The sequence below is a fragment of the Colossoma macropomum genome, unplaced genomic scaffold (genome assembly GCF_904425465.1).
Source record: "Colossoma macropomum unplaced genomic scaffold, Colossoma_macropomum, whole genome shotgun sequence".
In the NCBI taxonomy this organism is placed as follows: Eukaryota; Metazoa; Chordata; class Actinopteri; order Characiformes; family Serrasalmidae; genus Colossoma; species Colossoma macropomum.
Genome location: NW_023495063.1, coordinates 1 through 144,179, shown reverse-complemented (window position 1 = coordinate 144,179; position 144,179 = coordinate 1). Strand labels below are relative to the sequence as shown.

The 144,179-nt window shown below is 39.6% G+C and overlaps 2 protein-coding genes across 2 annotated transcripts; both read left to right on the top strand.

Moving 5' to 3' along the window:
- Positions 1-55,516: 55,516 nt before the first annotated feature.
- On the top strand, positions 55,517-95,184 carry serpine2 (serpin peptidase inhibitor, clade E (nexin, plasminogen activator inhibitor type 1), member 2). The gene is made up of 9 exons (XM_036561155.1): positions 55,517-55,667; positions 57,746-58,044; positions 67,692-67,919; positions 69,232-69,429; positions 69,713-69,911; positions 70,178-70,275; positions 77,585-77,671; positions 94,205-94,288; positions 94,697-95,184. The coding sequence occupies exons 2-9, from the start codon at positions 57,777-57,779 to the stop codon at positions 94,732-94,734; spliced, it is 1,200 nt and encodes a 399-aa protein (XP_036417048.1). The 5' UTR covers positions 55,517-55,667; positions 57,746-57,776; the 3' UTR covers positions 94,735-95,184.
- A 1,090-nt stretch (positions 95,185-96,274) lies between these two features.
- On the top strand, positions 96,275-132,445 carry wdfy1 (WD repeat and FYVE domain containing 1). Its single transcript, XM_036561156.1, has 10 exons — positions 96,275-96,485; positions 103,217-103,284; positions 103,996-104,069; positions 119,620-119,674; positions 125,083-125,233; positions 127,038-127,150; positions 127,508-127,634; positions 130,514-130,619; positions 131,093-131,194; positions 131,725-132,445. Exons 1-10 carry the CDS (start codon positions 96,349-96,351, stop codon positions 131,857-131,859), a joined length of 1,068 nt encoding a protein of 355 aa, XP_036417049.1. The 5' UTR covers positions 96,275-96,348; the 3' UTR covers positions 131,860-132,445.
- The last annotated feature ends 11,734 nt before the right edge of the window (positions 132,446-144,179 follow it).

Sequence of the window (144,179 nt, the reverse complement as noted above, 5' to 3'; positions counted from 1 at the left end):
GAGGACTTGGTTTTAGGCGTTTGTTTTCCATGAAATGGCGTTCACAGCACTCCAGAAGCGCTCGAACGCTTTAGAAAGGCTAGAAACGCCAAGAAGTGTTCTGTGAACGTGAAATTCAGTACCATGTTGAAAAACATACATTTCTGCCTTAAATATAGTTTATAGGTATTGGAATAGACAATAAATCATGTTTTCTTCAGTAAAAATATGACTAACTTAGTTGACTTCAACTGAACAATTATGAGAACGTGCTTTTAGGCCTTTGTTCTCCATGAAAAGGCGTTTATAGCACTCCAGAAGCGCTCAAACGCTTTAGAAATGCTAGAAATGCTATGCATTGTTCTCTCAACGTGAACTCAGTGTGATGGTGACACTCATACTTTCCTGGCACAAAATATGGTTTACAGGTATTGGAACAGACAATTAATCACATTTTCTTCAGTAAAAATATGACTGCTTTTACTTGGCTCACTCCAACTAAACAACTGTGGACTCGTGGTTTTAGGCGTTTCTTCTCCCTGTAAAACCGTTTCCAGCACTCCACAAACGCTCAAACGCTTTAGAAAGCCTAGAAACGCTACGCGGTTCACTCAACCTGAACTCAGTGTAATGATGACAAACATACAATCCTGCCACAAAATATAGTTTATAGGTATTGCAGCAGACAATAAATAATGTTTTCTTCAGTAAAAATTTTACTAATTTAACTAGGTTGACTTCAATTGAACAATTATGAGGACGTGCTTTTAGGCCTTTGTTGTCCATGACAAAGCGTTTGCAGCACTCCACAAGCGCTCAAAAGCTTTAGAAAGGCTTGAAACGGTATGAGATATACTCGAATGATGCTGACAAACATACATTTCTGCCACAAAATATAGTGCATGTATAGTGGAAGAGACATTAAATCACATTATCTTAAGTAAAAATATAACTACTTTAACTTGGCTGTCAAGAACTGCATGTAGTGGTCTCTGAACGTGAAATTCAGTATTATGGTGAAACACATACAATCCTGCCACAAAATATAGTTTATAGGTATTGCAGCAGACAATAAATAATGTTTTCTTCAGTAAAAATTTGACTAATTTAACTTGGTTGACTTCAATTGAACAATTATGAGGACGTGCTTTTAGGCCTTTGTTCTCCATGAAAAAGCTTTTGCAGCACTCCACAAGCGCTCAAAAGCTTTAGAAAGGCTTGAAACGGTATGAGATATACTTGTATGATGGTGACAAACATACATTTCTGCCACAAAATATAGTTTAAATTTGATTGAACAGACAATCAATCATACATTCTTCGTTACAAAAGGCTTTCTAAAGCGTTTGAGCGCTTCTGGAGTGCTGGAAACGCCTTTTCAGTGTGACGAAAGGCCTAAATCTACGACGCAATAATTGTACAGGTGTAGACACCCAAGTCAAAATAATCATGTTTTTCTTACGAAAATGTGACTTATTGTCTGTTCCATTACATATAAAGGATATTTTGTGGTAGAAATGTCTGTTTACAAATGTTTCTTCACTTTAACAGAACCACTGAATAACGCTCCTGGCTTTTCAAAGGCGTTTGAGCGCTTGTGGAGTGAGCAAATGCCTTTTCAGTTCATGTTTGCGCACATGATGACGATTTCAATATTGTACAGGTTTGGTCACCTTAGTTAAATGCTGTATTGATCATTCTAATGAAAATTTGATTATAGCTCAGTTGCTTTGGAGAGAAAGGGTTTGTTATAGCAGAAATGTCTGTTTCTTATCTCTATGATGAGTTCACGTTAAGAGAATACAGCACAGCTTTTGTAGACTTTCTAAAGCGTTTGAGCACTTGTGGAGTATGGTAAACGCCTTTTAAGTATGAAGAACTGCCTAAAACCATGACTTCTTCATGTTACTAGTGTAGTCAACCACTTTAGTCACATTTTTAATGAAGAAAATGTGATTTACGGTCATAAATGGTGTTTTATGGCAGACATATATGATTATGATCATTATATAGTGTCTTCACTTTAGGAGAAAACTGAATTGCACTCTTGGCTTTTCCAAAAGGTTCGAAAACTTGAGAAGTGCAATAGATGCCTTTTTAATGTATCTTAGCGTACATAAGGAAGATTTCAGTCTTGTACAGATACATTAAGAGAATACTGTGTAGCATTTCCCGCCTTTGTAAAGCGTTTGAGCGCTTGTGGAATGTAGTAAACGCCTTTTCAGTGTAAAGAAACGCCTAACACCATAGACATAATGATTGTACAGGTGTAGTCAGCCAAGTTCAGTAGTCGTATTTTTTATTCAAAACAATGGGATTTATGGTCTGTTCCGTTACATATAAAGGGTCTTTTATTGCGGAAATGTCTCTTTCTGATCATTATAATGAGTTCACGTTAAGAGACTAGTACCTAACGTTTCTAGTCTTTCTAAAGCGTTTGAGTGCTTTTGGAGTGCTGTAATCGACTTTTCAGGGCAACGTAACGTCTATAACAAAGATTTCAGTATTGCACACGATTATTAACTAAATTAGTAGTGTTCATAGTCATTAAAATGTCATTAGTGCTCAGTTCTATTGAATCCTACGGAGTTCTCGAGAGGACAGTGGGACTATGCCTCAGAGCTTCCATTCCACATTTTATTCGGTGCAGCCTTAATGGCTTGTTAGCAAATCTTGGCTTGGGTTTCAGAGCTGCATGAACAATTAGTTTTCATGCATCTGAAAAGGTTGGGATTATGGTTCAAAGACCGGAACAGGCCAAGCTACCTTTCGAATATTATAGACAATATTGTAAAGGGTTGGTTATTAATTAATGGACCAATTACTTTGGATCAAAGCTCAAATAGAATATTGTTTAAAAGCTAAATGTCTGGGTCTTGTTCAATACATCTTGTCTTCACAATATTAATTTGTTATTCTCTTCTAATAGGATAGAGGCCTCTAGTCCTGTGGCCTCCAAATTACCATTCATATATTATAGTTCCTGTGCTAAGAGGTTGGGTCTTGGCCTTATTCTAAGGGATTTTGTGTTGATGATATCATGATGGGAAGTGGCCTCAGAGTCCGTATTTCAAATTTTATTCTTGAGAGTCCAAATGGCTTACCCATACTTCTGGAACTTTGCCTGGGTGTTAGGTCTTTCATGTGAACATTATTGTACCTGTCTTAAGGTATGGTTCATTGCTATTGGGCTACAGAAAAGAGCATTAAAAACCGACAAATCCTAGAATTTGATCTGTCTTTGCTAAATGAAAGAAGCTTGAGAACAAGACCTGGTTCCTATTCAAAGTCTTATGTCAGGGGAGTTGATGTTAGGTGTTGGCTCTTGTTCAAACTTTTAATTTTTTGACACTAAATGTCTGTGCCATGCGTGCTTGTTCTGTTCTTGGGCTTTAATAATTTCATTGCAATTTCTTATCAACGGTAGAGAACCTTCAGGGATTTTCTATATTCTCTAAGTGTAAATGTTGATTTTATTTCCTGTGCTCTTGGCCTTTGCCTCACAATCATACCCTAGATTTTGTTATTTCGAGGCAATTTGCCAGGGTACCCTTGGCCTGGGCCTGGGCCTTAGCTCCCCAAAAAAAAACGTGAAATTGTTGTATTCTAAAGTGTTTTATGTTTGCGAGAGGACACTGGGCCAGGGCCTCAGAGCTTCCATTCCACTTTTTTTTCCTTACAGTTTCAATAGCTTGGTCATTGGTAGCAGATCCTTGTGTGGGTTCCAGAGCTGCATGCACAGTTTCTTTTCAAGCATCTGAACGGGCTGGGATTTTGGTTCAACCTGACAAATCCAAGCTCCCATTCCAGTATTATAGAAATTATTGTTAAGTGTTGGTTATTATTTAGTGGGCCTATGACCTTTGGCTCAAAGTTCAGATTGAATATTTTTAAAGCCTAAATGTCTGGGTCTTGTCTTCACATTATTCATTCAGTATTCATCAGTATTCTTCTAAGCGGATAGAGGTGTCTGTACCTTTGTTTTAGAGCTCATAACCCAACTTACTCTTTCAAAAAGAAACGGCTCATATTGAGGTTTGTCTCAGAGATTTCATTGCAATTTCTTTTCATCCTTGCCTCAGTTCAGAATTGTAGTGATAAGACCCGGGGCGTTGGCCTCCAAATTACCATTCACATATTATAGTTCCTATTCTAATAGGTCAGGTCTTGGCCTTATTCTAAGAGATTTTGTGTTGATGATATCATGATGGGAAGTGGCCTCAGAGTGCCTATTTCAAATTTTATTCTTTAGAGTCCAAATGGCTTACCTATACTTCTGGAATTTTGCCTGGGTGTTAGGTCTTTCATGTCAACATTATTGTACATGTTTTAAGCTTTTGTTTATTGTTTTTGCGCTACGGACCAGAGCCTTAAAACACATGTCCTAGAGTTTAATCTGTTTTAGAACAAGGAAAGAAGCTTGAGAACAAGACCTTTGTCCTTGACTTCAGAGAACCAAACAAAATCCCTTAGTCCTATTCTAAATGTTTTATGTCAGGGGAAATGGTGATAGGCCTTGGATCCTGTTCAAAATTTTAATCTTTTGACACTAAATGTCTGTGTCATGCGTACTTGTTCTTTTCTCGTGTCTTAGTCATTTAATCGCAATTTCTTATCAACTGTGGAGACCAATCAGGGATTTACTATATTCTCTATGTGGAAATGTTGATTTCAGTTCCCGTGCTCTTGGCCTTTGTCTCAGAATCATACCCCATTTTTGTTATTTCAAGGCAATTTGCCAGGGTACCGTTGGGGCCTGGGCCGTAGCTCCCAAGAAAAACATGATTTGCTGTATTCTAAAGTGTTTAATGTTCGCGAGTGGACACCGGGCCTTGGCCTCAGAGCTTCCATTCCACGTTTGTTTCTTTACAGTTTCAATAGCTTGGTCATTAGTAGCAGATCCTTGCGTGGGTTCCAGAGCTGCAGGATTGTATGTTTGTCATTATTACACTGAGTTCACGTTGAGTTAACTGCGTAGCGTTTCTAGCCTTTCTAAGGCGTCTGAGCGTTTGTGGAGTGCTGCAAACGCATTTTGAGGGAGAACAAACGCCTAAAACCAAGTCCTCATAATATTGCAGTAATAGTCAGCCAAGTTAAAGTATTTATATTTTTACTGAAGACAATGTGATTGAATTTCTCTTCCACTACATATACACTATATTTTGTGGCAGGATTCTATGTTTGTCATCATTACACTGAGTTCAGTTTGAGTGAACCGCGTAGCGTTTCTAGCCTTTCTAAAGCGTTTGAGCGCTTGTGGAGTGCTGCAAACGCTTTTTCAGAGAGAACAAACGCCTAAAACCAAGTCCTCGTAATATTGCAGATTGAGGCAGCCAAGTTAAAGTAGTTATGTTTTTACTGAAGATAATGTGATTAATCTCTTTCCACTACATAAACACTATATTTTGTGACAGAATTGTATGTTTTTGTCCATATTACACTGAGTTCACATTGAGTGAACTGCATAGCGTTTCTAGGCTTTCTAAAGCGTTTGAGCGCTTGTGGAGTGCTGCAAACGCTTTTTCAGGGAGACGAAACGCCTAAAACCACGAGTCCACAATTGTGAAGTTGGAGTGAGCCAAGTAAAAGGAGCCATATTTAAACTGAAGAAAATGTGATCAATTGTCTGTTCCAATACCTATAAACTACATTTTGTGCCAGAAAAGTATGAGTGTCACCATCAAACTGAGTTCACGTCGAGAGAACAATGCATAGCATTTCTAGCCTTTCTAAAGCGTTTGAGCGCTTGTGGAGTGCTGCAAACGCTTTTTCAGGGAGAACAAACGCCTAAAACCAAGTCCTCATAATATTGCAGATTGAGTCAGCCAAGTTAAAGTAGTTATATTTTCACTGAAGAAAATGTGATTTAATATCTCTTCCACTACATATACACTATATTTTGTGACAGGATTGTATGTTTTTGTCCATATTACACTGAGTTCACATTGAGTGAACTGCATAGCGTTTCTAGGCTTTCTAAAGCGTTTGAGCGCTTGTGGAGTGCTGCAAACGCTTTTTCAGGGAGACGAAACGCCTAAAACCACGAGTCCACAATTGTGAAGTTGGAGTGAGCCAAGTAAAAGTAGCCATATTTAAACTGAAGAAAATGTGATTAATTGTCTATTCCAATACCTATAAACTACATTTTGTGCCAGAAAAGTATGAGTGTCACCATCATACTGAGTTCACTGTGAGAGAACAATGCATAGCATTTCTAGGCTTTCTAAAGCGTTTGAGCGCTTGTGGAGTGCTGCAAACGCTTTTTCATGGAGAACAAACGCCTAAAACCAAGTCCTCATAATAGTGCAGATATAGTCAGCCAAGTTAAAGTAGTTATAGTTTTACTGAAGACAATGTGATTTAATGTCTCTTCCACTACATATACACTATATTTTGTGACAGGATTGTATGTTTTTGTCCATATTACACTGAGTTCACGTTGAGTGAACTGCATAGCGTTTCTAGCCTTTCTAAAGCGTTTGAGCGCTTGTGGAGTGCTGCAAACGCTTTTTCATGGAGCCGAAACGCCTAAAACCACGAGTCCACAATTGTGAAGTTGGAGTGAGCCAAGTAAAAGTAGTCATATTTATAATGAAGAAAATGTGATTAATTGTCTATTCCAATACCTATAAACTACATTTTGTGCCAGAAAAGTATGAGTGTCACCATCATACTGAGTTCACGTTGAGAGAACAATGCATAGCATTTCTAGCCTTTCTAAAGCGTTTGAGCGCTTGTGGAGTGCTGCAAACGCTTTTTCAGGGAGCCGAAACGCCTAAAACCAAGTGCTCATAATATTGCAATTCTTGACAGCCAAGATAAAGCAGTTACATTTTTACTGAAGATAATGTGATTAATTGTCTCTTCCATTACATATGCACTATATTGTGTGGCAGGATTGTATGTTTGTCATCAGTACACTGAGTTCACGTTGAGTGAACTGCATAGCGTTTCTAGGCTTTCTAAAGCGTTTGAGCGCTTGTGGAGTGCTGCAAACGCTTTTCATGGAGCCGAAACGCCTAAAACCACGAGTCCACAATTGTGAAGTTGGAGTGAGCCAAGTAAAAGTAGTCATATTTTATTGAAGAAAATGTGATTAATTGTCTGTTCCAATACCTATAAAGTATATTTTGTGCCAGAAAAGTATGAGTGTCACAATCAAACTGAGTTCACGTTGAGAGAAAAATGCATGGCGTTTCTAGCCTTTCTAAAGCGTTTGAGCGCTTGTGGAGTGCTGCAAACGCTTTTTCATGGAGCCGAAACGCCTAAAACCACGAGTCCACAATTAGGAAGTTGGAGTGAGCCAAGTCAAAGTAGTCATATTTATAATGAAGAAAATGTGATTAATTCTCTATTCCAATACGTATAAACTACAATTTGTGTTAGAAAAGTATGAGTGTCACCATCATACTGAGTTCACTTTGAGAGACCAATGCATAGCATTTCTAGCCTTTCTAAAGCGTTTGAGCGCTTGTGGAGTGCTGCAAACGCTTTTTCACGGAGAACTAACGCCTAAAACCAAATCCTCTCAATTGTTCAGATGTAGTCAGCCAATTTAAAGTAGATATATTTTTACTGAAGAAAATGTGATTTAATATCTCTTCCATTTCATATACACTATATTTTGTGGCAGGATTGTATGTTTGTCATCATTACACTGAGCACATGTTTAGTGAACTACATAGCGTTTCTAGCCTTTCCAAAGGGTTTGCGCGCTTGTGGAGTGCTGGAAACGCCGTTTCAGCGAGAGCAATGCCTTAAACCAAGGCTTCAAAATTGTTCAGTTGTTGTCAGCCAGGTTAAAGTAGTCGCATTTTACTGAAGAAAAGATGATTTGTTATCGTTTAAATTACACGTGAAAGATTTATCATGGCAGAAATTTATGTTTGTCATTATCATACTGAGTTGACGTTGAGAGAAAAATGCAAAGCGTTTCTAGCCTTTCTAAAGCGTTTGAGCCCTTCTGGAGTGCTGGAAACGGCTTTTCATGGAGAACAAACACCTGAAACTACGACTTCATTATTGTTCAGGGGTTGTCACTCAAGTTAAACTAGTCATATTTTTACTAATGAAAATGGGATTTATTGTCTCGTCCATGACATATAATCTATATTGTGTGGCAAAAATGTTTGTTTGTCATCATCCTACTGAGTTCACACTGAGAGATAACGACATATCGTTTCTAGCCTTTCTAAAGCGTTTGAGCGCTTGTGGGGTGCTGGATACGCCTTTTCAGTGCGAACAAAATAAAAAAAAACATTACTAAAGCCATAGAAAAGAACAAGTGCGCATGACCCAGATATTTATGGTCAAAAGATTAAAAATTTGAACAGGATCCAAGGCCTATTATCATTTCCCCTGACATAAAACATTTAGAATAGGACCAAGAACTTTTGATTGGATCTTTGAAGCCCAGGACCAAGATCTTGTTCTCAAGCTTCTTTGGTTTTTCTAAAACAGATTAAACTCTAGGACTTGTGTTTTGAGGCTCTGGTCTGTAGCCCAAAAACAATAAACAAAACCTTAAAACGGGTACAATAATGTTGACATGAAAGACCTAAGACCCAGGCAAAATTCCAGAAGTATGGGTAAGCCGTTTGGACTCTAAAGAATAAAATTTGAAATAGGCACTCTGAAGCCACTTCCCATCATGATATCTTCAACACAAAATCCCTTAGGATAAGGCCAAGACCCAACCTCTTAGAATAGGAACTTTAATATGTGAATGGTAATTTGGAGGCCAAAGCCCAGGGTCTTATAACTACACTTCTGAACTGAGGCCAAGGATGAAAAGAAATTGCAATGAAATCTCTGAGCCAATACTCAATATGAGCCATTTCTTTTTGAAAGAGTAAGATGGGTCATGAGCTCTAAAACACAGGTCCAGAGACCTCTGTCCTCTTAGAAGAGAATACTGAATGAATAATGTGAAGACAAGACCCAGACATTTAGCTTTAATAAAATATTCAATCTGAGCTTTGAGCCAAAGGTCACAGGCCCACTAAATAATAACCAAACCTTAACAATAGTGCCTATAATATTGGAATGAGAGCTTGGATTTGTCAGGTCTTTGAACCAAAATCCCAACCCGTTCAGATGCTTGAAAAGAAATTGTGCATGCAGCTCTGGAACCCACGCAAGGATCTGCTACTAATGACCAAGCTACTGAAACTGTAAGGAAAAAAAGTGGAATGGAAGCTCTGAGGCCAAGGCCCAGCATTCTCTCGCAAACATAAAACACTTTAGAATACAACATGTCATGTTTTTCTGTGGCGTTAACGCCAAGGCCCAGTGTCCTCTCGCAAAAAGAAAACACTTTAGAATACAACAAATCATTTTTTTCTGGGGAGCTAAGGCCCAGGCCCAGGCCCCAACGGTACCCTGGCAAATTGCCTTGAAATAACAAAATCTAGGGTATGATTGTGAGGCAAAGGCCAAGAGCACAGGAAATAAAATCAACATTTACACATAGAGAATCTCACAAATCCCTGAAGGGTCTCTACCGCTGAAAAAATTGCTATAAAATTATTAAAGCCATAGAAAAGAACAAGCACGCATGACACAGACATTTAGTGTCACACGATTAAAAATTTGAACAAGAGCCAACACCTAACATCATCTCCTCTGTCTTAAAACCCTTAGAATCGGACCAAGGAATTTTCCTTTCATTTAGCTAAGACAGATAAAACTCTAGGATTTGTCGGTTTTTAATGCTCTTGTTCATAGCCCAGTAGCAATGAACCATACCTTAAGACGAGTATAATGATGTTCACATGAAAGACCTAACACCCAGGCAAAATTCCAGAAGTATGAGTCAGCCATTTGGACTCTAAAGAATAAAATTTGAAATAGGAGCTCTGAGGCCACTTCCCATCATGATATCATCAACACAAAATCCCTTAGAATAAGGCCAAGACCCAACGACTTAGAAAATGAACTATAATATGCGAATGGTAATTTGGAGGCCAAAGCCCTGGGTCTTATAACTACACTTCTGAACTGAGGCCAAGGATGAAAAGAAATTGCAATGAAATCTCTGAGCCAATACTCAATATGAACCGTTTCTTTTTGAAAGAGTAAGATGGGTCATGAGCTCTAAAAGACAGGTCCAGAGGCCTCTATCCTCTTAGAAGAGAATACTGAATGAATAATGTGAAGACAAGACCCAGACATTTAGGTTTAATAAAATATTCAATCTGAGCTTTGAGCCAAAGGTCATAGGCCCACTAAATAATAACCAAACCTTAACAATAGTGTCTATCATATTGGAATAAGAGCTTGGATTTGTCAGGTCTTTGAACCAAAATCCCAACCCGTTTAGATACTTGAAAAGAAATTGTGCATGCAGCTCTGGAACCCACGCAAGGATCTGCTACTAATGACCAAGCTACTGAAACTGTAAGGAAAAAAAGTGGAATGGAAGCTCTGAGGCCAAGGCCCAGTGTCCTCTCGCAACCATAAAACACTTTAGAATACAACAAATCATGTTTTTCTGGGGAGCTAGGGGAGCCAGGCCCCAACGGTACCCTGGCAAATTGCCTTGAAATAACGACAATGGGGCCATGATTCTGAGGCAAAGGCCAAGAGCACAGGAACTGAAATCAACATTTACACATAGAGAATATAGTACATCCCTGATTGGTCTCCACGGTTGATAAGAAATTGCGATTAAATCACTAAGGCATGAGAAAAGAACAAGTACGCATGACCCAGACATTTAGTGTCAAAAGATTGAAAATTTGAACCATATCCAAGGCCTATCACCATTTCCCCTGACACAAAACACTTAGAATAGGACCAAGGAATTTTGTTTGGTTCTCTGAAGCCCAGGACAAAGGTCTTGTTCTCAAGCTTCTTTCGTTTTTCTAAAACAGATTAAACTCTAGGACTTGTGTTTTAAGGCTCTGGTCCGTAGCCCAAAAACAATTAACAAAACCTTAAAACGGGTACAATAATGTTGACATGAAAGACCTAACACCCAGGCAAAATTCCAGAAGTATGGGTAAGCCGTTTGGACTCTAAAGAATAAAATTTGAAATAGGCACTCTGAGGCCACTTCCCATCATGATATCATCAACACAAAATCCCTTAGGATAAGATCAAGACACAACCTCTTAGAATAGGAGATAACGGCTGAAGATAATGTGATTTAATCACTCTTCCATTACATATACACTATCTTTTGTGGCAGGATTGTATGTGTTGGCTGACTATATCTGCACTATTATGAGGACTTGGTTTTAGGCGTTTGTTCTCCATGAAAAAGCGATTGCAGCACTCCACAAGCGCTCAAACGCTACGCGGTTCACTCAACCTGAACTCAGTGTAATGATGACAAACATACAATCTTGCCACAAAATATAGTGTATATGTAGTGGAAGAGACAATTAATCATGTTTTCTTCAGTAAAAATATAACTACTTTAACTTGGTTGACTATATCTGCAATATTATGAGGACTTGGTTTTAGGCGTGTGTTCTCTCTGAAAAAGCATTTGCAGCACTCCACAAGCGCTCAAACGCTTTAGGAAGGCTAGAAATGCTATGCATTGTTCTCTCAACGTGAACTCAGTATTATGGTGACTCTCATACTTTTCTGGCACAAAATATGGTTTATAGGTATTGGAACAGACAATTAATCAGATTTTCTTCAGTAACAATATGACTACTTTAACTTGGCTCACTCCAACTTCACAATTGTGGACTCGTGGTTTTAGGCGTTTCGGCTCCCTGAAAAAGCGTTTGCAGCACTCCACAAGCGCTCAAACGCTTTAGAAAGGCTAGAAACGCTACGCGGTTCACTCAACGTGAACTCAGTGTAATATAGAAAAGCATACAATCCTGCCACAAAATATAGTATATGTGTAGTGGACAAGACATTAAATCACATTATCTTCAGTAAAAATATAACTACATTAACTTGGCTGACTATATCTACAATATTATGAGGACTTGGTTTTAGGAGTTTGTTCTCTATGAAAATGCATTTCCAGAACTCCAGATGCGCTCAAACGCTTTAGAAAGGCTAGAAACGCTATGCAGTTCACTGAACGTGAACTCATTCTTATGATGACAAACATACAATCCTGCCAAAAAATATTGTTTATATGTAGTAGAAGAGACAATAAATTATATTATCTTCACTAAAAATATAACTACTTTAACTTGGCTGACTACAACTGAACAATTATGAGGACTTGGTTTTAAGCGTTTTTTGTCCATGAAATGGCGTTTACAGCACTCCAGAAGCGCTCAAACACTTTAGAAAGGCTAGAAACGCCATGTAGTGTTCTGTGAACCTTAAATTCAGTACTATGGTGAAAAACATACATTTCTGCCTTAAATATAGTGTATAGGTATTGGAACAGACAATAAATCATGTTTTCTTCAGAAAAAATATAACTACTTTAACTTGGATGACTTCAACTGAACAATTATGACAACGTGCTTTAAGGCCTTTGTTCTCCATGAAAAGGCGTTTACAGCACTCCACAAGCGCTCAAACGCTTTAGAAATGCTAGAAATGCTATGCATTGTTCTCTCAACGTGAACTCAGTGTGATGGTGACACTCATAATTTTCTGGCACAAAATATGGTTTACAGGTATTGGAACGGACAATTAATCACATTTTCTTCAGTAAAAATATGACTACTTTTACTTGGCTCACTCCAACTTCACAATTGTGGACGTGTGGTTTTAGGCGTTTGTTCTCCCTGTAAAACCGTTTCCAGCACTCAACAAACGCTAAAACGCTTTAGAAAGCCTAGAAACGGTACGCGGTTAACTCAACCTGATGTCAGTGTAATGATGACAAACATACAATCTTGCCACAAAATATAGTGTATATATAGTGGAAGAGACATTAAATCACATTATCTTAAGTAAAAATATAACTACTTTAACTTGGCTGACTATAACTGCATGTAGTGGTCTCTGAACGTGATATTCAGTATTATGGTGAAAAACATACATTTCTGCCACAAAATATAGTTTATAGGTATTGCAACAGACAATAAATCATGTTTTCTTCAGTAAAAATATAACTACTTTAACTTGGTTGACTTCAACTGAACAATTATGAGGACGTGCTTTTAGGCCTTTGTTCTCCACGAAAAAGCGTTTGCAGCACTCCACAAGCGCTCAAAAGCTTTAGAAAGGCTGGAAATGCTATGCATTGTTCTCTCAACGTGAACTCAGTATGATGGTGACACTCATACTTTTCTGGCACAAAATATGGTTAACAGGTATTGTAACAGAGAATTAATCACATTTTCTTCAGTATAAATATGACTACTTCAACTTGGCTCACTCCAACTTCACAGTTGTGGACCTAAGCGCTCAAACGCTTTAGAACGGCTAGAAACGCTATGTATTTCACTCAACGTGAACTCAGTGTAATGATGACAACCATTCAATCCTGCCACAAAATATAGTATATATGTAATGGAACAGACAATACATCATATTTTCTCCAGCAGAAAATGATTACTTTAACCTGGCTGACTCCAAATGAACTATTACGACCTGGTTGTCTTAGGCCTATCGTATCACTGACAATGCGTTTACAGGTCCCCCTCAAGCGCTCAAACGCTTTAGAAAGGCTTGAAACGGTATGAGATATTCTCACAACGTGAACTTCGAATGATGGTGACAAACATACATTTCTGCCACAAAATATAGTTTAAATTTGATGGAACAGACAATCAATCACACATTCTTCATTACAACAGGCTTTCTAAAGCGTTTGAGCGCTTCTGGAGTGCTGGAAACGCCTTTACAGTGTGACGAAAGGCCTAAATCTACGACTTCATAATTGTACAGGTGTAGTCACCCAAGTCAAAATAATCATTTTTTGCTCAAGAAAATGTGACTTATTGTCTGTTCCATTACATATAAAGGATATTTTGTGGTAGAAATGTCTGTTTACAATCAGAATGTTTCTTCACGTTAAGAGAACCACTGAATAACGCTCCTGGCTTTTCAAAGGCGTTTGAGCGCTTGTGGAGTGAGTAAATGCCTTTTCAGTGCATGTTTGCGTAGATGATGACGATTTCAATATTATACAGGTTTGGTTACCTTAGTTAAATGCTGTATTGATCATTCTAATGAAAATTTGATTATAGCTCAGTTGCTTTGGAGAGAAAGGGTTTGTTATAGCAGAAATGTCTGTTCCTGATCTCTATGATGAGTTCACGTTAAGAGAATACAGCACAGCTTTTGAAGACTTTCTAACGCGTTTGAGCACTTGTGGAGTGTGCTCAACGCCTTTTAAGTATGAAGAACTGCCTGAAACCACGACGTCATAATTGTACTAGTGTAGTCAACCACTTTAGTCATATTTTTAATGAAGAAAATGTGATTTACGGTCATAAATGGTATTTTATGGCAGACATATATGATTATGTTCATTATATAGTGTCTTCACTTTAAGAGAAAACTGAATTGCACTCTTGGCTTTTCCAAAAAGTTCGAACACTTGAGAAGTGCAATAGATGCCTTTTAAAATGTATCTTAGCGTACATAAGGAAGATTTCAGTCTTGTACAGATACATTAAGAGAATACTGTGCAGCATTTCCCGCCCTAGTAAAGCGTTTGAGCGCTTGTGGAATGCAGTAAACGCCTTTTCACTGTAAAGAAACGCCTAACACCATAGACATCATGATTGTACAGGTGTAGTCAGCCAAGTTCAGTAGTCGTATTCAAAACAATGGGATTTATGGTCTGTTCCGTCACATATAAAGGGTTGTTTATTGCGGAAATGTCTCTTTCTGATCATTATAATGAGTTCACGTTAAGAGACTAGTACATAACGTTTCTAGTCTTTTGAGTTTTTTTGAAGTGCTGTAATCGATCATACTCATTAAAATGTCATTAGTGCTTAGTTCTATTGAATTCTATAGAGTTCTCGAGAGGACAGTGGGACTATGCCTCATGGCTTGTTAGCAAATCCTGGCTTGGGTTTCAGAGCTGCATGAACAATTAGTTTTCATGCATCTGAAAAAGTTGGGATTATGGTTCAAAGACCGGAACATGCCAAGCTACCATTCCAATATTATAGACAATACTGTTAAGGGTTGGTTATTAATTAATGGGCCAATTACAATGGATCAAAGCTCAAATAGAATATTGTTTAAAAGCTAAATATCTGGGTCTTGTTTAATACATATTGTCTTCACAATATTAATTCCTTATTCTCTTCTAATAGGATAGAGGCTTCTAGTCCTGTGGCCTCCAAATTACCATTCACATATTATAGTTCCTATTATAAGAGGTTGGGTCTTGGCCTTATTCTAAGGGATTTTGTGTCGATGATATCATGATGGGAAGTGGCCTCAGAGCTCCTATTTCAAATTTTATTCTTGAGAGTCCAATTGGCTTACCCATACTTCTGGAACTTTGCCTGGGTGTTAGGTCTTTCATGACAACATTATTGTACCTCTCTTAAGGTATGGTTCATTGCTATTGGGCTACAGAGAAGAGTATTAAAAACCGACAAATCCTAGAGTTTTATCTGTCTTTGCTAAATGAAAGAAGCTTGAGAACAAGACTCTGGTCCTGGGCTTCAGAAAACCAAACAAAATTCCTTGGTCCTATTCTAAGTCTTATGTCAGGGGAAATGATGTTAGGTGTTGGCTGTTGTTCAAATTTTTAATCTTTTGACACTAAATGTCTGTGTCATGCGTGCTTGTTCTGTTCTTGGGCTTTAATAATTTGATTGCAATTTCTTATCAACGGTAGAGACCATTCAGGGATTTGTGAGATTCTCTATATGTAAATGTTGATTTTATTTCCTGTGCTTTTGGCCGTTGCCTCACAATCATACCGCAGATTTTGTTATTTTGAGGCAATTTTCCAGGGTACCCTTGGCCTGGGCCTGGGCCTTAGCTCCCCAAAAAAACATGAATTGTTGTATTCTAAAGTGTTTTATGTTTGCGAGAGGACACTGGGCCTTGGCCTCAGAGCTTCCATTCCACTTTTTTTTCCTTAGAGTTTCAATAGCTTGGTCATTGGTAGCAGATCTTTGCGTGGGTTCCAGAGTTGCATGCACAGTTTCTTGTCAAGCATCTGAACGGGCTGGGATTTTGGTTCAAAGACCTGACAAATCCAAGCTCCCATTCCAATATTATAGAAACTATTGTTAAGTGTTGGTTGTTATTTAGTGGGCCTATGACCTTTGGCTCAAAGTTCAGACTGAATATGTTTAAAGCCTAAATGTCTGGGTCTTGTCTTCACATTATTCATTCAGTATTCTTCACTATTCTTCTAAGAGGATAGAGGTCTCTGGACCTGTGTTTTAGAGCTCATGACCCATCTTGCTCTTTCAAAAAGAAATGGCTCATATTGAGTATTGGCTCAGAGATTTCATTGCAATTTCTTTTCATCCTTGGCCTCAGTTCAGAAGTGTAGTTATAAGACCCAGGGCTTTGGCCTCCAAATTACCATTCGCATATTATAGTTCCTATTCCAAGTGGTTGGGTCTTGGCCTTATTCTAAGGGATTTTGTGTTGATGATATCATGATGGGAAGTGGCCTCAGAGCTCCTATTTCAAATTTTATTCTTTAGAGTCCAAATGGCTGACTCATACTTCTGGAATTTTGCCTGGGTGTTAGGTCTTTCATGTGAACATCATTATACTCGTCTTAAGGTATGGTTCATTGCTATTGAGCTATGGACAAGAGCATTAAAAACCGACAAATCCTAGAGTTTAATCTGTTTTAGCTAAATGAAAGGAGCTTGAGAACAACACCCTGGTCCTTGGCTTGAGAAAACCAAACAAAATTCCTTGGTCCTTTTCTAAGTGTTTTAAGTCAGGGGAGATGATGTTACGTGTTGGCTCTTGTTCAAATTTTTAATCTTTTGACATTAAATGTCTGTGTTATGCGTGCTTGTTCTTTTCTATGGCTTTAATAATTTTATTGCAATTTTTTCAGCGGTAGAGACCCTTCAGGGATTTGTGAGATTCTCTAAGTGTAAATGTTGATTTTATTTCTTGTGCTCTTGGCCTTTGCCTCAGAATCATGCCCCATTTTCATTATTTCAAGGCAATTTGCCAGGGTACCGTTGGGGCCTGGGCCGTAGCTCCCAAGAAAAACATGATTTGCTGTATTCTAAAGTGTTTAATGTTTGCCAGTGGACACCGGGCCAGCGCTTCAGAGCTTCCATTCCACGTTTGTTTCCTTACAGTTTCAATAGCTTGGTCATTGGTAGAAGATCCTTGTGTGGGTTCCAGAGCTGCATGCACAATTTCTTTTCAAGCATCTGAGCGGGTTGGGATTTTGGTTCAAAGAGCTGACAAATCCAAGCTCTCATTCCAATATTATAGACACTATTGTTAACGTTTGGCTATTATTTAGTGGGCCTATGACTTTTGGCCCAAAGCTCAGATTGAATATTTTATTAAAGCTAAATGTCTGGGTCTTGTCTTCACATTATTCATTCAGTATTCTCTTCTAAGAGGATAGAGGCCTCTGTACCTTTGTTTTAGAGCTCATGACCCATCTTACTCTTTCAAAAAGAAACAGCTCATATTGAGTATTGGCTCAGAGATTTCATTGCAATTTCTTTTCATCCTTGGCCTCAGTTCAGAATTGTAGTTATAAGACCCTGGGCGTTGGCCTCCAAATTACCATTCACATATTAATGTGCCTATTCTAAGAGGTCGGGTCTTAGCCTTATTCTAAGGGATTTTGTGTTGATGATATCGTGATGGGAAGTGGCCTCAGAGCTCCTATTTCAAATTTTATTCTTTAGAGTCCAAATGGCTGACTCATACTTCTGGAATTTTGCCTGGGTGTTAGGTCTTTCATGTGAACATCATTATACTCGTCTTAAGGTATGGTTCATTGCTATTGGGCTATGGACACGAGCATTATAAACCGACAAATCCTAGAGTTTTATCTGTCTTAGCTAAATGAAAGGAGCTTGAGAACAACACCCTGGTCCTTGGCTTCAGAAAACCAAACAAAATTCTTTGGTCCTATTCTAAGTGTTTTAAGTCAGGGGAGATGATGTTAGGTGTTGGCTGTTGTTCAAATTTTTAATCTTATGACACTAAATGTCTGTGTCATGCGTGCTTGTTCTTTTCTATGGCTTTAATAATTTTATTGCAATTTTTTCAGCGGTACAGACCCTTCAGGGATTTATGAGATTCTCTAAGTGTAAATGTTGATTTTATTTCCTGTGCTCTTGGCCTTTGCCTCAGTATCATGCACCATTGTCGTTATTTCAAGGCATTATTTGTCATCATTACACTGAGTTCACGTTGAGTGAACCGCGTAGCGTTTCTAGCCTTTCTAAAGCATTTGAGCGCGTGTGGAGTGCTGCAAACGCTTTTTCAGGGAGAACAAACGCCTAAAACCAAGTCCTCATAATATTGCAGATATAGTCAGCCAAGTTAAAGCAGTTATGTTTTTACTGAAGATAATGTGATTTAATGTCTTGTCCACTACATATACACTATATGTTGTGGCAGGACTGTATGTTTGTCATCATTAAACTGAGTTCACGGTGAGTGAACCGTGTAGCGTTTCGAGGTTTTCTAAAGCGTTTGAGCGCTTGTGGAATGTTGGAAACGGTTTTTCAGGGAGCCGAAACGCCTAAAACCACGAGTCCACAACTGTTTAGTTGGAGTGAGCCAAGTCAAAGTAGTCATATTTTCTAATGAAGAAAATGTGATTAATTTTCTGTTCCAATACCTATAAACTACATTTTGTGGCATAAAAGTATGAGTGTTACCATAATACTAAGTTCACTTTGAGAGAACAATGACAAGCATTTCTTGCATTTCTAAAGCGTTTGATCGCTTGTGCAGTGCTGCAAACGCTTTTTAAGGGAGAACAAACGCATAAAACCAAGGCCTCATAATATTGCAGTTCTTGACAGCCAAGTTAAAGTAGTTATATTTTTAGTGAAGACAATGTGATTTAATGCTTCTTCCACTACATATACATTATATTTTGAGGCAGGATTTCATGTTTGTCATCATTACATTGAGTTCACGTCGAGAGAACAATGCATAGTATTTCTAGCATTTCTAAAGCGTTTGAGCGCTTGTGGAGTGCTGGAAACGCCTTTTCATGGAGAACAACTGCCTAAAACCACGTCCTCATAATTGTTCAGTTGAAGTCAACCAAGGTAAAGTAGTAATATTTTTTTACTGAAGAAAACATGATGTATTGTCTGTTCCAATACCTATAAACTATATTTAAGGCAGAAATGTATATTTTTCACCATAACACTCGTTATTTCACGTTTCACGTTCACAGAACACTACATGGCGTTTCTAGCCTTTCTAAAGCGTTTGAGCGCTTCTGGAGTGCTGTAAACGGCTTTTCATGGAGAACAAACGCCTAAAACCACTTCCTCATAATTGTTCAGTTGTAGTCAGCTAAGTTAAAGTAGTTATATTTTCACTGAAGATAATGTAATTTATTGTCTCTTATATTACATATAAACTATATTTTTTGGCAGGACTGTATGTTTGTCATCATTACAATGAGTTCACGTTCAGTGAACTGCATAGCGTTTATAGCCTTTCTAAAGCTTTTGAACGCTTCTGGAGTGCTGGAAACGCCTTTTTATGGAGAACAAACGGCTAAAACCACGAGTCCACAGTTGTCAAGTTGGAGTGAGCCAAGATGAAGTAGTCATATTCATACTGAGGAAAATGTGATTAATTCTCTGTTCCAATACCTGTAAATCATATTTTGTGCCAGAAAAGTATGAGTGTCACCATCATACTGAGTTCACGTTGAGAGAACAATGCATAGCATTTCTAGCCTTTCTAAAGCGTTTGAGCGCTTGTGGAGTGCTGGAAACGCCTTTTCATGGAGACCAAAGGCCTAAAACCATATCGTCATAATTGTTCAGTTGAAGTCAACCAAGGGAAAGTAGTAATATTTTTTTCTGGAGAAAAAATGATTGATTGTCTGTTCCAATACCTATAAACTATATTTAAGGCAGAAATGTATGTTTTTCACCATAATACTGAATTTCACATTCAGAGAACACTGAATGCCGTTTCTAGCCTTTCTAAAACGTTTGAGCGCTTGTGGAGTGCTGGAAACGCCTTTTCATGGAGAGCAAACGCCTTAAACCACGTCGTCATAATTGTTCAGTTGTAGTCAGCTAAGTTAAAGTAGTTATATTTTTATTGAAGATAATTTACTTTATTGTCTCTGCTATTACATATAAACAATATTTTTTGGCAGGATTGTATGTTTGTCATCATTACAATGAGTTCACGTTCAGTGAACTGGCTAGCGTTTCTAGCCTTTCTAAAGCGTTTGAGCGCTTGTGGAGTGCTGCAAACGCTTTTTCAGGGAGATCAGACGCCGAAAACCACGAGTCCACAATTGTTCATTAGGAATGAGCCAAGTTGAAGTAGTCATATTTATACTGAAGAAAATGTGATTAATTCTCTATTCCAATACCTGTAAATCATATTTTGTGCCAGAACAGTATGAGTGTCACCATCATACTGAGATCACGTTGCGAGAACAATGCATAGCATTTCTACCCTTTCCAAAGCGTTTGAACGCTTCTGGAGTGCTGGAAACGCATTTTCATAGAGAACAAACGCCTAAAACCAAGTCCTCATAATATTGCAGATATAGTCAGCCAAGTTAAAGCAGTTATATTTTTACTGAAGATAATGTGAATTAATGTCTCTTCCTCTACATATAGACTATATTTTGTGGCAGGATTGTATGTTTGTCATCATTACACTGAGTTCACGTTGAGTGAACTGCATAGCGTTTCTAGCCTTTCTAAAGCGTTTTAGGGCTTGTGGAGTGCTGCAAACGCTTTTTCAGGGAGAACAAACGCCTAAAACCACGAGTCCACAATTATTCAGTTCTTGTCAGCTAACTTAACGTAGTTATATTGTTAATGAAAATAATGTGATTTAATGTCTCTTCCACTACATATAAACTATATTTTGTGGCAGGATTTCATGTTTGTCATAATTACACTGAATCCACGTTGAGTGAACCGCGTAGCGTTTCTAGCCTTTCTGAATCGTTTGATCGTTTGTGGAGTGCTGGAAACGCTTTTTCAGGGAGACGAAACACAATAAACCATGAGTCCACAATTGTGAAGTTGGAGTAAGCCAAGTTAAAGTAGTTATATTTTTATTGAAGAAAATGTGACTAATTGTCTGGTCCAATACCTATATACCTATATTTTGTGCCAGAAAAGTATGAGTGTCACCATCATACTGAGTTCACGTTGAGAGAACAACGCATGGCGTTTCTAGCCTTTCTAAAGCGTTTGATCGCTTGTGGAGTGCTGGAAACGCCTTTTCATGGAGACCAAAGGCCTAAAACCACGTCCTTATAATTGTTCAGTTGAAGTCAACCAAGTTAAAGTAGTTATATTTTTACTGAAAAAAAACATGATTTATTGTCTGTTCCAATATCTATAAAATATATTTAAGGCAGAAATGTATGTTTTTCACCATAATACTGAATTCACGTTTAGAGAACATTACATGGCGTTTCTAGCCTTTCTAAAGCGCTTGAGCGCTCGTGGAGTGCTGTAAACGCCTTTTCACGGAGAACAAACGCCTAAAACCACGTCCTCTCAGTTGTTCAGATGTAGTCAGCCAGGTTAAAGTAGATATATTTTTACTGAAGATAATGTGATTTAATGTCTCTTCCATTACATATACACTATATTTTGTGGCAGGATTTCATGTTTGTCATAATTAAACTGAATCCACGTTGAGTGAACCGCATAGCGTTTCTAGCCTTTCTGAATCGTTTGAGCGTTTGTGGAGTGCTGGAAACGCTTTTTCAGGGACCCGAAACACATAAAGCCATGAGTCCACAATTGTGAAGTTGGAGTAAGCCAAGTTAAAGTAGTCATATTTTTATTGAAGAAAATGTGACTAATGGTCTGGTCCAATACCTATAAACCATATTTTGTGCCAGAAAAGTACGAGTGTCACCATCATACTGAGTTCACGTTGAGAGAACACTGCATGGCGTTTCTAGCCTTTCTCAAGCGTTTGAGCGCTTCTGGAGTGCTGGGCACGGCTTTTCATGGAGAGCAAAGGCGTAAAACTACGACTTCATTATTGTTCAGGGGTTGTCACCCAAGTTAAAGTAGTCATTTTTTTACTGATGAAAATGGGATTTATTGTCTCATCCATTAAATATAATCTATAATGTGTGGCAAAAATGTTTGTTTGTCATCATCCTACTGAGTTCACATTGAGAGAAATCTGTGCATCGTTCGCAGCCAATCTAAAGCGTTTGAGCGCTTGTCGAGTGCTGGAAACGCCTTTTCAGTGTGAACAAACTAAAAAAAATTTCTAAAGCCATAGAAAAGAACAAGTGCGCATGACCCAGACATGTCGTGTCAAAAGATTAAAAATTTGAACAGGATCTAAGGCCTTTTATCATCTCCCCTGACTTAAAACACAATAGGACGAAGAACTTTTCATCGGTTCTCTGAAGCCAAGAACAAAGGTCTTGTTCTCAAGCTTCTTTTGTTTTTCTAAAACAGATTAAACTCTAGGACTTGTGTTTTCAGGCTCTGGTCTGTAGCCCAAAAACAATGAACAAAACCTTAAAACAGGTACAATAATGTTGACATGAAAGATCTAACACCCAGGCAAAATTCCAGAAGTATGGGTAAGCTGTTTGGACTCTAAAGAATGAAATTTGAAATAGGAGCTCTGAGGCCACTTCCCATCATGATATCATCAACACAAAATCCCTTAGAATAAGGCCAAGACCCAACCTCTTAGGATAGGAACTGTAATATGTGAATGGTAATTTGGAGGCCAAAGCCCAGGGTCTTATAACTACACTTCTGAACTGAGGCCAAGGATGAAAAGAAATTGCAATGAAATCTCTGAGCCAATACTCAATATGAGCCGTGTCTTTTCGAAAGAGTAAGATGGGTCATGAGCACAGGTCCAGAGGCCTCTATCCTCCTAGAAGAGAATAGGGAATGAATAATGTGAAGACAAGACCCAGACATTTAGCTTTAAAAAATATTCAATCTGAGCATGGAGCCAAAGGTCATAGGCCTACGAAATAACAGCCAATCCTTAACAACAGTGTCTATAACATTGGAATGGGAGCTTGGAGTTGTTTGGCCTTTGAACCAAAATCCCAACCCGTTCAGATGTTTGAAAAAAAGCTGTGCATGCAGCTCTGGAACCCACGCAAAGATTTGCTACCTGTGACCAAGCCATTGAAACTGTAAAGAAACAAAAGTGGAATGAGGCTAAGGCCCGGTGTCCACTCGCAACATAAAAAACTTTAGAATACAACAAATCATGTTTTTCTTGGGAGCCAAGGCCCAGGCCCAGGCCCCAACGGTACCCTGGCAAATTGTCTTGAAATAATAAAATCTGCGTTATGATTCTGAGGCATAGGCTGAAATCACAGGAACTAAAATCAACAATTACATATAGAGAATATAGTAAATCCCTGAATGGTCTCTACCATTCATAAGTAACTGCAATGAAATTATTAAAGCCCAAAAAAAGATAAAATATGCATGACACAGACATTTAGTGTCAAAAGATCAAAAATTTGAACAAGAGCCAACACCTAACATCATCTCCCCTGACATAAATCCCTTAGACTAGGACCAAGGAATTTTGTCTGGTTCTCTGAAGCCCAGGATCAGAGTCTTGTTCTCAAGCTTCTTTCTTTTAGGAAAGATAGATTAAACTCTAGGATTTTTCAGATTTTCATGCTCTTGTCCGTAGCCCAATAGGAATGAACCATACCTTAAGACAAGTACAATAATGTTGACACGAAAGACCTAACACCCAGACAAAGTTCCAGAAGCATGAGTCAGCCATTTGGACTCTAAAGAATAAAATTTGAAATAGGAGCTCTGAGGCCATTTCCCATCATCGTATCATCAACAGACAATCCCTTAGAATAAGGCCAAGACCCAACCACTTAGACACAGGCCTAGAGATATCCTATCTGAGCTTTGAGCCAATGTAATGTGCCCACTAAATAATAACTACCCCTTAACATTATTGTCTATAATATTGGAATAGGATCTTGGCGTGTTCAGATCTTTGAACCATAATCCCAACTTTTTCAGATGCTTGGAAAGAAATGCAGCTCTGAAACCCAGGCAAGGATATGCTACCAAGCCATTAAGGCTGCAAAGAATAAAATGTGGAATGGAAGCTCTGAGGCATAGTCCCACCGTCCTCTCGAGAATTCCCCTGGATGAAACAGAACTGACCACAAATGACATTTTAATGAGTATGAACACTGAAGCTACTAATTTAATGAGTAATCATGTACAATACTGAAATATTTGTTATAGACACTACGTTGCCCTGAAAAGTTAATTACAGCACTCCAAAAGCACTCAAACGCTTTAGGAAGCCTACAAACATTATGTAGTATTCTCTTAACCTGAACTCATTATAATGATCAGAAAGAGACATTTCTGCAATAAAATACCCTTTATATGTAATGGAACAGACCATAAATCCCATTGTTTTGAATAAAAAATACGACTACTTAACTTGGCGGACTACACCTGTACAATCATGATGTCTATGGTGTTATGCGTTTCTTTACAGTGAAAAGGCGTTTACTGCACTCCACAAGTGCTCAAACGCTTTACAAAGGTGAGAAATGCTACACAGTATTCTCTTAATGTGAACACATTATAATGATTATGAACAGATTTCTGTCCAACGACCCTGACCAACTGTCAAATTTTCATGAGCAAGAACACTAAAGCATTAACCAGGGTGACCAACCCTGTACAAGACTGAAATCTTCCTCATATACCCTAGGATACATTCAAAAGGCCTTTACTGCACCTCTCAAGTGCTCAAACATTTTGGAAAAGCCAAGAGTGCAATTTAGTTTTCTCTTAACATGAAGACACTATCATGACTATAATCATACATTTCTGCCATAAAATACTATTTATGTGTGGTACAGACCGTAAATTACATTTTCTTCATTAAAAATATGACTAAAGTGGGTGACTGCACCAGTACAATAATGAAGTCGTGGTTTTAACAGTTCTTCACACTTAAAAGGCGTTGACCATACTCCACAAGCGCTCAAACGCGTTAGAAAGGCAAGAAAAGCTGTGCCGTATTCTCTTAACGTGAACTCATCATAGAGATCAGAAACAGACATTTCTGCCATAACAAACCTTTTCTCTCCAAAGCAACTGAGCTATAATCAAATTTTCATTAGAATGATCAATAAAGCATTTAACTAAGGTGACCAAACCTGTACAATATTGAAATCGTCATCATGTGCGCAAACATGCGCTGAAAAGGCATTTAATACACTCCACAAGCGCTCAAACGCCTTTGAAAAGCCAGGAGCGTTATTCAGTGGTTCTCTTAACGTGAAGAAACATAATGATTGTAAACAGACATTTCTGCCACAAAATATCCTTTATATGTAACGGAACAGACAATAAGTCACATTTTCTTCAGTAAAAATATGATTATTTTCACTTGGGTGACTACACCTGTACAATTATTAAGTCGTAGATTTAGGCCTCTCGTCACACTGAAAAGTCGTTTCCAGCACTCCACAAGCGCTCGTGAACTCAATATGATGATGTCAAGCATACATTTCTGCCACAAAATATCCTGTATATGTAACGTTAAGGATAATAAATCATGTTTTCTTCGGTAAAAATATGACTACTTTAACTTGGGTGACTACACCAGTACTATCTTGAAGTTGTTCACACTGAAAAGGCGTTTCCAGCACTCCAGAAGCGCTCAAACGCTTTAGAAAGGAATGCTGGAAACGCCGTTTCAGTGAGATCAAACGCCGAAGTTCAGCTTGGGAGAATTTCGCATACCGTTTCTAGCCTTTTGAGCACTCCACAAGCGTTTGAGCGCTTGTGGAGTGCTGGAAACGCCTTTTCAGTGAGAACAAACCGCCGAAAACCACGACTTCATGATTGTACAGGTGTAGTCACCAAACTTAAAGTAATCATATTTTAACTCAAGAAAATGTGATTTATTGTCTCTTCTATTACGTATAAACTATATTTTGTGGCAGAAATGTATGTTTGTCACCATCACACTGAGTTCACGTTGAGAGAACACTGCATGGAAAAGCTGCACCATTTACATGGAACGTGAAAATTGGAACAAGAACGGCTTCCTAAAGATGAATTCCAGAACATGGAGGCATTTATTTTCAATTGTCCATTTACTCAAGCTAAAGTACACGTAAAGTAACTATAAGGCGATGAGCCACGTGGGTAACAGAAAAAAAAAAACTAACGGGCAGATCTCTCTCTCTCTCTCTGTATCGCTCTCTTTCTCCCACACACACAGAAAAAATGACAACTGGGGCGCGCGCCCGCCCACATGAACGTGAACCCCTAAACCCCTATTTCCCAACTTCTTTACAAGCTGTTTACCTGTAAATTAGTCCTCTCTAATTCTCTTTCGGTTCTTTTTACAAAACAGCGATTATAGCCTTTTTTCTGCTATCATCTAACCTTACTGAAACAGAAAACGGCGTGAATCAGCGTGTACTTGGACAATATTAACCAAATCACAGCCATGATGTTATTTCGCGATAACACACTCCACACTCCTCTATTGCTTAAATAAAGCTTAGTTAAATTTGTATCAGTGATGCTTGACAAGAGTAAACCTCACTTTATCTTGCTTGTTGAGAATGTATAAATGTTAATTTGTTTATTATATGTTCAAGATAAACACCTGTGTCTGCAAGATTTACATTGGTTTATTTAGCTACAAGGCTGAAATTGGCTTGCTTTTCACTAGCTTCTTCTTCGAATTGTCCAGTTCCACCATTAATGGTGCAAGTTATTATAACGCCTCAGGCGCAAAGAACTGCTGCACCATTTAAGGCGGAACGGGAAAATTAGATGCTAGCATATCTTAACATTAATGCATACATTTATTTTATACTCATTTATAGACATTTATTTCTGCAATGAATGTATCTTGGCGATTTTATCATTTTTTTAGCTACATTACGAGTTATTTTTGTATTACTAAACATATTAAGCCCATCACTAATGTAACGTTAGCAAGATAACTAACTTAATGTTGGCTAATATTAGCTAAGTAAAGATAGCTACATTAGCTAAATGGCTAGCTGTTGTTAAATCAATTATAACGTAGCTAACGTTGGCAAACATACTAAATCCGTGGGATACCTTTATAGAATGCATTACAAGCCTTTATATAAACCTTAACATAAGCAACATTGCCAAAAAAAAGTATTTTACTCTTAATTTCTTACTTTGCAAGTAGACTGGCAGGCGCCCCTCTGGAATAAAGAGGAGAAGACTGGCTGCAACTGTTTTAAACCAATTCAGTATGCTTATTTAACCGCCGAATCTCCGTCACCATGGCAACAGTACTCAAAAGAGGCTGTGGAAAACTTGTTGTGTAATAACGTTCTATTGACGTTATTGTGAGAACGTTTGCTCCTAACATTAGGAGAACCTTTACATAACGTTAGTCAAAGTTGTGGGAACATTCCCTGTTAGCTGGGATAATACTGATTTCAGGTTGAGAGAACTCTGCATGGCGTTTCTAGCCTTTCTAAAGCGCTTGAGCGCTTCTGGAGTGCTGGAAACGCCGTTTCAGGAAGAACAACGCCAAAAACCACGACGTCAGAATTGTTCAGTTGTGGTCAGCCAAGTTAAAGTAATCATATTTTTACTGACGAAAATATGATTTATTATCCTTAACATTACTTATGAAGGTTATTTTGTGGCAGAGATGTATGTTTGTCACCATCACACTGAGTTCACGTTCAGAGAACATCGCTTACCGTTTCTAGCCTTTCTAAAGCGTTTGAGCGCTTCTGGAGTGCTGGAAACCGCTTTCCAGTTAGAACAAACGCCAAAAACCACGACTTCATGATTGTTCAGGTGTTGTGACCGAAGTTAAACTAGTCATATTTTTACTGAAGACAATGTTATTTATTGTCTGTTCCATTACATATAAACTATATTGTGTGGCAAAAATGTATGTTTGTCATCATCATACTGAGTTCACATTGACAGAAAACTGCATAGCGTTTCCAGCCTTTCTAAAGCGTTTGAGCGCTTGTGGAGTGCTGGACACGCCTTTTCAGTGTGAACAAACGCCAAGAACCACGACTTCATGATCGTACAGGTGTAGTCACCCAAGTTAAAATAGTCATATTTTTGCTGAGAAAAATGTGATTTGTCATCCTTTACATTACATATAAAGGATCTTTTGTAGGCAGTAATGCATGTTTGCTATCATCATATTGAGTTTACGTTGAGAGAACCCTGCATAGCATTTGTAGCCTTTCTAAAACGTTTGAGCGCTTGTGGAGTGCTGGAAACGCCTTTTCAGTGAGACCAAACGCCTAAAATCACGACTTCATAATTGTTCAGGTGTAGTCACCCAAGTTAAAATCGTCATATTTTTACTGAAGAAAATGTGATTTATTGTCTGTTCCATTACATGTAAAGGATATGTTGTGGCAGAAATGTATGTTTATGATCATTATAAACAGTTTACGTTAAGAAAATACTGCGTAGCGATTCTAGCCTTACTACAGTGTTTGCGCGCTTTCGGCATGCTGTAAAAGACTTTTCAGTGCAACTTAGCGTCTATAACTAAGATTTCAGTATTGTACATGTTTAGGCACCAAAATACAAACTTCATTGTTCATTTTCATGAAAATGTTATTCATGGTCGGTTCCATTGCATATAAAGGAGTTCGAGATAGGACATTGGGCCTAGGCCTCAGAGCTTCCATTCCACATTTCCCTATTTACAGCCTTAATGGCTTAGCAGCAGATCCATCCCTGGGCATCAGGGCTGCTTTCACAGTTCAACGGACCAAGATTTTGCTTCAAAGAACCAATGACACCAAGCTCCAATTCCAATATTATAGTCACTATTCTTAAGAGTTCGGTATTTTATAGTTGGCCCATGACATTTGGCTCAATGCTCAGATTTAATTTTTTTTTAATCCTAAAAGAGTGGGTCATGATTACTAGGTCTTGTCTTTACAATATTAAATCCCTATTCTAGTGTTGCAGGAGTTCAGCACGGTGGCGCAGCCGGTGGCGCTGTCGCCTTGCAGCAAGAACGGCCTGGGTTCTATTCCCCGGCCGGGTGACCAGGGTGCTTTCTGTGTGGAATTGGCATGTCTGCGCGGGTTTCCTCCCACAGTCCAAAGACATGCAGTCAGGCCAGTTGGACACGCTAAAATCCACCCTGAGTGTGAGTGTATTTGTCTGTCTACCCTGTGATGGACTGGTGACCTGTCCAGGGTGTATTGGACCTTCCACCCAATGACTGCTGGAACAGGCTCCAGCTCCCCCGTGACCCGGAAGGATAAGTGGGTAAGAGTGTGTGTGTGTATGTATATATATATTCTTTTGTAATAGTACAGAGGCCTTTGGGCCTGTGTGTAAGAACTCAAGCCCCACCTTACTCTTTCAATATGAAAGAGTATTATTCTAAGGAGATCTATCCTTAGCTCCTGTTCACATTTTTAATCTTTGACACAAAATGTCTGGGTCGTGGGTACTTGTTCTTTTGTTGGGCTTCAGTATTTTCATCATAATTTCTTATCAACCGTGGAGGCTAATCAGGGATTTAATACATTCTCTATTTGTGAGTGATAGTTTTAGGTCCTGGGCTTTTGGCTTTTGCCACAGAATCATGCCCCAGATTTCATTATTTTGAGGCAATTTGGCAGGGTACCCTTGGCCTGGGCCTCAGCCCTACCAAAAAAAGATTTGCTATATTTTAAGGTGTTTTATGTTATTATATGTTATAATATTATATTATTTTAAGGTGTATTATGTTATTATATGTTATAATATTATAGTCACTATTGTTAAGGGTTGGTTATTACTAAGTGGGCCCATGACCTTTATCGCAAACAAAAAATTAAAATTTTTTAATACTGTGAAGACAGGACCTAGAAATTTAGGCTAAAAAAATATGCAATCTGAGCTTTGAACCGAAGGTCATATGTCCACTAAATAATAACCAAACTTTAACAATAGTGTCATTAATATTGGAATGGGAGATTGGAATTGTTGGGTCTTTGAACCAAAATCCCAACCCGTTCACATGCTTGAAAAAAAATTGTGCAGGCAGCTCTGGATCCAAGAAGAAAGAAGAATCTGCTACAAGCTATTGAACCTGTCAAGAAAAAAAAGTGGAAAGGAAGCTCTGAGGCCCAGACCCAGTGTCCTCTCGCAAACATTAAACACTTTAGAATACAGCAAATCATGTTTTTCTTGGGAGCTACGGCCCAGGCCCAGGCCAAGGGTACCCTGGCAAATTGCCTTGAATTTATGAAATCTGGGGGCATGATTCTGAGGCAAAGGCCAAAAGCACAGGAACTAAAATCATCATTTAAAAATAGAATTTCTCAGTTTCAACATTTGATATGTTGTCTTTGCAGCATTTTGAAAGCAATGAAATATAGGCTTTAAATGATTTGCACATCATTGCATTTTGTTTTTATTTAGATTTTTCACAACACCCCAACTTTTTTGGAAATGGGGTTGTAAATTACACTGAAATGCCCAAAAGGTTCTAGATGTTAACAAGGTATGAGGCACTCACCAAAGTACCGTGCAGTTATTTGGGGTGAAGTGGTAAAATGATAAGTAATGAGTATGAACAAAACAGTCTAACCAAATGTCACTGTAATGCTGCATGTTAATGCAGGAAATTTACAAGTAAAACACAATACAAAGGCATCTGAATACATAATAGTCTTATATAGTATGTTTTATAGCATGTATTTGTCTAATACTCTACCATGGGATAATACTCTACCAGTCACTTTGCCATTGCTTGGACATAATTTCTGGATGGATACATAAATTCAGTAGTTGTTGCTCTGATGATAGACACCATGTTGGTGTTATTCGCTAATTGGCAGCGAGGTTCTCTTGAAAGCATGCATTCACCTTTTTGGCCAACATGCTGCATTTCAAAATATTGCTTTCTAATGTGTTCTAGCTCACTAAAGGTGTATAAAAAACATTAAGGATTGGGTAGCTGTAGGGTTCTTGAAGGGTTCAATGTTTCTTGCACATTAGGTCTAGGAGTTTCAGGAACACTGGGCCTAGGAGTTTCTGAAACACTGGGATTCACTTGTACAGCAGCCAGTCCTCTGTCACCCGAACCATTCTCTTGATTGAGACTTTCTGCTTGCTGCCCCCCTGAAGAGCATAAAGCTAAATTTACTATTCATGAAAGGAACATTTGCAACATTATTTAGTTGGTAATCACAAGCAATTTCAATTCCATTATAAAAGTTTTGTAATCAGCGTGTGGATCAACCTGACCACAAATGAAAAGATGCATAATAAATACATTTATTTAAATAAATAAATTTATTTAAATAAATTTAAATAAATACTTTATATTTCCTGTGCTTTTACTTTAAAAATATTATTTGTCCTTTACTTTAGTTTACTTTTTAATTTATTTATATTTCATAAAATATACATCTGTGACACTTCAACAGAATCCAGACGCTCGCGGTGTAAAAAAGGCGAAAGGAGATTTAATGGAATCAGGCAAAAACGAAGTCAAAAAACAAGCAGGGGTCAAATCCAAACAGCCAATACAAAACACAATGATGATAAAATCACCGTGTGAACAAAACCAGGGGGCAAGAAGATGGGGCCAAGACAAAAGGGCAAGTCGAAAAACAGTCCAGTAGTTCAAAAAACACGGAACACAAATCACAGGCAACAGTATCCAAGAGGGTAAAGGCAAAAAAAGCAGAGTCGAGTAAACAAAGCAAAGGGTCAAATACACAGCAGAGTAATGATCAGAAATAACGCTCAGTAAGGTTCGGAAAGAAACAATACCTCGCACTGATCTTCCCTAAAGCCTGGGCTTAAAAACTATCCTGTCCTGATCATATGATCTAAAGCACAGGTGCCAATAATCAGTACTCAGGAGAATGAGAGCGCTGATAGGAGCGTGAGATATTGTCCGAAGTCATGTGGTCCCCTTGAGGATCGTGGGTATCGGAGTCCGTATTATCCCTTGATACTGGCAAATGCGTGACAGTACCCCCCCCCCAAAAGAGTCCGGGCAGGTCTCGGAACGAGGACGACCCGGACGACCACCACCGGATCCCGGAACAGAGGCAGACCCAGAAATGCCTAGGCACTGAACTCGGGGTTCCTCCTCCTGAGAGTTCCGTAGACGAGGCGGCAACGAGCTGGCGAGCCTCTTGCGCGGTCGACCCCTGGGACGGGGAGCAGGTTTCTCCGGATGCTGACTGGAAATCAGCAATGAGGGCTGGGTCCAGCACATCCTTAGCAGCAACCCAACATTGCTCCTCCGGGCCATACCCCTCCCAATCCACCAGGTACTGCAGGATCCCGCCTCGTCTCCGCGAGTCCAGCAACCCACGGACAGCGTACACCGGTGCCCCATCTATCAGTTCCGGTGGTGGGGGTGTGTCCTCCGGGGTCGCCTCATCCAAGGGCCCTGCAACAACAGGTTTCAATAGAGAAACATGAAAAGAACGTGAAACCCTGAATCTCGGGGGTAAGTTCAATCTATATGTGACTTCATTGACCCGTTTCTCTACTTTAAAGGGTCCAATGTATTTGGGCTGGAGTTTTTTGCTACTTCCCTCTGCTCTGCGGAAGTCCCGGGTGGCCAGCCATACTCGATCTCCCGGCTGAAACGTCGGTGTTGGACCCCTATGACGATCCGCTTTCTCCTTGTGCCTTTGAATCACATGCTCGATGCGTCGGTGCGTCTCCTCCCACACCTGTTCACTCCAATTCATCCATTGGTCCACTGCAGGCACATCAGTTTGTGCACCCGTCCAAGGTGCTAAGGGGGGTTGATAGCCTAAAATGCGCTGGAAAGGGGTCATATCCGTAGTAGAGCTGGTTAAAGAATTTTGTGCGATCTCTGCCCAAATTAAGTATTCAGCCCAGTTCGAGGGGTTCTCATAACAGAAAATTCTCAGTTCTTGATTTACTCGCTCACATTGTCCATTTGTTTGTGGGTGATACCCTGAGGAAAGGCTAATGGAAACCCCAATATGTTCAAAAAAGGCAGCCCATACTTGGGAGGTGAATTGAAGGCCCCGATCTGAGACTATGTCCTCCGGGATACCGAAAAAACGAAACACATGATGAAACAAAGTCTGAGCAGTTTGAAACGCACTGGGAAGTGCCGCAAAAGGGACAAACCTCACTCCCCGGGAAAACCGGTCTACTACTGTTAAGATGGTGGTATATCCCTGTGAAACGGGTAAATCAGTAACAAAATCTATCGCTATGTGGGACCAGGGTCTATTAGGCACGGGTAAGGGCACCAATTTCCCAGCAGGTAGCGTCTTTGGGGTCTTGCACTGTGAGCAGACTGAACAGGAGGAAACAAAAGTGTGAATGTCTTTAATCATTGACTCCCACCAGTAGCGATGTGATAAAAGTTTAAGTGTACGGGTCTCGCCTGGATGTCCGGAGGTGAGGGAAGAATGAGCCCATGTTATGAGCTGGGTACGGAAGGCCTCCGGTACATACAGTTTATCTGGAGGACACTGAGTGGGTATTTCTCGGTTAACGAGTGCCTTTTCGATGTCTTCATCGATCTGCCAGCGAATGGAAGAGATGTTGACTTCTGGAGGGAGTATGTGTTTGGACGATTCAGTTGCTGAGGGGGTCTTATCTCCTTCGTGGATTCGGGATAGCGCATCAGCTTTGGTATTGCGAGAACCGGGCCTAAAAGTTACGTTAAAGCGGAATCTGGCGAAGAAAAGTGACCACCGGGCTTGTCTGGCGTTAATTCTCTTGGCTGTGCGGAGATATTCAAGGTTCTTGTGGTCTGTCAGAACAGTAAACGGAAAATTGGCTCCCTCTAGCCAGTGACGCCACTCTTCCAGGGCGAGCTTAACTGCTAACAGTTCACGGTCCCCGATACCAGTTCCTCTCGGTGGTTGACAACTTATGGGAAAAGAAACCTATGGGGTGTAGTTTTTGTGGGGATCCTGACCTTTGTGATAGTACAGCCCCAACTCCTGTTTCTGAGGCATCGACTTCTACTATAAACGGCTGTGTGGGATCTGGGTGTTTCAAAACGGGGGCTGTGGTGAACGCTTCTTTAAGTTTCTGAAACGCACGTTCTGCAGAGTCATTCCAGATGATCTTTTTTGGACTGCCCTTTAATAGGGAGGTCAATGGGGAGGCTTTGGTGCTGAAGTTTCTAATAAATTGGCGATAAAAATTAGCAAACCCCAAAAATCTTTGAAGGTCCTTTACTGAGGTGGGTGTGGGCCAGTGAGCTACCGCTTCTACCTTGTTATCATCCATAGTGACTCCTTGAGGGCTAATGATATATCCTAGAAAGGATACTGACTGCAAATGAAACTCACATTTTTCCGCTTTTAAGAACAAATTGTTTTCGAGGAGTCTTTGGAGAACTAAACGAACATGTTTCACATGTGTATCTAAATCAGGCGAGTAAACGAGGATGTCATCTAAGTAGGCAATAACAAACTGGCCTAACATGTCTCTGAGTGTGTCGTTGATGAATGCCTGGAACACAGAGGGGGCGATAGAGAGCCCAAAAGGCATCACCTGATACACGTAGTGCCCCCTAGTAGTCAAAAATGCGGTCTTCCATTCGTCTCCCTTCCTTACTCGGATCAAGTTATAAGCACTACGTAAGTCTAGCTTAGTGAAGAATTTAGCTCCTTTGAGTTGTTCTAGTGCTACTGGAACTAAGGGAAGTGGATAGGGGTAGGCTTTTGAGATCTGATTAAGGGCTCTATGATCAATACATGGACGAAGTCCTCCATGTTTCTTTTTAATGAAAAAGAAACCAGAAGCAATGGGAGACGTAGAGGGCTGGATAAAGCCTTGTTCTAGGGCCTCCTGAATGTAAATATCAAGGGCTTTTTGTTCTTCCTGTGTCAGCGGGTAGACTCGTGCTTTGGGGAAAATAGGATTTTCAACCAGATCGATAGCACAGTCGTAGGATCTATGCGGGGGTAATTTGGTGGCATTTTTCTTGTTGAAAACTTCCTTTAGATCTGCATACTCGGGGGGAATCTCAACTACCGTGTCAGCGTTGGGGCTTTCAATAGATGTGGACAAAAGGGCTATGGATGGAGTGATTAAACAAGAGTGGGCACAATAGTCCGACCATTTAGTAATGGTATGTTCGGGCCAAGAAATTACAGGATTGTGTCTTTCTAACCACGGAAGTCCTAAAATGAGTTCGAATTCTGAGTGGTCTAGAACTAAAAAGGACAGAGTTTCATTGTGACATGCACTGATCTGTAGCTCCACTGGGTGCGTGACTCGGGAGATGGTGCCTAAACCCACTGGTCCTCCATCCAACGCTGCCACTCTTAATTGATTCTCTAGTGACTTGACTGGTATCTGCAACTGCTCCACAAGCTTGGCGTGAATGAAGTTTCCCTCTGCTCCCGAATCGATCAGAGCTGAAACGATATGAGACTGGAGATGACAGTATATAATTGCATTCAACATTACAGATTTAGAAACCAACCCCTTTGTGGGAACACTCACCACATTAGCACGTGGAGTGAACTCCACGTGCTGTCCAGGGGTCGGCGCCTTAGTTTTTTGTGGGCGGGTTCGGCACTCACGAACTTGGTGTCCCGCCTTGCCACAATACAAACAAAGATGGTTTTGCAAACGATGCTGCCTTTCTTCTGGAGATAGCCGCGAGGAATCACATTGCATGGGTTCTGTGGTTTCTGAGTGCTCTGGCAGAACCCTTCCCCGAGGCAATCCCCTCCTCTGATCCCGTGTAGCCTTCGGCCGTGAGCGAGAGTGCAACAAGTGATCCAACTTAATAGCTAACGTAATAAGTTGGTCGAGAGTTAGATCATTGTCTTTACTGGCAAGTTCATTTAAAATCTCTGTATTCAATCCTTGGCAAAACATCACTAGTAACGCCGCCTCATTCCACCCGCTGCTAGCAGCGAGAGTTCGAAACTCCAGCGAGTAATCAACTACAGAGCGCGTTCCCTGACGTAGCTTACATAATAACTCTCCGCTTACTTTCCCTTCGTAAGGATGATCGAACACTCTACTGAATTGAGTGAGGAATTGGGCGTATGTCATGTGGTGAATCGCAGTCCAACTAGCTGTAGCCCATTCTAAGGCTTTTCCAGTTAAACGGGAAATAACAAAAGATATCTTAGCTTGATCTGAGCTAGGAGGGGAATTTTCAAAAAACACTGAGCATTGTAGTAAAAAACCCCTACATTTATCCGGATCCCCCTCGAACTTATCCGGTTTACTCACTGGGAAAACTGCCCCTGCGTGATCCGCTGCCGTGGTAGAAGGCGTTGGATTAACTGCGGAATCTACGAGGCTCATATTTTGTAGTTGTCCCATCAAATGTTTAACACTCGTGACCAATTGGGCCAGCTGGGCTTGTTGTTCCGCCTGTTGTTGAGCTAGGGATTCTAGTGAATGGGTAACTCCTGACAGAACCTGTTGGTGATGACCCAAAAATTGCCCTTGTTCAGCAAGAGCCTTATGAAAGGCTTCCTGTTCCGCCGTCTGCATCGTAGGCGAGGTATTCTGTGACACTTCAACAGAATCCAGACGCTCGCGGTGTAAAAAAGGCGAAAGGAGATTTAATGGAATCAGGCAAAAACGAAGTCAAAAAACAAGCAGGGGTCAAATCCAAACAGCCAATACAAAACACAACGATGATAAAATCACCGTGTGAACAAAACCAGGGGGCAAGATAAAAGGGCAAGTCGAAAAACAGTCCAGTAGTTCAAAAAACACGGAACACAAATCACAGGCAACAGTATCCAAGAGGGTAAAGGCAAAAAAGCAGAGTCGAGTAAACAAAGCAAAGGGTCAAATACACAGCAGAGTAATGATCAGAAATAACGCTCAGTAAGGTTCGGAAAGAAACAATACCTCGCACTGATCTTCCCTAAAGCCCGGGCTTAAAAACTATCCTGTCCTGATCATATGATCTAAAGCACAGGTGCCAATAATCAGTACTCAGGAGAATGAGAGCGCTGATAGGAGCGCGAGATATTGTCCGAAGTCATGTGGTCCCCTTGAGGATCGTGGGTATTGGAGTCCGTATCATATCTTGATACTGGCAAATGCGTGACAACATGTTTACAGGTATGGTAAATAGGTATAGTAAAACAACAAATTTGCAGTAAATTACTGGCTAGTGATATTGCTAGTATATCTGGAAAGTAAAAACACAGGAGATTACATTAAGAACCCTGCTACATAACACTGATAAGCTATGTTATGAGTATGTCATGGTAGATGTCATATCACGAGCAGTCATGGTAGATTATGTCAATTAATATGACACTATAACAGGGGTTCCCAAACTAGAGGTCAGGACCCCATTTCATTCACAAATGGGGTTTATGCTCTACATAAAGTACAAAACCAAGCAAGTTTAAAAGATATTGAAAGACTACTCATTAACAATGTGCCAACAAACCAATTTAATTGTTTTAAAGAACACTTGAATAAGACAGTACGGTCAGTTAAACGGGCTGAGACTATGACAAGAATAGTGCTGAAAGCATATTTTGAGAAGCTCCACTTTAAATATGGAATTTAAAAATGTAGGGTGGTCAACAGGCTTGGGTTGAAGAAAATTCATCATGTCCATTTGGGGCTGTTTGCCAAAAAAGTTTCAAAATCCTTCACTATGATGTAATGTCATGACTGAATTAGCATGTGATATATCAAAACTAGCATCTATTCTCGTGTTTCACGTGACGTCACACTGGACTGAATCGGGGAGTGACTCTTTCACTCTGCACATTTTGTATGTACAGAGCATCTGAGGCTGAGACAATTACTGCTATAATACTATATTGTATTTTTTCAAATTCCAGTACTTAAAAATAAAATACTGCAAATCTCATCCAATAAACACACTTCTCTTCTGTCTGAAACTAGTTTTATTAACAAGTCACTAGTTTAAAAAGTTTGTTTTTAGCAGCTTATCAATTATTAAAATTAATCAATCATTTTTCTGCAATAAACCAATTAGTGGGTTTATTTGGAATACAGGAGGTACAAGGGGCTCATTTAAGCCCACTGCAGACTTTTCATCTTTTCTTTATTTCATTTTTTCATAAAGGTCATATAAAGTTGGCTTGATTATGTTAAAAGACCTATTTGTACTTCGTTTTATTATTTTTATATCACCAAAAATTTAAAAATCTTTACGAAAAATGTTTACTTAGGTTGCCTCCAAACCGCATACTACACTACACATACTACACTGATGAATGGTGATGTACTATTTTTGACATATTATCTTGTGTGGTAGCATGTTTTGGAAGGAGAATTAGATTTAAGTGGGCTTATCATAGCTTTTCCGCATGCAAACAGTCATTCTAAGTAGCTAATGTGTTTTAATTTAAAAACATGATACACATACAAACCTGCACATTTTCAAATACGAAGAAATCAACAACCATAGCTGTCACTTACTCAGAAGAATAAATATTAAAGAGTAACTACACCCCACTACGTGCACTCACTGCACAGAAATCAACACCAAGCAACACTGAAACTACAAAAAGCGGGAAAAAAGTCTGAGAAAGGCTGTACGGACGAAAGGTTGACACAGTCGGAAGCAATGGCCATTTAACTATCACCTGTCCTGAACCTGTCTTTTCGCTTTCCATAGTTCCAGTGTTGCTTGCTGTTGATTTCTGTTCAGTGACTGCGCGTGCCCCAGGGCTTGAGTTGTGAAGGGAAACGTGAATTGGATGCAACACTGGCAGCTTGATGGAGACTTTCAAGAATCCTCACTTAATCCGTCCGACATCTTTATTACAAACTAAGCTTAGATTAATTAGAGTTATTTACAGTTGGTACAGACAGCTGGCATATCACAGCCTTGTAAAGTGGTGCTGGGGGTATTTAGCTCAGCGTGTGAGTGTGATTATCTCCTCGATCTAGGCTCCTATGCTTTCATATTTATGAGTGCCGCATGAGTAGGGCGTCATCAGGGGGCAGTAACGTTGTTTGACTGATTTGCATAATGTCACGTGTCTTCGTACTTTGGTATACGCCTATAGCAGAGTTGAACCAGAGGAAAGCTGCAGAGGTGCAACTGACCACAATAAAAATTATATCCTTACAGTTTGGAAAAATGTGTTCTCGCTTTCAGCAAGGCTGGTATATTTTATTATTACAGAGCAGTGGATTTCAGCTGCTAATGAAAAAAGGTCTTAGGGTGTAGTTACTCTGTAATTAGGGGTTGAAGCATTGTAGGTGCATGGAACCCAACTGCTTTCACTAGGACTCCTCTTCTTCTTCTTTTTCTTCTTCTTATTCCCTAAAACTGATTGGAGAGAACACACCGTAAGTCATCCAAACACCGAACTTGGAGGATAAATGTAGCACCCCCCACCACGCAGGCAAGTGAAATGACTCCATTTGGCCCGATGGTGGCGCTAGTGCCAGCTTCAGGAACAGGCTGAGGCCTCGATCATACTAAGCACCACTGCCTAACATACTGCTAGCCAATGTTCAGTCTATGGAGAACAAGTTTGATGACCTCCAGGCCAGGATCAAGTTCCAGAGGGACATTCGGGACTGCAACCTCCTTTGCTTCTCTGAATCATGGCTGAGCCCAGCAGTGCCGAACCATGCCATCCAGCCAGCCGAGTTCTTCTCAGGACAGGACAGAGGAGTCGAGGAAGTCAAGGGGAGGCGGAGTGTGTAATGTAAACAACAAATGGTGTGACAATGCTAGCGTTGTTACTCTTGCACACTCCTGCACACCCAACCTGGAGCTGCTCACCCTCAAGTTGTGCCCTTTCTACCTTCCTCAGGAGTTTACATCGATTATTATCTGCACTGTCTATATCCCACCTCAGGCGAGCACGGACATTGCACTGTGTGAACATCATGAAGCACTCTCACAGTTTCAGGCACAGCACCAAGAAGCTGCGCTCATTGTGGTTGGGGACTTTAACAGCGTTGGACGGACCAATCAGTGGGTGACCTGCAGTACACTCTTGATGACTCAGACTGGGACATGTTCCGATGCAGCTCTGAGGACTTTACAGAAGTGGTTGTGAGTTTCGTTGGGAAACTGGTAGATGATACAATCCCAAAAATCAGTTTAAGGACGTTTCCCAACCAGAAGCCGTGGGTGGATAAAACCATTCGTGACCCTCTGAATTCTCACACTGCTGCCTACAATGTGGGGCTCAGCAGCGGCAGCATGGAGGAATACAAGGCTGCATGCTACAGAGTACGGCGGGCAGTGAAGGAAGCAAAGCAGCGCTATGGGAGGAAACTAGAGACAGAGTTCCAACAAAGTGGCTCTAGAGCACTGTGGCAGGGGCTGTGGAAGATAACAAACTTCAAACGCCCACCCTCTGGGATAGTGAGTGTGGATGTGTCTCTAGTGAACAAACTGAGCACCTTCTAGGCTCACTTCAAGGCTGCAACCGGCAGCGCTAGCAGAGTAATCAGCACTAGTGCTAGTAGTGCTAACAGGAGCGGCCAGCAGAGCATGCACAGATCCCGGTAGAGAACAGAGCCCGATCATCATCATGGCAGGAGACGTGACAAAAGCTTTCAGGAGAGTGAATCATCTCCCTGATGCTTGGAGTTGTTCCAACATGCTTTAAACAGTCAGTCATCAAAGAAACCCCAACCAGCCTGCCTTAATGACTATCACCCAGTTGCCCTCACATCAGTCATGATAAAGTGCTTTGAAAAGCTGATCAGAGACTTCATCACCTCTTCACTGTACAATTTGCATACCGCCCCAACTGCTGTACAGATGATGTCATCACACATCTGCTCCACACAACACTGTCCCACCTGGACACTAGGAGGGATAATAATGTTAAAATGCTGTTTGTTGACTACAGCTCAGCATTTAACACTCCCCTAATCCCCTCCAAACTCCATACCAAGTTCATACCAAGATCTGGGACTTCATCCATCCCTGTGTCACTGGACCTCCAACTTCCTGACAGACAGACCACAAGCTGTGCGGGTAAGAAAACACATCTCACCAACCCTCACCCTCAGCACTGGAGACCTTCAGGACTATGCCCTGAGCCCCCTGCTGTATTTACTGTACACATATGACTGTGTGGTCATTTTCAGCTCTACCACCATTGTCAAGTTCGCTGATGACATTGTTGTAGTAGGTCTGATCTCTAACAATGATGAGAGGGCCTACCTGGAAGAGATTATGCACCTGGAGAACTGGCGTCAGGATAATAATCTCCTCCTTAATGTCAGCAAGACTAAGGAACTGATAGTGAACCACAACAAGAAGCAGGAGAGGAGCTACCATCCTGTATGCGTAAATGCAGTGGAAAGAGTAGACAGTTTCAAATACCTTGGAGTTTGTTGTGTTTGTGGACCAAAATGCAATAGAGATGGACTTAATAGATGGCACTTTCAGACATTACTCCACCTCCCCTCTAGAGGGCCCTGTAGGACTGTGCGAGAGAGAGAATTGGATAAGAAGAGAAAAGAAAAGAAAGAGCTAGAATGTAGTGTGCATATGTGAGAATGTAAGCAGCTGCAGAGTGTTCAGTAAAAGCCACTAAATAGTGTCTAAAAATTGTGTCTTGTCATTTTATTCACCAACACAACAATTTAGCAATGAGATGAGCGTTTCAGTACCAAGCCCACTGCCTTTCTTCCCTCATGTTGGTGAGCCGTCGATACCATTTGTTACGTGGCGAGAACTTCGACAACTACATGCTAGTTATACATGCTACTGGAGACGCATGGCTCGACGCAAGGAAGTATACAGTTTTACTACATTGTCTGGGTACGGAAGGACAATGTTTGTTCTACACATATGCAGAGGCTATGACCACCCTCGAGAAGCACTTTATAACAAAGTGTGTCTGCATGTGGTGGCATGCAGACACATTTTTAGACAGCGTGTTCAATGAGCTGACGAAACTACATCTCAGTACGTGGCTACCCTGAGAGCTTTAGCTGCACCATGTGCTTTTGGACAAATGAGAGTGAGATGATAAGGGATCATGTAATTTCTAACTCTTACCTCAGTGCAGTAAATAAAAGACAAGTTACTGCTAGAAGACAATCTCAATCATCTGGACAAAGCCAAGACGATTGCATGCCAGATGGAGGCAGCATCTAAAAATGCTATGCTGCTTTCTATTAAACCAGTTCAGACTGCATCAGTACAGGCTGTTGCTGTGGCAAATGTACATTTTCACACACCCTCCTCCAGATTACATCCTTCTGGGTGATGGTGGATATCCCTGTTTGGACACACCAATCTGCCTAATCACACCTTACAAGGAGCCAGTTAATAGACCAATACAAAGGCGCTTCAATTATTACCATTCTAGGGGATGCAGTAAAATTGAAAGGGCTTTTGGAATGATGAAGACTAGATGGAGGTCTACCCTTTTCAGAGCCTTGGAGGTTAAAACTTTGCACTGGTTATTGCGTCGTGTACGTTTCTACACAATGTGCGTGTGGATAAAGGGGACATTCTGGAGCCAGATGATGATGCTGCACAGGACAAACCTGAGCCCCAACCTCCCAGTAAGCCCCTAGCAGATAATGAGAGCTCTGGGAATGCTACAAGGGACAGACTGGCTGCCCTGGTCTCAGGCCATGTGCAAGCCCCATTAGGATGCTGTCTGCGATTCAGAAATGGAAGTGGATGATTACATGGAATGGTTATGTAGCCCCTCAAGTTAGAACCACATTGCTCTCTGCTTACCTTATATTTTTTCTGAAGATTCTCCCACTTTTTGGAGACCTGCTGGGGAGTGATTTGGCCCTCAAGGCCATGGTCATTGATCAATGTCCTGTATCATAAAAATATGAAGAGTAATATTAACAAAATGAAAAACAAGAAACAAAACAGACATTTGTATGCAGTGAAACAGCTTTAAAACAAATGACTCATTCCCAAAGTGGTTTTGCAGCACTTCTTGATTTAAGAAAACGCTGCTCATTCTCTGCTCGGAACCGGATGAGCCATCTGGTTTCCTGTGGAGTCCCTGGACAGACAGAACATAGGTATATCATTGTAACATTGTTAAGAACTCAAATAAACCAATATTTCTTGCAGTCACTAGGATGAAAGAACCAGAATGTCCAAATAATAGGCATGCTAATTTTGTTGGGCATGACAGGACAGGTGAATCATATTTAAAATAGCCTGGAAAAAATATTCAGGATGTGTTTTCCTGCTTTGTCTCCATACTGTGGCAATAATGGTATATCACAGTGACATTTGCCATTTATCCGATGGAGACTGAAAAGCATGGACACTCACAAATCATTCACAACTTCAGTTTTACGCATGAATCAATCTAACGAGTCACAAATAAAAAAGATCACAAACAAAAAACTGCATTACTTCTGCTCTGTAGGCGACCCTGCCAGTCTGCAGTGATAACAGAGAAGGGTAAAGTTCAGCAACCTCACAGCTTAGTTACATTTAGGGCATGATATGCTTTCAAAGAGGGGGGATGACATTTGTTTATTATCTCCACCAAGAATTCTTCGGTGATAGAAGCTGAACTTAGCTTTTTAATCGCCAGCTTCATGATCGAATTTTCCCATTCCACCTTAAATAGTGCTCAGGTACCAGAATGTAACTGCTGCACCATTTAAGGTGGGGCAGGAAATTTAGCTAGCTAGCTACCAAGACATCAGCATATTACTAGCGATTTTTATGCTTGTCCTCTGAAAAATCTTTGTTTGGAGGGCCATGTAGCCTAACACTTCGCCCTACCCCCTATCTCAGCAAGAATCAGGAGAACCTGGACTGTTCTGATTCATGTTTTTGACCCTTTTTGCTTGTTCCACCGACTGCGTCTTTTGCCTACCCCTTGTGTTTGTTAGCATCGTGTTATGCTTACTGTTATCATATCATGCTGTGCTTTTTGAATCTGACCCACGCCTGTTTTTTGACTGCGATTCTGGGTTTTGTTAGTAAAAACTCTGTGATGATTTCAAACCGCGAGTGTCTGACTTTTGTTGGCACGTTACAAAAGGCCCCTACAATACTTAATCTAGTGCATATTAATTAAAATGTCATTATATTCTTTCTGTTGTTGAAATAAAGAAAAGATAATGGTTTCAAACTATACATCTCACTAACATCTTTGGGTTTTAATTAAACCCATCTTGGCCACAGAATCAGGACTGGCAATATATTCTGCAGCCACAAGAGGGAGCTTTAAACATAGTTTACCATATTTCACCAAGCCTGACAATTTTGCAAATACAAGTAAAAATACTTTTATAAAATTAAATCAACAGAGTTTGAGAAGTCATTTTTCAATATTCCTTTCTGGATTTTTACTGCATCGTCTCAAACAACTATCGAAGTCTCAAAACAACCTTCGAAGTCTCAAAGTCAATAATTACTAAAAAAGTCTTTTAAGCACGGTATTATTATGAATGTTATGAATCAATCAGTTCAGTCAGGCATATTCTGACACAATGGACTATAAACCAAATTTGATATGTGCATTTAAAATAATCAGCTAAGGAAACATTTGACATTTCACTTGAATAGGCTTAAGTTGGCTGAATGTACTGGCAACAATCTAAAATGTAATTATTCCTGTTCAAGATTATAATAAAGACATGACAGTTGTTTCAAATTATACATCTTAATCCGCTTTAACACTTTGCAAACATAGTTATGTTGCTTAACTTTGCAGAAAATCCTGTAATTTGATTTGAGCAAATCTGGATCACAATAATAATAAATTAATAAAATACACATTCCGTTTGAAACCTTTACTTAATTATCTTAGCCACAGAGCATTTCTGAATGTTATGCTTTGTACCAAGCCTGACAGTTTTGCTGATTCGAGTCTTTTAAAAACTCTATTATTTTCCTGTAAATCATCAGTGTTTTAAAACAGATTTTTTTCATAGTCTTCCTTGAATTTGTATTGCATCATCTCAAGCTTGGTCTCAAAACAACCATTGAAGTCTCAAGTTCAAAAATTATTTTAAAAATCGTTCTTTTTAAGCACAGTATTATTGCAAGTTATAAATCAATCAGTTCAGCCTGGCCTATTCTGACACAAGGGACCATAATCTGTCAGTGATGACCTGATCTTAAAAATGTCTTAAAAACCCAACCATCTGCTGCCTTCTATGTCCAGAGGCCAACACATAAGCCCTTGTTGTCCTCATGGTGCTTGGACCCCTATGATTGCAGCTTGTGGTTACCTTTAACTCTTACTTTTCTAATTTATAAATTAATTATATATATATATATATATATATATATATATATATATATATATATATATATATATATATATAAAACAAACTTGGATAATTTACAGACACCAGCATTTTTGCCCCAGGTTTTTTTTAAGGTGTTTTGTCAGAGTTTTTCCTTTGCTTGATGAAAGAATTAGTTCATTGAGGTGGTTGTGATTGGCTGAGAGGTGTGCAAATCATTATTTTACAGATCAATTATTCTCATGTGCATATGAATTTTAGCAAATGTTCTCTTACAATTCTCTCTCTATGTCTCTTTCTTACCCCTTGCTCCAAGTTGGAGATTTGGTCAGATATGGACTCTGCTTATTTGTTGGAGACTTTGGCTGGAAACTTCATAGATGTTATGCACTATAATGAGACAAATAGGGCTTTTGAGGTGTGTGTCTTCATTTGTTGTGATTTAATGTATTTTAAGTAGATTGCTAGCTGGATGAGTTGCCAAGTTAATTATTGTTCTCATCAAAGTCATTTCTACTCTGGTGAAAGGAAGCAATGAAAATGAAATTTTGCATCACAGTGGGGTAAATCACCTATATTTAACTAGATGCCCAAGTGTTGGTATTAATAAGAATGTGCTAGTGCCTGACTGATATGAACATTTTGTGACCAATACCATTTTAAGGGGTTAGAAATTCAACTAATATAAGTTGTGGAGTGTGAATTATCAGATGATTGTCAGTTATTGATTATGTGTGGAATGTCAGTTTTTTTAATAATGGGCAGAGCTTCCCAAAATTCTTAGTAGTTTTGTTGATTTCTGTTAAATAACTCTAACATTGTTTTTCTTAAATCATTATTTAATCAGTTCTTTTCGTAGAAGGTTTTGTATTATGTTATCCTCATGTTAATGGTTAGATGTGGATTTGGGACATGATGATAACAAGTAGTACTAATGTTAATTATCTAGTTCTTAATAAATAATAAGTTAGTAATCGTTGCAGTAACAGGTCAGTAATAAAATGGTAAAATAATAATAAGTTGTACTATGTAGCAGTAGTTAGTAACAAAATGGTAAAACAATGGTAACAAGTAGTACTTACCTAAAAGTATGCTAAATGTGTAGGTCTTAATAAATAATAACCTAGTAGTTGTATTGGTACAAGTTGGTAATAAATTGGAAAAATTATGGCAACAAACACATAAATAAAAAACATATTTTCCATTTGATACAAAATAATTATTTAGTATCTGTTACAGAAAAAAGTGAGTAATACTAAACATTTAGTCAGTCATTGTAGCCTTTTTGTTTTACATTTAAAGGAATGTGGTATCCAGCTCTTACAGCATTATATCTGTTAACATTACACTTACATTCACATTAATTCCTTAATTACCTGTAGGAGTTTATAATATTAGGCTTAATACCCAAAAAACAATGATGAATTGCTGCTAAAATTGTTTGGTATTAGTGCTGTGAAATAAAAAATCATTCTTTTCTACTTAGTATCTTACCTGACGTGTCTTTGAATGTTCAGGCAAAATTACAAATTTAACATAATTACAGGCGGTAATTCCAGTGAAACTAAATGGTATAGGAGCTGTAAAATGCTTCATTCCCTGTTGTTTCTCAATTACTGTATCTCACATCAGGTGATAATCAAATGTGTCTCAGACCACCTCCTGAAGTGGATTTTTGCCTGTTTTCAGTGCATCTTGGGTGCGTTTACACTGGCATTTTTCTGTGGCTTGGCCTTTTCCATATATAATCCTGATACTCAAGATGGAAGTGACCAGGTGTAAACGTTCAGAGGGGCTTGAATGTGAGGCCAGAGAAAGGGTCTAATGTAGTTATGGGGTTTGGGAACCTATGAATTAGATTACCAGTAAGCTGACTTCTGGACCTGCCTGATTCAGCCACTGCTCACAGAACAGCTACCACTACAAACAGAATGTTAGTCATGTGCACTTGTAGCAGTACAATGGTCAGAAATGTTTGTAATATATACATACTCTCTGTATATGTGTGACAGGGCTCATCACTACAAAGGTGCTGTGTGATATGATATGGGAGTCTTTGCTGGGTGAACCATGCAGCCGAGGCACAGCTGCTTAAGGACACCTTTTCACAGCCCTGCACTGATGTCCAGTATTCACCTTACTACAATATATGTGCAACACTAACTGAAGTGAAACAGGGGCCAGCAGAGGTTTGTGTTTGTGTAACATACATGTAACATACATGTGTCATGTAAAATTTCTGAAGCTTATTTTCTTTGTTTACAGCCAAATTCCTTTTTTGGGGCAATTTTTATTAGCTAGTTTATTTATTTATTCATTTATTTATTTATTTATTTTGAAGCAACCAATAACAAAGACATCATTATTTAAAGCTCATGTTTTACAGCAACTGATTTGAAACAGGCCATCTTGAAATAATCTTTGTTGTAGTACTTCAGCAACATCAGCCACTGTGTCAAAGGCAGCTGCGAACACTAAAGCTATTACTCTTACCTAGTCCATCCCCTTATAATTTATTACAGCTAATACAGGTAGTTAACCTACTACAAATACTCATTACTATTCTAATGGTTACATGGCTGTAGATGTTTTTTATTTTTTCTAAATTTTGGTTTAGGTTTATGCCAGGCACATGCAGCACACCTGCATCAGTCCTGCAAACATAATCAGAAATGTCAGTGTTCAGCTGTGGATGCCTTTATGGCTGTACTATCGGATGTTGCATATGCCCTGGTTCATCATGACCTATAGAATGATAAAGATAAATCCAAGTCCTCATAAATGAACTTTGCAGAAATGACTGTTTCCCCTGGGCATTTCCAAATATTGTCTCCCCTGTTTACCTGCAGGTCTCTATCCACAGTTCTTTTTCCGCTCTGGTTGCTGCATGTTAGAATTTACTTTCAGTTCATATATTTCCTTGGAGTTGCTTTCAGCAATCGTTACTAACTGCTAGCAGTAAGACCATAGTCTTACCTTCTGTGGCTGCTTTATATTGCTACCACCATGTGTGGATGTACCTTACGTGTATGTTTTGTTTCAGTCACTGCTCTGTAGAATTTTGCCCTGTTCCCACATTTTGTTCCGGGGGTCCTAAACTATAAAAGATGGCCCTGCTTTATATTGCTTTACCTTGAAGTGTTTGCTTAAATTAAAATTAATTTGTAATCTTGTAAGTTTGTTAATTTACTTAGAGGGGCACAAACTTTTAAAAAGTAAAAAAAAAACAATGTCATACAATTTACAGTAATGGTTGGTCATATACTTTCTGTAAAAGTCTTATGATCTTGTGAGATTACAGACCCCAAATCTTCATAAAAATGCTCCATTCTGTGCTAGCCTTTTTAGTATTTTTCCCAGATTCTGTAAGATTATCTTTTTTTATTATCTTCAAGGGAATGAGTAAAGCATCTACCTATTCCAGTACTGCAGGAATAGAGCAGAAACGGTTGCTTACTCATCTCATGTAGCCAATACGAAATGTTATTTAGAGATACATGTACTATAAATTGCAGCTAGAGAAAAACTGTGTCAAAAAATTGTGGAACAATTTCAGAAAAATGTTCCTTAATGTAAAATTGTGAAGACTTTGAATATCCCACCAATCTACAGTACATAATATCATCAAAAGATTCAGAGAATTTGGAGAAATCCCTGTAACGCAATGAATAAGGCCAACGATCAATATTGTATATAGGAAATCACTGCATAGGCTCAGGAACACTTCCAGAAATCACTGTCTGTGAACACAGTTTGCTGTGCAACCCACAAATGCTAATTAAAGCTGTATCATGCAAAGAAGAAGTCATATGTCAACACGATCCAGAATGCTGCTGTCCTCTCTGGGCCAAAGCTTATTTAAGATGGACTGAGGCAAAATGGAAAACTGTTCTGTGGTCAGATGAATCAAAATTTGAAATTCTTTTTGGAAATCACAGACGCTGTGTCCTGCAGACTCAAGAGGAGAGGGACCATCCAGCTTGATATCAGCACACAGTTCAAAAGCCTGCATCTCTGATGGTAAGGGGTTGCATTAGTGCCTATGGTGTGGGCAGCTTGCACATCTGAAAAGGCACTATCAATGTTGAACAGTATATAAAGGTTATAGAACAACATGTGCTCCCATCCAGACAATGTGTCTTTCAGGGAAGGCCTTGCATATTTCAGCAAGACAATGTTAAACCACATACTGCATCCATCACAACAGCATTGCTTAGCAGAAGAGTCCGGGTGCTGAACTGGCCTGCCTGAAATCCAGACCTTTCACCAATAGAAAACATTTGGTGCATCATGAAATGAAAAATCTGGCAAAGAAGACCCAGGACTGTTGAGCAGCCAGAGTCCTACCTCAGATAAGAATGGAACAACATTCCTCTCCCAAAACTCCAGCAACTGGTCTCTTTACTTCCCAGATGGTTACAGACTGTTGTTAAAAGAAGAGGGAATGGTACACAATGGTAGACATGACCCGTCCCAACTTTTTTGAGATGCATTGCTGCCATCAAGTTCTAAACGAGTTCATTTTTTCATGAAATGTTAAAATGTTTCACATTCAACATCTGATATTTGTTCTCATGTACAGTATCAGCAGTAAACTGTAAATTTTAGTTATGAACTTTTGTGATACTTGCTTGCTACACAACATCTTGTTTTCAACAGACATCATGACCAGTATTTCCCTGGCTGGGATTAAAAGAGAATGCAAACCAAAATGCCAGCAATTAGGAACGCAATAGATCCTTACTTATGGAAATAATGCAGACAAAATATTTAGATACCAGCAGAAAAGCATATTGCAGAATGCAATGGGTACCTACTTAATTTGCACAAATGTTATAGCAGTTTCAGAAAAAGCTTATTGCTGAGTGCAGTAGGTACTCACTTAAGGAATATATGAAGATGTTACACATACAATAGTTATAGGTTTTAAAGCCTTACAGGAGGAGAAATGGTTTATGATGCATTATTTGAACATTAACATTATCTGATGCAGTCCCTCAAAACCCACAGCCCTCACCTCCCTGAAAATAGCCTTAGCCGCAGCCTATGAGCTGAGACATAAATAAATGGCCTTATTGTTCTATATGTTACCAACTAAGCATTCTCTACAGCCTTAATTATTTCGCTTAATCTTCTATAACATATGCCACCAAGCTTCACTTTATACCAAAAGTGAAACATCACATTCTTCCACTGTTCATTCTTTCTCCGTTTCATGCTGTTAGTCTATATTTATTCTTAACAACCAAACAGTCTCGATTGGACACAAGCTGTGTCACAACAAACAAAAACATTTCCTACCGTGCTGGGATCTAACTCTCACAACCTTTTTCATTTGCTTTTCCACAACACTGACCCTGTCAAAGCATAATCTTATCTATGACCAAACCACAGTACACTTAACCTATAGCACAGCCCCCTTCCCAATTTCTTCTATTTGTGCATATGTCACACTTAAATGTTTCAGATCATCAAAGTACTTAATATTAGACAAAAATAATCCAAGTAAACAGAAAAAGCTGTTTTTAAATTATGACTTCATTTGTTGAAAGAAGAATGCCATTAAGCTCTAACTGGCCCTATGTGAAGAAGTAATTGCCCCCCTTAGCTACTAAATCAACCAGTTAACCAAATTCAGTTGACCTCTGGGTTCAATTTCACTACCACACCCAGTCATGATTACTGTCAGACCTGTTAAATCAAAAATCATTTAAATGGAACCTGTCTGGCAATGTGAAGAAGGCCAGAAACTTGGAACAGTAATGACCCAAGAGCGCATTAATGATTCATCCAAAAGGTCACGAAAGAACCCACACAAACATCTAAAGAACTGCAGGCCTCACTTGCCTCAGATAAGGTCAATGTACATGATTCCACAATAAGAAAAAACTGGGCAAAAATGGCATCCATGGGAGAGTTGCAAGGAGCAAACCACTGCTGACCATAAAGAACACAAAGACTCATCTCGCATTTGCCAAAAAACATCTAGATGACCCCCAAAATGTTTGAGAAAATATTCTGTGGACGGATGAGTCAAAGGTGGAAAATTTTGGTAGACATAGGTCCTGTTATATCTGGTGTAAAGCTAAAACCACATTCCACCATAACCACATCATACCAACAGTCAAACATGACAGTAGTAGTGTGATGGTCTGGGTCCGCTTTGCTTCTGAGGGACCTGGATGAATTGTCATAAATGATGGAACCATGATTTCTGCTCTCTATCAGAAAATTCTCAAAGTGAATGTCTGCCCATCAGTTTGTGGCCTAAAGCTCAGGCGCCATTGGATTATGCAGTAGCACAATGATTTGAAGCACACAAGCAAGTCCACATCTGAATGGCTCAAAAGAATCAAATTAAGGCTTGTAGCAAGACCTTAAATCGACAGTTCGCACTCCAAATTGCTATTGTTATTATTATTGTTAACATATTTTTATTTTTAAAGGCCATGAACATAGTGTTATAAGACAAAACAGTACCAAAGAAAGTACCAAAAGTACCAATAGTATCAAAGTAGTGTCATTCATACTGAGGGAAAATGACTTTATAAAACATGCTGACATAACCTTGCTTGCTTTTCTTTGCTCACTCAGACACTGACATACTTGCTCCTCTTCTTTAGTTATGCTCCTGATACATCCTTCTTAGACTTCACGTTTTTGAGGAGCAATATATATGTGTGTGAGAAAAAAAAGCTACAGAATACTAACATTTGTTTTTGTCTAGCAGGCAGAAAGTTCAGCTACATAAAGTCATAATCTGTTATTTACTCTGAAAAATAGCCTGGTTCCTCATATGAATCATGCCTCCAGTCCAGAGACTTCTTAGCACTTTACAAGTAAACAAAACACAAACGCTGAATGCATGTTTTATCAGCATTTAAGACTGGTGCTTACATCTACAATTTAATATAGAAAAGGGCTGTATTACCCTCAGCTAATGGAGTGGCGAGGTAACTACTTCCTTGATCTAAAATTACAGATGGTAATATGCACTACTCTCCGTCTACAGCTGCACCCAGACAACCACCACTGTTGAGTTCTAGTACAGGGTGGTTCCAGTCTATTTTGGTGTGTCTAAAATACTATGTTCAGGGCATGAGTCTGTGAACAATTAGAATTTCGTCATTCAGGCTGGGTGTAATTTCCTGTTTACAGAACATCAATTTTTCCTACAGATTCATACCACCCTGTGAACTGTACCATGTCTTGACCACAGCAGGTTAAGCCAGCCACAACCTACAAGTTGTTAAACTACAACTTAAGAGTGTGGCTATTACGCACATAGCGGTAAGAGTATAGACATTCAAACCTAAGAAAAAGTTCAACACCCCTATCAAAATAACATGTTCAAGACACTACTAATGGTTATTTAACTTAAAGGGGAAGTCCGCAGATTTTTCAAAATACAGGTTGATTCAAAAAGATTCGTCCGATTTCAAAATGATTTATTTCACTTGTAAATCATTACAGAACAATGCAGTAACTTGTAAATGGTTTAAGTGAGCATAAAGTTTATTATGTAATTTTACAAGTGCTCAATATGACCTCCTCCAGCTGTACGGACAACATCAACGCCATAGTCAAATGCATCTCATACTCGATTGAGCATGTTGGGTGTCACTGTACTCACGGCTCTTTCAATGCGATTTTGGAGATCATCCAGTGTTGTAGAACCAACAATGAATGCTCTGAGCTGTTGGAGTTTCACTGCCGATGAAATGCTGCACACATGCTGGAGAATGCAAAACACTTTCTGCTCAGGGATAACCATCTCCTCGCAGACTGAAGGAAGCCATCTTCAAGTGACAGTCAGAAATTCTATGACCTCCTCTTACAATTGCCATGTGATTGGTTCCTAGGCGCCTCACGGTTGTACAAATATAGTGCTTTGAAATCAGATAAATCTTTTTAAATCACCACGTATTTGCAGAATTAAATGTTTAACGTAAACAAAATAATTCAGAGTGGTTTGGTGTGAAATGCTTTGCTCTAGAGAAACTTACAGAGTTAGAATTGTTCACACAGTGGTGATGATAGGAACCAGGCATCTGAGGAACTTAATGCTCCCTCCCAGAAAGTTATTACATGAAATTATTATGGATACATTGCATGATATCAGAGACATTGTATAACAATACTTTTGTGATAAAATGTTGGTCTAAAACAAATTTTAATCAGTTTATGTTGATCCATTCATGGTGGAGGGATATATGAAGATATATGTTCTTAGGCAAAAATAGTCCTAAAAGAAAACGCAACTTTACAGATTGGCCATTATTAAGTCTTTTAGTCTTTAAGTTAGCTTTATTGTCAATACTACAATATGTACAGGACATACAGAGAATTGAAATTGTGTTACTCTCAGACCCCATGGTGTAACAATAACATTAAATACGTAAATGGTAAATGGTAAATGGTAAACAGGAAATGTGTTTAAATAGACACTAAATAAACAGTAAACACTAATCGTGAAAATGAACACTAATTGTAGAAAAATAAAATAATTTAAAAAAACAATAAATAAATAAATAAAAGAAGTCAAATGATTATTTTATTATCATCAGCAGTACATAAAAACTCATTTAGGTTTACTGGAGGTTTTGGATAGTAAACAAAATGGCTATATTTGCAGTGTAGGCATCCTGTTAGGGTTAGGGTGAGGGTTAATGTGAGTAAATCTGTGTCTGTAAGTTTCTCGGCAAATGTACTATTTCAGATCAAACCAACCTGAATGACTTTGTTTTTCTCAACCACTGCATTATACAGAATTTTTTAAAAACTAGTAGAATTCCCCTTTAAGTAGTTTAAAAAAGAAGAAGAAGAAAGAATAAACTGTTCACAGCTTACCACATAAATTAAGTGATTTTACTGTAGCATTTTGAAGTACACAGCCAAAGTCCTCACATGCGTCAACATAACTGAATTGTAAGTTAACACATTGTGATACTGTGCTTTCCAATAAGTAGTACAGGAAGCCAAAAGATTTTGCTCCTTTCTATTCACCTACCACAACTGTAATTATTCTAGTGTTTCAAAGTAATAGACCACCATAGAGCATCCTGGTGTCACATGTTGTGCAAAAAAAGCCTCACCTCAAAAAGCCTGCATGCCACTTACTCTCCTGGTGATACTGGTGCCTGCATAGACTCAAACTATTTAATCATAGACAGTCTTCTCATATTCATCTCATATTCGTGTTAACACATCATCATTATAGGTTTCTAACAGTGGTCATTGATGTTCATAGATTTAACTCCCATTTTCACCGTGATAACAGAAGTCACTGGTTTTCGCTGGTAACTGTGACAGATTTTTTATAGATCTGTTTCTCAGTGTTACTTTGATAGGCCTCTAACAGCAGTCATTGGTGATCATATGATTGAGTTTTGCACATTAATTGTAAAATCCTATTCTCTATTCATATTGCTCTTGTTGTGTTTTTCTTTTACTGTACAGGTACTTTGTACACAGTACAGTAAAAGAAACCCATCTCAAGATACTTCACAAAATATACCTATGCATATCTTCAGAAATTTCATTTTTACATAACACCACAATGCACTTTCTGTACCTCTGAACTGGAAACAATGGACTTTTTAAAAATTTTGTTTATTCAGCAGACTTTTGGAATGAGGTGTCATTGTTGATTTTTAACATTTTTAACAAGTTAATCTGTATTAATGAAACAATGGTGTGTTAATACAGAGAGGTCTTTTCTGATCATGCCATAAGGCTTATAACCCTACAGGGAAAATTCTATTTGCATAAAGCCAGAATTACCTCCAGTACACCAAACTTTAGACTGTTCCTCATCGATTTAAAATTGCTATGTGATTCCCTGCCTTCTATGTGCCTTCTATTTTTTCAGTTTGAAAACTGAAAAAAAGAAAAAAATCCTTGCCTCTGTCGCCATTAGCTTGCTCGTTGGGTACTGGATTTGGATTTTTAGTAAATTTGCTTTGTGACAACGCCTCTCGTAAAAAGCGCTAAATAATAAACTTGACGTAACTTGTGACATGACATATCAGGTTACTCAGTAATAATGGGATCAACCGTAAACTCAGTTGTTTAAAGTAACTAACAAGCAAAATCCTTCTAATTAAATTATATACAAGTTTAAGATACTTTTAAAAGAACGTTTTATGAACTTCGTATCTATTTTAAGGTTGCTGTAATAGGAGCGTGGGTCTGCTTTGTTTAGGTTTTGAACACCCTGTTACTCATACCGTTAACTGTGTAATAGCCGCGCAGACAAAATGCACATGCGGCTAGTTGAACTGTGTATCAAAGAAGACTGGCTAGCTTTCAGTTGGAAGGAGGAGTCCGATGCCTTAGATCCCGAAAATATAAACTAGGGAGGAGTAGCGGCTCGAAACTAACGCGGTGGAAAAGGACTCTTTGGGAAGAAACAAGTTTTACTATCTATCTAGGTTTTTTCAGAAGCAGGTGAGAAAACTTTGGGTTTTCGAAATGTCTCTTTTTATGTCTGTGATATAGCTCTGTGAGTTTTACTGGCTGGTTTCAGCAAACTGTAAAAATTTGTAAACTGTAAGTGTAGCTATTTTAAACAGTACGTTATTGAATCGAAATGGCTGCTCTGTTATTTTACCTTAAGTGGATGAAAAGACTGTCGTAGGCCACTTTTGTTAAGGTTCTTTGGCAGACATTGACACGCGATCGGTGGTTTGTGTTTTGGAAATCCTGACGCTTACTTGTTTGATACAGCTGTAGTAATAAAACAGTGGAAAGAAGAACCGAGTTTCAGTAGCTACATGTAGCCTGCGCAGTCTTCTGCTGAACCCTGCGTCTCATTTTCTCGTTTGAGCTCCTTCACACATTACAATATATATATATATATATATATATATATATATATATATATATATATATATATATATATTGTAATGTGTGAATATACGATATATACGATGTCGGTTATCAATATATGACCTGGCTGTCTGTGCAGAGATAAGAAGTGTTCACAGACATACGTGTGCGCGCAAGTGCTTGTTCAGCTTAATAAATTCCAGGGCTGCAAGGCAGTGTGACAGGAAATTCAATAGCCAAAGACTGTGTGGGATAGGGTAATATCCAAGGAACAACAGAAGTTGTTTGTACTCTCACTGGCCATTTTACCAGCTCCACTTACCATATAGGTGCACTTTGTAGTTCCACAATTACAGACTGTAGTGCATTGACTGTAGGTATTACTTGGGTGGTGGATCATTCTCAGCACTGCAGTGACATTGACGTGATTGTGGTGTGTTAGTATGTTACACTGGTATGACTGGATCAGACACAGCAATAGTGCACCAACCAAAAATGAGTGGAGGACTAGAGGATGACTAACACAAACTGCACTGCAACAGATGAGCTACTGATCTGACTTTACATCTACAAGGTGTCTAATAGAGTGGACAGTGAGTGGACACAGTGTTTAAAAACCCCATCAGCACTGCTGTGTCTGCTTCACTCTTACCACAGCAACACATACTTACACACCACCACCACATCAGTGTCACTGCAGTGCTGAGAATGATCCACCACCCAAATAGTAACTGCTCTCTGGTGGTCCTGTGGGGGTCCTGACCATTGAAGAACAGGGTGATAGGGGGCTTACAAAGTATGCAGAGAAACAGATAGGCTGTAATTGTAGAACTACAAAGTGCACCTATATGGTAAATGGAGCTGATAAAATTACAATGTGTGTAGAAACAAGAAGGTGGTTTTAATGTGAAGGCTAACTGATGTATTTATGTGTATACATATATTTTGCGTTACATTTTAGGTCACATGTATGTGCAAAATTCACAAAATCACAAAGGGTTCACAAACTTTGAAGTAGCACTATAAACATATAAATTGCCTTGGGGTGGTTGCATGGTTGTAAACCAAAGTCTGAAAAGATGTTAGTGGGGAAAGATGCTTCCTAGAATAATAATGAAGAGAGAGAGAGTAAACATGGAAGAGAGAGAAAACAAGTAGATACACATCCTGAATGACAGCTGAAGTGTACTAGCTGAGAGAGAGCAAGAGACCTAGAGAGTTTGTCAGAGCTTTTTATTAGTTTTAGTTGAAATATTATGCTTTGACCTCAGAAAGTGTATTTGTCTACATGAGAAAGAACAGACAAAAAAATGTCTTTGAGAAAGGCAGAAGGGTGCTGCAGTTTCTGCGAGGGCTTTGACTTTGTGTCATGTGCTATGGTTAAAGTTCATCCGAACAGAAAAAAAATTGCTAACAACGTCTTGTCAAATAGCTGTCCCATTAAGTTGTCATATGAGTCACTTTGAGTCATGCGGTTTTAATTGTGAAAGGGAATATTTTGGTTTGGGAACTGAACTACTATTTAGAAAATGGTAAACATAACAGTCTTTTCATTTATTTCACCACCTACTGGCACTTGATTTATTTACTTTCAGTTCAGTTCAATTTAAGAGTTTTAATTAAAATAAACTAACAATAGTGCACATGATCGACCTATTTATAAAGAAAAATAATCTTTCTCTATTTCCTTTCCCCAGGTCAGGATTCCTGAGAGACCATTCCCTCACCATGTCTTGCATGTGTGGGTTTTGCGTGTCTGTGTTGCTTGCAGTGTGTATGTTGTGTGGAGCTATGTCAGAGTCTGTACCGTTGACATATGGTGAGAGAGGCTCTAATTTGGGTTTGCAAGTGTTCCTGCAAGTAGTACAGGAAAAGCCACAGGAAAATGTGGTTCTCTCCCCCCATGGTGTGGCCACCATCCTAGGCATGCTTCTGCTGGGAGCCGATGGCAACACCAAGCGCCAGCTCCTCTCAGGACTCAAATATAAAAAGAAAGGTGAGATGAGAACTTTTTTTTTACTTTAAGGAAGGGTATCCCAAGTTATTTAGACATTATTGTGGTGTTGCCATACAACAGGAAAACATGGGAAATATAGTACTTTGAACAAGTATTTATTTATTTACATGCAGTAGGGTGAAACCTGCTGGCAGCACTACTGAACAGCCAGGATAACTGGCAGGTCATCAGTAACCTCACACTCCAAAGGGATGGTAATCACTAACACTGCACAATCTACCCCATAATCCAATACAGAATAGTCCGACAAGCATATATATACAGTGTTGAAGCCACAACAACAACAACTTACATGTTTTAGGTCTCTCTCACTGTTGCACGGCAGTACCAGTGGTCCTCTCCACTTGCTGCTCAGCATGGCCATGCTTCCTATGCGTCCACAGCTGACCACGCCAGTAGTGGGAGGCTACATTGGAGCAGTTGTCCCAGCGACTCCACAAAGCTTGAGCAGAAAGTCTGTAGGTGCATGTAGGTGCTGCCCCACCCGTCACAGTCACCATGAAGTCCACTGTCCCAGTGAACACATGTAGCACAGGTAATGTGCTCAAGGATGCACCAGTCCTCCTCGGGGGCACATTCTGAGTGCTAAGCCCTGCATCCTCCACCCCTCAATCTCCTCACAGCTCACAGCATCACTCATCAGTGGCAACACCAGCGGTGCTCTCTCGACTGCTCTTTGCTTTCTCTGCCGCCCACACTCTGTAGATGCCAGCGAGGCTGCTGATTATGTACACTGGAGCTTTGACTCTTGGCCATGACTCACCACGCCGCCGTTATGCCACGACACCTCTGGTCTCCCGTTGGACCACATCAGCCTCGCCACCGTGTGCTGGCCTCACTGTCGGGCCTTTCCGCGCTAGCTTCGGTCCCAAACCTCGCTGCGCTGACCCCAACAGACACATGTCCTCACTGGTGGGCTCTCGCATTCGGCTCTTTGCTTCAGTAACAGTTTCTCCTCTTCTGAGAAGGCTTTACATTACATTGGTGTGAGGATTTGATTGCATTTATCCACAAGAGGGTCAGATCCTAAAGTTGGATAAATAGTTCTGGATTACAAACATCACTCCAGCTCATCGAAAGGTTCAATCTTTACCCCTCTTGCCATTGCTTGACACTGGGCATGGTGACCCTAGGCTCTTGTGCAGCTGCTTTAGAGCATCCCATTCTATTGGCAAAGAGTTTCCATGGAGATTGTACAACCCTATTTCCAAAAAGGTTGGGACACTGTGCAAAATGTAAATAAAAACAGAATGCAATGATGTGCAAATAATTTAAATTATAACACTATATTTATTTGAAAATAGTACAAAGACAACATATCAAATGTTCAAACAGATAAATTGTATTTTTTTTTTTAAGAAATACATGCCCATTTTGAATTTGATGCCAGCAGCATGTTTCAAGTTGAGACAGGGGCATGTTTACCGCTATGTTGCATTACCTCTTCTTTTAACAACACTCTATAAGCTTTTGGGAACTGAAGAAACCAATTGCTGTAGTTTTCTTTTACTATGGAGCCATGCTGTTGTGATTACATTCAGGTTGTGGTTTGGCATTGTCTAGCTGTGATTATGTTCAGGTTGTGGCATTGTCTAGCTGAAATAAGCATGGCCTTCCCTGAAAAAGACAAGTCTGGATGGCAGCAAATGGTGCTCCAAAACATGTATATATCATTCAGCATTAATAGTGTCTTTACAGATGTTCAACTCATCCATGCCATGTGCACCAGTTCACATGACAGATGCACCATCACAGATGCTCGCTTTTGAACTGTGTGCTTAGAACAAGCCGGATGGTCTCTCACCTCTTTAGCCCAGAGGTTGCAGCGTCCATGACTGGGGTGTCACTAGACCCATGCTTCAGTAAAAAGAATTTCATATTTGATTTGTCGGACCACAGGACAATTTTCCGCAATTTTGCCAGCTGTGAGTAAGTGAGTTTATAAAGCTTGATAGTGCAGTATTTCTCTTTTATCAGATGACATAAAAGAAGAAGATCAGTTGAATTGGTATAAACCCAAAAATGAATGATTGGAGCAGATCACACTGAAGACTGGAAAGTGGATCTCAAGGGTGCATAAAGACTGTAACAAAGACCATGATGATGATGGCGATGACTAGATCAGGTCATTTAAAGCATTTCAGAAGCTATGGCATTTACTGGAAGTTGAAATAAGGGAACTGGCTCTGTAACTCAATCCATAACTAGGTCAGTGCTTGTGATAGAAGAGGCAGAGTATGCAGCGTTGTTAGCCTGTGCAGCTGCCTTAAAGAAAAAGCAGGAAATAGAAGCTGAAGAATTCAGATTAAAAGACAAAAAAGAACAGTTGGAGCTGGGAGCAGCAATTACAGCTTCACTTGCCAGGCTGAAGGTATTAGATGAGCATATAGTTGCTCAAGATGTCATAAATGACTTCTCAAATAGGTGAATAAATTCATCCATCTCCCACAAAGTCTTTACATGTGGCAAAGTTCCTTTAGGATGTTCAGCTGGACGAACTCCCGACTCAGGTGACCCTCAATAGATGATGTTGGAAGAAATCTATACAGGATAATGCAACATCAGAACGAGATTCACCAAAGCTTGTTCTAACTACCTCAAAGAAATATACAAGTGGTTTCTGAAATCCTCTCACCTACAGATCTTTGGGTGATCTTTACAAGTAGACAACCTAACAAATATGGGAATGATCATTTCAAAAATCCCATTTAAACTGAAACTGAGAGTGATGGAGAAACAGAGTATTTGATATTCAAAGACATGAAGGAAGAGGAATCAGGTTTGAAGATCTAGTTAACTTAAAAGACTAGTATTCCCAAGTTGTTAAGTGATCTTCTGTTTGGTGTTATTCGTGATGTGAGCTATGAGGAAAGTCTCTTAACGAGGTTTATAAAAAAGGAAGCCTCAAGGGAATCTCAAACATCTCTCTGGCTGGAGATGTCAAAATAAAGGAAGTCTTAAAAGAGGAGTAAAGGGCTTTGCCTTGGATTTTAAATACAGGGCCATCTGTATAAAGACTACAAGAAAAGAATGACATGCCCTGACTGCTCCTTTAAACATCTGGCTATTCTTCATATTGTCAAAGCAGGTAGTACTGTTGGGAAGAAGAATAATGAAGACAATGCTTCAGCCTCCAGTGCTCTTCTCTCACTTGGGTAAAAAACTGACAGCAAGTGCATAATTGCAATGATATCTGTGAAGTCACAGTGAAGAGGAAAAAAAAACACAAAATGTGGAAATGTGTGCCTTCATGGATACAGGCAGCACAAGTAGCTGTTGCACAAAATACGTCATGCATGAACTGAACATCCATGGGTCAGACAAGAATAGATATAAGAGATATAAGGCTATGTTTTTGTCTGATCTTCAGGTATGTCACATCGAGAAGACAATATACATTGATTTTCCCAATGTGTTGACTTGCAAAACCCACCAGTGAACAAAAGCAACACACCCAAACAGGAGGATATCTGCAAATGGTCTGAAGCGAATGCCTACAAAGTCATTAAGCCTTGAAAAATGATTAATGAAAGAAATAACAGATCCTATGCATTGTGCTGTTTTGGGTGATGAATGGACCAAAAGATGAAGGGGCCAGAATAAATAGCTGACCTAGAATACCAATACACTTATTGGAGGTCTGATCTAGAGAGAAGAGCCAATTGCGCTGATGGCCAAGGTGATATGTTTTGTCAAGTCAGAGTCCAGAGGAAGGATAGAGACTTCCTACATTTCCTTTGTTGGGCTGAAGGCAGACTTAATCGAGATGCTGAGGAGTACACAATGAGTGTACCCTTGTTTGATGCAATGTCCTCTCCGAGCTGTGCATGTTTCGCCCTTAGAAGAACAGCTGGAGATTGACTGACTAAGACCACTGAGGAGGCAGCTCGGACACTTTACAAATTTCTTTGTGGACAACTGTCTAACATCAGTGGCTAGGGATGTTAGAGCTCTCTTATGAAAGCGATGTGTTCCATTTAACAAAGTGGATGAGTAGCAGTAGAATATTGCTCTCTTCCATCCCTGAAGCATAATAAGCCACCGAGGTTAAAGACTTGGATTTTGACTGTGATTTTATCCCCTGTGGAATGAGCTTCAGAAAATGAATGGTGTGTAGGGACGGACATATTCAACTTCAAGATTAAATCACAGGAAAAATATCCATATTCTCCATTTTGGTTGCCAGTAAAGCTCATTCCAAGGGGCATTTGTAGAGAAAAAGTAGGATGGGATGAAGAAATTGTAGCCAAAGAGCTGAGATGGTTGAAGTGATTGGCTGACTTGCAGAAACTCTTAGTGTGAACTTGTTCACAAGCCTGCAGGATTCAGACACATCAAGTCTGCTATGCCATATTTCAGATGTTCCCAAGGATATACAGAGTGGCGCTGCTCAAGCAAGTTAACATCCCAGTAATGGAACTGACAGCAGCAACTGTTGCAGTCAAGGTTGACTGGATGATTAAACAAGAATGATGAATTCATCTCGAAAAGTTTATCATTTGGACAGACAGTGTGACTGTTGGAATAGAGAATGACACCACATTATTCAAAATGTTTGTAACCAGCATAATCTCTCTCATTAGAGGAGCCTCTAAACTTTCACAATGGAAGTATGTGAGCTCTGCAGAATATCCAGCAGACCTGGCATGAGATTTGATGAAGGAGCACTGAGAGTATGAGAATGACAGAGCAGATCAATGCCTGAAGAATTCCGCAATCTAAGCTCTTCAAATCGCCATTATTATTCTTCAACATATACACCAAGAAATCACCTCAGAACAAACTCTGTGGTAAGGAGAGATTTCCCTGATGTGTCATTTGTAGGCTGCACACTGAAGCTGGTGAACAAAAGGTGGCAGACCTGCATATGGATCAGGTACTGCCAGACTGGGGTGTCACTAGACCCATGCTTCAGTAAAATGTTGCTGTGCCCCACTAAAATTACAATGGTAAAAATAATGCCCCAGCATCTTTCCAAAAGCTTGAGCATCTAACTCTTTCAGTCAGAGCCAGTTTCTTTCGTTTTTGCATGGGGTAGACATAAGTAAAAAAAAGAAAATCAGGCATGCAGCAGACAAGGTGATAGCTCAAAGCTGTATGTTTTGGATAGCCACTTATAACTGTATAACCTACCAAAAATACATATCAGGCCACTAAAGAAAAGGCATTAATTAAATCAGGAAAGGCATGAGTTATTTTATCAAAGGCTTTATTTAAGTAAAAGGAGCAGTAGCCTCTGAAGCTCCTTGGAACCACCAGTGGTTCCAAAACGCACTTCGTCATATTCTTCACAACTTTCATATTTCATAAGCTACATTCAAAAGGTAGGTGTCATATGAGAGCTGTAACTGTCTTCTTTCCAGTCAAATACATGGGTAATGTAATTTTAAACCCTTATAATAGAAGAAGCTGAACTCTACTGAAAATCAACCCATTTTTCCACAAATCTGGGCTATTAACTATGAACAGATGGTGTCAGATGGTTGTATTATTTATAAAATTATACAAAAAGCGTCTAAGATTTTTGGCTTTCAGCAGTAAATTGTAAGCGTACAGCAATATGTGTATGATCATAAAACACATGTTAATTTGAGGGGAGCTTTTACCAAAAAAAAAATGAATAAAATAAAAATGTGCCTTTATTTCAGGCAGTTAGTGAATAATTTGCCTTAAGATTTGGTCATGTAAATTCAGACGGACAAACCAAAATATACCCTGGAGCATAAGAGGTTAATAACACAAGCTTGCAAAATGGCACATCATGAAATAACCAGTATAACAGCAAACTACTCATTTTGCAAGACTGTATTATCTAGCTAGCATGAACTGATAATACAAAGACACAATTACAATTTCACATGTAGTTTTATGCCACAAAGGATTTATTTCACATCCATGTGCGTGACAATAATACTAAAATGAAATGTAATCAATTAAGACAATAAATGGACCTTTTCTCATGTAGTTGAGAGAGAAGGCAGAGCATGAAGGAGGGAGAAGAGTAACAAAATAGGGAGGAGCAAGAGAGAATACAACAGGGAGGAAAGGAGCATCAGTATAGAAAAAGAGAGAATACTACATGAAAAAGAAGGGTAAGGAATATCAGAAAAATGAATGTAATAAACAAAAATGTCTTTAGTGTTAATTTGTTGTTCATTTCTCATTCATGGCAGAGTAATACCCACTTTAGTGTTAAATCACTTAGTCTAGTGTTTAACAGGCTTTTTACCAGAAGCACAGTTGGTCCCCAACTACTGATTGGCATGCTCTTAATTCTGTGGGTGCCCCAGTACAAGTAGTCTAGAAATGCCCCTGCTGCCAGACAAACCACCATTCATCAAAACAGGAGTAGATTACTTCAAACCTATAAAGATCATAAGAAGACATGCTTGGCTGATTCACATAGAGGTTGCACATTCCTCAACACAAATGCATGCATCAATGCTCTGCACTGTTTCATGGGTAAAAGAAGGCAGTTGTCAATTATATGCTCTGATAATAAGAAGCCAAATGGTACCTGCATGAAAAGCAGTACAGGGATTGAATCGGACTGAGTTAAAAGAAGATATGCTAAAAAAGGGAACTTAGTGTATTTTTAATGCCACCATGGAAGTGTTTGGGTCTGCCAAATTTGTGCAATGAGGAAAGTTCTTAGTTCTGTACTAAAACAGCAAGTACTGTATGGTGACCCATAGATATTACTGTGAAAAGTACAGCAACATCAGATGACCCCAGGGTTCTTGAAGTGCTGATCACAAACCATCTGCTGCTGTTAAAGACCTAACCAGTTATGCCACAATTTTTTAAAGAAAGAGCATATCTATGCATGGAGATATTGAAGAATAATTCAGTACTTGGCAGTCTTCTGTTATGGGACATTACAATACTTGCCACTCATGCAGGAATGTTAGCAGAGGTCCAAACTGAAAAGCAACACTCATATTTAAGGCAGACACTGGAGATTTGTCTTCTATGACAAAATTGTGGCAAAATCAGGCTGATTTTGTGTAGTCTGGTCCTGGCATAAAGCACTTTTTCTGCTTTTAAAGAGACTGCTTTATGCCAGGACCAGACTACACGAAATCAGCCTGATTTTGCCACAGTTTTGTCATAGAAGACAAATCTCCAGCGTCTGCCTTAAATATGAGTGTTGTGAACAAGGAACAGGCCTTGTACAGTGATGTGGTGTTTGTGGTGCCGCACAACACTCAGAAGAAAAGTCTAGTCATAATTTTTGTTTTTTTCCTGCCTAGTTTGATAACTCTTATGACATGTTCCTTGATGTGTGTTCTCTGTATGTAAACATGATGAGGAGAAAGAGGGATGCTGCTGTTGCAGTTGTCAGATGGAACAACAAAACAGAGGGAAGGTTTGTTGAGAAACCACCTGATATTAAAACACATCTTTGTGTCTTTACTTTTCAGAGTTTACAATTCCCAAAACCCAAATATTTTTTTCCTCAACCTGACCTTCTGTTTACATATAGTGACCTGGGTAGCTAGGTACATTTTATGTAATGTTCTTGACATGTTAACACATTTGTTACCTCAAGTTCTAGAATTTATGGCAATATGATTGCCTTGTCTGACATAGTGACCATCATCAAAGACTGTGTAGTCTGATCATGGCATTATGCACAAATGACAGGACTGGTGGCTATTGGGGGTGACTAACAATATTGAAAGTTTAAAGTTTTAAAACAGCAAACTTTGTCCAGGAGAGCCCAGCACGAGTAGGAGTGAGTGCATTGATGTACTTATGAGTACATTCATGAGAGTGGGCAAATAAGTGAAAATGCACATCCATTTAAGTAAACACACTAGTCTAGGCTCACTGGGAGGCATGAGCTGGTGAAAAGATAAAATTGTCCCTTTCCACATTGCCCTCCCAACCTGAATGCTCTCCACCAGATTGGTAAGATAAGTCTTAAATCTGCTGCAGTGCTCTGCTTCCCCACTCAATACCGTACCTTGAGTCGGTAGGACTACAAAGCTATTTTCATATGTTAATCCCTTATGCCAATGCATGTGACATAAGCCATTGTATTGCCCAGTGATCAGATTACAGAACAAGATCACAGATAATATCTGAGGGCATCCAAAGCCCATTTGATAATCAGGCACTTGTAGCATCCCTGGTTTCTGTGGGGAAAAGTTTGCAGTGTAAGTAAGCCATGGGTCTCTAATCATTTCCTTCACCTTGAAGTATAACTGCCCCAGGGCCAACACCAGAGGCATTTGTTTTGACAGTTTGAACCACAAATTCAAAAGCATCCTGGCACAGCACCTCTTTTAAATAATTGAAAGCCTTTTCTTGTTCTTTACCCCACATTACCCTGGTTCTTTACCCTGGTTTGTCCCTGACTTCTGGGTCAGGTCAATCAGTGGAGCCTACTTAGAAAGAGGAATCTGCCCTTACATAAATCAAGGGTGCTGATGTAATTGGCTTTCCTCAAATGTTCAGTGAGGTTCATCCATCTGGGCATGGCATATGCATCAAGTGCGATGGGGCATTTACCTGCTGAAAGTCGATACAAATTGAATGTTACCATTTGTTTTAGGGACCAGCACAGCAGGATACTTTAGCCTCTCCTAAGTCTTAAACAGTATGTATCAAGAGATCCTTTCACCTACTGGTACATGAAGAGCAAGTATGACAACAAGCGATCCCAGTCTTTTCCGTTGGCTACTACTAACACAAAAATATCGCTCAATCAGATCATTGGGACCATACGCTTGCTTAGTTTGACAGGAATGCTGTACTCTGTTCAGTGATAATCCTCTAAGGGATTCCTACTCTAAAGAAAAACTGATATGATATATTTTTGACTTCATTGTGTCCTCTCCAAAGGTCCAATAATATTCAAGCCTAGCCAAGTGAAGGAAACATCTACATGATCTGCAATATTCCTGCATATCACTGGAGAACTTAGCCCTAAGAACTTAAATAAGTTCTTCAAAAACTCAGGCCAATTAAACGTGCTGACAGTTGTCTCTAAAGTGTTGATACGTCACAGATGACCTGGCTAGGAAATGCTGTGACCCATGGACAAAACTTGCTCTCTCTGTGCTTTAGGTATCAGAGGCACAGCTACCTTCTGGTTGACGATACAACAGACCCTCCCATATGATATAGCTCTCCCTAGATAAAGAGGCTGGAACCCAGGTCTGCATTCAATCTATCTAGGTGACTTTGCTATAAGCAGTCTGCAAAGTAAAATCCCATCTTTGTAACTGTTTCATGCTGTCTTGTACCACCTCCCCTGAAGTGAATTTAGGTTCTTCCACCAGACACTGCAGGCAGGTGGTTTATAATGTAAATTTTCCACCCAGTACATTAATTTTTTATCTTGTCTCATACACACTTGCATGATAAATTACAAATGGTGATGACTGTCCAGCAAAATCAAGCTTGCCTAGTCTTGTTTGAAAATTTGGGCAATTAAAAGTTTATAGCTAAACTCTAATTCCCTATGGTGAATAATGAATGTTGTTTTTACTTCCTGAATTAAACTGTTCAACTCTGTTCTGGGTGAACACATACTTGAATGTTCCCATAATCATGTGGAAGTAATGTGGCCAAAATTGGTGACAATAAGCTGGACTAAATGCTATGTTGTCTCTCAGGTCCCTATAAGATGCTGCAAAAGCTACATAAGACCCTGACATCCAAGTCCAATGCTGACCTTGTAACCATCGCCAATGCACTCTTCACCCGGGAGGGTTTTAACATGCATGATGATTTCCTGGCTACCAACAGGGACAATTTTCTGGCTCATAACTACACCCTTGACTACAGTAACCCTCAGCAGGCTGCAGATGTTATCAATGATTGGATCAGGAACAGAACAAAGGGTATGGATCACTATGGCACTGCATATAACCTTATTATTAATGGGCTGGTCTCACTTTAACAAGAATATCTTGGCTCTTTATACATCACGCCTCCAGTCTCTGAATTTTTCCTATATGTGATCGGGAAACTGGCTTGATTATTTTCTAAATAAGCTAAACATTTCCAGCAGTTTTAGTGTCATATCTAGAAAAAAACACATAAAGTGAGTTTTTACATGTTTCTAGAAAATACTGTTGAAGCGTGAAATGCATGCTATAGTGAAAGTGGCTATTTGTGATGTAGATCCCTGGTTTCATGCCACTATGACCGCTCCATGGCTCCAAGAGTCGCTTTCCATTGTTTGGGGTTTAGGAGAAGGCTGATTTTTGGACTTAACAACTTCATGGGGAGAGTGGAATCCTGTTTTTGTCTTGATTAGATACTAGAGCCTAGAGCAGGGGCATTCAGCAAAAATTTGGGAAGGTCTATATCAAATTTCTTGCTTACAGTGATCTGGTTAAACAAACCTAACACAAGTAAACACAACGATCATCATTAAGTGCTAACTATTAATGATTAATCCTGGAAACTGTTAAAATAAGATAAGACATCAAAATATATTTTTAATAAATTGTTTTCTTATATTTTACATATTTTTATAATGTAATGAACATTTTAAAATTGTATGGCTATTGTAAAATAAATAAATAAAAATGAAAAAAAAATTTGGGAGCAAGAAGTCTTAAAAAAACTTAAAAATATATCTTAAAACTTTTGTCCACAGAAGATCAAATTCCAGGATTTTCATGAAGTCAATGAAATAGAATAAAAATACATTTAAAAACAATAACAAAGGCTACTCTTATTGAGCTGTTTTTATTTGTCATATTATATATATTATGTATTATATTTTATTTGTCATCAGAACTGGATTTTGTGGGTAGGCTAATTTGAATTGATTGTTTTGTTTAACAGTTGTGCTCAGTCACATTTTGATATAATGGGAGGAATTGGAAGTGTGCAGGTTAGCCTGTGCTGTGGATTAAAAAAAAAGAATCAGTGTAAACTTCAGGCACCTTAGGGCGTGACTTTTACTGCCCAAGGTTTTGTTAGCTGCTCAGGGAAATGCTCAGTGAGTGAAATGGAAACCCCATGTACATGAACAGCTTGGTCTACAAGCTGCATAAGCATTACAAATGGGCATGGAGAACTGAAAACTGGATAACTATTAACATACAGAGTGATTTTATAAATGTAAAAATATAGAGTTTTTTCAAACATTGTGAGCTCCTTTGTTGTGATCAGTTTTCTCTATACACATATCCCCACCAGGTCACATCCAGAGTCTTGTGCAGGCAGACATGTTGGATCCGGCTCTGACGCGACTGGTGGTGGTAAACTCCATCTACTTTAAAGGGCTATGGAAGTCACGTTTCCAAGTCCAGAGCACCAAGATGAGGAGCTTCACTGGTGGAGATGGAAAAACCTACAAAGTGCACATGATGTCCCAACTTTCTGTCTTTAACATTGGTGAGACTGTTTAAATTTACAGGGAGTTTTTTATGAACTGTTTGTAGTTTACTAAGACAAATTTAAAACATTCTGCATATGCATAAACACTTTGCTTAACAGCGCAAAAAACATAGTCATAACCATACCTAATAGGCAGGATGTGCACAAATCATCAGTCACATCTTCATTAATCCTAGTATGTTGGACACTCACTGTATGAAGTATATTTGAGTGTACATATCTCACACACTGTTGCACATTTTTAACCATAGGGTTCTTTTCTTTCCTCTCTTTTATTCAGGTGTGGCAAATACTACTGATGGTGTGAAATATAAGGTCATAGAGTTACCTTATCACGGCAACAGCATGAGCATGTTTATTGCATTGCCTTCAGAGGAGGCCACACCACTGACAGCCATTCTGTCTCACCTCTCCACGGCAACAGTGCAGGGTTGGACCAAGCTGATGCATCAGGGAAAGATCCGCCTGCTGCTTCCAAAGTAAGCACGTCCTTAAATATAGCTCCACCTACAGACTTTCAACCATATGGATATGTATTGGTGAAGTTTTCAGCAAGGTGATGAGATCTTACTGCTATTGGGAGTGCTAGGAAAGGTAAAATACTAAAAGGTTGTAACAAGCTCATTTAAAAACCAAAACATATTTTCCAATTGTTGATTCTCTCTTTTCTTTTTCTCTGCTTCTTTCTCAATTTTTATTCATCCCTCACTCTGTCTGTGTCATCTCGCTCTCTGACTATGAGTAGATTCACAGCAGAGGCAGAGGTGGATCTGGAAGGCCCCCTTGCTGCTCTTGGTATAATGGACATTTTTGTTGAGGGAAAAGCTGATTTCAGGCACCTCAGTGAGTGATAATTTTTTTTGGCCCAACATTGTAGAAATATTTATGTTTGATAAGCAGTGTTTTGTCACCGATATGACAAACATAACACCTGACAGCATGTAACTGGTCTAAAACAGTGCTTTAGTAACTACATAACTTCATGATCAGATTTTACAACGGTAAATGCTCCCTTCATGATGTGCCTCAGTTTATCCATGCATTTACAACATTTCTCAGCATTTACAAACATTGGTGTTCCTTTTTTCCCCATCCATTTAAATTTCTTATTTTGTCTATTTTTGACAAAATGTGTAACATAAGGGATGTCTCTTCCTCCTCTTCAGCCTCACGACTCGGAAAGACTCGAGACCCATAGTGGAAGAAATGTGGAGAGAGTCAACTGCAGTCGGGACTCTCCATTATTTTCCATGTGAATTAATTTGTTTCCAGTCGTAAGCTAAATAAACAGCAACGTCGTCAGATGTCTGGTAATGTGCTTATTTTATGTCTGAAGACAAGAGAAACGTTAGAGCTCAAGTTTGTCTCCATAAGTTGGAAACAAGCGAAGCGTCAACAGCATCAATGTGCCCTCGCTCAGCTCTTAAACTTCCAGTCTTACTGCAGACATTTACTATGCGAACTGACCATTTTCCTCATGGCAGCAAAACAAAAGAAACACAGCTCTCTGTATTTGACCAATTTTAACAGCTTCTGCACATAAAACAAGCGTAACATTCACTACGAGGCTTAAGTTGACTTTTCTTCGCCGGCTTCATGCTGGAATTTGCTGTTCCACCTTAAATGGTGCAGCAGTTAGGCGCCGGAATGCAACTGCTGCACCATTTAAGGTAGAACAGAAAATTCAAATAAGAAGCTGGTGAAGAAAAGTCAACTTCAGCCTTGTAAATTCACCATCATTTTGCTGTGTTTTCTGTAAACTTTGTTCAGTTCGGTTGGTTCTGTTGTATAAATTCAATTCAAAACAGCAGTTGTTTTTGGTTGGCTAAACTAGTTTTAGTGCTAAGCTAGTTTTTATTTTAATCCTGTGTGCCCAATGTTTCCAAAAATTTGAATATAATCTTTGAATATAATATTTTTATAATTACAATTTAAGTTCAGTAGTACTTTTAAAGTTCCTTTCATATGTAGTGCACTACTCTTTGTGTATACAGTATGCCTGTCATGGTTATCTGTGTACCATGGATTTTGTATTTTAGTTGGAAGGGTAAAAAAAAGTTATATACAGCCATACACTACTGATGTGCTGTCATTAAAAGGCTGTATTACTTTTATCTTTATTCAGTGTTATGGCCTCAAATTAGCTAAAGAATGCATACTGACTTGTATAGGACTCGAAGATTAGGACTATTGACTCGGGACTTGACTTGAGACTCTCGTTTACTGACTCGGGCCTTGAATTGAGACTTGACTGTCTTGACTTGGGATTTGACTCGGGATTTGAGTGTGAAGACTTGAGGCTTACTTGTTACTTGCAACTTAGTGACTTGTTCCCATCTCTAATAATCCCAGAAAGCTTTGCTTCCCATCTGTGGAATTACATATAACTAACAGTCCATTGCAATTCACTTTTGTAGTGTGTAAAATGTAGTGTGTAAAACATAACTTACCGCAGTCCTCGTTTGTGTGTGCCCTTGAGGCTGTAGGCTGTAGGGTGTCCCATTTCCCATTTCTGTTGTTCAGAGGGGGGCTCACGAGCACCCTTTTCCTGCTCGTCCTGTGTTATTTAAAATTTCAAAGTTTTGTTTTGCGTACATGGTCACCAAATCAGTGAATACAGTGCACAATTTTCAAGCCATCGTTTAATAAGTATTAAGCCATCTAACTAAAATTGCTAAATGTTAAACAGTGCTGCTAACTATGAGAGAGGAGCTGCTCGGCACAGTTCTGCTCACCACAGAACATGTTTGATTCTGGCTAACTAAAGCACTGAAATGAGTTTAGATGATGATTCAGATCTGATGGAGTGAACTCAAGCAACAGGCATTGAAGGGACAGAAAGGCAAAATAATACTTGTTACATGGTGTTCAAATCTAATTTAATGTTTGCCTAGCGAGCAGGTTACAGATCCAAACAGTGTCACACACCACAGCACAGGTTTGATTCTGACTAACTGGTGCTCTGTTGAAACAAATTTAGTTGATAAAAACTAATATCTGAAAGTGCAGAAGTTGAGCGATTTATGTTGGAGTGACACAAAACTGAAATCGAAGCTGTCCTGTGGTTTTTGGGGCATTCTGGCTTAGCTAAGAATAGATTATTTAGCAGGCCAGACATGCCACACACCACAGCACAGGTTTAGTTCCTGCTAACTGATGCTTAAATTACATCCATTTGGAGGATATCTGTGAGAGCGAGTGACAGTGAGCACGTCCGAGAGCAGGAGTTTTGTTTTTCGTCTAGCCGACCTGTTTTTAATCCTTGCTTTTAAACACCTGGAACCTTTTACTACTACGCCTCCGTTAATCTCCTTACCTAGTTGTGCCGGCTGTGCTCGTCTGACCCAAAGGATTACTGAACTGGAACGCAGGATCTCAGTGCTTTATCAAATTAAAGATGAAGAGGAACTGCTGGACTCCATGTTGGCGTCAGCCCAGGCTAACACTACTCCCTCGGTTATTGACGCCAGCGTCTTGGGTGCTCCAGCCCAGGTTGAAGATCCTTGGCCTTGGCTGAAGAATGAGCAGCTCCACCCCATGTCAGAACCGTGGTCTGTGGTCTGTGGTGGTCTGCGCGGTGGTAGGTGTTCACGATTCTGGAAGAGCTGGAAGATGATTCTCCTTCTTCTCCTCTCCACACAGATACATCAGGCTTCCTCGCCGGATTTCAGCGAGCACTGTGCGGCCTCGTCACCTCCGCAGGCTACTGCCGGATCAAGGGAGCGCTGCCCCCTCCACCCTGCTGGAAGGAACGCAGCCTCCTTTTACTGAACAGTGAGACACAGCTCCCTCGCTGTGTCTCCTCACTGGATATTGTGGATCAGCAGCCTCGCCTTTCACCCTCTCTGGAGGCCCCCACACAGCCACCCCACCGCTCACATGCGCTGGAATTCACTACACTCGCCCTTCCACTCCACACGACCACTCTAACAGAGCAACTCGCCCTCCATCCACCTTGGTTGTAGGTGACTCCATCATGAGAAATATCAAACACCATTCAGCAGTCACCCACTCCCTCTCAGGTGCCAAGGTCTCTGACATCACACAGCAGCTCCCTAGACTCCTTAATAAGTATCATTTTATTCAGACAGTAGTTATTCATGTTGGCTGTAATGACATAAGAGATCAGGGCACAGAGCTGCTAAAATATGACTTTACACGTTTGTTTGCTTTTTTAAAAAACTGTGGCAAAACTGTTTTTATCTCTGGCCCAATCCCACCTGCATTTTAAACCTCCACAGCTGGTTGCAAAAGACTTGTCTCTCCACCAGCGTTACTTTTATAGACAATTTTAACCTCTTCTGGATGCATCCATCCTTTTACTGGAAAGATGGAATCCATCCAAGCAGCTTGGGTTCAAAAGTTTTAGGGGACAGTATTTTTTACTCTGTTTTTAATACGAACTGACTACTGGACTGTCTTAGCATTCCTGTGATTAGCACCCAAAGGAAGAATAGTGGTAGATGTTTCAGAAATGCTCCTACAGTTAACGTAGATAATCTAATCTATATAAAGCCTTCACCACCACCTCTCAGATCACATTCAGCTCCACAGGTCTCAGAATCTCAACCAGGACCCTGACATGTTTAAAAACAGAAGTGGTCTAGGCTTAATTCGTTTAAAGAAGCCTCCTGCAGCAAAAACGACTAGACCAACATAAGATTCTGATTTTACAGACTGACCCAGATATCGTGGTGCTTACAGAATCTTGGCTATGAAAGCATACAAGTGAGTCTGAAGTGGCCTTAAATAACTATAGTTTGTATAGATGTGACAGAGATTCAAGAGGTGGTGGTGTAGCAGTGTATGTCAAGTCATGTTTTACTACTACAGTTCTTAATGTCATCACTGTAAAAAACTGCTTTGAACTTTTAGTTCTGAAAATAACTGAAAAAACACTGAGAAAACACCTCAATGTAGTAGGGGTATATAGACCTCCTTCTTCTCCTTCATATGCCATTGATAGTATTGCAGCGCTGTTATCTAAATACTGTAACTCAGAAGCTATCATCATGGGTGATTTAACTTAAACTGGCAAAGCAGTGCATCTGTCCACCTGAAAGAATTGTGTGATGATCTTAATCTCTCACAACTGATCACTGATCCAACCAGGCCAAACTTAAAGGATTACTCCAAGTCAACTTTGATTGATCTAATTTTAACTAATAGGAGTGATAGAATTACAGCATCAGGAGTCTTTGATCTAGGTTAGTGATCATTGCCCCATCATGTGCATCAGGAGCACTTGAATTAAAAAGTCTGGTTCTGGAATAGTGATCAAGAGACATTTTAGATATTTTAATGAGCAGGCCTTTTTACATGATCTTGCATCAAGCCCCTGGTCCTCTAATGAAATATCGTCGCTCTTTAAGGCAAGAAATAAAGCCTGGAAACTTGCTAGACAGACAAGGGAGAAATCTCACTGGCTTATCTTTAGAATAATTAGAAACAAATGCACATCTCTGATTAGGAAAGCTAAATCAGACTACTATTTGAATCTGATTTCTAGCTCTCATTCAAACCCAGACAAATTTTGGAAGGCTCTTAACTCTGTAAAAAATAAGCCCTTATTTTCTGTCCCACCTCCGAGTATGCTGGATGATTGTCTGATAACTGACCAAGAAGAGATGTGTGCAACTTTTAACAAACACTTTGCTGCTGGTGGTCATTTATTTGTGCAAAGATGCTGTAAGCCATCATACCTGTTCTACCCTGCACCCCTTTTCCTTCAGTGTGGTCACAAAAGCACTTTTAACCATCAATCCTAGAAGATCAACGGACGAGAATAAACTAGATCCCTTAAAACTTGCTACCCCAATCATTTCAGAGCATATTTTTAATCTCTCGATTTTATCAGGCATAGTCCCCAGTATCAGGAAAATAGCCAATGTAACCCCATTGCATAAAGGTAGAGATGTATCTAATCTAAACAGTTATAGGCCAATCTCAAAGCTGTCATGCATTTCAAAAATATTAGAACTACTAATTAATGATCAACTACAGTCATTTCTCCAGGTAACCTCTATTTTGAGCATACAGCAGTCTGGTTTCAGGAAAAAACATAACACCATTACAGCTGGTACACTGGTTTTAGATGATCTTATTACTGCTTGTGCCAGAAAGATGCAATGTGCTGCTCTCTTTGTTGACTTATCCAAAGCTTTTGATACTGTTGATCATCCACTGCTGCTAGAAAGATTACACAGCATCGGCTTTGACCAAATGCTATTAAATGGTTTCAGAACTACCTTTCTGGTAGACGACAGCGTGATGCCCTGGGAAGTTGTGATTCTGGTCTTCTTCCAGTCAGTAAAGGGGTTCCTCAGGGTTCAGTTTTAGGCCCAGTGTTATTTTCAACTTATATCAATGATATTGTTTCCACAGTGAAAGAATGTAAAGTACATCTGTATGCTGATGACACAATTTTATACTGTACTGAAAATTTAGCAAGGGTAGCCATTGAAAAGCTGCAGTGCTCCTTTGACTCCCTACAAGTCGCACTCCAAAGCCACAAATTAGCGATGAATGCAAACAAAACTAAGTTTATGCTGTTTTCCAGACCTGCTCATATTGAAAATAACATTTGAAATGTTTTAACTTTACATGGATCCATTACTGAAAGAGTAAATGAGTATAAGTACTTTGGCATCTGGCTTGATGAGAAAATTGATTTTAAAACTCACATCAGTAATCTTACAAAACTCAGATTCTTTTACAGACATAAATCTTGTTTCCCTATGCACAGCAGGAAAACCATTGTGGAGGCTGCCACTTTCCTGTCTGTTCTTGATAACGGTGATGTGCTGTACAGAAATGCCTCAGCGAGCACTCTGAAAGCTCTGGACCCTCTTTATCACTCTGCTCTGAGATTCATTACTGGAGATCCATACAGGACTGCATGTTATATGAGAGAGTGGGATGGTCCTCTCTATATGTAAGAAGGGAAACACACTGGACACAGGTGCCATAGTATATTACCTCCATGCTCACTGTAAAGGAAACATGTTACAAAACCCGCTCAGATGATTTTATTTTACTTGAGGTTCCCCGAGTTTTTACTGAGCTGGGGCTATGGTGCACCAGTGAGCTGGAACAAGGTACAAAGTACTCTAACGCTTGACTTGCTCGTTTCTCCTAGTGTTTTTAAAATTTTACTTTCTAGTTTTAGTTCTGTTTGTAACTGTTTTAGTTGAATATTTTATTTATTTATTTATTTTCTTTTTTTTCTATTTTACACACTATTATTATTTTTATATATTTTTTACTCAAAATTTATTGTTTCCTATAATTGTTTTATTGATTCCTATTAATATAATATAAAATATTTTTACTGTTGTGTATTTCTTTAATATTTTTAAACATTTTTGTTTATTATTTTACCTTTACTTTGGAATCTTTATTTTAACAATCTTAATTTATGTGTTTTTTTTTTTTATTCTTCCTGTGGCTCTTGGCTACACTGTAAAAGAGCCCCAATGTAAACCCAAGCTTAAATAAAGAATGATGATGAGTGCAAAGTTGAGTGACTGGTGTTAAATTGAAAGCCGGAATCAACAGTTTTCTGTGGTGTGTGCAGCTCTTAACCATTGCTGAACCACTATCATTCTTTGTTTTTCTGAAATTTTTCCTGGCCCTTATTTCGATTATACTATACTCTCTCCTCTGCAGCTGCCTCTTCCCAAAATTCTTTGAGATACAGGTGACTTCCAATCATGGTGGATGGTTTTGTTTATAACTGTCTGTCAAACGTGGCGGAGAAGATATTAAGATGGGTGCATTTATTTATTAATTTAACTTGTCCTTAGCTCCATTATTCATCCTTTTAAACCTAGAGCCCTCAAAGCCTTTATGTCTTTACACTGATAATGTCAGAGGAGGACTGCAGAGTATAGGGCACCAATTAGGTGTCATTTGAGAAAAAGGCATCCTCAGGTAGAAACATGTGCAAGTGTAATAGCTAAAACAACTTGGAAAAAATACATTTTTGTGTGCTATTTGAGCACACAAACACCACAAACTATTTATTGTTCTGTTTCACCTCTGTAGAACTGAGTACTGTGGATGAATGTAAAGTTAATTTGTTTCTGTTTTTATTTCTTACTTTATGTTACAATGCATAGTATTGATTATATTCTCACACTGTGTTTCACAGGTTCAGAACCTGTTTATGTATCCAAGGCTCTGCAGAAGGCCAAGATAGAAGTAAATGAGGATGGAACTAAAGCAGCTGCTGCAACAAGTAAGTGTGTGTGTCTGTATCTGGTGTGTAAAAAAAAATAATAAATCCAAAAATGGTATATACACATAATACAGGGTGATTCAAAAAGATTCAGCCGACTTCAAAGCGCCATATTTTTACAACCATGAGATCACACACCAATTGAAAGAGGGGGTCACAGAGTTTCAGACTGTCACCAGAAGATGGCTCCCTTTAGTCTGCAAGGTGATGGGGACCCCTGAGTAGAAAGCATTTCATGTTCTCCCCTTCAATAAGAGTGAATCCGTCATAACTGTGCAACATCAAGTCAACTCAAAGTTTATTTATATAGCGCTTTTTTACAACAGGTGTTGTCACAAAGTAGCTTTACAGAAAAATCTGGGTCCAAGCTCCCATGAGCAAACCAGAGGCAACATTGGCAAGGAAAAACTCCCTAAGAGCAAGAGGAAGAAACCTTGAGAGGAACCAAAATTCAAAAGGGGAACCCTCCTCTGGTCGACACCGGATAGCAAACAGCATTAGTCTAAAATATTAGAATACAAAACGGTGAAAAACAGGCGGAGCAATGGTTAATTAGATAGTTTGAGTTTATGCAGCAGCAGCAGCAGCAGCAGGAGGGTCAGTTCATGAAGGTGAGGTTTGCACAGTGTTGTACAGCGTGAAGCTCAATGGTGGTCAGAACAGTCCAGAAGGCTGAAACGGTCCAGAAGTCTGGCAAGCAGTGGGCACCCGATCAAGGCAGAAGAAGCAACAGCATCAGACATCAAAGGATGGGGAGTTGTTTAGCTCGGCAAAGAAAGGGAAAACGAACAGAGAGTTAGCTCTGTAAAGAGTGACTGATCGCAGATTACAGTATTAACAGAGTGCAGCACAGACTCTGGCAGGTCTAGATATTATATATGAGGGCTCCCTGAGATGTCAGCGCCCCTCCGCTCCACTGTCAGCAAACTTGAGTGAACACGTGAGAACAGAGGTACGACAGCACCAACACTCCCAGTTTAACATAATACTCCATGTCCATGAACCCCCAGATCTGCACCTTTTATCTAACAGGGAAAACTAATTACCAAAGGCTTGACTAAACAAGTAAGTTTTTAGCCTAGACTTAAAGACTGAGGCTGTGTCAGAGTCCCGAACATTGACTGGAAGATTATTCCAAAGCTGGGGGGAATTGTATGAGAAGGCTCTCCCCCCTGATCTAACTTTATTAATTCTAGGTACAAATAGTAAGCCAGCACCTTGCGATCTAAGTAGGCGTGATCGTTCATAGTATGAGAGAAGTTCACTCAGGTATTGAGGGGTGAGTCTGTTTAGAGCTTAATATGTCAGTAAAATTTAACTGGCAACCAGTGTAGGTTTGATAAAACTGGGCTGATATGGCCAAACTTTCTGGTTCTTGTGAGGACTCTAGCTGCAGCGTTCTGGACTAACTGAAGCTTGTTAAGGCTTTTGCTGGAACAACCAGACAGCAGTGCATTACATTAATCTAGCCTTGAGGTAATAAATGCATGAACTAGCTTTTCTGCATCCTGTAGAGACAATGTATTTCTTAATTAAGCAATATTGCAGAGATGCAGGAAGGCTATTCTAGTAATATTCATTATATGTGCATCGAAGGAAAGATCGAGATCTATAGTAACACCAAGATTTTTTACAGATGAACCTGACATAACTGTGAAACAATTAAGTTTTGTGTTAATTTAAAGTGTTAAATTAGATGGTTATTTCTGGCAAAATTTCTTTGAGTAAACCTGTGGGAATCGGATCTAACATACAAGTAGAAGATTTTGCAGAGGAGAATCTTCTACTTCTATCTTATTTTCATCGGACATGATTTTCGTCGGCAGTGCAACAGCTCAGAGCATTCGTCGTTGGTTCCACAACACTGGATGATCTACAAAATCGCATTGAAAGAGCCGTGAGTACAGAGACACCCGACATGCTCAATCGAGTATGGGATGAATTGGACTATCGTGTTGATGTTGTCTGTACAGCTGGAGGAGGTCATATTGAGCACTTGTAAAATTACATAATAAACTTCATGCTCACTTAAACCATTTACTGCATTATTCTGTAATGATTTACAAGTAAAATAAATAGTTTTGAAACTAACGATGAATCTTTTTGAATCACCCTGTATATAAATGTGCACTGTACTGTACAAATGTCTTATAAGAAAATACTATATAAAGCCATTTATATGGGCACTAAGCATTTATTCATTAAAAAACTAAAACATTAGAATTAATACAAACAAACAATACATTGTGATGTTATGTCTGTGAGGGTGTAAGCATAACCATTGCAGTTACCTTCCGACTCCTAGTTTAATTAAACCAGGTTTGCTGGTATTTGGAGTTCAAAAAAATACATGCAATGGCTAGAGTGCACCAAGCACTTGTACCAAACTTGTATTCTTCTAAATCTATTCTTTTGACAAAAATATACAGTCCTGTGAAGAAATAAGTACACCCCATGAAAAGTTTGCACTTCAGCATATTTGGAGATATTAAGTATTCGTTGTGACGGAATTGGTTGCTGTGCAATGTGTTTAGTGTTGTGTTATATGTCATTGTATTCCGTTTTTTGTGTGTCTGTACTACTTATTTCTGTTTATCCATACATGGCCATGTCTGTCACACCTGTCACTTGTCATCAGGGTTGGGATAGCTACTGAAAAATTAGTAGTTAGCTACTTTGTAGCTACTTTCCCAAAATTTGTAGCTAGCTACAATTTAGCTACTTTTCCAGAAAAAGTAGTGCGCTACTTTTTAGCTACTGTCAAAGCGCGATTGTCAGAATGTTTGTGAATCTCCACCTGACACACTAAACAAGCCCAACTGATAGTGTGAACAAGACACTGCATTTAATCATGTACCAGAAGGAAACATACAATCGAAAAGCTGTAAATATACAAAAAAACAACCAAAAAGTAAGTTTAAGTGTAACCAACAATCAAACTTGCACAACCAAACGCACTATATCCAACAAAACTTTAGACTAAAGGCAAGGTCAATCATTCCAGGTTTTTCCCAAAAAATCAACAAAAATAACCATGTACAAACCAGAGAATTTTGTGCAAAGCATTGTCAACTGTTGTAATAAAACTGCTCCAATGTAAACATTTCAGCAAGATACACTGATCAGGCATAGCATTATGAGAACCTCCTTGTTTCTATGCTCATTGTCCATTTTATCAGCTCCACTTACTGTATAGGTGCACTTTGTAGTTCTACAGTTACAGACTGTAGTCCATCTGTTTCTCTGCATACTTTGTTAGACCCCTTTCACCCTGTTCTTCAGCGGTCAGTACCCCCATGGGCCCTCACAGAGCAGGTACTATTTTGGGTGGTGGATCATTCTCAGCACTGCACTAACACTGACGTGGTGGTGGTGTGTTAGTGTGTGTTGTGCTGGTACGAGTGGATCAGACACAGCAGTGCTGCTGGAGTTTTTAAACACTTCAATGTCACAGCTGGATTGAGAATATCCAACAACCAAAAATATCCAGCCAACAGCGTCCTGTGGACAGTGTCCTGTGACCACTGATGAAGGACTAGAGGATGATTAGCTCATACTGTACAGCAGCAGATGAGCTATCGTCTCTGGCTTTACATCTACAAGGTGGACTGACAAGGTAGGAGTCTCTGATAGAGTGTACGGTGAGTGGACACAGTGTTTAAAACTTCAGCAGCACTGCTGTGTCTGATTCACTCAGACCAACGCAACACACACTAACACACACAACCACCTCAGTGTTACTGCAGTGCTAAGAATGATACACCACCCAAATAGTACCTGCTCTGTGAGGGTCAATGGGGGTCCTGACCACTGAAGAACAGGGTAAAAGGGGGCTAACAAAGTATGCAGAGAAACAGATGGACTACAGTCTGTAATTGTAGAAGTGCACCTATACAGTAAGTGGAGCTGATAAAATGGACAATGAGCATAGAAACACATCATAATGTGATGCCTGATTGGTGTATGTACAGACATGAAATTCAGAGTCTCTATTAAACTTCAGCAACACTTTAGCCTCAAAATTCTCATCAGAGACCCTGTTTCTGTTTGAATCAGGCCTGAATAATCTCTCCACTGCTGCAGAGCTGTTGTGGCTCCACAGCAGAACTATATTTTTAGGTAAAATAACATAATCCTCCTTTTCTGTAAAATTGTTCTAACACACAGTTCTAACAGTTTTCACAATAAATGGTACGCTGGAGGTTGTCACCAATCTTTAACGCTGAAGACTGACGCGCAGACTGCTGGACACACAGCAATGCAGAGAGATTTAAGACAAACATTGATAATTTGGAGATTAATGGATTTATTTGCAGTTATAAGCACTCAGCTGGTTTCCTGATACGTTTAATCTGCAACAACACACGAAGCTGCAGTCGCTTCTCATTCACCAGCTGAAAAGTCGAACATTGAGAGACATTTTACAAGAAACTCGCAGAGAAGTTTCCTGAGATGTGAGAAAAGTGGCTACAGCTGAGCTAAACGTTAAAGCAGAGCAAAGCAAGTCTGCGTTTTCTTGTATATTTTTTAGCCTGTACTAGTACATCAGCACACACTGAGATATACTTACAGCCAATATGGTAAAACGGACATAAAATGTTGTGGCTCCCAAGGTGGTTTCATTTTTGTTGCAAGGACAAAATGGCTCTTCTTAACATTTCGGTTGCCGTCCCCTGAGCTAAGATTACTATAGTAAGAAAATTTTCGCTATAGCTACAGAAAAATTTGTAAGTGCTACAGCTATTAGCTACATTTCATAAAACTGTAGCGGCTACAGCTATTAACTACAAAAATTTGTAGCTAACCACAAAAAGTAGCACGCTACTTAGCTACTCCCCCATCCCTGCTTGTTATGTATAGGCTGGGCCTAATCTTGGCATCAGTCCAGCTACAAAACTGCATCAGCCCATTGTCTTACGGGCTGCCTAGGTGTCTGGTACCTGCACGCAAAGTATAAACAGAATTCTCCCGACATACGGCTGGTTACGTGGGTAAGTTGGGATTTGGATTCTTCATGTGGTGCCATTATCCAGATTGGACATCTCATCTCTATGCTGTAGGTGGTGGCCATTTCCAAGCAAACCCTAAAACCAGTAGTTTATCCTCTTACGTTGACAGAACGGAGGGAAAGACTGCGGTAGTGTTGCCGTAAGCCCATGGCAGGAGGAAAGTCTACCACACAGAGGGGTGGTAGGGAGGCACCTGATTGGTCTGATGATTTTTTCATTGTCAGAGTGGATGAACAGTTATGTAAACATATAGACTCATCTAATTTGGACAAAGGCTATCAAAACCCTGACCCTCACCAGGAGACCAGCCATATGTCTGGAGAAGTGATGTTTATTCGTTTGTGCACAGGTACCAGACACCTAGCCAGCCCATAAGACGCAGAAACTGCTGATGCAGTTTTCTACCTGGACTGATGCCAAGATTAGGTCCAGCCTATATATGACAAGTGACAGGTGTGACAGACATGGCCATGTAGGGATAAACAGAAATAGGCAGAACAGAATGTTCTTATACAGTCACAGTACAGGCACACACAAAGTGAAATACAATGACATAACACAACACTAAACACATTACACAGCAATAAATTTCTTCAGTTTAAACAGTGCTGATAGGAACAAGTGGCACTTAGTATTTTTTCATTTTTGTCATCATTTATATAATTGAAATAAAAAGAGATGCAATTTTCTTACAGAAAAAATGTGTACATACCTATGGATGTCACTACTTCAAAAGTGTCAGATTGATATCAGGTGCTAATGATTAGAAATCCATTAGAAAATATCTTTGAAGAACCTCAAATATCTGGTCTGATTTGCTCTTTGTTATTGGAGTGTGTGCTATCATTATGCCTAGAAAAAAGATCTGAGAGAAAATAAGTTGTAGATGCCTGTGAGTCTGTGAAGGGGTGTACCTCCCTCTGTTTTAATGACAACAGCACAACTGTTCTTAAATGCACTGATTAGGGTTTTATTCCTAAACGTGAGAACTGTAAAATAAAATAACAAACACATGTACAATTGAGCATAAATGTCTAATTTACTCCAATATTAAACCCTTTAATCTTAGTGTCAATGTTGTCTTTGTTTACTTTAACTTCGTTTTAAACACCTTCATTTAACCGTTAGCTTTACACGAACATATAACTACATGTATATTAGCACTAGCAGCAGCAATGCAATATAAACTTCACGTAAAATAAATAACAAACAGAACACAAACCTCATTGGCTGCATTAAATTCACAGGGAGGGTATGGTTTCCCTTGTAGCGCTCCTTGACAAACGTGAAACACCTTTAAAACACTTAATTTTAACCCTTTTAATGACGTGCAATACGAGCTCTCCGCTATCCGCACCGTCCGTGCATATAACGGGTCCCCCCCGGAAACACTTGCGGACATATAGTTCCGCCTCAGTCCTTAAAGTCCTTTGGGGGTAGGAACCAAAACAAAACGCTCTACTGCACTGCCCAGGTAGGCAGTTACACTCCCACCAAAATCTATGATTTTAAATTACATACTAAAACAGAAAACTAAACAACATTAGCTTCAGGTCTTGGGCTCCCCAGGGATAGTCACCACAGACTGCACCTAGAGGGAGATAGAGATAGAAGAAAGAAACAGATAGAAAGATAGAAAGAGAGGATGAGACTGGAGTCTTCAGTCAGCTTCCAGCAGCGTCACCGTCTTATGGATGGGCCTCTCAAGATGGACAGGTTTGGAGACGCGCTTTCCCTTCTCATCAAGGCTGGAGTCACTGATGAGCAACTTCAGTCTTCTTACTCTTCCATCCTTTCCTGGATATACTTCGATGACCTTTGCCAACTTCCACTGGTTACGTGGTGTGGTATCGTCCTGCAGAAGAACAACGTCATTGACCCTTGCCTCTCTGCGGTCTTTTATCCACTTCTGTCTGTGTTGGAGATTCAGGAGGTACTCCTTCTTCCACCGCCTCCAGAAGAGGTTGGCCAAGAGTTGGACACGACACCATCTCTTGCAGAGGTAGAGATCTTCCTTGACAAACCTTCCAGGAGGTGGAGCGAGAATCGTCAACTTCATTGTCAAGATGTGGTTTGGGGTAAGGGGCTCTGGGCTGGATGAGTCATTAAGACAATCAGTGGTCAGAGGTCTGCTGTTGACAACTGCCATGACTTCATATAAGAATGTACGTAGGGAGGAGCAGTCAAGTTGTCTGGCTGACTGTTCCATGATGGATGTCAAGACACTTCTAATGGTGCGAATTTGTCTTTCCCAGACTCCACCCATATGACTTGAGGCTGGGGTGTTCATGATGAACTCACATCCAAGTTCCCTGAGATCTTCCTGATTCATCTCTTTCAGTGCTTCAGCAAACTCGCGTCTTGCTCCGACAAAGTTTGTCCCTTAATCACATCTTATGTGGCGTACTGTTCCACGAATGGCGATGAACGAACGCAGAGCATTGATGAAGGCATCCGAGGTCAGGTCGTTGAGCATCTCAATGTGCACTGCTCTGGAACACATACAAGTAAGTAACAACCCATAACGCTTTAGCTCCTTTCTTCCCTCTTTGATGTAAAATGGTCCAAAACAATCCATCCCACAGTAGGTGAATGGAGGTGTGGTTTCCATCCTGTCTTCTGGGAGGTCTGCCATCCTTTGCTGTTCTGGGCTTCTTCTGAACTTCCTGCACATTGTGCACTTGTAGACATGGGACGATACGGCTTTGCTGCAACCTAGTATCCATATGCCATTGGATCGGAGTGCATTCATGGTCATTCCTCGTCCCTGATGGAGCACTCTCTCGTGATAGTGCTTGATGAGTAACGCTGACACATGACTGTCCTTTGGAAGGACCGCTGGATGTTTAACATGTGGATGTAGAGCAGCATGGGTTAAGCGGCCTCCTACTCTAAGGATACCTTGGTCATCAAGAAATGGACTTAATCTATATAGTTTGTTGACCTTATCCTTGACTTGTGGTTCCTTGTGTCTCAGGAGGCACTGTATCTCCTTTGAGAAGGTTGCTTCTTGAACCATCTTGATAATGTTCATCTCTGCTTCTCTCCTTTCCTCTAGACTGGTGACTTCACAGGACCTTGGCTGGGAACCCTTGATTTTTTTCACATGGCGCTTGAGTCTGGCGATAGCTTTTACCATTCTGGACCAGTCGGAGAACTTGTGCAGGCGATCTAACAGCAACTTTGTCTCTTTCACCTGAACGTCATGGACCTGGACTTTCTTGAGTTCAGGATCATTACTTGAGATTTCTCCCATTTTGACTTCACCGCTTGGTAGCTCCCTTTGCCACAGAAACCTTGAGCCAGTGAACCAGTCAGAGGATACAAGCTGCTCTACTGTGAGACCTCTTGAGGCTTGGTCTGCTGGATTTTCTTCAGAAGCCACATACTTCCTTTGTGTGGATTCTGTACTTTGCTTGATGCGTTCCACACGGTTTGCGACAAACACGTGAAATCTTCTGGCTTCATTATTGATATACCCAAGGACAACCATGGAATCAGTCCAGAAAAATATTTGTAGACACTCTACTTCCAGTTCTTTCTTGAGCATATCACTGATGCGGACGGCTACAACTGCTGCTGACAGTTCAAGCCTTGGTATGGTTGTGACCTTGGTAGGGGCAACTCTTGCCTTCCCCATAACTAAGGAGCAGTGAACTTCACCTGATTCACTGACTGTTCGGAGATACGAGCAAGCACCATAGCCTGACACACTGGCATCAGAGAAATGGTGAAGCTCATAGTGCTGTGCCTTGAAGCTTGATGGAACGTAGCATCTTGGAATCTTAACATCAGCCAAGCTTTGCAGATCTTGGAGCCAACGTTCCCACAGAGGTCGCAGGTCATCAGGTAAAGTATCATCCCAACTGAGCTTGTCCCAACACATCTGCTGTAGGATCTGCTTTCCAACTAGAACGAAGGGTGCCACAAATCCAAGAGGATCATAGACAGAAGCAACTGTAGCCAACACTCCTCTTCGGGTAAGTGGTTTCTCTTTGATGACCACTCTGAACTGGAACTCATCAGAAGCCACGCACCACTGCACACCGAGGGCTCTTTCCATCTGCAGTTCACCCAGTGCCATGTCTTTGTCTGTAGCAGCTTCAGCACATTCTTCTTTGGGAATGGTGGCGAGGACTTCCTTGCTGTTAGAGACGAACTTGTGCAGTCGGAGTTTGCCTGTGCTGCAAAGCTCTCTTGCTTCTTTCACCAGCTGGATTGCTTGACTTGTGGATGCTACACTTGACAGGCCATCGTCAACATAGAAGTTCCGCTGTATGAACTTGATGGTGTTGGCACTGAAGCGTCCCTGTCCTTCAGCTGCAATGTGCTTAGGTCCATAGTTGGCACAGCCAGGTGATGAAGCTGCACCGAACAGATGGACCTTCATTCGATAGGTGGAAGGTTGAGCTTCAAGATTTCCGTTCTCCCACCAAAGGAATCAAAGGTAATCTTGGTCTTCTGTCTTCACATGGAACTGGTGAAACATGCGCTCTATGTCACACATGATCGCAACCTGGCCTCTTCGGAAGCGAAACAGAACTCCCACAGTGTTTGTCAGCTCTGGACCGGTCAGGAGATGGTCGTTCAAGGATGGTCCTTGGAACTTGGCAGAACAATCAAAGACAACGCGTATTTTCCCCGGCTTTCGTGGATGATACACCCCATGATGCGGGATGTACCATGCTGGAGTTTTGTGGATGTCTTCTTCTGGGACCCTTTCTGCATCTCCACGGGTTATGATCTCATCCATGAAGGTCTTGTAGTCTTTATTATACTGCTCATCTCTTCTCAGCTTTCTTTCCAGACACTTGAGACGGTGGATGGCGCACACCTTGTTATCAGGTAAGTCAGGTCTGTCCTTCTTGAATGGCAGTGGCATTTCATAATGACCATCACTCTTATGTATGATGCCCTTTTTCAATTTTGATAAGAACCTGAGATCTTCTTGAGAGACATGGTTAGCTTCAGAAGCTCTTTCAGCAAAGTCAGATTCCAGCACCTTGATGATGTTTGCAGGTAAGATGACTTCCTTGATCTGTGTTCTACAAACGTAATGCACTTCATTTGTGAGGCCTGAAGAGGACTGAAGACCTGGAATCACTTGCTTCACTATGACTTGGTGGCTTACTCCAATTGCATCTCCATAGTTGAGGCATAGATTACCATGGCCGACCACACTCCACCCCAAGTCTGTTCTCTGAGCAAAGGGTTGATTTTCTTCACCAGGCACCACTTGTCTTGGCACGAGGGCTTGAGGACAATTGTAGGCGATTAGCAGGCCGACATCACAGCCTTGCTGAGGAGCGATCTCATCTGCAATGTGTTCAAGATGAGACCATGCCTTCGCCGTCTCTGGTGTGGGAATATGGTTTCTGTTTGCAGGTATAAACTCTCTGGAGTAGGTCACTGGAAGTGGGATTATCTTATCTGAGTAGAACCCTCTTACTTGTAAACCAGTCAATTTCCGGCAGGACACGACTGTGTTTTTTGAAGCCAGCGTGGAGAGCCTTCGCTGCACTGGTTCACTCCTTGTATTGAGCGCTCTTGCAGTCTCTTCAAGGATAAAAGTTGTGTCACTCTGAGTATCAAGGAGTGCATACACAAGAACTTCACGATTTGGCTCAGTCATGGCAGAGACCCACACAGGAATTATTGTGGATGTATGAGTGCCTCTGCTATTCTGGGTAACTCTATGAGATGTTGCTTCACGTGATGTGCTTGGTGCTTGATCTTGTGGCTGATCTGACTTCCCATCCTTTGACTTATGGTATCTACCTCCATCAGTCCTTGCCTGCATCCTTTCTTCCTTAGTGCGATTATCATGGAGGCAAGTTGGATGTCCTTTTTCACATGTCTTGCAGATGTTCCTGTCTCCACAATCCTTGGAGCGATGGCCCCACTTCAAACAGCCGAAACACAACCTTTTCTCTTGGACAAACTTGACTCGTTCTGTGATTGTCTTCCTTATGAACTTACGACACACTGGGAGACTGTGCCCTACCTTCTCACAGAAGATACAGCTTGTGGCGTTGCCGTTCTCGTCTGAGCTCGTTGTTAAGGCCTTTGCTCCAGGACTTCTGTTCTTTACAACCTTGCTCTTCTCTTCTTCATTTAGTTTCAGTGCATGGAGAGATGTTATTGGATTGCAAGCGATTTTGACTTCACGTGTGAGGAACTTGACAAACTGGCTGAAGCTTGGGAATGTTTGACTTTCTTCCTCCACTTCTATGACTTTCCGGTTCCATCTTGAAGTCAACCAGTCTGGAAGCTTAGCAAGTATTTTTCGGTTCTCGTTGCAGTCATTAAGAACCTCAAGACCCTTGATTTGAGACATTGCGGACTCACAGCTGCAAAGGAAGTCGACGAGTTCTTGAAGTTCCAGACTGCCCTTGGCACTTATCTTGGGCCATGCGTCAATCTTATCTCTGAAGGCTTTGGCGATGAGGAATGGACTGCCATATCGCTCCTCTAGGATGCACCATGCTGCAAGGTAAGCTGACTCAGTGCCTAGTAGGAAGTAGCTCTCTATGGCCTTCTTTGCAGATCCACCCACATACTTGCATAGATAATATATCTTTTCTTCGGCTGGTATGTTCTTCCTGTCAATGAGGGTCTGAAAGGAAACCTTCCAGTCATTGTATCTGAGTGGGTCACCATTGAACATTGTTGGTTCAGGTACAGGAATACGGCTGGCACTAATGGATTCTGTGAGTGCTCTGACAAGAGCTCCTGTGTAGTCTTCAGCTGGATGTGTTACAGCTTGTGGTGGAGAATGATACTGCGGTGGGCTTACTTCCTGCTTGAATTCCCTTCTACCCTTCACAGGAACAGGTTGATGGAGCAGCTCATTTATTTCCTCATCTGAGCATTGACATTGACTCTGTTTAGATGTTCGATGTGAGCATTCACTCTGTTCATATACTTGCTGTCGTGCTTTAGCAGCCTTCAGTTTCTTAATCGTCTCCAGATGTTCTAATTCTCTGCGCTTGGCTTTTAGCACTCTTTGTCTCTCTGCATTTTCAGCCTCCTGTTTAGCTTTTAGCTGAGCAGCTTCAGCTTCCAGCCTCTGCAGTTCTTTAATATGATGTTCTTGCTCTAGCAGTACTTGCAGGGTGGCTTCATTGGCAGCAACTTCAGCAGCTGCACTCTTTCTGCTAGCAGAAGTTAGACGGGAATGAGTGGAGGCCTTAGTGCTGTGAGAGCGGACACTCATCTTGGCTGACCTTGTCTCTTCGTCAGCCTCGTTCTTCATCCCCTTGACCTTGAGCATTTATTATGTCTAGAATGTCCATTACTTGCTGAACGATTCTCTGTGTCACTGTTTCACAGGTGCCAACTCTACGACGTATGTCATGGTCAGGAATACTGATGCGTCTCAACTCTTCATAAACAGCATTCAAGCTCCTTAAAGCACTGTTCACTTTGGTAACATGTTCATTCAGCAAGCTGGCTGAGCATTGACCACTTAGAGTTCGGTTGGCTATCTTTGTGACCTCCTTCCACTTCTTATAGCACACACTGAAACGACGTTCAAGTCTTCTTACTTGCTCATCGTGCAATTCTTGACCTTTCTCCGACATCTTGCGGACTCTTTGGTCTTTTTGTGGCTCTTGTTGAGGAACGAAGTCATAACCTTTTGTGCCGTTACTCACTAGTGAATGCATGTTTGTGTAAGGCTGCAGCTCATCCCTGTCGCTTGGTTGTGGCTTCATGTCCATGCAGCTCTGCGGCATATGCACACCTGCACACTCTCTTTCACTCTCAGACATCTTTTCTGATTACTGTAAAACACTGCTCTCTGGTGCTGTTTTCTGGAGCATTGAGTTCTCACTGTACCTCCCTCTGATTTAATGACAACAGCACAACTGTTCTTAAATGCACTGATTAGGGTTTTATTCCTAAACGTGAGAACTGTAAAATAAAATAACAAACACATGTACAATTGAGCATAAATGTCTAATTTACTCCAATATTAAACCCTTTAATCTTAGTGTCAATGTTGTCTTTGTTTACTTTAACTTCGTTTTAAAACACCTTCATTTAACCGTTAGCTTTACACGAACATATAACTACATGTATATTAGCACTAGCAGCAGCAATGCAATATAAACTTCACGTAAAATAAATAACAAACAGAACACAAACCTCATTGGCTGCATTAAATTCACAGGGAGGGTATGGTTTCCCTTGTAGCGCTCCTTGACAAACGTGAAACACCTTTAAAACACTTAATTTTAACCCTTTTAACGACGTGCAATACGAGCTCTCCGCTATCCGCACCGTCCGTGCATATAACGGGTCCCCCCCGGAAACACTTGCGGACATATAGTTCCGCGTCAGTCCTTAAAGTCCTTTGGGGGTAGGAACCAAAACAAAACGCTCTACTGCACTGCCCAGGTAGGCAGTTACAAGGGGTTTAAGAAGATGTCTGAAATTTTTAAAATGAATTATTCCCTTGTCTGGAAGATTATCTACAAGTGGAGAAGATATAAAACCAATTCTCTTTTATACCAGAGAATGCTTACTTGAGACCATCTGTAAAAAGTTGAAGCTGAAGAAATTGACCTTCCAACAGGATGATGATCCCAAACATATAAGTAAAATCAAAAATAAGAAATGGAGGGTTATGAGGTGGCCCACAATGTATAAGCCAGTGGCAAAACATGACTTTAAGACTTTCAGCTCAGGCCATAAATGTCAAAACTAATGTCAAAATGTCAAAACATAAATGAACAAAACACACCTCTACAATAATGCTAATTTCCAAGTTCAATTTTGATATGCCAGCTGTACTGGGTAAACCTGTGATCAATCTGGATAATCCCAGGCCTATCCTACCCATGGCTATGCCCCTGTGGATTGATTGGTTGGTCATCATTCCTAATTATGTTGGTAGACATTTTGACATGAGCTTCGATCCAGCTCCTAAAGACATGTACAGAGACATGTATTTTAGCTCCAAGAATTATTTAGACCATCTCTGAGGTGGGCCCCTCCGACATACTCCTCAAGTGCCAGCACCCAGGTCGAAATCTGACACAGATTGACAACTTGCTGCCATTCTTAGTTTGGTAAAAAAAAAAAAAAAAATTAAGACCAAGCCTCCTGAACTAATAATCTTAAGTTGTATTATAGCTTGTATTACATGTGCAGTTTGTAAGACTTAGTGTCATCTAGTGGTGAGGTTGCAGACTGAAACCAACTGAATATCCCTTCCTCACCCCTCCCTTTCCAAGAATATACAGTGGCCGTCAGGTTTCCTGCCATCGCATGTCCCGATCTTTCTTCAGGTGTTCACTTCTTTGACAATGAGGATTGAATCTCTCTTGCTTTTTCTTGTGCTACATAATAGGTATGATCCTCCATTTGTTAAAATGTGGGTTCTCAAACTTCTCACAACACAAAATGGTTAGCCAGCATCGACAGCAACTGCTGATTGTTCTTTTTTCTATGTCTTCCAACTGGTGCTATAGCGCCACTACATTCAAGCTGCCGCTTCAACATAAAAACAAGAACCAGTGTTCGGTTTGGGCTACTGTAGAAACATGGCAGCTCAACATGGCGGCCTCTGCTGGACGCACTTCCTAGATATATCTCCCTAGATTAATATGAAAGGCTCATTCTAAGCTAACAAAAACACAGTGATGACTAATACATCCCCCTAAATCTTACACACTACACCTTTAAATATATCTTAAAAGTCTTAAATTTAAATTGCCTGCTTTGAAACATTTAAGTCAATTTTTTCAATTGTGATTCATTTCCAAGTGAAACGTAGTATAACAGCGGGTCTCTGTGAGCATTTTTGCTTCGGTGGTGGTAGTGGGAGGTGATATTATTGGATGATATTATTGGATTTCTCCCTGCCCACTGGTACATGGTGGCATAATCAAATGACATTTTGTAAGCAATTACATTATGAAGGGGGATTACAGGAAACAACAATGATTTTTATATGATGATGAATTGTGCTAAATATGATCAAGGACATGAGCCAAAATGTAAAGAAAAAAAGTTTGTGGCCAGTGCACCTGCAGTTCATCACCCATCTGTCTGGCTGACTGATCATAGTCTATAATCATAAAAGTCTGCACACATGTACAGGCCCACACAAAAACTGACTGGAAACCTAAACAATTCTGTTGGCTTGGCCCTCCACCTCTACCTAAAGACAAGAGGTTGAGGTCTAGGCACCCCTGGATCACCCCTGTGCAACACTCATGCTCAATGCCATGTAATCATTTGGAAATCTGTTTTTTAAACTACTGAAAATTCAAGCTTTCTAGTACACAAAGTTAGGTCTATAAAGACATAGTTTGATGGGGTGACCAGAGGTGGTCAGTGCCACCCTTCTGGCCATCCCATTTAGGCAAAATGGGACGCTTAGCCATTAACACTGAAGCAGTCACCAGAGAAATGTTTTCTTACCTATTCTGTGTGAAAGTGTATACCTTTTGTGAAAATGTGCCATTGTGGAAGTTACTGATAAGTTTATTTTGTGCAGTAAACTCAGTTGACACTGCAGTAAGTAATCAGCTGATCATTGCTCTGATGGGCTACTTTGCTGAAAAAACTGACGAGTGCCGATCATACCCTTGCTGTTAGCTTTATTCATTTTGTGTTAAGAAGAAGCTGACATTGGACTGTAGGGAAACACTGTTAAAGGCACCTAAATAAAGTTCTATGTCAATGTAGTACACTCTCAGAAAAAAGAGTACTAAACTGTCACTGGGGTGGTACCCCTCTTGTCACTGGGGTGGTACCCTCAAAGGTACCCTCTTCCATATCTTTAGTAGGGAACATAAATGTACCAGATTCCATTGCAGTTATATGATTTAAGTTGTATTGATTCCACACACCCTGTCTTGTCTCGAGCTTTTTATTTTTTTTGTTCTAGTTTTAAACTTTAGGTTATGAAAAAAGTACGAATACATAACTTTCTCCTGAGAAGAACTTTTGTACATTTGAGGGTACATCTACATTGTTTCTACCTTGATGAATGAAAAATGTTGTTTTGTTATACATCATGCTGTGGATCATATGATTTTAACCTATGACACAGTATTCAGCGGTAGAAATTTTGAAGGAGCAAAACTAACTGATTTTCTCCAAAATCAGTTTTAGCTGTTTTAAAAAATGTTATTAGCCAGATAATACAAAAGTAATTTTATTAACGTAAGCCTAACAGAAGAATGCTATTAACTGCTGTTTCACTTTGTTTTTCCTAAATAATTTTGCAAACCCACTAAAAATACTAGGTCTGTCCTGGCCACCCCATTGTAAACACTCTGGCTACACCTCTGCTGACCTCCACCCTACTAAACACTTTGGGACAATTGCTTTCTCATCCAACATGAGTGCCTGATCTTACAAATGCTTTTTTGGTTGAACAGGCAAAAATTTGTGTATTATAGCTGGCTGTATGTGGTTAGGTGACATATTAAGTATTTGAACATAATCTTAATGCTTTGCATAGCTAGGTTATGTTCCTACATTTTTTTTTCTCTATCTTTCTCTCTAGCTGCGATTTTGCTTGCCCGGTCCTCGCCTCCATGGGTGACTGTTGATAGACCATTCCTGTTCCTTATCAGACACAACCCTACAGGTATACTATGTACCCTAGCACAGTGGTTCTCAACCATTTTGAGCCATGACACAACAGAAAATGTATGTTGGCCCTATCAACTTAGTCGTAAAAAATGTTTTGTAGGGTAGTTAGCTAAAAATCACATATTGTTGAAACACATGAAGGATAGCAAAACTAGCTAGTAGTTTAGCTGCTTGGCTAAGTGCTTCTAAGTGCTCCAAGAGAGAATGGCTGTCCTTCTTCCCCTATCACTCAGCGTAATCAATAGTCAATGCAGGCATCTGTTAATGATCAAGCCCCAGGTTAAAAAAACACAGACTGATTACTCATCTAGACAGGTTTTATACTTATAAAGACAACAATCTCATTCATAAATTAGAAAAGTGATGTTGGCATTGCATGTGAAATCTATGTTCTTTTCTGCAGGAACCATTCTCTTTGCTGGTCAAATAAATAAACCTTGAACAAGCCAACAAGGAAGAGGCACATTTCCCTAGTACATTTCACTTTTAACTCTGTTTTGCTTTGATTGCTTTGTGGAAAACTATTTCATTTTTACTTTGTTTCTTTTCCTTCATGGCACAGTTACACAATATTGTATTGCCTTGAGCACCTAAACTTTTCACTTTTGATGAGTTTGTAATTGGAGCGAAAAATCAGTTAAACTTCATTTTCTTACCCTATTGGTGTATAGTGTCCTCATAGTACCACCTCAAAATGCTTTGTAACCGTTTCTTTTTAGCTTTATTTTAATATACATTTACCAATGTTGATTTTTGTTTTGTGGTTCAGTTACATGCATTAATATTAGTTCAGTTCACTTTTTCTTTTTTTTAGATTAAAGTCTATGTTGTTACAATATAACTTCAGTTGATCATTTATTTAATAAAGTACGCAAAGATGCTTTAACACTCTTTACTGTCTCATCTGTACTGACTGATGGAAAGCTGTTTTAAATCCAGAGTTTGATTAATATCAGAAATTCAGTTTGGACAAATACGTATGTTAGTAATACTAGTATCATCATGGTTTTTCCAAATTCATTTTAATAGGAGTATAAAATTATTTTACTAATACTACTAATAACTAATAATAAAAAATACATTTGGCATGTTTAAAATCTACATTTGGACAGATTTTTTTCAGTGAAAACTAATCTCAGTTCTTACATATAAAAAATTAGATACTCCTTACATGTCCAATTTTCCAGGTTTTACTAGTAGTCATAACATTAACTTGTTCAAGTAAAAGGTTCACTTTGTTACATATGACATCGCCCATATGGAAATCTGATAAATGTCAAAATATGGATTTCAAATATGTGACATATATTAGCATATTGGGATATTCCCTTATATCCAACCCATATTTGTCACATACAGACATACATGTGACACATAGGCTAACTTTCAAATATGGGAAATATATTTTAGCTATATGTGTAACATTTTTTAACAATATATGATAGAAAACGTTCATATATGGATGCCTTCCGTTACTCATATATGTGGGCTTCATGTTACAGAATATTTTTTCATATAAAAAATATTCTTTATTATAATTCTGTAACAATACAGTTTTTATGCATCTTCTTATTGTCTTCAGCTTTATGCATCATCTTTGTGTCTTCCTAATGAAGTGAAAATTTGTATAATATCTAAATAATTACACTCAAACATGCACAGTGTAAATGCAATTAAATAATTAAGTAATTAAATAATGAATATTAAAAACTAAAAAGATGACAAAGTAACAATTATAACTGTACAGTTAAAGTATGTATCAGATTTGTCCATCATCTATAATCCATATATGATGCATATGTATTGATATGTGCACGACATATATGTACATAAACTTTAAGATGTACGACTGACCTGCGTTGATATATGTGCATTTATGGCCATATATCAGATTTCCGTAAGGGTGGGACAAAATACTAGATGAAAGCAGTGTAAGATTTATGTGTTTGTTTCCTCATGGTTTTACGGTAGTGTTATGACCTTTCCCTCAGCGATCAGCTGACACGTCTTGGCTACTCTGGAAGAGAGGGAAAGGTCGGAAAAAAGAAAACAGCGATGGCGGCGGAGATTCATTCGAGGCCCCATTCCTCCAGACCCATCCTCTTGAACAAAATCGAAGGCCACCAGGACGCAGTGAACGCTGCAGTATTGATCCCGAAAGAGGATGGAGTTATCACGGTCAGCGAAGACCGGTAATGGTTCTTAGATTCTATGCCGTCTCACTATGGATTAGCAGAGTTATCCGGGCTACAAACTGCTAGCTTCATTTTGCTAAGATAACTAGACGTTTATCACCGTTTCAGCGGGCTGATTACCGAATCACAGTCAGATTTTCTTCAATCTATTAACGTTTATCTACCTCTTCTTAGCTGTAAATCTTGAGTTGAAGTGATCAAATTCGTTTGACCCGAGCCCACCTGAAACGTGTCGACGTATCAGTGGTTAACTTTTTGTACGGCATCGAATCTGAAGGTTCTAGGTAGCTTAGCTGACAAAACGGTCAGTCTTCCAGCAAACTGCGTTTAGTTTATTTTGGTTTACTTCTTGTAATAAACGATGAGCATGATTGTGTTACCTTCATGGTCTCGATGATGAAGTGCTTCTACATTTTAAGTTGCCTGAAAAAGGGCAGGTGTGATTGTACGAGCTGGTTTCCGGACAATTTAAAAGTCATACAGTGCGGAAAATGCTGTTTAGGGTTATCTTTAGTTTTTTCTATCGGTGCGAGAAGCTTCTGCTCCTTAAGACCAAAAACACATTACCACTTTACATTTTATGAGACATTTCTTTTCTGTAAATTATAAGTGGCTATAATAGTTTTCATTAGACCCAGTATACTCATAACTTTCTATTTTGTGAAAGCGATATGACCTGTTTAATTTGGGTCATGGTGTCTCAATTAAACCAGCATTGTAAAAAGTCACAACAGTTCTCCCTATGTAGCTTGATTGACACAGTTTATCACAAAATTAAAATATAACTGACTGACTTGCACTTTGGTTTTCGTTTGTGGTTGTAGCTATGGGTTTGGAAACACTTTTCTGCTACTGGGCAAAATAGATATAGCCTTTTAGTAAGTCATAATAGTGAGAAAATTGTCCATAATTAAAAGAAAGAAAGACAAGTCCTTCAGCGATTTAATGAGTGTTGCTGTTATGTCGTGAGTCCATCAGAGGGTGTTTTGCACGTTCTCTGTTCGCAACACACACATGTTTGGAACACAACAAATCACAAACAGAGTCAAGTACCCTTTAGCAGAGATAGTCTGCGATGACGGTAAGCTGATAAGTGTAAAATATTACTTAAATAAAAAAACAAATCTCCATTATCTCTGCTCTTAGCCCAAAATAATCTGTCAACATTCATGCCAGCCATGCCTGCTTTTGCTGCAGTAACGTGAAAGCTAGTACTGTTAGGCAGACATTACTATTAGCCTGCATTTAATTTTACAGTAGTTGAGTGGTGTAGACTAAGCTGTAGATTAACTTGATTGTAGATTTATTTATGAAACAATGTGGCAGTTCCAGTGAGTGAATAAACAACGGTTCTGTCTCTTCTCCCTAGCTCGTCACTTCTAAAAATTCTCTGATACCATTTGCAGCAGCATACAATGCGGTTCTTTGCTAAAGTAGGTTACCCACAAAGCTAACTAATGCTGTGTTTAACAGTGGGAAACAACTAAACCACCGCTATAGTTTAACCAGTAAGTGGTTAAACTATAGCGTTTAACTTATTCTGCCTAATGATGCTTCAGCTTTTGTGGAGCTGCATCTCCAAAATCAGTGCAGACTGAGTTGTGAGGGAAAGTTTTCGCTTCTTAAATTAGGTGTAGAAACTCTCTGTTCACCTTTTGTTTTTCCAACGGGGAAAGCATCCTGCACACTGTCACTGTCTGCTCATTTTATGAGGAGCAAATGAGGTCTTCTTTGCACTTGAAGAATGAGTTATGGAGATCAGAGCTGTGCGCTGTGTGTGTATTGTTTTGGTGTGAAAAGTTGCATCAAAATATTTAGCTTTTTTGTGTCAATTTTGGAGTCTAACACCCTTAACACTCCATGTTTAGATGATTAATCCGGTTAATCATTAAATCCTTTAAACAATAATTAGACAGATGTTTGTGTTCATAACTACAGTGTTAAATCCCAAAGTTGCAAGTTTATTTTAGTTAGAAGAATAATAAGAACTAGATATACATTTCCTAAAGAAAATATTAGTGTTTGCAAAGCAAAAAAAAGTGAAATAAAAATAGAAAGTATTAGAAAGATGTTTAATATAGATAGAGTCGTAGAGTAATAGATGGACAGACAGACAGACACAGACGGATGAATGGATGGACATCGATCGGATAAAGACAGATGCAGGGAGATAGTTATAGATAGACACAGTTGTAAAGGGATGGATAGATGGACAGATAAATAGTTGTAGAGGGATAGATAGGTAGAGAGCTGTGGAGAGATAGAGGGATAGATAGACACAGAGTTAGAGATAGCCCTTGTTAGGGTATTCAGAACATCTCAGGTACAGAGGGGTCAAAATCGACCCATGAGAACTGAGTTTTCTGTGAGGGAATGAAGGTGTGCTTTGCTTTGTATTCGTGATTCGTCGAATTTTCCTGTGCGCCTGTTGTATAGGGATAGATGGGTAATTGTGAAGGGATAGACAAACAGACATAGTTGTAGATGGACGGATATATAGATGAATAGATAGATGGATGGAGAGTTATAGATAGATAGATAGGTGGATAGATGGACAGAGAGTTGTAGAGGGATAAACAGAGTTGTAGAGGGATAGATGGATGGAGAGTTGTAAACAGATGGACAGATGGATGGACAGTAGTAGAGGGATAGATGATGGTTGTAGAGGAAGGGATAGACAGATAGAGGGTTAGAGTTGTAGAGGGATAGACAGGTAGAGAGTTGTAGAGGGATATGCAGATATTGTTGTAGAGGGATAGATGGATGGTGAGTTGTAAACAGATAGAGTAGTAGAGGGATAGATGATGGTTGTAGAGGAAGGGATAGACAGATAGAGGGTTAGACAGAGAGTTGTAGAGGGATAGACAGATAGAGTTGTAGAGGGATAGATGGATGGTGAGTAGGGTTGCAACAAACGCCTAATTTGATAGTCGAATAATCTATCAATTACTGAAACAAATAATCGATTATTCAGATAATGAATCACTACATTACCAAATAACTTTTATGTCATTTTTGGCTTTTAAATTTAGTTTGAGGTTGTTTTATACATTTGCTAACTAACAGTGAAGACAATAAAGATGAATAACATTTCAAGAATTCACTGTTTTAATGAACTTTCCTGCTAATACAGAAGATAAAAAAAAAACTCCAATGTATTTTTCCTGTCAAAATGTATAACGAAAGATGTGCAAAGTAGCAACAAGAAAATATAACAAAACTAAATCAGTTTTTCTTTAATCAAATAAATAAAAAAAAAAAATCTAAATTTAAATCTTAAATATGAACAGTGCAGTCTGTGATCTGTGCATTTGCTGCAACTATATTCTACAACCACAGGTCTTTTTTGAAACGGAGGAAAACTCTCCGTGCTCCTGTGAGAGGCTCGCTCTCCTCTGAGAGCAGATATTCCCCGCTGCAGAGACGATGCGCTCTGATGGAGCGGATGGGAAAGTGGCAAACGTTTGTGGAAAACTTGTTCTCCACGAACAGTTAAATACGAACGATTTTAATCTGAACGCTTCATTTCAACGGTAACCCTTTGTCCAGCTACCCTGTGTGTTCACGGAGAACTACCTCCTTAAACTGTTAGTGAGTTGAGCCAAACTTTCGCGGAGAACAGAAACCTGTTTGAAAACGCTCTCCTGTGTTCACCGAAACTGAACGCACCGGTAGCCTCGACATTAAGACAACAATGCAGTGTTTAGAACTGTAAACATTATCTGGAAAGTGACCAGGGTCGCTGTCAATAATAGTTACTTGCTCCTCTGTTCCAACTCCATTAACAATTCCAGAGAAAATGCATTTCGAAATAGAAAATGTTACAGCTCGGTTCACAGCATGAAGTAGGACGGCTTTTAGCAATAACATCAGTTAACTGGCTCGCTAGCACAACTATCGACGCGTCCCAAACCACATATTTCACACACTACACTAATAAGTGCACTTCTAATGGTATATGCGCTATTTTTACACATTATTTAGTGTGGTAGTATGCGGTTTGGGATTTGGCATATCTTACCAAGATATTTTCTTGATCCTCTGAGCCGACGAGTTTTCTCTTCAGATGCTACAGTACGGAGGATGTACTCCCGTGCCAGCTAACAAAACGCACAACTGATAACCTTTTTTTTTTAAGTTTAGCTCCACACTTTTGAGGATTTTGTTCTTGAGGCTACCATCGTGCTGTTGTTAACTCCCCAGTGAGTGGCAATCTCAAAACTCTCCTAGTGAGCGTGAGAAAGACACGTAATGATGTCACCAACTAATCGACTACTAAATTAGTTGCCAACTAATTTGGTTGTTGACTAAGTCGAATAATCGTTGCACCCCTAATGGTGAGTTGTAAATAGATGGACAGATAGAGTAGTAGAGGGATAGATGATGGTTGTAGAGGGATAGATGGATGGTGAGTTGTAAATAGATGCACAGATAGAGTAGTAGAGGGATAGACAGAGAGGGTTAGATAGAGAGTTGTAGAGGGATAGACAGATAGAGTTGTGGACATATACATGGACAGCTAAAGAGTTGTAGATAGGTATATAGATGGACAGTTGTAGATGGTTAGATAGTTATAGATAGTTGTAGAGGGAGGGATAGATGGATGGACAGTTAGTTGTAGAGTGATAGTGATAGATAAATAGATGGGTGGAGTTATAGGTGGACAGATGCAAAGGGAGAGTTGTAGAGGGATAGACAAATAGAGAGTTGTAGATAGACGAATGTAGTTGTAGAGGGATAGATGGATGGAGAGTTTTTGGACACTGCTGAACAGCCATGCAGCACCTTAGCAACAACAGCTGAGCAACACCTGGAATACCATAGCAGCCTCTTAGCAAAATCTTAGTAACCACCCTTTCTGTCTGTTTTTCTGTCTTAAATATATTACTGATCTTTAACTTTTTCTTTTTTTCACTCTTGTTCACACTAGTTTATGTTTCTTTGCAAGCACTGCAAGCACAAGAGCAAACGTTGTTGCATAGGTCTTGTAAATGGCACGATGGCTGACTCTTCTCTTCTCTACACTTTATACTTTTTAAGGTATTGGAGAAAAGCTAGTAAAATTTTCCCTTAGACTTGTAATGAGCCATTGTGACATCAGGTTTAAACTGGCTTGAACTGGTTCTTCTCTGTTTCTTTGCCAATTTTAAGTCTCCCTTTCTTTCTGTCCCTCACAGTATAACCGAATTGCTATCGGTCTTCAGAACCTCTTTCACTCTATTTATCTATGAATATAACTAGAGATTAAAAGTTTAAAATGTTCTTGTGGCATCAGCAAGCAAAGCTTTAAAGTTTCCTCTAATAAATTCTAGCTCACTGGTGTACTGTAGCTAAAAGCAGATTTTCCCTGTTCAGTAAAAGCTCTTGCCACCTGAAGGGTAATCCAGTCACTGGAACAAGTATAATAAAATGCATTATTTACACTGTGCGTTTTTCTAATGCATGATGACATGACCGGTAAGCACTTTATAGATATAAAGAAGCCAGTGTATTTGTATTTCTTGACTCAGAGCCAGAGATGACCAGTTAAAATTTTTATATTATACACAGTGATGGATATTGTATGGGGCACCAGTAATGAATCTTAAAGCAGAGTATACAGAGTCTGGAGATTTTAGAGTAGTTGTAGATGCATAATCTGTTTGTCACATCACCCTAATCCAGAGTAGACAATAGCGTTGCTTCAGCAGTACTTTGTTTCAGTTTGCATGTAAGCTTGTTAACATGGTATTTAAAAGTGCATTTGTCGTCTAGCCATATGGCAAGGTATTTGTACTCACTAACTCTTTCAATATCAGATCCTTTTGAGATTAAAATCAATATTAGATGCTCTGGAAAACAGCATAAATTTAGTTTTCCAAACATTTAAGACTAGTTTATGAATGTAAAAAGCCGATTGTAGGGCCTTAAACGAATGCAGTACTTTTTCCCAATGCAGTACCAATATAGTCAGCTGAGCAGTAGAGTATGGCATACAAATGGACTTTGCAATTGATAACAGAGGTGGAAGTGTCATTAATATAAATATTAAATAATACTGATCTGAGGATCCAACTTTGAGGGGTCCTCTTAGTTACTGATAGTAATAATTGTTGTTAGGTGTTATAATTGTTAGGTGTTAAGTCATAATTATGAGATGCTAAATCATTATTATGAAATATTAAGTCATCATTATAAAATGCTGTCAATTATGAGATATTAAAGCATAATTATGAGATTAAATGCTGCAGAGTTGTCTCTTGCAGTATTGTGAGAGATGGTACTGTACCACCTTTTTTCAGGTTTTTTTTTCTGCCAATATAGAATTTGTTTAAATAAACACTTCACTTTAAAGATAGCTATTTTTTTTAATTGAATCAGTTCACTGAGGCTGAACGTCAAAAGTAGTCAATCATGCTCACACTTCTCAAACACTCTACTGCTCCCCTGGACGAAATGCATAGCTAACAACTTGACATGCCACAACACGAGTGTGCACATTTCAGATTAGATTTGTTACAGCATTGCATCAGATTCATTCTTTTTTTCCTCTAGTATCCACTCCAGCATTTTCTGCTGAAATTAGCCTGATATCAGCCTGATACCAATACCTGGTATCAGATCTCTGTCTTAAGTCATTTTATGGCTTGTTTTGATTTTATTTTAGGTGTAAGTAGAGCAATGTAGAAACAAACATATTGAGTGATTGTTTTTTTTTTAACTGTAACATTTTGGTTTGCTTGTTTCAGGACTATTCGAGTATGGCTCAAGAGAGACAGTGGGCAGTACTGGCCCAGCATTTACCATACTGTGTCATGTGAGTACACACACACACTTTGCTAAACTGCCTGCACTTGGCATACAACATAAGCTCAAATTCAGAATCACAATGACATAGAACCTTCAGCAGAGCACCTCTGTAATTTCTGGATGCCTTAATTTTTTGCTGGACATCAGTATGTTATGCCTTTTACTGACTAAAGGTTCAGCTATAGGATAAGGTTGTTTTCGAAATAGCCTGCTTTATTCTGCTTGAGTCTTTTATGGACACAAAAATAAAATCAAAGGATTTTTTTTTAGTCCTGTTGCTGTCTCTGCCGGTCTTGAAGGTTAACTGACTACACAGATAATGAGGTTAAAACGGTAAATAAGTAAAGTTGGTCTCAACCAAACAATCCATCAGCTTTTCAGGCATTTTTAAAGTTTATTTGTGGCTTTGGAGATGAATAGAAAACAACACCTTCCACTCTCTCATGGTATCTTTCAGAATTCAGAAGGCACGTGTCTTGACCAAAGTATATACATATGTGCTGCTAGAGACCTGAGCTGAAGAGCAACTAGCAAAAGTTGATGAGCAGTGATTGGAGAGCTGAGGGAAATAGGCTGGGTCATGATAGATGGTTCTGATTGGCTTAGTCCTGGATTTTGATGTCAAACCCCTGTCCTATAGTATGACACGTGGCTTTTGTTGAATACACGACACTGTACTGTATACTGCAATAAAGAGTGTGTGTGTGTCTGTGCACAGCTCCATGTTCCTGTATGTCATATCACCATGAAAGCAGGCGGATCTTCATAGGACAGGACAATGGTGCAATTGTGGTAAGTTTTAGTGTTTTCACTACATTGAGGCAGTTCCCAAACTCTGGTACATGTACCCCTACGGTTACACCAGATGACACTGGGGATACTTGAAATAAATTCTGACGTTTATACGTCATTTAATCTTCATTTTATTCCATTAGCCGGCTGTGCAATTACACAGATACTTCCCTGATAAAGACGACACTAACAGCTTTGTAGCTCTGCACTCCACTCACCAACTGCTGAGCAAGAGATCCTCACTGACACTGAGCGGATCTCTGAATGCTGAGTTTAATCTGAAGCTGATGTCAGCATGTGATGTGTGAGTGGGATATTTATAAAATCCAGTACATGACAAATGCATGCTCTTTATTTGTTGTTAGGCTGTTTGTGTAAAAGGCAATGTTGGAAAAGGTGTTTCACTACTGTTCCTTTTTGCGTGTCCTGCATTGTGGATGAACTAACATTCATATTAAGAACAGTTCATTAATAAGGTTATCTGCACTGCTGTTTGTGTAAATGAATGAAGTATTGTGAACTAACTTGTTAAGGCCTGTATAATCTTTGTCAGTTGTGTTTGTGAGGTAGTTTCACTTTCACAGACGCAGTTCAGTTTACAGTTGTAGCTGCTGTGATTAGCGCTAAGATGTTAGCATTTTGGTTGCGTGATAGAGCTAGTTAAGCTAAACTAAAAAAAAAAACTAAATGCACACTAATATTTTATACTGAGCATTTGCTAGATATTCAACTTTTCTCTCTTAGATTTCTCATTAAATAAATGCAAAAATGACCAGAACTACTTTTTCTCACTCCTGCAAATATGAGCAGCAAACTACAACCAAACATATTTTAAAAGTATCCTTTAGTAAATTTTGCTGAACAAAAGCTCTGAACAGCTAAACACCAATGTGTTACTCGTTGAGGGAGTGTCTAAAAACTGCACAACGTGTACACAGTGAAGGTTGTAGAGGCTGTTGTGATTATTTAGGGTTGTTTTTGACTTACTAAATGAATGATGTTACTGTGCTGGATGTGATCTGTTACACATGGTGAATATTTTGTTTTTTAGTAGTCATTTTGCAGCCAGATACTGTCTTACACATGCATAATATGCCCTCATATAGACTGATGTGCATCTGTAAATAACAGTATTTATTCAGTGTTGTTCAGTATATCTGGTGCGAAGTGTCATCACATCGTAAACGTTTGATATTTTAAGGGGGACTGATTTATGAGGCTAAATGTCTTACACATGCATGTGTATGTATAAGGTACGAGAGGGGGTATGCAGGAGGTGGTTTATAGTCTGAGGGTGTACAGGACTGTAAAAAGTTAGGGAACCACTGCATTAAAGCACACCTTTAACACATTTAAAGTTCTTTGTGTCATTTCTAAACTTGCCACCCTTAAACTAATATGACATTCTCAGCTTGAACTGTTAACAGGTCCTTAATTTCTGCCTTACAAAATTCAGTCCCCTAACATTTTTCTTTCAGGAAAACTGAGAACTCCACTATAAAACAAAAGAATCAGGAAACATTGCACTTTGCTGGTCATGTTGGTCATCTTTGCGCAGTAGCAGGAAAATATACAAAATATACACACCCCAAAAATTTAGTTTCAAGTTGAGAAAACTAAACTGAGAACTCAACTGTAAAATTAGAAGTGATGCAGAAACACTTTGGCCCTTTTGAAGACATCCTTGTGTTTCGTGGTAATGTATCGCCTTATGTTCTCATGTGAGCATCATTTTTTAGCCCCTCTTTGTCAATGGATCACTATCATCAGTGGCATGGTAGTGCACATATAGTGAACATTGGTAGACATATGCAGGTTATCTTGCAGTATCTCCCTGGATTTTGCACCATCCATCTATCCTTCAATTTTAATAAGATAAGCAATAACAATAACATGATACTGACACCCCCGTACTTCACTGTTGGGATGGTGTTTGTTGAGGAATGGACAGTGTTAAGTTTGTGCCACACAACATTTAGAATTTTGGCCAATAATCTGTTTTTGTTTTATTTGACCACAAATTTACTCTAACAGACTTAAGACTGAAAGCTGTTATTGCAGCAAAAGGTGCTTGTACCAAGTACTAGTTTGAAGGGGTCCTTACATATATATATATATATATATATATGTGTGTGTGTGTGTGTGCGTTTGTAATGTTTTATTTGGCCGGTTAACATTAGTTAAATGTCCTTTAAAGGCAAACATAAACTGTGGTTTTAGAATTATTGTTCTTTCAATCAATCAATCAACCTTTATTTAATCTTGGAGAACATTGAGGGTAGCCCTCATTTACAATGTTGCTGAGTTAATACAGAGCAAGGGATTGATGATGTGTAAGAACATATAAAATAATAAAAGTAAATTTAATAAATGAAGACTCAGATCAGGTAAGTATAAAAAAGAGGAACATTAATAATACAAAACACAAAAATATAATAATAAAATAATAATAATAATAAAACAGTAATTAAAACAGCTAAAATGTAACGGTTAATAAAATCAAATCAAAATAAAACGAGGAGAATAAGATTAAAAAAACAAATTACATATAATAATGAAAATAAATATAAAATATATAATAATGGACAAACTAACAAATAAATAATAAAATAATGAAAATAAGATAGAAATGGTAAAAAATCAGGCACAACAGTTGCAGGCAGAGTGGAGGTGGTTAGAGAGTAGAAGTTTAAAATGACCAAGTGATGCCAGCGAGCTGAGCTTTAGTGTTTCCTGTAGTAAGTTCCAGCTCGCTGGTGCACTGTAACTAAAAGCAGATTTTCCCAGTTCAGTAAAAACCCTCGGTACCTGGCATGTGATCCAACCACTGGAGCGAGTCTGATAAATACCATTTATTTACAGATATCATTAAAGTAATATATTCTGGCATATGACCAGAGAGTGTTTTATAAATAAAAATAAACCAGTGTGCTTCCTGCCGTGCTGCTAGTGAGGGCCAACCAAATTTTTTTTTTATACAGTTTTTTTTTATGCAGTGATGAGTGTTATAACGGTCTCCAGTAATGAACCTCAGTGCAGAGTGATAGACTGAGTCCAGCGGTTTAAGGGAACTGGCAGATGCGTGTTTGTAAATTACATCACCGTAGTCCATGACAGATAGTAAGGTTGCCTCAATAATTCTTTTTCTAGCATACATGGGGAAACAGGATTTATTTCTATATAGATAACCGAGCTTCTGCCTAAATTTGCTAACCAATTTATTAATAAGGGGTTTAAAAGTGAGTAACATCCAGCCATATGCCAAGGTATTTATACTCTGTGACTCTCTCGATGTTGGATCCTGTCAGGGTAGTGATATTTACACAATTAAAATCAGTATTAGTAGATCTGGAAAACAGCATGAACTTAGTTTTCTTAGCATTTAAAACCAGTTTGTGTTTATGCAAAGCAACCTGTAGAGCATTAAATGAGCATTGTAGTTTTCTTATTGCAGCATAAACAGAGTCACCTGAACAGTATAAAACCATGTCATCTGCATACAGGTGTACTTTGCAGTCTGAGGCAGAGGCAGCAAGTTCATTAATATATATATATATATATATATATATATATATATATATATATATATATATATATATATATAATAAAACTGGGCCCAAAATTGAACCTTGTGGTACTCCTTTGGATATACTCAAAAAATCTGATTTGTAATTACTCAGTGCTACGCATTGTTGTCTGTCTGAAAGGTAATTTTGGGTCCATTTTAGTGCATTTGTATCACAGCCAATCTTTTGTAAGTTCCTTAAAAGAAGAGTGTGATCAACTGTATCAAACGCTTTTGATAAATCAATAAAAATGGCAGCACAATGCTTCTTCCTGTCTATGGCCATATAGAAATAATTTAAAACCAGTGTGGTAGCAGAGATGGTGCTGTGTCTTTCAGATTGATAATTAAACAGGACAGAATTTTTGTGTAGAAATGATATAAGTTGACTATTTATTTATTTTAGCTAAACAGGACAATTTTGAGATTGGTCTGTAGTTATTTACATCTGCTGTCTCACCTCCTTTATGCAGTGGAGTTACGTGAGCTATTTTCCAGATCCAGGGAATTCTGCATAATAAAACAGAGAGATTAAAAATATATGTTATGTATTATAAAATAACTGGGGCTGCTAGATGCAGGAAGTAAGGGTCCAGCCCATCTTCACCAGTAGTTTTTTGTGGATTAATAGTAGTAAGAAATTTAGCTACTATGATTGGAGAGAAGGGCTGGAGTATGAAGAGACCATGGCCCTGTGTAGCAGTAGAGTTGTTGTCAGTTTTATCTAACTGCAGATTCAAGTCAGTATTTTCAAAAATGTGCCCAGCTGCAGCAAAACGTATGTTAAAAGCTCTACAGATTTCCTTCTGATCAGATATCAGCTGATCATCATCTATAACGCTGGTTGGAAGGGTAGAGGAATTGTTTTATGGGATTTTACAGTTCTCCAAAAGTTTTGAGTGTTTGTAGACCTGGTAATCAGGTCGAGATAATAATCTGATTTGGCTTTTCCAACTGCAGAGGTACATCTGTTTCTCAGTTGTCTGAACGTAAGCCAGTGGTCTGTCTCTCCCGTGCGTCTAGCAGTGGACCAAGCTTTATTTCTGGCTTTAAACAATGAGGAAACTTCACTAATGAACCAGGGACTTGATGTGTCTCTTATTCTTTGCGTTTTGTGGGGGGCATGTTTGTTCACCACCGTTAGAAATGATTTGCTAAAATGGTTTAGTGCCAAGTCAACATCTGGAATTTTTAGTGTAAGGTGGATTTCACTCATTGCTAAGTCAGACAGAAAAGCATTAAAATTCATTAAAATGTTTAAAATTTCTTCTAACCACCATCTGAGAGCCTGTTTTGTTCTTGTAACTGTTTCTAATGCATCCAATGGGGCAGTGGTCACTAATACCATGGTCAAAGACTGCTGAGGCAGTAATTCTGTCCATTTTGTTGGACAGAATTAAGTCTAGCAAGGTAGATTTGGTGGGATCCTTCAGAGTTGGGCGTGTTAATTCCGTGACTAATTGTGTGAGGGTAAGATTTCCACATATTTCCAGAAAAGGTTAAAATTGTCAAGCAGAAGCAGGTTTTTTGGAGCCAGGTGTGAAGGTTTAAAATGCGGCTAAAACGTCCTGAACCTCTTCCCAGTGACGGAATTGGTCCAGAGATAAAAACAGATTTACCTCAGTCTTGTACAGAAGACAGCTGGCTTGTGAAGTCCTTCTTCACTGAGTCGTATTTCTTTAGAAGACTGAGGAGCTACTGTGTAATGTCAGAGACTTTTGCACCAGAGATAGAGTGAACTACGGCTGTGTGGTGCTTAACGTTTCTGATGATTGAGTCACCTACTATGAGCGTGGATGGAGAACTGTAGCGAGTCAGTTGAGGCCGAAGCGGGGATGGACGATGGGTTCGTTCCTCGGTAACCAGCGGTGATGGGGAAACGAGGGGACAGCACAGCAGAATTCCGGTGCAGGGAACGGCGGTCCGGCTGTCCGTGTGGAAGCTGTGAGGGAGCTTGGCAGGGTGGCCGTGTGGAGGTGGACATGGCCTGGGGAGGTAGGCAGCGGTTTGGCTGCCCGGCCGCGTCCAGCTGAGAGGTGAAGTGGCGGGCCCGCTGCACAGTGGGGTTTCCAGATGGAGCAGGAGTGAAGTTTATTGCTGGAGAGCTCACTCGGATGTTCTGTACTGACGATTGTTTGTCAGCAAAAGTGACGTCTTCCAGCTCATCCAACGCAGAGAATCTGTTGCTCAGGTGAACCTTTTGTGGAATCGAGTGGCGGGCGGAGCGCCTACCACCACGCATACCCCCACCTGCAACGGAGCATGGCTCAGTCTGGCGCGGCGTGGAGCAGCACGCCTCCCATGGCCTTGGGTTTAGCTCCTAGCCGAGGCCAGTGATCCTCGTCCTAGACAGCCGTAGCAGCCGCTCGAGGAAGACTGCCATCTAGCCCGGTGCTGATTGCCTGCATTGTAGCCAGCAAGTAGTCAAGGAGATCCTCATCGTCTTTGATCTGGCAGAGCACAGAGATTCTTCCTTCGAGTTCACTAATCTTCTGGCTCAGCCGCGCACACCCATCACATCCAGCTGGAGAGCTGAGGGGAGGCATGGCACAAAAAACAACTCGGTAGATTTAAATTAAATAAAACAAGAAGTTTAGGGTAGTCAGTGCAGAGGCTCTGTTGGATTAAAAAAAAAAAAAAAATTGGCAGTTAAAGCAAGGCTTAAAAAGGTAAAAAACAAAAGCTGTGTTTCCCAGTTGGGCTAAAAAAAAAAAAGCAAGGCTAAAAACAAACCAGCTTAGCAGCGGCTCTGCTCTAACGCTCTGCGACAAAAGAGACCCTTTGGTTACTCGCACTGTATGAAAACGCTTGGTCTAAATGACATGCTACGTGAAATGCAACGATTACAGACAGCTCTATCTACGGATCATTTGAAGTAAAGCTGTATCAACCAAAACAACATGCTGCGCACCGTGTACTGTGTTGTGTTTATGTGTGTCCTTAAAAACAGGGTAAAATCACACAGTGTAGGTCTTATGGGAATTTGCCAAGGCAGAATATTTAAAGTGACTGACACCTTTGTGTTTGAGTCACTTTTCTGTGTGAGCACATCCTCCTTCACTGCCAGCTTCAGTGGTTTGCTTGTTAGTACAGAAGTGAAATAAAAACGAAAATGGCCAGAAATTTTGTATAAATTGTTTATTAAACGTAAAACAAAAAAAGTTATGATTTTACAAGCAATTTACTGCTTTCTGGATGCTTCTCTGCATAGACACACATTTCAAATCTGTTTGAATAGACTGTACAGTATAGGGTGTCAAACTCAATGAGTAAAAGGGGCATATTAAAAAATTTTATCAAATATGTGGGCCAGAGAAAATGTTCATATTTTAATTAGTGTTTTGCTGTATTCAAAATATGCAAAAACTTCAATGGCAAAATACAGACACTTGTAGTAGACCTTGAAATATGACATGGACACAATATTCAAAGTTTAAATGTTCCCATGGGCTTGGTCTTTTAAACCTCTATCTATTTGCTTGAACTAGACACCTGACATCCTTTCTTCCATTATGGCTTGGGCTCAATTTCCGTACTGCTAAGCCAGTGTTAAGTGTTTATGTTGGTTGAACTGCAGCTGAAATGCATTTTTTTGTGATATGACTGGCATGGAATTGCACAGAATTGTGTAACTGCTGTCCCATAGACAGTTGCATGGGTAGGGGAGTTGGAGCACATTACATTTCAGTGCATGCTGGGGACTGTAGACAATATACACTGATCAGGCATAACAATATGACCACCTCCTTGTTTCTATGCTCATTGTCCATTTTATCAGCTCCACTTACTGTATAGGTGCACTTTGTAGTTCTACAATTACAGGCTGTATTCTGTCTGTTTCTCTGCATACTTTGTTAGCCCCCTTTTACCCTGTTCTTCAGTGGTCAGGACCCCCATGGACTCTCACAGAGCAGGTTCTATTTGGTTGGTGGATCATTCTCAGCACTCCAGTAACACTGAAGTGGTGGTGGTGTGTTAGTGTGTGTTGTGCTGGTACGAGTGGATCAGACACTGCTGGAGTTTTTGAACACTGTGTCCACTCTCTGTCCGCTCTACTAGACACTCCTACCTTGTCAGTCCACCTTGTAGATGTAAAGTCAGAGACGATCGCTCATCGGCTCCTGCACAATTTGTGTTGGTCATCCTGTAGTTCTTCATCAGTGGTCACAGAACGCTGTTGGCTGGATATTTTTGGTTGGTGGACTATTCTCAGTCCAGCAGTGACACTGAGGTGTTTAAAATCTCTGGTAGCACTGCTGTGTCTGATCCACTCGATCAGTGCAACACACACTAACACACCACCATCACACCACCATCACATCTGTGTTACTGCAGTGCTGAGAATGATCCACCACCCAAATAGTTCCTGCTCTGTGAGGGTCCATGGGGGTCCTGACCACTGAAGAACAGGGTAAAAGGGGGCTAACATAGTATGCAGAGAAGCATATGGACTACAGTCTGTAATTGACTACAAAGTGCACCTATGTAGGTAAGTGGAGCTGATAAAATGGACAGTGAGCGTAGAAACAAGAAGGTGGTCAAAATGTTATGCCTGATCGGTGTATACAACACTAAAGATAAAAAATATATAATCTTTATCCTTCACATAAAAACTCTATTCACAAAAATAAACAATATAAACAGCATGGATGTTAGCCTGAGTAACATCCCCTGGTCTCCCACCACTTGCTTTGGGTCTAGAGGTCTTCCCAGGACAGAGCTGGCCCTCTTAATGAGTCTGTCACCACCACTGTGTCAAAAAAGGTCCTTAGGAGTCCCCCCTGCACTTGCAAATGGTCTCCTGAGCAAGTAGAATCTGCTTTGGCCTTTCCTGTAAAGTACTAATATTATATACCCAGTCCAGTGTATTGTTGGGGTGAAAACCCAGGTACTTATAAAAGTCCACTCTCTCTCAACGTCCGTTCCCTGGATGTTCACTGGTGGAGAGGGTGTCTGCGCCTGTGGAAATCCACCACCATCTCTTTGGTCTTCCCTGCATTGATCAGGAGGTGGTTCTGCAGACACCAGTCCACAAAATCCTGGGTCAGTTTTCTGTACTCACTGATGTCCTTATCTGTAATAAGGCCGATGATCAATGAGTCATCAGAGAACTACTGTAGATGACAGTTCAGTGTGTAAGAAGTCTGCAGTGTACAGGATGAAGGGAAACAGTGTCAGGACTGTTCCCTTTGGGACCCCTGTGCTAGTTACCACCATGTCAGACAAACAGTCTCGCACCCTCACATACTGTGGTCGGTTGGTGAGGTGGTCCAGAGTCCAGTTTGATAGGTGGTGATCCACCCCAGTGTTCTCCATTTTGTTCCTCAGGAGGCTCTATGGTATCAAAGGCACGGGGGAAAAAAAACAAAAGAGATTATTCTCACAGTGCTCCCGGGCTTCTCCAAGTGGGAAAGAGCTCTGTATAGTAGGTAGAAGACCGTGTCATCCACTCCAATGCCAGGTTGAACTGGTGAACTGAAGTGGGTCCATAGATGAGCTCACCAGAGGCTGAAGATGGGCAAGGACATCTTCAGGTGCGACGTCACTGGCACTGATTCCATCCGGACCCGCAGCCTTCCTTGCTTTGATCTTCCTGAGCTTTTTTTCTCACCTTGGCTGTTGTAAGGCACAGACTGGAGCAGGGTGGGTGGGTGCTGGAGTGTATGGGTAGCGGGGTTGGGCTGACGGCAGGGGGACCAGTGGGATGTGGCTGTGAGGTGAGAGTTGTGGAGAGGGGCAGTACACAGGGCAGTGATCAAATCTGTTAAAAAATAGATTGAGATCATTCACCCACTTTTGGTCCTCTACAGCCTGGGAGTGGGTTTTCTTGTGGCCGAAGATTGTTTTATGGCTTTTCTAGACCCCGCTGATGTTGTTTTTCTACAGCTATTCCTCCATCTTCTTCCTGTAGCTGGCTTTTCCCTCCTGGATTTTTCCTCTCAGTTCCCTCTGCACAGCTCTCAGTTCCTACTTGTCTACTGATCTATAAGGCCCTCTTTTTCTTCTTCTTTATATTAGCATTGATCAAAGGTTTGTTGTTGGAGAAAAAATCAACAGTCTTGGTGGGTACAGTGTTCTCCACACAGAACTTTAATATCGTTTGTTATACTGTGTGTAAGACTGTTAATGTCCTTCCCATAAAGATCACACAGTTCTTCCCACACTGTTGTCAAAACAGTCTTCTAAAACCTCTTCAGTTTCCTCAGTCCAGTTCTTCTCTGTGAGGATGACAGCTGGCTCCCTGTGTACAAGATGAACCAGGTTGTGATCTGATCTTCCAGGGGAGGGAGAGGTGATGAGTTATATGCCTCCTAGGTGTTGGCATAAAACAGATCCAGTATTTTATTGTCTTTGCTGTGGCAGGTTACATACTGGGTGAAGTTTGTCAGAGTGGAGGATGGAGAAACATGGTTAAAGTCCCCAGAGATGAGGCCCTGTGAATGCGTGCCAGACATCAAAGGCAGCGTCAGCGTTAGCGGAGGGGGGGAACTTGCGCAGCTATCGTGATAACGTGCAGAAACCTCACTCTCACTAAACAAATGTGATGTTTTGGGGAAGGGCTCGAGCTGCACACATGAGTCATGTTTGTCTGGCTAGAGTGAGCGAAATTGTATGACTGAGTGCATTGTGCTTTTTTTCTAGCCGTGTTGTTAAAAATATTCCTCTTGCTTTGGAAGCAAAGGTAGCTCTTCTTCATTCCCTCCCGCATCTCTTGCAAACACCAAAAAGCTTGTTTGATTGCTTGATTGGATTTAGTATACACATGGCCTACATTTCAAGCAATCCATGGCAGGATACTGGGCCAGACTACAGAATTTTTTTTAATATGTCTCATATATGCACATACACAACAAAAAAGCACTTTTATCGGCGATGAAGCAAGTTCAAATGCCAGATCTAATAATTGGGAAAATGAAATGTATCAAAAAACATATAAACGTGTGTGTGTGTGTGTGTGTGTGTGTGTGTGTGTGTGTGTGTGTGTGTATGCATGCACCCACCCACACATTCACACACACTCACTCTAGTGTTTAAAAGTATGGAATTACTGTTTTCAATAAAATAAAAATATTGCAGATAAATGTGTGAAATGACTATTATGACCACAACTTCACATATTTCAACTAGTTGCTAAAAATATGTTGGATGTGTCTTGAATGTGATCCAAAATGCCTCGGATTTGAAATTGCGTGATCAAATCTCAGGGACATAACATTTGCGAAATTACTAAATAATTACAGTATATTATTTATAGTTTAATAGCTTTTTTGAAAAAACATCTTGAAATACATTCTGGTGTCTACCTTATAGTATTTCAGTCTACACTCTAAGTTAAAATTTGATACAGTAACAGTAGTCATTAATGAGATGTGATTCCAAACTTTTGAACACTTTTGTTTGTGTATCTGTAAATGCCCCCTTTAAGAACAATAGCCCTTTTGCATCAAAGTTGTGTAGAAACGAACACAGACTTGACCATCCTGAATGATTAATAAACCACTCCTGGTCTGATTCAGAAACAGTCATTCAACAGTGAAACAACCAGTGATAAACTATTGTTACTAACAACAGTCAGTAAATGCTCTGTAGCCAAAAGTTTTTGAACACTGTTCTTATATAATGATTGTACATCTCAGTCAGAAAACACGCTGTAGCCATAAGTTTTTGGACACTGCTCTTATATCATGATCATACACCACAGTCAGAAAACACTCTGTAGCCAAAGGTCATTGGGTACTGCTCTTATGGTCATAAACCACTCACCACAGTCTGTATGCATTCTGGCCAGAAGTATTTGGACACAGCTCATAATCATAATAAATCATAATCATACAACAGTCACTATACACTCAGTCAGAAAACACTCTGTAGCCAAAGGTTTTTGAACTGCTCTTATATCATGATCATAGAGCACAGTCAGTGCACACTATGTGGCCAAATGTTTTTGGACACTGCTCAACAGTCAAAAAATCCAGCGAAGAAGATAAGATAAGATAAGATAAGATAATCCTTTATTAATCCCACAACGGGGAAATTTGCGGTGTTACAGCAGCACAGAAGACAGAGCAGCAGGAAATATACAAACAATATATAAAATAGAATAAACAATAAAAATATAAAGATATATGTATATGTACAAAAATTACAAGAAAAATATACAAAGTATTAAATTTAAATTTAGAAATGTAGAAATGTATGTATTGTAGTGAGTATTGCACAGTGAATAAAATAGCAAGTAAATAAACAGTAATAAATGGAGAAATATTGCACTTGACATAATTGCACATAATGGTGGTAAACATATTGACAGTGATCCGCAGTGAATATACTACGCATGGTGGATTGTGATATTGCACACAGTAAAGTGCTGTGGCAGTGATGTTGAGAGTTCTTGCACATGGAAAGTAATTGTAAACTACTGTCTACTGAGTGCCGTGACTGTTATAGAGTCTGACAGCGGCTGGGAGGAAGGACTTGCGGTATCTCTCCTTCACGCACCGCGGGTGCCGCAGCCGGGCGCTGAAGGAGCTGCTCAGTGCTGTCAGAGAGCGGTGCATGGGGTGGGACAGGTTCTTCAGCATGTTTGTTAGTTTAGTCCTCATTCTCCTGTCCCCCACCACCTCCACTGGGTCAAGAGGACATCCCAGGACAGAGCTGGACTTCCTGATGATCTTATTCTGTCTCTTCCTGTCAGCAATGGAGATGCTGCTACCCCAGCACACCACTCCATAAAAAATGGCTGATGCCACCACAGCGTCGAAGAAGGTCCTGAGAAGTGCCCCCTGCACGCCAAAGGACCTGAGTCTCCTCAGGAGATGTAGCCTGCTCTGGCCTTTCCTGTAGAGGGCAGCTGTGTTGTCAGTCCAGTTCAGCTTGTTGTTGAGGTGAACACCCAGGTACTTATAGGACTTCACAATCTCAATGTCCATTCCCTGGATGTTCACAGGCACTGGAGGTGAATGTTTGGACTTGCGGAAGTCCACCACCAGCTCCTTGGTTTTTCCTGCGTTGATCTGCAGGCAGTTCCTCTGGCTCCATTCCACAAAGTCCTGCGTCAGTTCTCTGTACTCCCTGTCATCTCCGTCTGTGATGAGGCCGACGATAGCAGAGTCGTCAGAGAACTTTTGTAGGTGACAACTGGCAGAGCTGTACTTGAAGTCCGCAGTGTAGAGGGTGAAGAGAAAGGGAGCGAGGACAGTTCCCTGTGGAGCCCCCGTGCTGCAGGCCACCGTGTCCGACTGACAGCCCTGAGTCCTCACATATTGCGGTCGGTTAGTGAGGTAGTCCAGGATCCAGGTGGTGAGGTGATGGTCCAGGCCCGTGCACTCCAGCTTGTCCTTCAGCAGTGTGGGTTTGATGGTATTGAAAGCACTGGAGAAATCAAAAAACATGATTCTCACAGTGCTCCCAGCATTCTCCAGGTGAGAGAGAGAGCTGTGTAGGAGGTGGATGATGGCATCCTCCACTCCAATGCCAGGTTGGTAGGCAAACTGCAGTGGGTCCATTGAAGAGCTCACCAGGGGGCGCAGGTGGACAAGAAGCAGTCTCTCCAGGGTCTTCATCAGGTGAGATGTCAGCGCCACCAGCCTATAGCTGTTGAGGTCTTTGGGGTGTGGGGTCTTTGGCACTGGCACCACGCAGGATGTTTTCCACAGCTGTGGGACTTTCCCTAACCTCAAGCTGAGGTTAAAGATGTACCCGACCACGTCACACAGCTCGTTCGCACAGGTCTTGAGAAGCCTTGAGCTGATGGCATCTGGACCTGCAGCCTTCCTGATCTTCATCCTCCTGAGCTCACTTCTCACCTGGGATGATGTGAATGTGAGGCTGGAGTAAGGGAGAACAGTGCTGGGATGTATGCCAGCAGGAGAGCCTGGGACTTTTGAGCTGGTAGAATCCTACATCGGACAAGAATGGGACATTTCTCTCCCAAAACTCCAGCAATTGGTCTCACTTCCCAGATGTTTACATACTATTGTTAAAAGAAGAGTGGATTTTACACAGTGGTAGACATGGCGCTGTCCCAACTTCTTTGCAAATCGTTGGATTCTGTTTTTATTTACATTTGTTTATATATTACACTCCGCCCAATGACCGCTGGGATAGGCTTCAGTTCCTCCCACGACCCAGAAGGATAAGCGGCACAGCATCCCAACTTTTTTGGGATTGTGGTTGTAGAAACTTTCAAACTTTGTCGTGTAGGTCTAAATGTAGGTCATCTGTAAATGGCATGGTGGTGATTCACATAGACTTAGAGTGACATCATAATCAGGTTTAAACTGGCTTTAACTGGTTCTTCAGTGTCACTTTTGCCTGTTTTAATTGTCCCTTTCTCTTTGTCCTTCTCAGTATCTATCCTTCCACAACTCTATCTGTCTATCTGTTTGTCTGTCAGTGTCTATCTCTGTTGATCTATCTATTCTTACACAACTATTTGTCTATCTTTCTATCTATCTACTGTTCTTAAAATAAAGCAATGCTCTTGTAGGAATGGTTTCCATTAACTAAATGGTAAGCAGTTTCTTCAAAGATTTTTGAGGAGCATTTTAATATGTGTTGTTTATGATCACTTTGGTCAATTTTCTTAAGGGGTGTGTGTCATTTAGGAGTTGACTGTTTTCTCAGTATGCAAAAGGAACACTGCCCTGTGTCTGGGTGCACGTTTTACCCCAAAGGTTTAACTTTCACTTCAAAAAAATATATTTTCTTTCTCTCAAAACCTACTTTACTGCTCTCTCAACAAAGCCCACCGTAACCATATGTTTTAACAGTGTTTCTTTTATAACTTTGGATAAATACAAGAGTTGCTGTTTTCTAATGTCAAAAGATTAGATCAGCTGACCCCAATTTTTCTGGGTCAGTAAATCCCATGAATGCAGTAGTTCATTTGAATATTGTAGACTAAATTAGATCAGAGACATTCAGTAAATTTATTGAGATTAGATGGCTCAGTAATTTTACCAAGAGAGAAAATGGGGGGAGAAAAAGAAGAGAAACTGCAAATCAAGCAAAGAAGTTTTCTTCTTTGGCACCTTTTTAGTAAATAACTCTTGGACAGCTAACTTTCTAAGGCTTGGGAGTGGGATCCTTAAGCCTGGCCATGACATAGACATGCATGGTTAACTTGTGGCCTCAACTTAGTAAGGTGTTGGAACTTGTTGCCATGCCTTCCTAAGTTGTGACTGCGCATTAGGATCCTGTTCCTTCACCTTGGTAAGTGACCATGCATTATTCTTATTAAGAAGGGATGACATCAGCGGGGCTCCGTACTCTCTATTATTTAAACTCTATAATTTAAAAGCCCAATCTGCCAGATTGTATTGCCAAAACAGACCTAAGCTATACTCCTTGCTGCTTAATCAGGTTGTGCTTAACATGCTTATTCCTGTTTAATAGACAAAGATTGGTGCTGTGTCTTTCAAATTGGACTCTACATTTTGAAATTGTAAAACAACTCTACATTTTGAAAATGTCAAACAATTCTGAGATGTACATTGAATTACCAGTTTATTAAGGGCTCCTTCCTTCTAACTGTAATCAATGGCCATTTTATCAGAAGCACCTTTAAGTTTACTATTACTGACTGTACCCCATCAGTTACTATGTGCAGTAGACATTCTCTTGTTGTCTAGTTAATATTACTCTAAATAACCCCACTCTTCACTTCTTTCTTGAAGCTTCTTCCAATGCTGTGTAAAATTTGGTGTGCTGTAGTCACATGATTTACTAGACAAAGTGCAAATAGCCAGCCTGTGAGTTTAATGCTATCATCACTTAGTGAAAATAGACACTGCCTTACTGGGTGTAGTTGTTAAGGCTTCTGTGTAATTTAATGTTGTGTTTTTTTCCTGAAGCTGAAAAATAAATACCTTGTACTTAATGGCTGTTTTGACTGGAAATTGTATAAAACATGGGCCATCTTTGACTTTTGCACAGTACTGTATGTATTTTTTAATTCTGACTTTCATTTTCTATGCTATGCAGGAATTCATAATTTCTGAAGATTTCAACAAGATGAACCATGTGAAAACCTACCCAGGTAAAGAGAGAAAATATAAAAATTGTTCAGTGTTAACATCTATCCACAGTTATAACCCTTAACGGAGAGCCCTTATCCCTCCAAGAGGGGAAACCTACACATTTAAGGTATATGCTGAAATGGCTGTTCTGAAAACGTTCCACCTCTCACAACACATTTGTTTTTGTTTTATAAAATAATTTTACTTCTGCAATCAAACAAATAAATTCATCTTTAACTTGTCTGACACAGACTTTCACTCAGGGTCAAGCCTTAATGTCAAGCCTTGTAGCAACACACAAGCCTTCATTGCAAAGATTGGTTACTCTGAACAGCTCATCAGGCAGAGAAGGTGAAAAAAAAAGGGTTTTGCTGCTATTACTGGGGCACTGACTCCTGTTAGCTGCTGTTTCCACACTACTGAAAGATGATGGCAAGTGCATGTTCAGTAAAAAATAATAACAGTAATAATAATTTCATAAAAGGAGACACACTGAAAATCAGTGGTATATTTTGTAATGCGCTCAACATGGAGGCTGTGTTATAGAAAGTCCTGCCATTCAATAAAAAGAAAATAGCCTCCTTGTAAAATGAAGATCTTATATGGCCAAGATTGCCACAAAGTGGATAGACTTTGCTATAAATTAGGCGAACTATAATTTGGATTTGTACCACTTTGACACTTGAACAGTGAGGTTAAAATTCTTCTGTAACAGGCTGTTGGCTCATTTTGGTGACCCAGACTGGGGACTCCATCTCTGTGCCTCCTTGTAGGCCTGCAGGTCACCAGATTTGAACATAGAGTTTCATGTTCTGAGCAGGGTTTTCACCCTACCAAACTACCATTTTTGTTAGGGAACACTTTGACAGTTTTTATTTTAGACACACTCTCAGCACAAACGTTTATATATGAAAACAGCTGATGTGTGCGTCTCTCACCAACACCCGGTTGTGTGTGTCTCGACCAGGTGTTGGTGAGAAAAAGTTGAGCTCTCCACTCATGGGGGAGGACTGAATCTGTGGAGGGGTAAGGTCCAAGTTGGGAATAGGATTTTACAATTAATATACAATTAATATACATCATATACAGCTTTTACATCAACCAAGGTTGGTGTACAGATGTCACAGTGTTAACGAAAACATGCAGCCCTAACCTGGAAACACTTTTTATAAACTGCAAACCATTTTATTGTCCAAGGGAGTTTTCATCTATCGTACTCAGAGGAATCTACACTGCTCAAAAAAATAAAGGAAACACTCAAATAACACATCCTAGATCTGAATGAATGAAATATTCTCATTGAATACTTTGTTCTGTACAAAGTTGAATGTGCTGACAACAAAATCACACAAAAATCATCAATGGAAATCAAATTTATTAACCAATGGAGGCCTGGATTTGGAGTCACACACAAAATTAAAGTGGAAAAACACACTACAGGCTGATCCAACTTTGATGTAATGTCCTTAAAACAAGTCAAAATGAGGCTCAGTATTGTGTGTGTGGCCTCCACGTGCCTGTATGACCTCCCTACAACGCCTGGGCATGCTCCTGATGAGGTGGCGGATGGTCTCCTGAGGGATCTCCTCCCAGACCTGGACTAAAGCATCCGCCAACTGCTGGACAGTCTGTGGTGCAACGTGACGTTGGTGGATGGAGCGAGACATGATGTCCCAGATGTGCTCAATCGGATTCAGGTCTGGGGAACGGGCGGGCCAGTCCATAGCTTCAATGTCTTCATCTTGCAGGAACTGCTGACACACTCCAGCCACATGAGGTCTAGCATTGTCCTGCATTAGAAGGAACCCAGGGCCAACCGCACCAGCATATGGTCTCACAAGGGGTCTGAGGATCTCATCTCGGTACCTAATGGCAGTCAGGCTACCTCTGGCGAGCACATGGAGGGCTGTGCGGCCCTCCAAAGAAATGCCACCCACACCATTACTGACCGACTGCCAAACCGGTCATGCTGAAGGATGTTGCAGGCAGCAGATCGCTCTCCACGGCGTCTCCAGACTCTGTCACGTCTGTCACATGTGCTCAGTGTGAACCTGCTTTCATCTGTGAAGAGCACAGGGCGCCAGTGGCGAATTTGCCAATCCTGGTGTTCTCTGGCAAATGCCAAGCGTCCTGCACGGTGTTGGGCTGTGAGCACAACCCCCATCTGTGGACGTCGGGCCCTCATACCATCCTCATGGAGTCGGTTTCTAACCGTTTGTGCAGACACATGCACATTTGTGGCCTGCTGGAGATCATTTTGCAGGGCTCTGGCAGTGCTCCTCCTGTTCCTCCTTGCACAAAGGCGGAGGTAGCGGTCCTGCTGCTGGGTTGTTGCCCCCCTACGGCGTCTCCTGGTGTACTGGCCTGTCTCCTGGTAGCGCCTCCAGGCTCTGGACACTACGCTGACAGACACAGCAAACCTTCTTGCCACAGCTCGCATTAATGTGCCATCCTGGATGAGCTGCACTACCTGAGCCACTTGTGTGGGTTGTAGAGTCCGTCTCATGCTACCACGAGTGTGAAAGCACCACCAACATTCAAAAGTGACCAAAACATCAGCCAGAAAGCATAGGTACTGAGAAGTGGTCTGTGGTCCCCACCTGCAGAACCACTCCTTTATTGAGTGTGTCTTGCTAATCGCCAATGATTTCCACCTGTTGTCTATTCCATTTGCACAACAGCATGTGAAATTGATTGTCAATCAGTGTTGCTTTCTAAGTGGACAGTTTAATTTCACAGAAGTTTGATTTACTTGGAGTTATATTGTGTTGTTTAAGTGTTCCCTTTATTTTTTTGAGCAGTGTATATTCCACCCCAGGCGTGCGTGCAGGAGGCACTGCACGCTCTCGCAGATCAGATCACCAGCGTGGAGCTCAAACACAGACTGTTTTTATCATTTTAGGGGACTTCAACAGAGCGCAACTCACCAGCGAACTGCCTAAATACAGACAGAATGTTACCTGCCCCACCAGGGAGAGTAATATTTTAGATCACTGCTACACTGTGTTAAAGGGGACCTATCGCTCTGTTCCCCGTCCTGCTCTGGGCCTCTCCGATCACTCGCTAATCCACCTCCTTCCAACCTCAAGTGTGCCAAACCTGTAGTCAGCTCTGTGAAAAAGTGGACCACCGAGGCTAAAGAAAGAAAGGTTTCAGGACTGCATGGAATTAACAGATTGGAGTGTGTTTGAGGACGCTACAGGCAGCCTGGATGAATATATGGATACTGTGACATCCTACATCAGTTTTTGTGAAGACACCTGTGTTCCCACCAGGACTCGCATTAAATATAACAATGACAAGCCCTGGTTTAATGCCAGACTGAAAGAGTTGTGCCGGTCTAAAGAAGCAGCGTATAGCAGGCTCTGTACAGCCAGGCAAGGAACACACTCAACAAAGAAATCAGAGCTGCAAAAAAGAGCTACTCAAACAAGCTGAGTAGTATGATGTCCACAAATGAGCCATCAACTGTCTGGAAGTTCCTGCAGAACATCACCAGCTACAAAAGAACACTGCCCCAGACAATGGGTGACACCCGTTCAGCACAGATCCACACCCTCCTGTCATTCAGCCACCTATTCAGCCTGCCCTGAAGATCTGCGAGAAGGATGTGCATCGACTCTTCAGGAGACAAAAAGTGAGGAAAGCACCAGGACCAGATGGTGTATGACCCTCCTGTCTGAGGGCCTGCGCCGACCAGCTCGCGCCAGTCTTAACAGCGCTCTTTAATAAATCACTGTGCTGAGCTGTGTGTCGTACCTTCCTGCTTCAAACGCTCCACCATTATACCAGTTCCAAAAAAAACAACCATCACAGGATTGAATGATTAATTACAGAACTGTTGCTTTGACCTGTAGTCATTAAATCTTTTGAGAAACTGGTGCTCTCCCATCTGAAGAACATCACAGATCCTCTGCTAGACCCCCTGAAGTTTGCATACCTGGCAAACAGGTCAGTGGACGACGCAGTGAACATGGGACTCCTTTTTATTCTCCAACATCTTGCTGTATATATGGGACGTGGCAACAAAAAACTGTAAAGTTTAAAAAAAAAAAGCTTAAAAAAAATGGCAACAGGTCAGTAACATCACTGGATAGAAAAAGAGCATCCCGGAAAGGCTGTGTCTTTCAGAAGTTAAGATTGGGGGGGCGGGGGTGGAGGGTTTACCACTGTCTGTGTACACAGTTCATTGCTGCATCCTTAAATGCAAGTTACAACTCTACTATAAACATATATAAACAAGATGCAGAAATGCCGCCACCTTTTCTGGGCCTCTGCTTATTTGATGTGGAAAAGTGTTCTGTGGTCTGCCGAATCAGAATTTAAAATCATGGACACTGCATCCTCTGGGCTAAAAACCATCCGGCTTGTTATCAGCACACAGTTCAAAAGCCAGCATCCGTGATGGTATGGGAGTGCATCAGTGACCATTGCATGGTTGACTTGTACTTCTGTGAAGGCACCATTGATGCTGAATGACATATACAGGTTTTCAGATGACGTCTTTTTCAGGAAATTGTTGAGCTCTGCTGTGTCTGATCCACTCGTACCAGCACAACACACACTAACACACCACCACCACGTCAGTGTTACTGGAGTGCTGAGAATGATCCACCACCCAAATAGTACCTGCTCTGTGAGGGTCCATGGTGGGTCCTGACTACTGAAGAACAGGCTAAAAGAGGACTAACAAAGTATGCAGAGAAGCAAATGGACTATAGTCTGTAATTGTAGAACTACAAAGTGCACCTATATAGTAAGTGGAGCTGATAAAATGGATAATGAGCGTAGAAACAAGAAGGTGGTCATAATGTTATGCCTGATTTGGTGTATTTTTTTAAAAAACAAACAAAAAAAAAATCACAGTTTTAGCACTTAATATGTTGTCGTTGTACTTTTTTAAATAAATAGAAAAAAGTAAAAAAAGTAGAACAAACTTTATTTTGTGACCTAGCCCTGGTGTGTCAGTGACACACTGCTACTAAAGGGAGTACATGTTATGCAACAAGAAATGAGAGCAGCACCCTCCCGCAGGTGCTGGTATTACACCAGAGGACCGCCCAAGAACGATGAAGCTTGTGAAACCCGAGCCAACCCACTAGCTTTGTTCTTGGGGAGAGGCCTTGCCTCGCCTTGCTAAAACAAATTGTGAAAATAGCCGTGTAAAACACAATTATTATACATTCTGACCAAGAATGCATTTGTACAGTCTTAGGCAAAAGGGCTCAAACGCCACCACCCCCCCCACCCCCAGAGGTCTATCTGTGCATGTCCTGGCCTCAAGTTATGCTTTTGTTAGAATGGCTCTATACCTTTTTCTCACATCACATTGCACTGACATCCTTCAAAACATCAAATCTTTTCAGTCTCTTACTTGCCCAGAACTCACTAAAACTGCTCTCTGTACCTGTTTACCTCTGTGTTTCAGCTCATCAGGGTCGAGTGTCTGACATGGTATTCTCCTTGCTGAGTCAGTGGGTGGTGAGTACGGGGCATGACAAGAGTATAAGCTGGATGTGCACACAGAGTGGCTCCATGCTGGGACGTCACTACTTCGGCTCATGGGCCTCTTGTCTGCAGTATCCTTCAGTTATCAGAAACAGAATACTTACTTGTCTGTAGATTTGAAATAAAATGGGGGAAAGAGTTACATTTTTATACACTGGGCTATTGGACTACATTCACACTGCAGGTAAAATCTCAAATTTGTTTTTCCTTCTAATATATCCAGTATGTGGCAGCTAGAGGTATAACAGTTCACGTTTGGCTCCGTTTAGTTAATTTAGAACTTCGGTTACCTTAAGAACCTTCAGTTTTTTGTTAATTTAGAAATTGTACCAAATAAAAATCTAGGGTTATTCTTTTTGCTTTCATTCAGGGAAGAGAAATGTTGAGTGTGCTGCGAAGTGCCCTTTTGTTGTCTATAAGGTTATCCTTCCAGGCGGATTGGAATATTTCTACTTTGTCAGGCACCGTTTATGCCTTAGTTGTCTGACAGTCTGTTTAAAGATAAATCATTAAAGTTTAATCATTGTACCATGAGGCAAGCTTTTTCTGCCTTATTTTTTAGTTTATAGTGGAGCTACATTATCAAAATAGAACAAATTTGGTAAGTTCAGATGGACAGCTGATAGAAGTTGATAGATGTGGGAGGTTTTCAATAAATCTATCTGTAGAGGATGTTATAGTACACTTAACTCAATAGCGTAGGAGTAAACATGTTACAACTAAAGTGGATTTCATATGATATTAAGTAATGATCTGAGACTAGTGTACTCTGGGGGAGAATGGCTAAATGATCTGTGTTTACAAGGCACGGCAAGAGTGTAAAGAAAAGAGGAGTTGGCCCCACTGTATTTTGAGTGAAATTTATTTTAAAATTTTTTAGTTTTTAAAATGTATTAGGATTCAAACATGCAGTGCGTAGAACCCAGTTGGAATTACCAAATTTTTCTTAGTATTATTATTGTTAATATTATTATTAGGGTTCAAGCACAGAGTGCATAATCTACTTTTGCAAACTAGTCCTAGAATTTTCACACAGTCCTTATGCAACTGGTGTCAAAAATTGAGAAAAGCCTGAACTTAAATAATTATTAAAACAACTTTTGACTTTTGCAAACAATATAGCATCCATATGCCAATTAACCCTTCTGAAATAATCTAAAAAAATCACAATTAATTAAAAAGCTGTATAACTTGAGAATCCTTCACCCAAAAAATATGAAACTTGACTGGTGGCAACAGCCTCTGTCTGAACAGTCAATTTGGAATTCATGCAACTTTTACATTATGCAACTTAATTATTCCATGCTGACCTCTTACAGCAACACAATGCTATGCATGTTTTTTGGGAACAGACAGGACAAGCATGGGCAGTGTAAACAAATAATCACATGTCTCTCTAATGGCTGAAATCAAACGAACAGCTATTTGTAAATCAGGTTTCATTTAAGGATTTTTACTCTTTTGTAAACTTTGTGTGTCTGATGTGAACAACAAAAAAAAATAGACTTGAAACCAGGGGTGTAAAGATTACTGTGACCTTGGTGTTAATTCACTTGAGTAGAAGTACAAGCATACAAGTATTTAACTATTTGGGGAATTATGACTGTTTTTGTGTATCAGCTATAAAAATCTGAAAATGTTTGACTCATTGGAAGTAATACGTACAAGTAAAACTAAGGGAAAACTTGACATTAGAAAAGTTTAAGAGAATATGCATTTTTGTATACATTCTACTAGTGTACATTTAATTACACATTTTTCTGTGTAATTTCTAACAGGACGCATGCATTTGCATTGTCTCACTGTTTGTATATGTTCATGAATGTGTGATTTACAAGTTCCTCTCTTCAGTAACTTCCTTAAGTACTTGTTCAGATATGACAACGATACCCAACATGCATTTGTAGGTGACTACTCGGGCCAGATCACCCTGCTTAAATTGGAGGGACAGACATACTCTACTATCACTACTCTGAAGGGACATGAAGGTAATACTTGCTCACAATGGGTGTAATGTACCCTGTGGACATTTCCCCACTGCCTTTTGAAATGCTCAATTTTGTACCATGTTTTGAAGGAATAGTCTGTAAAATCTTTTATATAATAACTTGCTGCGGAAACCTGTTAAAATGCTTTCTGAAGACATCCATAAGATCTTGCATAAACACATTTTCAATCTCTATGGCAGGGGTGCTTTGTCCTGTAGATTTGCCACCCTTCACAGCTGTTTTTTGGTCTTGACCTTGTTGACCCCCACTTTTTAAAACAAAGTTATGCACACAGTTGCTGTGCTGACTTTTAATTGTCCCCATAGAGATCTTTCTGCCCCCCTCTCCTTTCCGTAGGTAGTATAGGGGCTCTGTGGTGGGACCCTGTGCAGAGATGGCTGTTCTCTGGAGCATCTGACCACAGCGTGATTATGTGGGACATTGGCGGGAGAAAAGGCCGCACACTACTACTGCAGGGACATCAGTGAGTACACATACATTGCCCTGCTTTTTAATAGTTGGGAAAGACATGAGTATTGTTGTGGTTGAGCGTGGCCCAAACAGTACACATGTCTGCAATTAACTACTGCTTAAAGTTTGCAAATTGATTTTGCATTGCCTGTGACCAAATTGAAGAAGTTGGAGATGGAACTGAATCAATGGCTCGGCAGTGTTACTGGGCTACCATTGTTATCTTCAGAGAGCCTGGTATGTTTAATCATAGATAGGAACAGCCCACTTTGATTAGCATTAAAGCTGACTGGTCATAGACCATTGTATTTAAGTGATGTTTTAGGAACAGGTGATTGTCAAAACGATGCTACAGTGAGAAGCACCAGCATGAAATAAACTTTCCAGTGGCTCAGACACTACTTAAAAATACCTTGTCAGCTTCAAATAAAACTGTTTTGCCATGAACAAACTCTTTACAATTCAGCACCTACATCTTGTCTGAAAGGCTGTTGTCTTGGTGTGCAATGCAGGCAAATAGCATGCTACTGGTGACTAAACAAGACATTTTTTAAAGGGGGCCTATTGTGCTCATTGTCTGTGTTGATCATTTTATTTTTGGGGTGTACTGGAATAGATTTTCATGGTTCAGTGTTCCAAAAACACATTTTCTTATACTGTACATCTCAGTTCCACCTCTGTCTGAAGTGCACTGTTAGTGCTTTGTCTTTGTCTAGTGTCTTTGGCTCTTCTTAAAAGTTGGGTTGCTGACCTCTGCCCCAAGGTAATATGATGCAGTTGTTTTAGTATTTTGGCTAATTACATTTACAAAGTATTTACCTTGGGCTACTCAGATATGCCACTGTTTGACATGTCTGTGCTAACAGAATTTTGATACGTTTTAAATTTGGCCAGTTTTTCATTAAAAAAAATAACAACTTGCAGCCTCCCAATTTTTATAAATGTTTGCTTATGCAGTGCTTGGAAACAATTGTCAACCCAGATGCCTTTTCAAAAAAGTGTCTGAAAATGCAAGAATTGTGATGGTGATTCAATCTATTGTTAATCCAAAGTTTTTTTTTCTTTTTAAAAAGCTAAAAATTTAAATTGCTAAAGGTTTTAATGTTTTTCCAAAGTGAGCCGAGGCTTGTGAAATGTGCATCATCCAATTGCAACCAATTGTTGATAGTGTCTTATGGGAGACGAAAAAAAATCATATATTAACTATTATCTGAGAGGCTGCTATTAACCTGCAGACTGAGGAGCCTCTCAAATTTTTGACCCTTTTCTGCAGTAATCTAATTCAGGCACAGACATCTTAAGCTAGAGACAATAAACATGCTTGTGTTTTCTCATGCTGCTATAGAATGGCAGACAACATATCAGGACTGAGAATAAAACACTCTGAATCACTGAACTTTAAATTTAGAGTTTCAAAATGAAAGTAGATCAAAAAATGTTCAAAAGATTTTTTTTTAATTCAACAAAGTTATATATTTGAAAGCTTTCAGCAACCACCGACCTAAAAGGAACAAAACACAGGAGCATCAACCAACAGCTCCTTGGATTAAAGCTATTTACATGTGTGAGCTACATGGACTACACATTAAACAAAATGAGGCATGGCTTTATGCTTCACACACAAAGCCATGGACAGTGTAGTTTCTCATCATTAAATCTTGTATCTTCATCGACATTGCTATAGATGCAGTCTATTCCCAGTTTTTGTTAAATGGAAGAAGCTTTTTTAAAGGTTCCCTTTAACATTCAACCGCTTGACCCAAAACTACAAACTAGTGTGTTTGTGTGTGTATGTGTAGGTACATGCATGCGTACATAGACACACTTACCAAATACTAGTTTTGGGTAGGTCCTCTCTTTGCTCTCAAAACAGCCTCAATTCTTTGTGGCATGTTGAAAAAATTTAATTGAGCTTTGGTCCGTGATTGCATTGTGCAGCTACTGCATATTTTCCAGGTGCGCTTTATTGCTGTGAGTCTCCTGATTTGCCACATTCATAAGGTGTTCTATGGTATTCAGATCTGGTGACTGTGATGGCTGTTAAAACATCCACTCATTGTCATATTCATGTAACCAAGTTCAGGTGACTTTTGTTTTGTGACATTGTGTGTTACTAACCTGAAAATGCCCATGTCTACAGCTACGGTAATAATTCAGTAGTGCCAGTCAACCGGACGACCCAAGTTTATTTTGCCCCAATGTAGTGAAGAAGATGGTAAAAGAGGCAAAAAAAATCCCCAAGGATCTCTTTTGGAGAATTACAGAAAAAAGGCACATCTTGCGGTCACCGAGTCTACAAAAAGCCTTTCCTGTCCTCTAACCACAAACAAGTGCCTGGAGTTTGCTAAACATTACTGGGTCTTGGACTGGAACCATGTTCTGTAGTCAGGTGAAAAGAAAAGTGAGCTTTTTGGCAACGGAAACTCGACTGCACTAAAAAGAATCTGATGCCTTCTGTTACATATGGTGACGTGGAGGGTCTGTAATGATGCAGGCCTTTTTTCCTCCTAAGGCCCTGGGAACCTCGTTTGGGTACATAGCATTATGGACTCAATTAATACCAGGACATTTTAAATCAAATCATGTGCTTTTGTTAAAAACAATGTTCTCAATGAGGGATTTTTTTGTGTTTTCACTGTCAAGACTTAGGTCTGATAGTACTGCTTTATGACAAGCCCTGTTCTGAGTTGTGTAGATTGAGACAAGGTGCTGAAGACAACTCTAAAATAGTGCGCAATTCATTAATGTAACAGTTGAATAACATTGGTCACAGCCTTGATGTGTTGCTTGATCCTGAAAAAATGAATCCTGTGTTCATATCTGACCTTTTAAATAATGTACATTTTAATCTCTGCACTACTTTCGTTGACATGAGCTCTCACTCTTTCTCAGTGAGAAGGTGCAGGCTCTGCGGTATTTGCAGCTCACCAGACAGCTGATCTCCTGTTCTGCTGATGGAACTATCACAGTGTGGAACATGGACACACAACGGGAAGAGGTACAAACACATGCACAATTATGTTTTCCTGTATAACAGTTTCACAAACATGAAGCATTTGGTTCGGTTTTAGCAAGCTGCAATCAACAGACACATAGAATATTTTAGAATTTTTATTCCTCTGAGGTTTAAGTTCCTCTTATTCTTCAGTCTTAACAGTGGTTTCTTTGCAACAGTTCTTTCAGTCAGTGAGGGGAAACAAGTACTTAGAAACTTGTTTGCTATTTAATATATTTCCTGTGCATCTATTTACATACACCATGTCTCCTGACTTTGTGATGCCTATTTACACACAGATATTTTGTCATCTTTGAATAGCTTAAGCATCCTTCCCACTGCTGTGGCAACCATTACAAATTTCACCTCTGCTGTGCCTTTTGTTTTTTTTGTTTGGTGAAATTGTAAATCAGTTCTCTGCTGTGTTTGTTTTGAATTTGATAAACACTTTTTCTCGCTATCTCTTTTTGTTGCAGGCTCCGCATTGGTTGGACAGTGATTCGTGTCAAAAATGCGAACAGCCATTTTTTTGGAACATTAAGCAAATGTGGGACACAAAAACTCTGGGGCTACGACAGGTATGTTGCTAGTTGCTCAGAAGGAACAGTTTTTGTCACATAAAGAAAGCAGTACAGAGTCAATCCTATTTCCAGTAGTCTTAACTTAAAGGGCAACAGTCATGCTGTTGCTTAGTCTTCTGAGTAGTTCTGCAGTGTTCTGAATGGATTCAGAAAAAAGCCGTTTTCAGTACAGTTTTAAAGATACTGAACTTTTTAATATTTACCATTTATTTATAGATTTATATCTTCTCCCAGAGTTCCATTTCAGTATAGTGACTACAGTGTCGACATAGCCATGGCCACACTTTAACTAAAACAGTAGATTCTCATTGGAATTGTAATCTCCTGTGAGTCAGTAGTTTAGCCTTACCACTTGGCTTAGAAGCTACATTTTCTGCAAAATCAACAAACATCTGTACTCTGAATGAGTTGCAGCTTTACATTCTGTTGAATCTTGGCTGTCTTCTGGCATAGACTGGAGGTCTGACAGAGACTTGTTGCATGTTTTATTGCTCTAGGACCTGTTTGTGTCTTTTCCTATGTTATAGCACCACTGCAGGAAGTGTGGAAAAGCGATCTGTGGGAAGTGTAGTTCTAAATGCTCAACATACCCAATCATGGGATTTGAGTTCCAGGTGCGAATGTGCGATGACTGCTATAACACAATCAAAGACGAAGAGTAAGTTTTTTTTATTCATTTATTTTTTTTTACTTTTCCTAGTTCAGTTTCTTTACACAACTTTAAGCTGTCCACAAGGATGAGTTGGCATTCTCACCTCAAAATGCAAATATTTAAAGGGTTGTCATTTACATGACACATTGTTAATGTTCAGACATTTTTTTGAATAAGGAATGTGTCTTGATGTAAATACCTTGTTACATTGCACTCTAAAAGGTTGATTTATACTTTTAACTTTTCTCACCTAGGCTAAAAACTGGAGAAAAAAACAAAAACAACAGTTTTTACAGTTAGCATTTAGGCAGCCGTGTAGGTTAGCTGAGCAATTTTTAGCCGAGAGAGTTTTGGCGAACAGTTCTAAAATGCAGCTTATTCCTTCAGCTGGTGATGCTTTGCCAAAGCTCTTTTCACCGCTGACTGCGTTTTTAGTAGGATTTTAGATTCACACTGTGCCTGAGCAGAGTTTCTGCAGTGTATGTTCTCTCACATACTCACGCCTGATGCACTTCACGCTGAGCTCGGGTTTACATATCGCACAGGAAAATTCAAAATTTTCATCCAGTGTAGTTCATCCATTCTTGGTTCATGCCTGTACTGCCCATATAAATAATTTTTGACTGCAGGCTGCATTGTGTATATTTACCTCTTTCAATCTTATTATGGAAATCATTAAGTCAACTAATGATCTTCATTTGTTGACATTTTTTGAAAATTGGCAGCATTTAGCAGCATCAATAATGTTGATTAGTTGTTGCAGCCCTACTGTGAAAACACCTCACTTAAATGTCATTGAAAGTTTCTTTTGCGATATGTAAAACTCAGCTCAGTAGGAGGCACGGCTGAGAAGCAGGAAACATGCTTATTTGATCTCACAGAAGCTTTAAAAAATTTTTTATTCATTTTTAAATTTTTATTTTATAAACATTTGTTTTTTTGGTTTTTTTTTGAACCAAGGTCTTTTTATTGTTTTTTTTAGACAATAAAAAAAGGGGAAAAATATTAAAAAAAAAGGGGGAAAAATAAGAACAAAAACCCCTCTGAACAACGCTGCACCATAAAAGATCATTTAACCGGTATACACTCATATATAATATATATATATTAATATATAACACATAAACATACATACACACATATAAGAACAAGGAATTATATAATACAATGAAAAAGAAAAAAAAAAAAACAGATTACAAAGGAATTCAACAAAAACAAATAAATACTTTTTCTCTCTTTCTTTTCTTCCCTCCTCCCCTTCCCTTCCTTTTCCAAAGGGAAATTTCAAAAATGTAAAATATCGATTGAGTCCATGTTTTCTACATATGTCAAGACAGGTTGCCAGGTCTTATAGAACTTATGATCACAGCCAGTCACAGAGTAACGAATTTTTTCTAGACTCACGTAGTGCATTACATCCTTAATCCAGTATTTAAAAGTGGGTGGGAACTCATCCTTCCATTTCAATAGAATAAGCCGCCTGGCTAAGAGAGTTGCAAAAGCAATCGCCCTCTTGACAGAGTTATCTATTTGAGACTCCTGTAAAGTCACTCCGAATATTGCTGTAATAGGAGATGGTGTCAGTGATCTCTTAAAGACATTTGAAAGAAAAGCAAATATTGACTGCCAGAATATAATTAATTTTGGACAGGACCAAAACATATGAGAGAGCGTGGCTGGTTCTTTTTTACACCTGTCACACATAGGATCAACATTCAGAGTAAATTTAGCTAGCCTATCCTTGGACCAATGCAGACGATGGACTACTTTAAACTGAATGATGGTGTGCCTTAAACAAATTGAAGAGGAGTGTATTCCATCCAAAATATCTTGCCACATCTCCGTTGATATCTGCATGTCAAGTTCCTCCTCCCACTGTTGTTTCAATAAAGTTAGAGGCTTCAAATTATATGAATTAAGCAAAGAGTACACCACACCAATGCATTTCTTAGACTGTGGGCTGGTTTTCAATATAGTATCTAAAAAGGAGTGAGGTGGTAATAAAGGAAATTGCGAATAGCTTGATGATATAAAACTACGAAGCTGTAGGTATCTAAAAAAATGTGACTGAGGAATATTAAAATGTGTTCTGAGTTGTTCAAAAGATATAAAAGTATCCTCAACAAACAGGTCTTTAACTATTCTGATTCCTTTCTCAACCCAACATTTGAAGGCACTATCGGCAACAGAGGGGACAAACATATTATTTTTCATTATTGGGCTGTAAATAGAAAATTCGTTAAGTGAAAAAGCCCTCCTAAACTGTGACCAAATCTTAAAGGAATGTTTCACAATCGGATTTAAGGAATAAGTAGACACGGGCTCAGACAAAGGCATCCTTGAGCAGAGTAGTGCGTGCAGTGAGGTATGGCAACAGGATGCACTTTCCATTGATAACCACTTGGGAATAATCTGATCGTTAGGAATATTAATCCAGTAGAGTAAAGCCCTAATATTAGAGGCCCAATAATAATATTGAAAATTTGGCAAGGATAGTCCACCATGCTGACGATGTCGTTGTAGTGCATCCTTGCGTATTCGGGGGTTTTTATTACTCCAAAGAAAACCAGATATCAATTTGTTTAAATGAATAAAAAATGATTTTGTCAGAAAAATGGGGAGACATTGAAACAAATATAAAAATCTAGGCAACACGTTCATTTTAATGGTATTAACTCTACCCCCTAACGATAAAGGCAGTAAATTCCAACGCTCAAGATCTTTCCTGAGACACGCTATAAGTGGGGGAAAATTAGCTTCATAAAGGTTTTTAAACTTATGTGTAATCCAGACCCCTAAGTATTTGAATTTTCCTGTGTTTATCTTAAATGGGAAGGAACTATAAGTAATCTTTTGAGAAGCTGCATTAGTGGGTACAAGCTCACTTTTTTCCAAATTAACTTTATAGCCCGATATTACACTAAAAGTCTCCAATAAATTAAGTAGTTTAGGCAGACTAACAAGGGGATCAGATAAATATAGGAGCATGTCGTCAGCGTATAGAGATACCTTATGTTCTGAGCCCCCCCTCCGTATACCCATAACAGAGGTCTCATCACGCAACGCTATTGCTAGTGGTTCAATCATTATGGCAAATAAAAGTGGTGATAAGGGGCAGCCCTGTCTGGTTCCACGATGTAATGGAAAAAAAGGAGATAGATTATTATTTGTACAGACTGCTGCTAAAGGAAGTGAGTAGAGAACTTTGATCCAACTAATGAACTTTGGGCCAAATCCGTATCGTTTTAATGTATAAAAAAGATAATCCCACTCCACCCGATCAAATGCTTTCTCTGCATCAAGTGATATTACAATCTCCGGAATATCGGATGGAGTGGGATCGTAAAGAATATTGAGAAGCCGCCGTATGTTAAAAAAGGAGCACCGTTTTTTAATAAATCCTGTTTGATCATCAGATATTATAGAAGGTAGAACTGTCTCTAGTCTGCCAGCCAACATCTTAGCAAGTATCTTGCTATCCACATTTAAGAGTGAAATAGGGCGGTAAGAGCCACACTCCAAAGGATTTTTATCTTTTTTAGGAATGAGAGATATGACTGCTTGACGCATAGTTGGAGGTAAAGAGCCAGCGATAAACGATTCTTCGAACACAGAAATCAAGACAGGGGCCAAATCCTTAGCAAATTTCTTAAAAAATTCACTCGGAAACCCATCTGGTCCTGGGGCCTTTCCGTTTTGCATAGATTTCACTGCAAGGGTAAACTCTTCAATAGTAAATGGGTTGTCGAGTTCTGCTGCAGTTGTCGTATCTATTAGTGAGATATTTAACTTATTGAAAAAGTCCTCAAACAAAGATTTGTTCTTACGTGACTCTGAACTATATAGTTTGGAGTAAAACTTATGAAAGCATTGATTAATCTGCAAGTAATCCACATGTTTAACACCTAAATCATCATTTATTTGAGATATACATCGATCAGCAGTCTTCTGCCGTAACTGATATGCCAAAATCTTACCAGTCTTATCACCATGCTCATAAGTCCTATGCTGTACCTTATTCATGAGAGTTTCGATATGTTTAGTAAGTAAAAGGTTGTATTCTGTTTGAAGTGTTAGTCTCTGTTTGCATAGCTGAGGCGATGGTGAACCAGCTAACTCTTTATCTACTCTTAAGATGTCATTTGTTAGATTCTCAAGATGCTGCATCCGAGCCTTCCTCATCTGAGCACTATACGATATAATTTGCCCTCTCAAATATGCTTTCATTGATTCCCATATGACTGAGGCGGACATTCCAGGCGTCTTATTATATTGTAGAAAGGTGGCTATTTCATTTGATACAAAGTTAACAAAGGTCTCATCCGAGAGCAGCAGTGTGTTCAGACGCCAGGGGCGGTAGTTATCATGTTTAATTGGTAAACATAGGTTCATGAGTAATGGGGCATGATCAGAAATTACTATTGCGTGATATTCACAGTCACTTACTAAAGGAAGAAGTTTCCTGTCTAAGAAAAAGTAGTCTATACGTGAGTACGTCTTGTGAACCTGTGAAAAAAAAGAGTAGCTCCTAGATAAAGGGTTCCGAAATCGCCAAACATCAGATATTCCATATGTGTCAAGAAATAATTTAATTGTATGAGCTGATTTAGTTTGAGTTATGGTGTTAGATGAACTACGATCTAGAGATGGTGATAGTACACCAATTTATGTCTCCTCCCCAGATAAGATGGTATGAGTCTATGTTTGGTAGACGGGAGAGGAAGTTAGTAAAAAATGTGCAGTCATCCCAATTTGGCGCATACACATTGGCTAGAATGACTGGCATATTGTATAATCTACCTGTAACTATGACATACCGACCTGCAGAGTCTGCATCAACCTGTGACATAACGAAAGGAATATTCTTATTGATAAGAATTGCAGTTCCTCTAGATTTAGAGTGAAAGTTGGAGTGAAATGATTGGCCTATCCAGCCTCCTCTCAATCTAAAATGATCAAATGTACACAAGTGAGTTTCTTGAAGGAAGGCGATTCCCACCTTAAGTTGTTTCAGATGTGAAAGAACCTTGCTACGTTTAACTGAATGATTTAGAGACTTAACATTCCAACTTGCAAATGTTACCTGACAACCTGCAGATAGATTAAGCGGCTGTGCTTTTGCCATTTAAAGTAGTAAAAGATATTAGAATACAGTTAAGTACCACAGTTTTGTGTCTTTGTACATAGATGTGAAATCCCTTTGTTGATTCGACATGAGACATGGATAACAAAAAAACAAAATTAACTTCTGGTGCAGCATAAACCCAACCCTTGTCACCGAGAGGAACAGGGTGACCCAACGATCCCATGAGAAAATATCCACACATTCAGTGCTTGTATTGGCGAGGCCTAGACTAACAGGCTGCTCTGCTATAAATATTAAATTGAGCTGCACCTTTAGCAAAACTTGGATACAAAATACAAAGAGGCTATTAATTTTCCAATGTAAACACCGGGGCAGAGTATATACAATAAAGTAAGCAATCTAAATTGTAAACAATTGTTGTTTCTTGATAACACAATTGAAGATTATTAGAAGATAAATCGGCTCTAGCTGCGCTTATTTTACATCACGACTATTCTAAGAAATATGAAATTAAATGTGTCTCTCTAGTGAAGTAACCCTACACCAAACCTGTTGTGTTCATCCACCTTACAGAACATTCGCCTTCACATAAGCCATTGCCTCCGCTGGATCTCGAAAGTCCTTTTCTATTCCGTTGTGCGTGACGCGGAGCCTGGCTGGATGGAGAATACCGTAGCGAATGCCATCTCGTCCTCGGAGTAGCTTCTTAACGTCGTTGAAAGCGGCTCTAGCGCGCATCACACTGGGGGGGATAGTCCGGGAAAATGAGAATTGTAGCTCCTCTGAATCGCAAGGGTCCTGCTTCTCTGGCACGGCGAAGAATTTCGATGCAATCTTGGTAGTAGTGCAGTTTAGCCACGATAGCCCGCGGCTTCCCGCCTGGCCGCTGTGGTTGAAGACCTCTGTGTGACCTATCGACTAACACCTCTTTATCCATGCGCAGAGCCTCTTTTAGCAGCTTTGAGACAGCGGCCGGAGAACTCGAGCCCTGTCCCTCTGACACATTCAGTATGCGAATGTTTGATCTCCTCATTCTCCCCTCCATGTCGACGCATTTTTCCTGCAGATTAGCCACCTCCGCCTCGAGCTTGCGAACCGAGGCTTGGAGAGACGTCACCTCGTCTGAGCACGCAGAAAGCCCGCGTTCCATTTCTGTTACAGTCCCCTTCATCACATCCAAGTCAGAGCGAAGTAATGCAATTGTTAACAACTTCTGTCTTTACTGCTTGCAGTTCGGCCTTCACACCATCGAATTCGGCAGCAAGAGAAGACTGTAGCTCTGACCTGAGGAGTGTGGAAATGTCCGCTTTTAGAGAGGAAAGAATCTCGGCTTTCGTGTCGGCCATGTCGGATTGCTTAGCTGGCGGCGGCGAGTCGCTAGGCCTGTTAGCGATGCTCTTCCCCGTGTACGTGTATTGACGCAAATTCTTGGCCATATACGCGTTAGTGTCAAAGGAGACGAATGAAAAATGAAAAATAATAAACTTAGGAATATATCCTATACGTTTTGCTGAGCCAAAGATGCCGGATATATAATTTTATATTAAATTTTAGCAGAGCACGCCAAACACATGACCTACTCCATTACCGGCTCACTAGCGCCCCCCTTTTGTTTTTGAATGAGTCTTAGACAAATGACCAATGAGCCAAATTCTCATTTAAAGTTTATCAGACTGTTATAGACCAAATCTGCAGTCATTACAGGATTTTAAAGTAATTAGTAGATTAACAAATTCAGCACATTATAAACTGACCATTAATAATAATCATACCAAAACGCAAGACATTTTCATGTAACGTCTGTCACACTATGCACAAACCAAAGATGAAAGAGAAGTCCATTTACTGCAGGATTTTAAAAGTGCAAGACAGCCACATTTACCAAAACAGTTCATTAAGTAAATAATTTCCATCCAGTTTACTCATGAACCAAAAAATGTTATGCAGCGAAAGACTGTTTGATTGGTATTGAAATCTGTTTATGTTGTTTCTTTGTCCTGTCCTGAATGAGATTCTATTAGATCCATTAAAACATGTCTAATTGGAGTTCCACCAGGATTTGAAAGCTTTAAAATGTTTGTCACAATTAAGTTTCGTATGTATGTACAAACCTTCACTGAAATTTAGTCGAGGAGGGTTGTAGCCAAAATAGCAATGTAGGGTGTACTTGCAAAGAAAGCGTGGACCCCACAAATGGCCCCTTGCGGCTATACTTAGGGGTCCAAGCACATTCAGGTGTGTGGAACCCTATTGCTTTTGCTTGGATTTTTTTTATTGTAATTGTTAGGATTTTTCTTATTCTTCCACTTCTTCTCCGCTAAAACGAATCATGCAGACCGAACTGTAACTTGTACAGACATAAAACTTGGTCAGTCGGTCGTAGTCCCTTCCGCAGCAGTTCTTTTCTGTGTCATAGAAACAAAGCCTGTGCTGCCCATATAAATAATTTTTGACTGCAGGCTGCATTGTGTATATTTACCTCTTTCAATCTTATTATGGAAATCATTAAGTCAACTAATGATCTTCATTTGTTGACATTTTTTGAAATTGGCAGCATTTAGCAGCATCAATAATGTTGATTAGTTGTTGCAGCCCTACTGTGAAAACACCTCACTTAAATGTCATTGAAAGTTTCCTTTGCGATATGTAAAACTCAGCTCAGTAGGAGGCACGGCTGAGAAGCAGGAAACATGCTTATTTGATCTCACAGAAGCTTTAAAAATTTTTTTATTCTTTTTTAAATTTTATTTTATAAACATTTGTTTTTGAATGAGTCTTAGACAAATGACCAATGAGCCAAATTCTCATTTAAAGTTTATCAGACTGTTATAGACCAAATCTGCAGTCATTACAGGATTTTAAAGTAATTAGTAGATTAACAAATTCAGCACATTATAAACTGACCATTAATAATAATCATACCAAAACGCAAGACATTTTCATGTAACGTCTGTCACACTATGCACAAACCAAAGATGAAAGAGAAGTCCATTTACTGCAGGATTTTAAAAGTGCAAGACAGCCACATTTACCAAAACAGTTCATTAAGTAAATAATTTCCATCCAGTTTACTCATGAACCAAAAAATGTTATGCAGCGAAAGACTGTTTGATTGGTATTGAAATCTGTTTATGTTGTTTCTTTGTCCTGTCCTGAATGAGATTCTATTAGATCCATTAAAACATGTCTAATTGGAGTTCCACCAGGATTTGAAAGCCTTAAAATGTTTGTCACAATTAAGTTTCGTATGTATGTACAAACCTTCACTGAAATTTAGTCGAGGAGGGTTGTAGCCAAAATTGCAATGTAGGGTGTACTTGCAAAGAAAGCGTGGACCCCACAAATGGCCCCTTGCGGCTATACTTAGGGGTCCAAGCACATTCAGGTGTGTGGAACCCTATGCTTTTGCTTGGATTTTTTTTATTGTAATTGTTAGGATTTTTCTTATTCTTCCACTTCTTCTCCGCTAAAACGAATCATGCAGACCGAACTGTAACTTGTACAGACATGAAACTTGGTCAGTCGGTCGTAGTCCCTTCCGCAGCAGTTCTTTTCTGTGTTATAGAAACAAAGCCTGTGCTGCCCATATAAATAATTTTTGACTGCAGGCTGCATTGTGTATATTTACCTCTTTCAATCTTATTATGGAAATCATTAAGTCAACTAATGATCTTCATTTGTTGACATTTTTTGAAATTGGCAGCATTTAGCAGCATCAATAATGTTGATTAGTTGTTGCAGCCCTACTGTGAAAACACCTCACTTAAATGTCATTGAAAGTTTCCTTTGCGATATGTAAAACTCAGCTCAGTAGGAGGCACGGCTGAGAAGCAGGAAACATGCTTATTTGATCTCACAGAAGCTTTAAAATTTTTTTTATTCTTTTTTAAATTTTATTTTATAAACATTTGTTTTTGAATGAGTCTTAGACAAATGACCAATGAGCCAAATTCTCATTTAAAGTTTATCAGACTGTTATAGACCAAATCTGCAGTCATTACAGGATTTTAAAGTAATTAGTAGATTAACAAATTCAGCACATTATAAACTGACCATTAATAATAATCATACCAAAACGCAAGACATTTTCATGTAACGTCTGTCACACTATGCACAAACCAAAGATGAAAGAGAAGTCCATTTACTGCAGGATTTTAAAAGTGCAAGACAGCCACATTTACCAAAACAGTTCATTAAGTAAATAATTTCCATCCAGTTTACTCATGAACCAAAAAATGTTATGCAGCAAAAGACTGTCTGATTGGTATTGAAATCTGTTTATGTTGTTTCTTTGTCCTGTCCTGAATGAGATTCTATTAGATCCATTAAAACATGTCTAATTGGAGTTCCACCAGGATTTGAAAGCCTTAAAATGTTTGTCACAATTAAGTTTCGTATGTATGTACAAACCTTCACTGAAATTTAGTCGAGGAGGGTTGTAGCCAAAATAGCAATGTAGGGTGTACTTGCAAAGAAAGCGTGGACCCCACAAATGGCCCCTTGCGGCTATACTTAGGGGTCCAAGCACATTCAGGTGTGTGGAACCCTATTGCTTTTGCTTGGATTTTTTTTTATTGTAATTGTTAGGATTTTTCTTATTCTTCCTCTTCTTCTCCGCTAAAATGAATCATGCAGACCGAACTGTAATTTGTACAGACATGAAACTTGGTCAATCGGTCGTAGTCCCTTCCGCAGCAGTTCTTTTCTGTATGTCATAGAAACAAAGTTCTTTTTTCACCTGATTAGTTATGTCATGGCCCACAAAACAGCTATTTTGCCCGTATTAAAAATCTCTATAGATTTTAAGATAATTTGCATATTTTGCAAATTTACACAAATATTTGAGCACGAACTAGTCCCTGAGTTTTCGCACAATCTGCACAGATCTGTTATGTATGCATTCCTTAGAAGCTGAAGTTTTTGACGTGAAAATTGGCATGGTGCTACCATGTGTCCTGGATCAAGGTCTATAAGACTGATGTTATATTCGAAAAAACATGGCTGCCATTGGCCAATCAGATTTCTGCAGGTATTTGACAGCCTTAAAATTGGCCAGTCACCACGAAACTTGATAGGTATCTCTGGATATGGACTCTCTACTGCCTGACAGGTGTTGCCCACTGGGGGAGCTGCTCATGTTTTAAAACACTAAAATAAGTAAAAGTCTTATACCAAACAGATTATAAACATGCAGTTAGTATAAAATAATGCTCCAAAGTGAACCTGGCAACTTTGCAAATGTAAGTCATTTACGAATTACTGCCATTTTTACAAATGCGCATTGTTTGAATGTGTTTTGAATAGCTATATTGAACTAGTCCTACAGTTTACACTTTATCTCAAAGCTGATCATAAACTAAAGATTGGAGTCTGAAAGTAAATAACTATCAAAAAATATTGACCTTTTCACAAAACATGTCTGCAACATGTCAATGAATCCATCTGGGCGGAGTTTTTATGACTTTATCTGTCATTCACACATACATTGTCTGAGACCAAAATTGGTCCAGACATACAGAATAATACTCTGAGGAAGCACACCAATTGTGATCTAAACTGACCTCCAGGGGGCGCTACATGTAATCATATATAAATTGTGTAAAATGAACCTACCTCTCGCTCAGTTTACATTAGAGAAATGCACATGTTGACAAAATACTCAAGTCTTTAAACTAAACCACTTTGCACTTAGACGCGTTTGACTAAATTGTACCAGTAATCGAAAATTGTGATTTATATATATTTTCATGACAGTAGTGATATGACAATAAGACATTGTCTGATTGACACCAAACCTGGTACACCTGCTCAATGCCTAACATTGAAACAAGGTGCAAAGTTTAGTGGGCATATGCTAATAGGGGGTGCTAAAACATTCATTCCATATCGTGAACATATATTCAAATTCATACTCATTTTTATGAAAGTCCAACTGCAGCAGCATAAAGTAATTGGCAGCTAAAGGTACCAAATCAGCTCATTTGTACTGTCTGATTTTCTCATGAGTCAAATTCAGCACAGTATAAAATGATCATTTCCAATAAGTAGACCAAAAAAAACACATTTTGGTGTAAAGTCTGTCATACTATGAACATATGAAAGATGAAGTCCATATACTGCTCTATTTTAACATAAAAGGCTGCATTTGAAAGCTGTAAATTTTTGACGATTAGTTAAATAATAACTGAGTTTGTGTGTGTGTGTGTGTGTGTGTGTGTGTTTGTGTATAAATAAATATATGTATATATATATATATATATATATATATATATATATATATATATATATATATATATATATATATAAAGTACCTAAGGAGGTTTGTGGCTTGGGTGAAGCAAGCTTGGGCCCCGCAAATCGCCGCTTGTGGCTATATTTTCTTCTTCTTCTTCTTCTTCTTCTTCTTCTTCTTCTTATTATTATTATTATTATTATTATTATTATTATTATTATTATTATTATTACTCTTTTTCTTCCCTAAAGCTGACTGGGGAGAAGACACTGTCATCAAAAACCAAACTTGGATGATAGGTGTATTATTCCCCCCATTACTCAGGCAAGTGAAATGATCCGAGCTGGATTGATAGTGGTGCTAGAGAGCAACATTTTACATTGTGGCCCATATCTCCAGAACTGTGAGGCCCCCTGTCAAAATTCTTGCTTCTACATAATCATGGATTTATTCCACATAAATGCCCCACTGGATGTATTTAGCTCCTCCCCTATATTTTCCAGAATAATTGCCAATATATGTGACATTTACATTTTTCTTCTTGTCTGAGGTGTCTCAAGATATCCACACAATACTGGTCTGAAAATGGTTAGGGGTGTCTGGAGGCCAAGAATTATCAAAAAGAACATGTCTGCCATTTGCTAATTAAACCTGGGTTAAGCTTATTTTGCATAGGTGGCTACAGATTGGAATTGCTTTGACAAATTCTCATAAAATAACAGTTCTATATCCCACATAATTCTGTGGAAGCACACCAATTTGATACAAATAGTTCAGTAGGGTCGCTATAATAACCAAAAAAAAAATCTGTTTCTTAGCAGCCGCTTGGCCAATTGGGCTGAAACATTGCAGGCTACATTACTGATCCACCAATAAGTTATTAAGGACAGCACGGTTACTGGCTAAAAAGCTGGCCATAGACATATGGAAGGCTTAGAATTGACCAATCATTGCACAGATTGAATATGTCCACAAAGGAAATATCTAAAAGCCTATAAAGTTTGACCTCAGT

Bases quoted from the DNA above. Each gene is read 5' to 3' on its own strand.
- serpine2 (XM_036561155.1), top strand. From the start codon at position 57,777: ATGTCTTGCATGTGTGGGTTTTGCGTGTCTGTGTTGCTTGCAGTGTGT. The intron at 69,430-69,712 runs GTGAGACTGTTT...TCTTTTATTCAG, and splicing joins ACTTTCTGTCTTTAACATTG to GTGTGGCAAATACTACTGAT. The intron at 70,276-77,584 runs GTGAGTGATAAT...TGTGTTTCACAG, and splicing joins AGCTGATTTCAGGCACCTCA to GTTCAGAACCTGTTTATGTA.
- wdfy1 (XM_036561156.1), top strand. From the start codon at position 96,349: ATGGCGGCGGAGATTCATTCGAGGCCCCATTCCTCCAGACCCATCCTC. The intron at 104,070-119,619 runs GTAAGTTTTAGT...TATGCTATGCAG, and splicing joins AGGACAATGGTGCAATTGTG to GAATTCATAATTTCTGAAGA. The intron at 127,635-130,513 runs GTGAGTACACAT...ACTCTTTCTCAG, and splicing joins CTACTACTGCAGGGACATCA to TGAGAAGGTGCAGGCTCTGC.